General features: G+C 36.5%; 6 protein-coding genes, 1 non-coding gene and 1 pseudogene across 9 annotated transcripts; 6 read left to right on the top strand and 2 right to left on the bottom strand.

Annotated features, from left to right (window-relative positions):
- Nucleotides 1-8,674: 8,674 nt before the first annotated feature.
- Nucleotides 8,675-9,867, top strand: LOC143557876 (uncharacterized). Its single transcript, XM_077046845.1, has 2 exons — nucleotides 8,675-9,501; nucleotides 9,585-9,867. The coding sequence occupies exons 1-2, from the start codon at nucleotides 8,675-8,677 to the stop codon at nucleotides 9,865-9,867; spliced, it is 1,110 nt and encodes a 369-aa protein (XP_076902960.1).
- A 1,127-nt stretch (nucleotides 9,868-10,994) lies between these two features.
- On the top strand, nucleotides 10,995-13,703 carry LOC143557859 (glutathione S-transferase zeta class-like). Its single transcript, XM_077046829.1, has 10 exons — nucleotides 10,995-11,046; nucleotides 11,134-11,209; nucleotides 11,289-11,345; nucleotides 12,000-12,085; nucleotides 12,153-12,224; nucleotides 12,289-12,342; nucleotides 12,435-12,510; nucleotides 13,088-13,149; nucleotides 13,233-13,292; nucleotides 13,407-13,703. The coding sequence occupies exons 1-10, from the start codon at nucleotides 11,044-11,046 to the stop codon at nucleotides 13,512-13,514; spliced, it is 654 nt and encodes a 217-aa protein (XP_076902944.1). The 5' UTR covers nucleotides 10,995-11,043; the 3' UTR covers nucleotides 13,515-13,703.
- Nucleotides 13,704-20,019: 6,316 nt separating this feature from the next.
- On the top strand, nucleotides 20,020-22,405 carry LOC143557860 (21.7 kDa class VI heat shock protein-like). The gene is made up of 2 exons (XM_077046830.1): nucleotides 20,020-20,513; nucleotides 20,965-22,405. Exons 1-2 carry the CDS (start codon nucleotides 20,216-20,218, stop codon nucleotides 21,219-21,221), a joined length of 555 nt encoding a protein of 184 aa, XP_076902945.1. The 5' UTR covers nucleotides 20,020-20,215; the 3' UTR covers nucleotides 21,222-22,405.
- On the top strand, nucleotides 22,400-22,472 carry TRNAA-AGC (transfer RNA alanine (anticodon AGC)). The gene has a single exon. It is a non-coding gene; the product is annotated as a tRNA-Ala (tRNA).
- Nucleotides 22,473-37,411: 14,939 nt separating this feature from the next.
- On the top strand, nucleotides 37,412-43,341 carry LOC143557872 (kinesin-like protein KIN-14N). Its single transcript, XM_077046841.1, has 17 exons — nucleotides 37,412-37,507; nucleotides 37,768-37,992; nucleotides 38,069-38,213; nucleotides 38,293-38,402; nucleotides 38,568-38,687; nucleotides 38,763-38,966; nucleotides 39,040-39,249; nucleotides 39,353-39,427; nucleotides 39,509-39,655; nucleotides 40,061-40,199; nucleotides 40,287-40,396; nucleotides 40,948-41,109; nucleotides 41,225-41,430; nucleotides 41,561-41,642; nucleotides 42,208-42,312; nucleotides 42,430-42,534; nucleotides 42,915-43,341. Exons 2-17 carry the CDS (start codon nucleotides 37,816-37,818, stop codon nucleotides 43,092-43,094), a joined length of 2,277 nt encoding a protein of 758 aa, XP_076902956.1. The 5' UTR covers nucleotides 37,412-37,507; nucleotides 37,768-37,815; the 3' UTR covers nucleotides 43,095-43,341.
- A 3,715-nt stretch (nucleotides 43,342-47,056) lies between these two features.
- On the top strand, nucleotides 47,057-53,376 carry LOC143557861 (transcription factor ILR3-like). 2 transcript variants are annotated; one of them, XM_077046831.1, is made up of 5 exons: nucleotides 47,058-47,398; nucleotides 48,370-48,435; nucleotides 49,108-49,185; nucleotides 49,274-49,436; nucleotides 52,950-53,376. In XM_077046831.1, exons 1-5 carry the CDS (start codon nucleotides 47,232-47,234, stop codon nucleotides 53,211-53,213), a joined length of 738 nt encoding a protein of 245 aa, XP_076902946.1. In that variant the 5' UTR covers nucleotides 47,058-47,231; the 3' UTR covers nucleotides 53,214-53,376. The 2 variants fall into 2 exon arrangements, with proteins under 2 accessions (XP_076902947.1, XP_076902946.1); XM_077046832.1 differs by lacking the exon at nucleotides 48,370-48,435 and having other exon boundaries at nucleotides 47,057-47,398.
- A 730-nt stretch (nucleotides 53,377-54,106) lies between these two features.
- LOC143557863 (putative galacturonosyltransferase 12) lies at nucleotides 54,107-57,087 on the bottom strand (annotated as a pseudogene). The gene is made up of 6 exons (XR_013139642.1): nucleotides 56,160-57,087; nucleotides 56,016-56,080; nucleotides 55,778-55,936; nucleotides 54,968-55,581; nucleotides 54,592-54,894; nucleotides 54,107-54,507 (listed from the first exon to the last, which is right to left on the bottom strand). The product of XR_013139642.1 is annotated as a putative galacturonosyltransferase 12 (transcript).
- Nucleotides 57,088-128,077: 70,990 nt separating this feature from the next.
- Nucleotides 128,078-128,982, bottom strand: LOC143557864 (auxin-induced protein 15A-like). Its single transcript, XM_077046833.1, has one exon. The coding sequence runs from the start codon at nucleotides 128,425-128,427 to the stop codon at nucleotides 128,128-128,130; it is 300 nt and encodes a 99-aa protein (XP_076902948.1). The 5' UTR covers nucleotides 128,428-128,982; the 3' UTR covers nucleotides 128,078-128,127.
- Between the last annotated feature and the right edge of the window lie 3,650 nt (nucleotides 128,983-132,632).

Below are 132,632 nucleotides of genomic sequence, written 5' to 3' on the forward strand. Positions count from 1 at the left end.
ACATTATATTATATAGTACGTTTTCTAAATCCTAACTATACTTCAATAACAATATATGAAATTTTACAATAAAATTAATCTAGATTCTAGAAGTAGGACATTTATGTTGAATTAGAACATATAAATTACAATAATGCATAATTAGATATATATTAAAAATAACACTAATGTATTCCTTAAACTTATGGATAATATTATTTATTCATTTCAACCTACTTTGAATTTTAATTATATTCTCTTCTTATAAACTTATAAGGAAATATTTAAAAGGAAAACCCCGCAAACTGCATCTTCCTCAAAAGCGATTGTCATCGGCGATGCTTCAATTTGTAGGATTTATATATTTGTATTATATAACTATTACTTTTATAACTCATAAAATTCATATTTGTCCACTTAGAACTACATTTACCGGTTATTATCTTTTCGTAGGGGGACATGCAAAGAACTGCTTTATCTGACATTTCTAATGGTAAATATGTTTACGTCATTCCCATTTTGAACTTAATTCATCATCTAAAAATATATTTATTGTAATCTTTTTTTTCCATTATGACAGTTTATGTAAACAACGTTCGTTATGGAAATGCTTCAAAGGCACTAAAATTCATGAAGCTAGATCTGGATAACAGGAAATCCAATATTATAACAGTCCTATAAGTTCCAATCCGTCTAAACTGGTAATGGGTTTGGTTTCACATCGTTTTTTTCAAGTCTTTACGTCAATGTCATGAATTACAAGTTTTAAAATCTAAATGCCCAATTAGATTGTATAATTTTAAAACAACTCATATTACCACAACAATTGAACATAACTCCATATTACAAACTCAAAAAATAACGTTAAATAGTTGTTCTTTACTTTGTAAATTTGTTTATTATACTTATATTTGCACTGTATAAATATACAAGGAAATGTCTAAGAGAAACACCCCTCAAAGTGCATCTTCCTCTAACGCACCTGTCACCGGTCATGCTTCACATTGTAAGACTTCCATTTGTATTATATAACGCTTAGTTTTATAATTCATAAAATTTCACAGTTGTTCGCCTAGAACAACGTTTTAACAATTTTTTTTTTGTAAGGGACATGCAAAGAACTGCTTTATCTTCAATTGACGTTCGTAAGAAAAATGCTTCAGAGGCAAAGCTACTTGTAGATAGTAGGAGATCTAATATTGCTCTTAATAAACAATTTTCTTCATCAAAAAATTCAAGATTAATTGCACAAGGCAATGAAAATATGACACCAAATACAGTGTTTACAAATCAAAGTTTGCATAATTTTCATTCCATTATAAAGAATCCAACTTCGTTCAGTGATATCAATATGGTAAGATACCCGTTTATTGGTAACTAGTTTTTATCCCCTGTATTACGAGAATTGTTTTATATTGTTTGTTCTAATATTTATTTATTTTTTGAATTTATATTTTTTTATTGTATGAAAGTTAATAATATAGTTATGGTTTGATGATAAATTGTTTCAAAAATAAATGAGATGTTATAATCCGGTTTAAAAGCTATATGGTTTTGATGAGACCCAAGACCCGTTTATTTATTTTACTATAAAATTGGTTTTTTTAATTATAAATAATATTTTTGAAAGTTAATAATATACTTATGGTTTGATGAGACCCAAGATCCGTTTATTTTTTTACTATAAAATTGGATTTTTAATTTAAATAATATATATATTTTTTAAAATAAATAAGATATTAATTTTTAGTATATCATATTTTATAGGATTTTTACATCAATAATTTGGTGAGAACAATTTTTTATTTAATGAGATATTATAACCCGTTTAAGGAATATTTGGGTTTGGTAAGACCCATACCCATGAATTCGGGTCAAATGCATGAGAATCCTCCATTTAAAAATCAAGGAATCGGGTGAATCCAAAAAAAGGGGGAGCGACCACATGTAAGGCCCCGTTACCGGTGCCTCACATTTGGACGTTGGATTTACTCATAAACGCAGTTCTTAATATCAGAGTTAATTAAAAGATTCGCGGAACATTAAAACATTCATAAATATTACATATAAACCCATAACCTTGTCATAATAAAACATATTGTCTTTCAGTTCAAATATAAATACTAAAACGTCTTTAAGTCTTCAGATGTATGCCAGACTCTTATTCTTCTACCATGTGCCCTCGCTCAAGCCAGCTGCCTCATTCTACTCATCTGCGTGCATACTTAAAGTCAGCTACGCTGAGTGAGTTCTGGTTAATCAGGTAATATACAATACTTTCACCTACTTATACATATGCATCCGAAGATACATATTATATTCTTAACATGTACATCTTTCTTTCGCACATATATAAATATATACATTCTTTCTTTCATTCTTCCTTTTATTCTTTCTTTACATACTTTGCATCTATCAATACTTTACATACTTATACGTTTTAAAGAGCATTACACCCTACCGCCTCGAGTATTATTAGGGCTCGGTCCCTTTCTACCTTGAGTATTATTAAGGCTCAGTCCCTTTCTGCCTTGAGTATTATTAGGGCTCAGTCCCTTTCTGCCTTGAGTATTATTAGGGCTCAGTCCCCTTTCTGCCTTGAGTATTATTTGGGCTCAGTCCATTTCTGCCTTTTGTATTATTAGGGCTCGGTCCCTTTCTTCTATACCTGGCTATCTCTTACATTCGTTCATAACATACGTACATATCATTCATACATTATACACAACATTATATCCATAATCATAACTTGCCAATACGTGCAATATCCGAAGATCGTTCATGCACCGACAAGCAATCATTCACATCTTTTACATAATACGTATATGGCATACACTTATCTCTTAGGATAAGGGTATTAACTAATCACATCGAGTATGCACACAGCCCCGAGAACATAACAAGGAATGGGGCTAGAACTCACCTGAATGCGGTTACGTTCACCGTTAATAGTTATTCCCTTCTTTAGCTGTGCACGACTAATTATATAACAATTGCACATATCAATTTTCTATCACTATCTATATCGTGTTTCTAGTTTAATTATAACCCACAACGAACGGGGGTCCGGAGGGCAGCGACCCTGGCAGCGGGGTCTAGGGGCGGCAGCCCCTAGCAGGGTCCAAGGGGCAGAGCCCGTGGCTGGGGTCGAGCTGCCAGGTCAGCTTGGAAAATTTTTATTTCTATTAATTGTCTTATCACATTTTCCATTAGCATTTTGAATCATTAATAATTTGCTACTTAAAAGTTCAAGGGCTTCTTTGTAATTAAATCATTCATTTTCTAAGTCCATGGACTGTTCTTGTCATTATGTTAAAATTCTAATTCGTTACATTATTTTTAACGAATTGGGTTGTTATACGAACTGGTTCTTGTAACGAATTGAACCCTCTAACGAACTGGACTCTTAACAAATCAGTCCATAGCGAACCAGTCCAGGTAACGAATCGGTCCATCTAATTCGTTATCTTCTTCTAACGAACTGGCTATACGAATTAAGGGTAATTCGTTACCCTTTTCCCTTAGCGAATCGGATACGAACTATAGCTAGTTCGTTATGCTTCCTTAGACGAATCAGTTAGCGAATCACCTTTAATTCGCTAAATTTTGTTAGCGAACTAGGGTTAGGTTTTGTCAGAGAATGTCAGAAACATTCTGTGACATCCTTAAATACCTCAGCCGCCTTTCCGGCGCCGCCGTGCCAGAAAACCGGGAGGTGGCCGGAAAAACGCGGCTTAACCCATTTTACACCGTTTTTCACCGTTTTTCGTCCCGTTTGATCCAGATCTGAGATAGGGCGACCCCTAAGTTCATCTTTTGATCGGTTTATACCCGATTCTATCCGGATCTCGTGACTTTAACGGTTTAAGGTGTCGGCTCGTCGTTTCGTAACTAGATCTAGCGGGTTTGGGCTTATACAATAACATACTATCATTACATTGGGTCGGAATCGGTTCCTTGGCGATGTCAGCTAGAGAGAGAAAACAAGATGAGAGAGAACTAAGTGTGTGTTTTTTATGGTGTATGGAGTATGGATGAAAATGAGGAATTAGTGGGTATTTAAGGTACTTATATTATGGACCATGGGCTTAAGCCCATGGTCTTCCCTTATTCTTTCAACCCAAGTCCATAACCCATATCTATTTAACCCAACACTAGCCCGACTCACAATAATAACTCATATCCTATTTTATTAATCAAAACGATAAAACGGGATGTTACACCGCATCGCGACACGTAGGATTTTTATGTTTTCGTTTATATATATTATAGATTCATAATACTTTAAAAATAAGCAATATTATCAATTATTATCAACTTACACATATTATCATTTTTTAAATCTTAATTTTTTTCCAAGGGCATCTACTTCCAAAAACAACAGGTCTACCCCATTATGTGATACTCATCGAGTTTATATTTCTTCATCTATCATGACATCAACCAATCATACATTGACTTCTTTAACAAAGTTATCATCAGGAAAGCGAATATTAGTAAGTAAGTCGTACAAATCCTATACCTATGCTTGACTTGATGTCAGATGAAGATGAACAAGCTGCAGTGGCGTAGCCACCCTTTGAGTAGGGGCGGGGGTCGGCCGACCCTGTGAAAATTGTTTTTTTACTAGTATATATGTGTTAAAATCCCGAACGACCCCTGTGTGATTTCGAGAACGGCACAATGACCCTGTTGGAATTTCGAGAACAACCTTATGAAATTTGAGACCGACCCTAATAAATTTTTTTACATATATATTTACAACTTTAATTATATAAATAATATACCAACTAAATTTGAGTTTAATAGGAAACAATTTAAATACAAGTTTAAGCTCAAATGTTCAATTAACCTATGCTAAATTTTTAAGCACAAGTCTCAAACTCCCAACTTAATCTACATTTAGGCTAATTAAAAAAAAAACGGAGTATGATGTCGGAAGTAATAGGTCAGGTAAATTTAATGGATTAAGTGTTTTAATCTAAAAAAATGTTTCGGCTATACATTATTTTGCTCGTTTACTTCATTCGCATTGGTGTATTGTTTATTCGTTAATTGAAGTTAGCTCTCGTATCATTATTACTCATTGCAACCGTATGCGTTGAAATTTGTTTTTCGGCGATGGAGTACATGAAGTCCGATTTGCGTAATCATATGGGTGATGAGAGTTTAAACGATGATTTTATTTTTTCCGTTAAGAAAAAACCTGCTTATAAATGTCATACTAGATGATGTTTTGGTTAGATTTCAGATAATGAAAGCCCGTATAGAACAAAGCCAGATATATTGTTCAATAATTATGAATTCATAATGAAGTTTCTCGTACTTTTTTTTGTTATATAATGCTTTGTTTGATTATCATTTTTTTCTATATATATGACCGACACAATTCGACCCGACCCGATGGTCGAACCAGACAAAAAAATTTATATAACGATGGTTAACTGTGTACGGATACAAAAAATTTCCGACCCCTATGAGAAAATTTCCTGGATCCGCCACTGACAATCTGATGTAGAAAATGTGGTTAATGACCCATTCAAAGGCATCTCTAAAGGTACTTATAAAACAACTATTCAAATTAATAACTATTATGCATATGCATTTGTTGACCACTACTTAATTTAACAGATTACTTGGATCACGGTGATCAGAACTAATATGTGAATTATGTCATGCAAAATTGTGGAAAAACGAGGGTGGAAGAGGAAAACAAAAAGAAGGAAAAACAACTTATTTCCTATGTTGTGGTTACGGTAAGGTTGAGCTACCTGAGTTTGAGTTTAAAGATGCTCCACCAGCTTACAAAGATCTATTAATGTTGGTCCTAAAAGCAAGTTTTTCTTAAAGAACATTCAACGCTACAATTCTATGTTCGCGTTTACATCAATGGGTGGAAAGGTTGATTCCTCCATTAATGGAGGTAACGCTCCATTCGTGTTTAGGATTAGCGGACAGAATTACCATTATATTGGAAGTCTTCTGCCGGAAAATGGTTCAAAACCCAAGTTTTCACAACTATACATATATGACACAGAAAACGAAATCTCAAATATACAACGCTTATTTAGGTACGTATTAACACCTTTAATTAATTATTTTACACATTTTACCTCAAGTCAGGTTTTTAATGTTGACAAACAAATACTCTTATTCCTACCAGAGAATCAAAAAAACAATCTACAAGAAGTTCCGAGTTGCTTGATCTTGAGATAATAAAGGATCTACAACATATGTTAGATTCTCATAATGAGCTGGTGAAATCTTATAGGATGGCAAGAGATCGTTTTCAAGAAAATCCTCATGCTAACCTTAAGTTGCGTCTTATTGGAAGAAGACAACAAGACGGAAGAACATACAACTTACCGACTTCTTCTTAAGTTGTTGCGTTGATTGTTGGTGATATTGGTAATACTAAGCCTCGAGACATTATTGTTGAAACTCAAACAGGAAGACTAAAGCATATAAGTGAATTGCATCCTTCATACGTTCGTCTTCAATATCCACTTTTCTTTCCTTATGGCGTGATTGTTACATGGTTGACATCCCTCATAGAGATTTTAGAAGCTTACAAAAAAAGAAAATGGCCAAACTGCACCATGAGAGAATTTTTTGCCTATAGAATTCAAAATAGGCCAAATACTTTCTCATTGACTCTGAATGGAAGAAAACTTTATCAACAAAAATTAGTTGATATATACACAATGATTGAAACCGAAAGACTCAACTACATACGTAACCAACAAGAGGTTCTTAGATGTGAGTCATACGAGAATCTTCATAACTTAAAAAACATCGACAACCAAGATATGTCCAGCATTGGTCAACGTGTGATATTACCGTCTTCTTTTACCGGAGGTTCTCGGTACATGATGCAAAAGTACCTAGATGCCATGGCTCTTTGTAGGTGGTATGGATATCAAGACTTTTTCATAACTATAACATGCAATCATAAATGGCCTGAAGTCAAAAGGTTTCTTAATAATACCACCATTAATCCTGAAGACATGCTTGACATCATGTGTAGGCTATTTAAAGTTAAGCTTGACGCAATCATCAAAGACTTAAAAAATGGTGAATTGCTGGGAAAGGTTCAAGCAGGTGTTTTACTAACTTTTTTTAGTATAATAATATTTGTTAAACAATTTTTATTTTATTTGATTTTCAACTTATATTTAAAACTAATCATATTCATTTTTTATGTAGTTTATACCGTGGAGTTTCAAAAACGTGGGATGCCTCATGCACATATATGTTTATTCATGCATGCTGATCACAAGCTTCCTACCGTTGATCATATTGACCCGTTTATTTCGGCCGAGATTCCAGACAAGAAGGAAGATCCTGAATTATATTCCTTTGTGAGTGACCACATGATGCATGGTCCTTGTGGTTATGATAATATGAACTGATCATGCATGATTAATAGAAGGTGTTCTAAAAACTTCCCTATAAAGTTTACGCCTCACAATTCTATTGATTCAAATGGGTATCCTATATATAGAAGAAGAGATTCTGGACGCACGGGTAAAAGGTCTAATGTGGACTTAGACAACAGAAGTGTCATGCCATATAATAAAACTCTTATGAAAAGATATCAAGCACATATTAACGTTGAGTGGTGCAATCAGGCTGCATCCATAAAGTATTTATTCAAATATATTAACAAAGGTCCTGACGGGGCTACAGTTGCAGTTGTAGACGCTGACAATCAAGATGATCAAGATCAAGCAAGAGATGAAATTAGAGAATATTATGATTGTCGATACCTTTTGCGTGTGAAGCAGCATGGAGGATATTTGCATTTGAAGTACATTACAACTCTCCTTCAGTAATTAGGCTTCCTTTCCATCTTCCTTGTTAACAACAGGTTATGTACAGGCCCGATGATGATTTTGATAATGTCCTTAACAAACCATCAGTTTCTTCTTCAAAGTTTTCAGCCTGGATGTTGTGTAACCAAATTAATGAAGAAGCTCGAAACCTTACTTATGTTGAATTTCCTACTAAGTTTGTTTGAAAACTTAAACAACGAAGGAGGGGAACGACGAAAGAAGGGTTTTTTAATTGGAAGAATTCATCAAGTTTATCCGTCTCTCGATGAGGCGTATTTCTTACGAATTCTTCTAAACAAAGTCAAAGGACCAAAATCTTTTGAGGATATCAGGATGGTAGATGGCCAGACATTTCCTACATTAAGAGATGCTTGCTATGTACTTGGACTACTCGATGATGATATGGAATATATCGAAGCGATAAAGGAGGCAAGTGTATCCGGTTCTGGTTATTATCTTCGTGCTTTATTCGGATCAATGTTATTGTCCAGTTCTCTTTCTAGACCTGATTTTGTGTGGGAAAAAACATGTGAATATCTATCAGATGGCATTATCTACACACAACAAAGAATATTGAATATTCCAGGCATTAAATTTTGTTATTCAATACCAAAATACTTGCACCATGTTATAATTTCAATAGTAAAATATTAATGCTAACTTTTCAATATATAGCATGCTGAGTGAAATTGCTTTTTTATGTTTTATTTATATACGCAATTCATATAATATTATTTATATTTTCTTAATACAATTTTGTAGATTTATCACTTCCAGAAAGTCAAATTAAGAATTTAACTTTATGTGAGATTGAGAAGTACCTACTTTGAAATAACTCAAGCCTACGTAGATTTCAAACTATGTCGTATCCCGATAGCGATTCTATAGCTTCTTCAAACAATCGTTTAATCGTTGACGAACTCTCTTATGACACAAACACTTTACAAAATGAGTCTCACGGACTTTTAAGTTCATTAACAAATGAACAACGAAGAGTGTTTGATGAAATCATGAACGCAGTTGAAGCTAACAAAGGAGGTGTATTTTTTCTTTACGGCTATGGTGGAACAGGAAAGACCTTTTTGTGGAAGACATTATCTGTGGCAACACGATCTAAAGGTCAGATTGTATTGAATGTTGCTTCAAGTGGTATTGCATCATTGTTGTTGTCAGGAGGTAGAACAGCACACTCTAGATTTCATATTCCTATAAATCTTAACGTGTACTCAACTTGCAGCATAAAACCATGCAGTGATGATGCACATTTACTAAAGGAAACGAAATTGATTATATGGGATGAAGCTTCGATGATACATAAATATGCATTTGAAGCTCTTGATAGTTTAATGACAGATGTATTAACTCCTAATACTTCTATCAATTCGGGAATCCTATTTGGAGGTAAAGTTATTGTTTTTTATGTTGATTTTAGACAAGTACTTCATGTTATTACAAACGGAAGCAGGAAACGGATTGTAAATGCATCTTTATGTTCTTCCTATATTTGGGGTAAATGCAAACTTCTTAGGTTAACAAAAAACATACGGTTAACCATCGGAGCTCAAACATCTGAGCAGACAAAACAGTTTGCTAAATGGCTGTTGGATATTGGTGAGGGAAATGTCGGTGGTTTAAATGATGGTGAAGCAACAATTGGCATACCTGATGATCTTTTGATCAATGATTCGTCTGATCCGATTCAAAGTTTAATTGACTTTGTTTATCCTTCAATTCTACAAAATATCGAAAATATTGATTTTTTCGTGAAAGAGCATTACTTGCACCTACAAATGAAGATGTCCAAGACATTAATGATAGATTGCTCTCACTTTTCCCTGGTGATGAAAAGGAGTATCTTAGCTCGGATAGTATCTGCCCAACAAAAGACTTTGTTGATCTGTTGCAAGCAAATTTATACTCACCTGACGTGTTGAACAGTCTTAAGATTTTTGGATTGCCAAATCATAGATTGGTCTTAAAGGTAGGTGCTCCAGTTATGTTATTCCGAAACATTGACCATCAAATTGGTTTGTGTAATGGTACTAGGCTATGAGTCATTGAGCTTAAAAGACATGTCATTGTAGCTGAAATAATATCTGGAGGTAAAATTGGTACTCGCACATATATTTACCGAGTAAACATGATACCTACAGACAACAAGATTCCTTTCAAATTTCATAGAAGACAATTTCCAATTTCAGTATGTTTTGCAATGACGATTAACAAAAGCCAATGACAGTCACTATCAAAAGTTGGTTTGTATTTAAAACATCCGGTTTTTAGCCATGGACAGTTGTATGTAGCACTATCAAGAGTCAAGAGCATAGACGAAGTCAAATTATTAATATTGGACACAGATAGTAAACTACAAATAGGACATCTAATGTTGTGTACAAAGAGATATTTCGAGATTTGTGATTTATGTTTCACTTAGTTAAATTTAATTGTAACTTACTTTCGTCCTTCATTACTTTAATTCACCACTTTTTGTCCTTTTTTTTCACTAACTACATGAATAAAATGTATCTTTTATATTGTGTCCGATCATATTATATTTTACATGTTTTATGGTTAAAGTGTTTGTACTTTTTTTAACTACAATGTATGTTTCTACCTTTTATATTTAAAACCCAATTTTTTATGATCGAATGTTTTATGACTTATAAAGTTAATTTGTTAAACCCGTGTTATACACGGGTACCTAACCTAGTGATATATATATATATATATAATCTTTTTTGAATTTTTTTATAGCCGTTGAACGGAAGGGGCCCCACCAAAACCATTATCCGTGCCGGCCGTTGAAACGTTGGACATCACCGCGCCCCACCACCAAAGGCTCCCCTTGGTGGTGTTAAGCGCCCAACAACGCCCGCATTTACCCTCTTAATCGCCCGATAGCGAGGGGTCTTACCAAACAAATTTTGGCTCCACATCCGTAGAATATGTCACCACTTAAGTTTGTCTAGTGGCACATTATTTTGGAACTTAAAAGAAGGAGCCTGATGTGGTTGCTCTTAGCCCACCCACGTAGTGTTGAGAGGTGGATGACACGTGAGCCTGAATGGTGTACTAGTCAAACTGAGGTGGATGACACGTGAGCCTGAATGGTGTACTAGTCAAACCTGAGGGCTTGTCTGGTAGTGTACGTGATGGATATACTAAAAAGCTTTATCTCTACCTCCATCAATATCATCATTCTTTAGCTTCCTGCTTCATATCCATCGATATGGTCAGTATCTTCCTCTCTATTTTGATTATTTCTATTTATAGCACTAACAAACGTATGAATTCATTCACACTTTGATGTTGCATGTAGACGAGTAAGCTGCAACTGTATTCTATTTACATGAGCAGTCCTTGCTTTCGCGTTCTTATTGCTCTCAATTTAAAAGGTTTTCTTATCATTTTTCCTCAAGTTGAATTTTAAATACAAATAACATGTTATTTGATCAATCTGTTTGTTGCTAACAGGACTAGATTATGAATACAAGGCCGTTAATCTGTTCGAAAAAGAGCAAAATCGTCCCGGTAACAAACTACTTCTCTCTTTAATTAAATATATTTAAGTGCAAAGGTTGAATGCGTTTGGCTAGACTTCATGCATAATGGTTCAATAGATCTTTTAATGGTTTAGCACTAGATTTGCCAAGCATTTAGTGGATTCTTGAGTTTTTTATTTAAGAGATTGAAAAAGAAAAGGTAAGAAAATTTTTCTTATTCACTTGATTCTAGAGTTTTTTATTTAAGAGATTGGAAGAGAAAAGATAAGAAAAATTTTCTTTTTCATTCTTGAGTTTTTTTGAGTTTTTTTATTAAAAGAAAACGGAAAGAAAACTTAAGTTTTCTTTCCTTCAAAACTTTTCTGTCAAATATGACATGACTATGAAGGAAAGTTTATAGCCCTTTACAATATTACTAATTTATTCTATCTCAATTCTTTTTTCCATGTTGCTATGAGGACGTAATTGTAAAGTTACAAATTTTTTCCTTATCTTTTTCTTCTGATCTAACTCAATAATGTAATTAACACTTTCATTTCTTTTCTTTTATTTTAACTCGAGAATTAATTTTAAGTTTATAATTTTTTTTCCTTTCTTCCCCTGTTCAATCTTATCATTTCGTTTTCTTGTATTTTAAACCCGAGAATGCAGATAAGATCTAATTTTATAATGTTTAGTATAGAGTATTTGAAGATCAATCCTCTTGGGTATGTGCCTGCTCTTGTGGATGGTAACATAGTACTTGCAGATTCTTTTGCAATCATATTGGTTAGTTAGTAACTTCATATGTACATGTGTTTCTTTTAGGTACCTAATTATTCTTCCTATGTTACAGTATCTTGAAGAGAAGTACCCTCAACATCCTTTGTTACCTTGTGACCTTGTGAAAAAAGCAATAAATTATCAGGTAAAATCTTATTCTTTTCAAAGGCTCCTTATATATTGTTGGTAATATTCTTTAAAAATTGTAGGTTGCAAATATTGTTTGTTCGAGCATACAACCTCTTCTAAGGTTACCTATTTTGGTAGGTGATATATTTTTGCTGATTTAAAGCTCAAGTCAAAATAATTTATAACATCTGAAATTATAATTTTCTTTCATTATCCCAACTTATAGCGTTACATTGAAGAAAATGTTGGTGAAGATGAAAAGTTTCAATGGGTTTATAAGCATGTTGCTAAGGGATTTGCTGGTAAGTTGTAGTTGACATGGAGACATTTAAAACATTATATGTTGGCATATTGCAAGTAAAATACGTTTTGCTCGAGGAATTTACACAAGTTAAATTTAGCAGCTAGAACTAAATTCCTCATTTTTGTCTTTGGATAGATGAGAGGGAAACAAGCCATGTATAAATCAATGTGGGGTTACCCCTCTTATGGGTTTGGGGAGTAGTGTTTTCAAGTTAAAAGTTGTTTCACGCAAAGTGACAAACACAAGAAAGCATGTGTTGACAACCAACGCTTGTTAATTAATACTATTTGCATTTGATATTTTTCGTTTCTTCGTAATGTATATTTTTCATGCAACCTCATTGGGTATCTTAAAACCTCCTGTGATTCCAAACAATGACATATCGCCTGACTTGACCCGCCCGTTTCACCAGGTCTACTAGTAATCAACTATATTAAAAGGTGAAATAGTATAAGAAATCTAAACGTTATTTGAAACTAAAATAATCAAATACACCACACAAATATTACAAATTCTAGTTACCACTTTCGATTTTAATTAAAAAAAAATGTTCCTGATTTCTGTAAATAATGCAGCTCTGGAGATATTACTAAAACATCATGCTGGGAAGTACGCAACTGGAGATCAAATTTACATGGTACCTAATGCTTCTTTCTTTTTGGATAAACTCTTTGCATCTCAATTCCTAATTATTCAGAAAATAACAGCATATATATGCAGGCTGATGTATTTTTGGCTCCACAACTCATTAGTGTCACTGATAGATTCAACTTTGGCATGGTATGCAGCTTCTCAACATAACTCCATCACTTTTTAATTTATTACAATATATATATCAAAGTAATATTTGTTTTAAATTTTGTTTGACGTTTACAATTGGTATTTTTTGTACAGAGCGAGTACCCTCTTTTATCGAGGTTGTATGAGACGTACAAGCAAGTACCGGCTATTCAAAATGCATTGCCTCAAAACCAGCCTGATTTCCCCGGAAGAACATCTTAATGTCTCTCTACTAGTTGGCCAGGAATCCAGGATCAATAAATGGTGAGTTTGCTGGGAAATTCTCTTTTCCCAAGCATTAATTTTATTGTTAAATTAGTTTTGATGATCATTTGTATTTTCATTATTATATGTCAAACGAGAATAATTGTATTACATCTCTTTAGGTTGATTATTATCAGTCAATGGTTTAACAATTAAACCCGGTTTTAATAATTGTTTCATAGTTATTATTCATATTAATAAATAGACAAATCGCAGCGGAATAAAAATCAATTAATCATCACTATTGTGAACCGTACAGGATCCGGTTACAAACAATATGTGTACGAGTCAAACCAAAATAAACATATAATTGTAAGCCGACAATATATATAAGTTTACCTCGGTTAATAAATAGCCGGTTTTCGTTAATAAATGGCAAAGTTTTTGAATCCTACAATGCACACTCTGTAGCAATCAATATTTCAACATCTTCCCCCACCACATTCTCATCGAACATCTCCTTCCATTTTCCGGCCACCATACTATCCACCACCGCCGACCCAAATCCGTTCTCAGATCCGCCAGTATCAATTAATTCAAGCATTCGGGTTTTTAGGTTTCTTATTCTGTTCTCCTTCCATCCGTTAATATCCACATAGTCGAGGTAATCGGGATGGATTGTAATAGGTGCTTTTAGTCAGAAGGATGAAGATGTAGTCATGTAGTAGAACAGCAACAGTGTTCACTCCTTCCATCCGCCATGTCTGCACTTTCATCTGTTCAGTTGTTTCACTTTCTGAAGCGCCCACAAGGTGTTCGTTGAAATGGTCGGTGTAAGTATTTCTATGAGCTTCGGTTCAAAACGCTTTTGAACCGTCGGGTAGCTCTTGTTTCTGTTTTTTTTCCTTCTCGTTTTGAGGTGGAGACATTGTCTAAGTGTCTCGGTTGAAGTTGTTCTCAATTCGGTTGTTTTTTTGCCATGTCTAATGGTTTTTGGCCTTGCCCCTTTAAGGGATTCCATTGTTGCCCCGATGGTGTTGCTGGGTCTAAGGGGATCCGAAGGCTTATGCCTCATATTAAAAGTCACCATTTTGGTTCGGATGATAGAAAAGATACTTTGAGGCGTGATATTGCTGAAGACCCTTATCTTTTTACCTCTGTTTGCGAAGCCCTTAGGTTGTCTGAACAATGGTTGTGTTGGGAGTGCATGCGTCTTCATTCCTTCCGTCGAGCGTGTCACCATGAAGATCGGGTTATTCGGTTTATGCCAAGGGAAGGGGATGAGGAGGGTTTTATTGTGGGAGTCCCTAGACCGTGTGTCACAATGGGGGCTTCCTCGTCTGGAGAGGTATGTGTGGATGTTGCTCTCCTTGACCGGGTTTTTTCTCTTCCTATTAAAACTGTTAAGAGCATCCCTTTTAGTTGTTGCATGGCGTTTGCCCAAGCCTTGGCCACAGCTTTGGACAACGTGGTGGCTATGCCTGATTCGGTTGACGCATGGATTCGTCTGCTACTTTTACCTCGGTGTACGCTACGTGTGTTTACGCTAGTCAGCCGCCAGGATAAGAGGTCGGGCAACAGTAAAACCGGTCAATGCCTCAGTATACAGCGGGCGCTCAATGGGGTGACCGTGAGGGGTTTGGCATTCTCATTCAGTCTTTGTTTGCTCAACCTGCGATGGAGGGCCCAAACGGTTTTAAGAAAGGGTCTGATAAAAAAAGCGAGGATAGGGGTTCTAACGTCAAGCAATGTTTACGTAAGGTTGCCGATGGTCATTTTACCGATGCAGTTAAGGTTCTATGTTCTTCTGGGGTCACACCACTAGATAAGAAAACTTTGAAGGCTCTCGAGGATAAACACCCGTGTATGCCTCCCCCTACCATGCTCGCTTTCTTACCAGCAGAGCCTCCCCTTGTAGCAGAGACTGACAGAGTACTGGTGTGCATCAAATCCTTCCCTAAAGGGACGTCGTGTGGGAGAGATTGTTAGAGGGCTCAGCACCTTTTGGACGCCCTTTGTGGGGAAGGGTCCGTGATTGCGGCTAGTCTGCTTAGGGCGACTGCAGCTATGGTTAACTTATGTTTGAGGGGTGGGTGCCCTAGGAGTTTGGCGGGGTTCGTTGCATCTGCTCCCCTTACGCCTCTTCTCAAGCCCGATAATGGGATTAGACCTATTGCAGTGGGTTCAATCTGGAGGAGAGTAGTCTCCAAGGTGGCTATGAAGGGGGTGGGGAAGGATATGGCCAAATATCTTGGCGACTTTCAGTTTGGGGTCGGGGTTTCCAAACAGGGCTGAGGCAGTTCTTCATAGTGCGAATAGGTTTGTAAATGCGTACCACCAAGACGGGTCGTTGGCTATGCTTACCGTCGATTTTTCGAATGCCTTTAACCTTGTGGATAGAACTGCACTTTTAAATGAGGTAAGGAAAATGTGTCCATCCATCTCTGCTTGGGTTGATTTTTTATACAGGCAGCCAGCTAGGCTTTATGTGGGAAATGATAATATTTGGTCTTCCACGGGGGTTCAGCAGAGGGATCCCTTAGGGCCTCTCCTGTTTGCCCTTGTTTTACACCCCCTTGTCCACCGGATCAGAGATCGCTATAAGCTTCTTTTTCACGCCTGGTACCTGGATGATGGGTCCCTTATTGGAGATGCTACTCAGGTTGCCAAGGCTTTAGACATCATCAGAGTGGAGGGCCCCTCTTTGGGCCTCCTTCTCAACATCAAAAAAACTGAAGTTTTTGGCCTACATGTGACGGGGTGAAGACTCAAGAGGGTTTATTTCCGCGGGAGATTGGTAGGCCGGTGCATGGTGTGAAACTTTAGGGTGGTGCTGTCAGTAGAAACGAGAAGTTTATTAGTGGCTTGGCCCTCAAAAGAGCAAAACGTGCGGTTAAGCTGATGAAATGCCTCAAAAGGCCTTCGTGACCCTCAAAGTGAACTCATCCTGCTTCGTTCGTGTATGGGGGTCGCTAAACTACTGTTTGGGCTTAGGACGTGTCAGCCTTCCTATGTCGGAGGAGCCGTCTCTGTTTTTGACACGGGTCTTCGGAAAGCGATCGAGGACATTGTTGTTTGTGGTGGTGCCTTTTTTGGGGACCTCCAATGGAGGTTAGCTTCCCTCTCAACCCGTTTTGGGGGTCTTGGGATTTGCTCGGCTGAGGATGCCTCTTCCTACGCTTTTGTGGCTTGGGCCCAATCTTGGGTTCTTCAAGACCACATCCTACGGGAGTGTGGGGGGTGGGTTGTTTGACTCTGATTATAGGGGTGCGTTGGATACCCTGCATAGTTCTCTTCCTGGTCTTGATCTTGGCGGTTTCTACTTTAAAGACACCGCCCCTCCTAAAGCCCAGAAAATTTTGGCAAATGCCTTATATGGTGAAATCGTCAAGACAGTTGAAGAGAAGTTCGCTTTGTCCCCGTGGCAGCGAGCCGTGTTTGAGTGTTTACGTGCCCCTCACACTCAGGATTTCCTGTCAGTTGTTCCCATTGAAGGTTTAGGGCAATGTATGTCGGCAGTGGAATATCGGGCCATCCTCAAATACCGGTTGATGGTACCCCTTTCCCAGTGGATGACCCATGTCCTGTATGCCGAAAGGCTTGTTTGGATTCTTTTGGGGAGCATGCTGTCCATTGCAAAGAATTACCGGGCTTTAAATATCGACATGATATGGTTCGTGATGTGCTTTACGACGTCCTTAAGCGGGCCGGGATCTCGGCAAAAAAGGAAGCCCCGGTGAACTTCTTAACCGACCCTTTAGATGGGAGATCAACCCTATGACCCGCTGACATTCTTGTTTTTGGATGGGAAAAAGGGAAGCACGCGTGCGTTGATTTGACATGTGTCCCCCCCCCCCTCGTTGGGCTACGGGACCACGGGTTTGTGGTGGGTCATGCGATAAACAAGGCAGAGGCGGGTAAAGTAGCTAAGCACGAGAAAGCTTGCCTTGAGAATCAGCACGTGTTCGTACCGTTTGCTTTTGACACCTTTGGCGCTCTCGGCCCTAACGCGGTTCAGTTCCTTAAGCGGGTTCAGCAGGTGGTCAGCAGTAACTCCGCCCATGCTAAAGGGAACGTTGTGTTTAGTAGGGTAGGGTTTGCTATTCAGAAGGGGGTAGCGGCGCAGATTGTTGCTCGTCTATCTGTCGTTAGTCTGTAATTGTCCCGGTGTTCTAAAAAGTAGTAAACGAACCGAAGGTCATGATTGTTTTGTAGAAATTAGGTGGCCAATTTTATGTGCAATAATTTTATTATTCATAAACTAATATAACTTCAATTATATTTGATAAGAATAAAACTAATTAATAAATTAAATGTTATTTTAATACACAACAATAACTAAACTACAAAATCTATAAATACAATAAATACATACAAAATAATAAAAAAATCACAAACTAAACATCATACTAGAAAAAATATAATAAATTAATAATTCACCCAAATATGAATGATAACGTATGACGTACCCATTTCACATAGACGTGAAACTAGAATTGGCTTATAGAAATTCAAATACATCAATTTATTAAAATCTCAATTCACTATCAATCACAAAATACATATTTCAAACAACAAAAAACAAAATGTCGGGCTACATTAACTGACAGACACATGAGAGCTCATTTTTGGTGATCCATTAAACAAAATATACGTTCTACATCACCAACCAACCGTAACAACTCAATACAAACGAAAATAACACAAACCATACAAAATTTCTTTATGCATTCACGTATATTAAAATGAAAATTTGCATCTTAAATAACAAAATGTTGGGTCATGTTAACTATTAAACCAATGAGACCCATTTGAGATATAAAAAAAAACAAAACAAACTATATTTTAACATTAACTATAACATATTTTATAAGTTCATGTAACCTTTAAGTTTAATACCTAAACACATCCTACATGAAAAATATACATAAACAATAATTAAAAAAACTAAAAGTAACCCACGTAACATGCGGGCTAAAAGCTAGTTTATATATAAACGGATTGTTTTGTAAGGAATCAATTAAGGTATTAACTTACAATTATACTATATATAATAGCAAAACGAATTGCCATAGTACTCGATGGTAAGATTGTAATTTTAGTAACTTTTTTTTGTGCGTTCCACGTGCTTCAAGTTCAAGTGTACGACGTGTGTGAGTCGTGTGACAGTAACGATATAATATAAATACGGTATATCAGTCTATCTCAACGATGTGTTGGTTGATTGCATCGGTTCGTAGGATATATGCTTTTCTCTATGTATATGACAAATTGATGAACATTATTGTAAATAATCTACTCATATATATGTTTATCTCGGATTAAACATCAATCGTTTTCTTCTTATTGACAAATCACTAAACCGAATTATGTTATATGTCGTCTAATCAGACCCACGTGTAGGATCAAAATCTTTTATACCCTCAATATATTGTGTGCCTCTACCGGTGCCTTATTGACAAATACACATATTACCTTTGATGAAGAATCTACAAACTCCACTTGCTAAAAGGCACCACAAAACACATCAAAATCACACCTTTAAAGAGTCCACTAAAACCCCATAACACAGATGCCACCAAACATGAGATTTCAAGAAAAAAGTCTTATATAAATAAGACTCTTTTTGTTCCTAGAGCAAAAGATAAGGCCACTAGTGTAATGCAACATGACAAAAACTTCTAAGATTCTTTTGCATCATATTTCTTTTATCATAAAGATGTTCTTTTGAATTCTTGACCGTAAAAGGTTACGAATAAACAACTAAAAGAGATACGAATCGCGTGATCACAAGGATACTATGTTGCACGGAAACGCCACCCGAGTGCCGTACCCCGTCCCGGAAACTCCCCGGGGACGGAAACGGCTAGAAACGTTTCCCGGACGAACCCGTAAACTGGGGACGGTCAACAAACGATTCCAGGCCTTTGGAAACGGTCAAAAATCCGTTTCAGGGACGTCTCATATTTATTTTAGGGTTTTATGTATTTTACAGGAGGGGAAGTATAAGGAAGATGAAGTGCACGAGAAATAAGGAGAATTTATTTTGTAGTTAAATTCAATTAATAAAAGTATGTGGTCTAATTGTAGGTACTACACATTAAATAGTATTTAATTGTAGTTAAATTCAATTAAAAAAACGGTTCATTTTACTTTGGATATAGCATATATAATAATAATAATTAAATGGTAATAATTATATTATTATATAACGATACTATTAGTATAAAATAATCATCAATTTAACATAAGTATTTTAACATAAATAATTTAACATAAGTATTTTATTTAGCTACTAGTTTACTTTATATTCACTTTTATTTGGTTTATTTATTATATTTCATTGATGTAGAGACGTATATTTTATTTAATTTATATGTATTTATTGCCGTATCCGTGACGTACCCGTTTCTTGATTTTTTGAGTTTTGCCGTTTCCCGTTCCCGTACCCGTGCCCGTTTCCCGTTCCCGTACCAGTTCCCGTGCAACATAGCAAGGATATAACTTCTGAATCAAGACATATTTCCTAATTATAGCCCAATGGTTTGAGTCACTCACAACGGTGCTCGAATTTTCTACATAAAATATCTTTAAAATGAATTATTCGTGCAAAAACTTTATTCCTCCATATATTCTAGTCGAATATATTCTTTTTGATTTTTAGCTTGTAAAGTATAAGAAGTGTTGAACATCTAACCTTAGCTTTGCAACACTCGGGGATGATGGCTAGCGCACAACTTCTGGTTGTATCAGAAGATCACTCTCCACATAAATGGCGCGTTCCTTTAAAGGAAGACGTTTTTGGTGCATTTATGGCAAAAGGAGGTCCGGTTATGCATAAGGTTTTTGGTGATAAATCATTGTTTGGACCGTTATTGTTTAAAAAGTTCTTTGATCCATCGGATGCGTTTCCACTTTGGGAATTTGAACCAAGTGTGTTGTTGTCGGATTTTCAGAACCCGTGCGTGGATTGGTTTCAAACAGAAGCATGTTATGTCCTAAAAACCGAACTATCAGGTAAGTGTTTATATTATTTCTAGTTTTGAATCCATTCCGGTATATATTTTTAAACCAGTGAAATCATAATCTCTTTTGAGTTTAATTGTATTAACTTTGTCATAAGAACACATGTTAATTAAAAATCATTCATTTGTGTCAACTTTGTCAGGTTCGACCCAAACACAAGAGGAGTTAAATGGGTCAACCCGAACAAACCATTTAGTGAAACCTTTTCTTAGATCGACCTGAAAGTGACCCAAGGTCGTATAGAGTCAACCCAAACCCATGAATTTTGTGTTTGATTCTTATCATTTTTGAAACTCACACCCAAATTGAAAAACAGACAATACAACATGTTGGTTATTGTTTATGGTAACTTTTGTGCTATATTTTGCTCAATACTAAATTGAAGAAATTATATAAAACATGTATTTTAAACAAAATACAATGTTCAACTTATTTGCCACAGAAGTAGATAAAAGCAGCATTCGAGTTTATGTTGAGAATGGGAAAGTTATGGAGATTAGCGGACTATGGAACCACAAAAGCGAATCAAGAGCATCATTGGACTGGCGAAGTGGCAATTGGTGGGAACAAGGCTTCGTACGAAGGCTAGAATTGCCTGAAAATGTCGACTGGAAGAGAATCGAGGCGTATGCGACCAACAATACCATTTTGGACATTAGACTTCCAAAAACTTCAACTGAATGTAATGTCCAGCAGTGAACACAAAGGTTTTTGTTTTTTAACAACTATATAAACATATGATTGTGCATTTCTCTATATGAAAACATAGTAAAATTTAACCATGTGAATCTTGATTAATCTTGATGTCTTGTAACTTGTAAACCAAAGAGAAACAACATGAAAGTATATAAAAGAATAGACAAACCCAAAGTGGTCTATGAACATTCTAAGGAAAACTATATTTTTCTCTAATTAAGTTCTTAAAGGTTGAGAGTAGATGTGTTAAATATGTGCTAGAGGGTTGGTGGATTGAATCCGACATGAGCTGGAAGACGACATTAACACAGACACGAGAGGAAGTAAACATGACCATTTAGTTAAACTGTTCACGGGTTTGACCAGAAACTGACCCAAGCTCTTTTAAAATAAACTTAAATATGTGAATTTTATGTTTAGTTAATCTTGTGTTCATATACCATGACTGTGGATCACAAAAAGGAAAACATATTGGTTTTTGATTTTGTGGTAATTTTTGTAGTACATTTGTTCAATACTAAATTTAAGAAATTAAGATGAGAGCAATTAAAACATGTCTTTTAGTTATTACATTTAACTATTTAAGTACTTTCCCCAACACCTTTCAAACCAGTGAAATCATAATTTTAATTGCATAAGCTTTGTTATAAGAACACATGTTAATTAACGATCATTCAACAAAGAGCTTGTAGCCTCTAATGGTACCAACTATCAAGTGGTGAGGCCGTGAGGATTCAAGTCCCATTAAGGGCAAAATAGAGTAAAATTTTGGGACACATCGATAAGATATTCTATTAATTATGATATTATTTAGGAATACGTCGTATAAAATAAAAACTATTCGGTTTTTAATGACACATATTTTCTCTTATTTTTCCATGCTTAAAACATATTTTCCTTTTGTGAGTAACAAAATACTTAGAACAAAGCAAAAAATGGATAGATCATAAAAACTAGAAATAGTGTCATAAATTCATAAAAACGAATGCCATGAGATGGCTTTTGTGCGTGAGAGAGGACAGAAAAGAAAGGCCTTGAGCAATACAGACAAATCTTATTTCAGAATCATTTAAATCATAGCCTCTCAATTTTGACAACTTATCTAACGCATTTGTCTTTTATTCAAACGGTTTGGAATTAAAATGTTATAATATTTGTTTTTACAAAAGGAATAATACAAAGGGGATGTAGCTCAGATGGTAGAGCGCTCGCTTAGCATGTGAGAGGTACGGGGTTTGATACCCCGCATCTCCACTTTTTATTTATGTAATAATATTTTTTCTACTTGAAGTGGGCTTTTAAACCCATTTATTTTGTCTTTTTTGATCCGTATTCAAAAAGGCCATTTGTTCTTCTAAAATTTTTGCATCACACTGGAACACTTGATTTTAGTTATATTGTTTAAAAAAATTTTAAATAACCACACTTCTTTTAATTGGGTGTGAGGTTGTTATATGTTAACCCATTTAACAGGGCGTTTTTCACGTTGACCAGTTTAGTTAAATGGGTGCTTGAATCATTTATTATAACTTATGAATCTGATTAACATGTTTACAACTTTAGTTATTAGACTATTAGGTGTGGATGCCATTTTGCTTCACACTTTATATTGCCATGTCAACACCACATCATACCATATTTCACTCCACCATTTTTCACAATATTATAATGGTCACCAATTCACCACTACCTCACTTTTCAAATAAAATAATAATATATATAAAAATAATTTAATATAACTAAAATTAATTTGATATATCTAAAATTAAAACTTAAATAAAACTAAAGTTACATTCATTGATAAAAATAACAAGAAATAATAATTACTTAATTCAAAACATAAAACAAGAAAAACGGGTGGTACGATTCTAAATATTTAGCTATCTTTATGAATAATTCTTTGATCAAACGAAAACGTCTCTTGAACATTTTTTCATCATATACCGGATTATCGTCAAAGTAATCATCTACTATGCGCTCATGACCCGCTTTATGGTCTCTGTTCGAAGTAGCTCTTCTTGTTTTCGGTGTCGAATTTTCGCCCTCGTCGGTTACTGTAGCGGCTGCAGTAGACACGATCGTGTGAAAAAAATGCGGATCGACCGAACTCGACTTATCATCGGATGAAAAATCCATCTTAGTTTAGAGAGATTTGTAGGTTTTTTATATGAAATAAGAGAGAAAGAAGGGGTTTATTTATTTATATGCTTTGGTAAGTTTTTTTTAATTATATCTTATTTGGAAAAAAAATGAAAAACAAAAAACAAAGTAACCATATGAATGAAATAAAAATGTTTTTTTCTTCTTGGAAGTTGTCAAATGAGGCGAGGCGGTGATTGGAATAAATATATATTATTTTGTTTGGAGCTTTCATATTTGATCGGCATTTTAATCGGTAATTTCACTTCCAAACCTCCACCGTCAACGGTGCCACTTTCAGTGGGGTAGTGTTCACCGCGGCACCTCCTGCCACATCAACATTTTCAACGCCAAAGTGGCTTCCATACCATTAAGCCTTACATAAAACACAATATGTTTGGCATGAAGCTTTTAGGAGCTTTTAGGAGCTTTTAGGAGCTACAAGCTTCAAGCTTTTAAGAAAAAGCTCATACTCAATTAAAAGCTCTGTTTGGTTCAAGGAGCTTGAAGCTTTTAGGTCAGGAGAAAAAGCTTAAAGCTTAAAGCTTCTACTAGTAGCGTTTAGAAAGAGCTACAAGCTTTTAGTATGATAATTTACTTAAATAACCTTCCAAAATAAATACATTTACTATTATTGATTTTAGTTATGCCCATTTTAGTAATTTTATACGTTTTATTAAAAACTCCAGCTACTCTGCCAAACATCTAAATATATCTAAAGAGCTACAGCTTCCAGCTACCAGCTACAGCTTCCAGCCACCAGCTTCCAGCTAATAGCCAACAGCTTCCAGCTACAGCTACCAGCTAGTTTTGCCAAACATACTCAAAGTGAAAAATTAAATAAGTAAATTTGTAAGTTAACTTTCAAAAAATATAAGACCAAAATCTAAATGTACTGATATATTTGGTTTTTACTAGATGGGTGCCCGCGCGATGCTGCGGGAAATACATACCTTAGTAATCATGTAGATTTATGGGTGCTTGTTGTTTCGTCGTAACCGTGAAACCATTTATTGTTATAAGTAAATTCATAGTTCTTATTTTAAACTCAATTTAACATCAAAGTACAAACGAAAACGAAACCTAACCATCGTTAATGGTTTGGTTTTGTTGGGTTTCTATTTTCACGGTCTAGTTTCAGTTTTCGGTGACCAGAAACCGTGAATAATGGCTTGGCTCATGGTTTAATTTAAAATCATCAAAACCGGACAGGAAATGCATAAACGTAAAATTTTATTTTTTTTAACTGAAAAGAAACTATGACAATATCATACTCAAATTAAAGAGAAATAAATGCTCGTTTTTATGATGCAATTTTTTTTAAAAAAAATATTAACGTATGAAAAAGTTATGACCATTTAAAAATCGTGAGGGTATTTGGGTTAAAAATGAAATTATAAAGAATAGATAGTTAAAAGATGAATGACCAAATTTGTAACTTTTTTTAAAATTTATATAAGTTGATTAAAGTTGAAGGGGAAAAGTTGTAACTATTTTGAAGAAAATAGAAAATACGTGATATTTTATGCTATAATGACTACTTTGCCATCATTTTAGGTTGTACCATGTGTTTAAACATTTGTAAATACTTTTAAAACAAGTATCTTAATTTGCCATCATTTCATACATTATATATATGTATAGATATCGGAAATCAACTAGTATCATCAAGCCCTTGAAAATACTTGAAACTAATCCCATCAACGATTAAAATTTAGTCTGATTTTAAGATTCTATATTTTCATAACTAGTAACTAAAAAGTAACCAGTTTTATCGGTTAAGATTCATAACTATTAGCCTATGACACAACACATGTTGAAATATAAAATAAGAAAATGTTTTGGATAAGAAACCGAAAAAATATAAAATAAAATAAAAACACTTAAAACTATTAGCCTATGACACAATACATGTTGAAATATAGCAAGCATAAAAAGTGGTTAGCACGTCACTGGGTGAGCTCTAGATATATGTAAGGTTATCTTTTTAACGACCAACAAACATAAACATAGAATAACTAGGTATTCCGTACGGGATGATTCAATGACTTACTTTTTTAACAATATTAAAAATTAAATAATACAGTTTCTTTTTTAAATACGCTTACTTTTTTAACTCCAATATATACTCTTTTGTAAATACTAAACAGTCAAAAGCGCCTTTCAAAAATAAAATAAAAATAGTCAAAAGCATGTCATAAAGTAATATACTTCACACTTCACACTTCACACTTCACACTTCACACTCATTTACTAACAGCATATACCAATAATCAATGAAGAAGAAAAAGAAAAGAAAGAAACTAATCATCTAATTTGTTGGATGCCATCATAACACCCATTTTACAATAGAGAAAGTCATTCTAGTCTTGACGGTGTGGTAAAAGACTTTTGTTTTGAGCGTGAATATTAGGATTCAGACCTTGACATGAGAGTAGATTATATCTTAGAGTAGTTTAGGTCTTTAGGAGTAGGATTGGTGATATATATGTGTGTAGCCGTTAAAAGAAAAAAAAAAAAACAGAAACTTTTTTTCTTGTTTTTACTATATATTTTGTATTTACTTCACTTCCTTCAAAATTATCATTAAAAAAAAACCTCTTTTCTTCTATACAGTTTACACCCCAAACTTAATATTTGAATTGAGGTTTAGCTAAGGAGATAACTCTTATGTAATTGAAGCGAGTATAAACGATATTATATAAATTTTATTGAGCAAGTACAAAATGGAGTGAATTAAAACCCCTAAACTAAGGTCATATAATTGTGGTGAATATGAAATGTGAAAAAAGAAAAAAGTGTCACAAATAAGGTCAATGCATGGTTTGTATTAAATAAACATCAATGATTTGTTAATAAGTAAACCATAAAAAAACATGATTTGTAGATGATTTAGAAATGATTTAAAAAACAATTTGAGGGTATGGAACTTTACGCTTGTATGGAATACTCAAAAAGCACTTGTGAATGCTTGGCAACAAAGTCATATATATTTTAAATCATTGGCTCATCTTTCGCAATATAAGACCAATAAAGATAAACAAAATAAATAATATATCCGCACCAAAATCAATAATTAGGTTATAATATAGATATCACTAACTATATTATATGAATCATTAAGATGCATTGTTAAATGTGAAGAATCAGATCAAAACAAAGGATGACTTCAAACTCAAGGTTTTCTCTAACCAAACATTGTTTACTAATTCTAAGTTATAGTCTCATCATTACATTATTCACATGATAGGAATATTGGTTCTAAGATGACATACTTTAAGCTATAGAAATTCATTCTTTCCCGAAGTCCCTACCTTGTAATCTTTGATAGCACCTTTTCAACCTCCTATAAGCCAATCTAACTATGAGTTTGCATGTTGTGTTTAATTGCAACTATCAGTCATTAAGTCAATTTTATGATTTGTATAGTATATGTAAACTTTAATTAGGTTTACTATGAGGTTTAATAATAATAATAATAATAATAATAATAATAATAATAATAATTATAATAATAATACCTGTTAAAAGATATGAATTATCAGTTATTTGTTTAATTTGTTTACTTGGGTGGGCGGTTAGTTTAATAAGCGTACTAAATCACTCGTAAGCATGATACTTAGTCATTGACTCTTGCCATTAACAGTTAAACGACAACGAAATATACATCTCAACTAATATGATGCAACATTAGCAAATTCAACATACAAAACATATTAGAATTGATATCATGTTTCATCCAACTCATATTAGGTTAACCTTTTAAATTTCCATACCACAATTCTCTTTTGTTGAATTTCAATTTTCATTCTCCTTATTGTGGAGTTGTGATACCTTAAAGAAGTTAATACAATGAAAAGACATAGCTTTCTATCTGATGTGATCTTTGTTTAAATTATGTGATCTTTGTTTGTTTGTTTATTTGTATGAGAGTTAATTCTACGAATGCTCCCTATGGTTTATGTATATTGCAAGTTTGACAAAAATGGCCCAAATAGTCTGTCTTTGTTACACTAATGGTTTCTAATGCGAATGCTCGTTAAAATTTTCAGTTATATGTTACCTTTTAATAGTACTTAAAGACTAATTTCTACATTTTAGTGGCAAATCGTGTATAACAGGCTAGAGACAAAGCAACTGACACAAGTATCTAACATGAAAACGACGCATTTAGCATTTGGCTTTGACAGTTTGAACGTGACAGTTATATGTTTTATGTATCAAAAATGATAAATAAACCATAACCTCCTAATTTTAAATATTTTTAAAATAGTGTCAAATTGTATGGTGTATTTCTTTTTCTATTTTTTTTCCTCTAAACATGTTTTATTGTGTTTAAACATGTACACAATTTGTCATCCTAAATTATGTTTGTTTGTTTTGGTTAGTAAAATGTTCAATCACCGTCTCTTGCAATCAAGGATCCCAAATTAAAGATCCCAGCTTTTTTTTAACTTATGTGCCACTTGACCACTTGTACGTTAATCATCAATTCAAAGAATTAATGTTTAGAATTAGCATAATTCTAAACTTCATGCATTATCCTCATAGTCATTGGAGTATGCTAGTGCTATTGTTAAATATTTTATTTTATTTTTTGTGACTATTATAAATATTTTAACGGAAGGTTATGTATTTTCAAAAGTAACATTGATACATTATAATTTGATGATGGTTGATATACTTGAATACAAAAAATGTCACTTCAAACCGTTACAATTTGTCATTGCTACAAGACCAAACGTAGCAGGAATTGTCTCTGAGGCATCTTTTGTCCTAATCCACCCCTCCCCCCCCCCCCCCCCCCCGACGCATTTCGGCCTTTGAAAACTTTCTCAACCTGTTGATGAAGAGAAAGGCAGGCCCAAGGAGGAAACCAATCAATGAAGAGGGAGGTAAGGGTGTTTCCCACTACATATGGTCTAAGGCTATGTGTAGTGAATGAGCTACAAAATTGGGCGATTTACGTCATGTGGTGCCCAGTCAGCAAATAGTGGGTTTTTGTTTTACGGGTGTAATGGTGTTGTAGCCCAACATATATATACATATATAGGGTTTGGATCAAGTACAAATGAAATTAGCGTACTAAACGTGAGAATCAAGTAAAGTAATTATGTATACAAGTAGAGTAATTATGTAGTTACATCATAGAGTAATATAATTACTCTATGATGTAACATTGTAACTACATAATTAGGGGGTGTTTGGGATTCCTTATTTTACCTCCTTATAACTCTTCATTAAGTTAATAAGTTAAATTATGGAACTTTTCATCTCACATCAAAAGTAATTTCAAACACCTTTACTTTTCAAAAGGTTAATAAGTTATAAGTTGGTAAAAATAAGCAATCCCAAACACCCACTACTCTACTTGATTCTCACGTTTAGCACGCTAATTTCATCTGTACGTTAACTTCCCCCTTACTCACACACATATTATTATAATAATAGTAAACCAACAAACACATCCGGCGACAAAAACTAGCGCTCCCCCCCCCCCCCCCTTAAAAAAAATCGACCCAATATCGCCTAGGGGCGGTGTTCACCAATTTTGTAGCCCCTTATCGGCCATACGGATAACCTAAGTATGTTGTGTTTCATTATAAACCATAAATACATAAAGTAAACAATGAATCGTATTTTTTAGGTTATACTTTCTCTTTCGTGCTTTAATCAAAATGATTTTTCGTGCTTTAATCAAATGATTGAATGGTTCAAAGAGTTATTTCATTCCCTAATTATTTATAGCTATATCTTTATAGCTAATCATCAATGTAAAGTAATGCAAAAGACAAAGATTGTGCAAAATAATGTGAGAACAAAATAGTATTGAAAAACTCCATTTAAATATTCTATTAGATTTGTGGATAGAATTAAATACTCGTGAGAGACATGTGCGAATGTGTTTGGCCACATTGATAAAAGTAATAGCAAATAAATAAGATTTGAAATAGTAGATAACAATTGTGCCGTTAAAAGAAAACTAATATATTGTGAAACATTGTGTCTAGTTGATAGAGTTAAAATAATAAATATTTTTATGTTTCTTTTTTTCTAAAATCCAATTAACTCATACATGACTCATATAGTTTGTTTATTTAAGGCGGGGCATACAAGATTATAAGTTGTATAAAGTTGTGATATTGTAGTCGGATTAAACAGATTGTAAATAAATTTACATTGTGAACTTATAAACCACATATATTTTACTTTATAAATTTAATTTTACACACATTAACTCATTTACTTATAAAATTCTCGACTACAAACAAAATCTCCGCTGTGATGTGGAACTCGTTAGGCGCTAATCGAGAAGTGAGATAAAGATTAGCGATTAATCGAGATTAGAATGTATATGTAATTTTTAAATATACATATATACACCAAATTTTCTATGTAAAATTTTCAATTTTGACAAAATGGCTATTAATTGATGACTAGTCAGTAGGGTAAAGACTAACGCCAGACCCGCATACATATCCCAGACCATTAATACCTAGACTAAACTGATTATATTGATGTAGAATAACATATATGTTTTTCAAATTCAAATCTTAAAGGTGATGGACGTATATGCTAGTTTCTAAATTGATAGGGGTTATGTGGTTGACAATGGTTATTTATTCTTAACGGGTAGTACCGCGAGATTCCTGTTTAAATATTTCAAAACCAACCCTACTCTTACTCTACTCTTTACCCCACTCCATTCATTAAAATAAGCTTCTAATGTATATATATTTATAACTAATTTTTATCTCCCGTATTATGGGGTTGTTTTATATTATTTGTTCTAATATTTATTTATTTTTTAAATTTATATTTTTTTGTATGAAAGTTAATAATATACTTATGGTTTGATGATAAATCGTTTCACAAATAAATGAGATGTTATAATCCGGTTTAAAAGCTATATGGTTTTGATGAGACCTGAGACCCGTTTATTTCTTTTACTATAAAATTAGTTTTTTAATTATAAATAATATTTATGAAAGTTAATAATATACTTATGGTTAATTTGATGAGACCCAAGACCCATTTGTTTTTTTACTATAAAATTGGTTTTATAATTTAAATACTATATATATCTATTTAAAATAAATAAGATATTAATTTTTAGTATATCCTATTTTATAGGATTTTTACATCAATAATTTGGTGAGAATAATTTTTAATTTAATGAGATGTTATAACCCGTTTAAGAAATATTTAGGTTTGGTAAGACCCATACCCATGAATTCGGGTCAAATGCATGAGAAACCTCTATTTAAAAATCAAGCAAATTTGATGACTTCAAAAAAAAGGGGAGCGACCACATCGCGACACCTAGGATTTTTTGGTTTTCGTTTATATATATTATAGATTATAGATATACAAAATTATCTATTTTTAAAATTTCAATATTTAAAGCATACTATACTTTAAATCTAAGAAAACTTGTAATATTTTAGTGTGAATCTGTTGACATTATTGGAGAATCCTCGATAGGAACATGCTAAAAATATACCTAGTTAACACCCTCTCTTATCTTTGTTTTATAGTCATTACACTCTAACTTCACTTAAAGTTTTGAAGAATTCGTTTTTGATAGTCATTACTAAAATATATTGGAGATTATGATTGTAGTAATATGCTTTTATTTTTGGGAAAATTCCCATAATAGTCCATTTAGATAATGTGTTTCCAAAATTATCCCCTGTAAGGCCCCGAACCCGGTGACCCTACTTTAGCGTCGGATTTACTCATAAACACAGTTCTTCAAATCAGAGTTTATTAAAACTTTTTCGCGGAATATAAAACATCAATCATTTGTTACAAAACATTAAATCTTTTCTTTGATACTATAACACAAAACTTTATATTTAAAACATCTTTACTTCTTTCTTCAGATGCCAGCCGTTCAATCCATGCTGTGTGTCATCCTCATGCTAACTCTATAATCAGCTCACCTGCGTGCATACTAAAAGTCAGCTACGCTGAGTGAGTTCTAGTTAATCGAACGCCATACAATACATACACATACACACATATCCGTAGATACATATCCATACTTCACTAGTTACCCTTCTGTTCTACATACATACTTGCTACCATACATACATACATATCTACAATCACTAACCTCAGTCTACCGAGAGTACGTTCATAGTTCACCGTCTATACCTGTACTCAAGGTCGTGAACACGTACAAAGTTCGCAGTCCTTACCTATGTTCACCATTTATGGTACGTACAAGGATCGCGGTCCTTCCCTATACCATAGTACATCCACAACACGTACAAGGTTCGCAGTCCTTCCCTATGTTGCAACCTAATTCATAGCACGTACGAGGTTCGCAGTCCTCCCCTATGCTACAAAATCAGCACGTATAAGGTTCACAGTCCTTTCCTATGCTGAAATACATCCACAACACGTACAAGGTTCGCAGTCCTTCCCTATGTTGCAACCTAATTCATAGCACGTACGAGGTTCGCAGTCCTCCCCTATGCTAAAAATACAGCACGTATAAGGTTCACAGTCCTTTCCTATGCTGACGCCTATCTACATTACGTATAAGGTTCGCAGTCCTTATCTACGTTTACATATATCATCTACTTCACGTATAAGGCTCGCAGTCCTTAACTACGCCATTACCAGCTGAGTCTATGTCCGGCAGAAGCTAGAGGGATTTGCCATCCTAACTTACTATGTCGAACGTAGAACTCACATGCCATTCGTGTACCTGTATACACATACTTACATTATAACATAAGAACACTCTAGGCATTCTTTACCTCATTCATTTAACAACCATACCCCTTGTCGTTACGTGCAATATCCGAAGATCGTTCACGCCCCGACAAGTATTCATTTGAAATATTCATACATCTTCGATATACAATGTTCGTACCTTTATTTTTAACCTGACAGTACGCGCAATATCCGAAGATCGTTCGCGTACCGACAAACAATCATTCATATCTATCACACATATCACATATAATATACACATATCACTTAGGATAAATGTATTAACAACACATCGAGTATGCACACAGCCCCGAAAACATAACAAGGAATGGGGCTAGAAACTCACCTGAACACGGTTACGTTCACCGTTAATCGTAATCCCTTTCTTCAGCTGTGCACGGCTGACTGTATAACAAGTACACGTATCAAACAACTATCACTACTCATATCATCTTTCCAGTCTTAACTACTACCCACAACGAACGGGGGTCCGGGGGCAGCGCCCCTGGCAGCGGGGTCTAGGGGCGGCAGCCCCTAGCAGGGTCCAAGGGGCAGAGCCCCTGGCTGGGGTCGAGCTGTCTTAACACATTTTTCATTAGATTTTTAATTTATTTTCTAAACGAACTTGACTTTAGGCGAAGTTAACCCTCGGGCGAACTTAGCTCTAGGCGAAGTTAACCTTAGGCGAACTTAGCTTTAGGCGAAGTTACCAGCTAAGCGAACTTAGCTTTACAGCGAAGTTGCCATCAGGCGAACTTGGCTTCAGGCGAAATTGTCATCAGGCGAACTTGGCCTCAGGCGAAGTTACCAGTTAGGCGAACTTAACTTTACAGCGAAGTTGCCATCAGGCGAACTTAGCTTGCAGGCGAAGTTCATCAGGCGAACTTAGCTTGCAGGCGAAGTTCATCGCTTTGAAGGCGAAGTTGCCCAGTTGCAGGCGAAGTTGTCCAGATCAGCCGCTGTTCGGTTTCTGTCCAGCATTTTGAGCGATTTTAACACCCTTGCTATGGTTCAATATCACCCACTACGCTTCCCGACCATTTTCGGTCGCTTATACACTAAAAAGCTTGGATCTTTAAACTTCAAATATCAAGAATCATACCTTTTTGAGCTTGTTTGGATCTCGTTTAACTTGTTAACACACTAATCGCTCTCTCTCTCTCTCGGATCTGCCCGTTCCTCTCCTCGGCCCGGCGGCGGTGTAGATGGTGTGTGTGTTTTTGGAGTGTGTGTATAGAAAGTAAGGAAATGAAGATATTTTTGGGTTTAGGGGATATTTATATCCCTGAAATCCCATGGACCTAAGGCCATTCTCATTTAACCCGTCTCCATTAATCCAACACTAGCCCGACTCATACCAACTCCTACTCTATTATTTATTTCCTGACAACCCGAGTAAACTTTCCCTCTATTAGTAAGTAATATAATTAATATCACTTTGAAATTTCGGGATGTTACATCCCCACTAATTCAAGTTTCCAACTTTGTCCCTTTGGTATCTCGTCGCCGACGACATGATAGCGAACACCGACGATGTGTTACTGAAACAAATAGGATAACGACACGTGGCCGGAATCTGTGTTGACGATGCGTTATGTTGCTAACGTAGGATACCGGCGATGCGTTATGTTGCTAACGTAGGGTAGCAGCAATGCGTTAGTTGATAATGCATCGTTGCTACCCTATGTTATCAACATAAACGCATCGCCAACCCTATGTTATGTTAACACATCGTCGGTGTTTGCTAACATGTCGCCGGCGACGAGATACATTAATGTTGCTAACATAGGGTAGCAGCGATGCGTTATCAGCTAACGCATCGTGGAACCCCTGCTTTAAATATTAACGCATCGCTGCTACCATATGTTAGCAACATAACGCATTGTCAACCCTATGTTATGTTAACACATCGTCGGTGTTCGCTAACATGCCGCCGACGACGAGATACCAAAGGGACAAAATTGAAAACTTGAATTTGAGGGGACAAATTTGGAACCACATTCTATAAATGGGCTATTTTAGGAATTTTCCCTTTATTTTTCGAGTTAGTATGGGTATGTTGGTAATTTTACACTGACTTAACAGAAGTCAACTAATGGAGTCGGTGGATTTGACCAAAATGACAAGAAAATTATATCATAAGAATGGTAATGGCAAGAATTTTTTTAAAACGAAAATGACAAAATTGAACAAACCAAAGGGACGAAAATGACACTTTACTCTTAGGCCATGTGTACTGGGCGAAGGTTGGAGACGATTTGGGGGGTGGAAGGGCGCAAACACCGCCCCCCCCCTCGGCGATTTTTGGGCGATTTGGGGCGGGGTAGGGGTAAACTTGTCGCCGGCGAGAGTTGAATAATAATAATAATAATAATATTATATAAATATTACCGTTACAACGGTCATATTTAAAAAAAAAATTATTTAATTTAAACAATATATATAAATAAACATACACTCTTCTTCTCCATTTTATACACAAATCATACCCAAATTCTTACAAAAAATTAACAAAATGAATCCTAGAACAACCCGAACCAACCGAACTACCAATTCCCTGGTTTCGGTCAAGCGTATGGTTCGCAATCGAGCCAAACGAACCAACCGAACTACCAATTTCCTGGTTTCGGTCAAACGTATGGTTCGCAATCGAGCCAACCGAACCAACCGAACTTACAATGGAACCCGATGAACCCGAATCAACCGAGCTATCCGTATCAATTTTCCGACCGAACCTAGTTATGTTTTTTTATATTTTTAGTTATGTATTTTTTTGTATTTCTTTTTAATTTTAATGCATTTTTATTTAATTATTTAAATAAATTGGGTTTTATTTAATTAGTTTAATTATAAAAAGAAAATAATAAAAAAAAAACTGTGGGCCCAACTTGTAGCCTCTACACCATTACACCCAAAAACAAATTTTCACTCCTTACTGACTGGGCGCCACGTGTCACCATTCGCCCCCAATTGTAGCCCCTCCACTACACATGGCCTTATATACTATACTAGTTTTTATCCCCCATATTACGGGGGTTGTTTTATATTGTGTTCTAATATTTATTTATTTTTTGAATTTATATTTTTTTATTGTATGAAAGTTAATAATACACTTATAGTTTAATGATAAATTGTTTCACAAATAAATGAGATGTTATACCCGGTTTAAAAGCTATATGGTTTTGATGAGACCCAAGACCCGTTTATACTTTTTACTATAAAATTGTAATTATAAATAATATTTATGAAAATTAATGACCGGTTTATTTTTTTTACTATCAAATTGGTTTTTTAATTTAAGTAATATATATATATATCTTTTTTTAGAATAAATAAGATATTAATTTTATTATTATCCTATTTTATAGGATTTTTACATCAATAATTTGGTGAGAATAATTTTTAATTTCATGATATATTATAACCCGTTTATGGAATATCTGGGTTTGGTAAGACCCATACCCATGAATTCGGGTCAAATGCATAAGAAGCCTCAATTTAAAAATCAAGCAAATCAGGTGACTCCAAAAAAAGGGGGAGCGACCACATCGCGATATGTAGGATTTTTTTGTCTTCGTATATATTTATTATAGATTTCTTTTACATGCGATCATTAGCCCAAAAATTCTTTTTCAAACTTTCTCGGATTAAAAAAATACATAACATTGACCTTCAACTAAAAATTCTTCTCGAGCCAATCCATACCCAAGACCCAACCTCAAACTTCACCCAAACAAACTCAACCAACCGCATTCAAACGAAAAAGGAAAAAAAAACAGCGAGTGAAGAGATTCATGAAAAAACGGTTGAAAGGCGGTTGAGTGGTGAAAAATACGCATTAGCCACGCTTGATTCTATGTTTCCAAATATCCAATTACACTCCAGTTATAAAATTATATATAACAAAACAATTTAACTTGGTTTCGAAGATCATAATCAACTGAGAAGGCCGACAATTAATGTTTTGAGCTTTGGATTCTCACATATGCAAATCTTATCTTTACACCATTATATAAAACATGACTAGGTAATTTACACTCAAAACTAGAGTATCACGATAGAAGGACAATAAAAACATGCTTTTCAATATTTGTCTAAAATCGCAAAATTATATTAATGAGAATTCTACACATGACACTACAGTAAAAAAAATGAGTTTCTTTGGTTTTTTACACTATTTCATGTTAGAAACATGCATAGTCAATTTACACTCCAAACTAGGGAACAAGATAGGATTTAACATGCTTAGTCAACATGTGTCTAATAATTGTAAAATTATATTATCGAGGATTCCTCGTATAAAACACCGAAGAAAAATGAACTTCTTTAACTTTAACATTATAACATGCTAAAAACATGCCTAGTCAATTTACACTCTACTGTTCTTGAGTTTTTTAAATGAGGGAAAGAAAAGGAAAACTAAGTATAATTAAAAAAGAAGTGTTTTTAAGTTTTTTTTAGGATGGAAAGAAAAGGAGTAGGATGAGTTATGAATGATTAAATTGATGTTTTTTTCCCAATAAGTTATCCTTCTAAAAATGAGATGATTACTAAGGATAACATAGTTATCCTTTCTTTTCCTCTAATTTCCTTTCAACTCAAGAACACACCTAATTAAAAAAATTTACTTCCCTTCCCTTTCCTTTCTTATCCTTCCCTCTCATTTCCTTTTCTTTCATTGGTTAAAAAACTCAAAAACAAGGCGTTACCAGAGCATCACCGTTAGAAAGATGCTAAAAACATGCCTAGTCAATATCTACCTAAAAATCTCAAAATTATATTACTGAGAATTCCACTTACGAAAGTAACAAAACACAAATGAACTTCTTCAATTTTCAATCACTCTTATTTAAAGCTTTATAAAATATTAGAGCATGTTTCAAAGGTGATCTATATTGTAAGTTATATATTTATATTTGATCGTATATTTTTTTAAAATTAGACAGACATATTTGTTTACTTGTTTGTCACACTTTCAATCTATAGGGAGCTGTTTATTTATATCCGAATAAAACAATTAAGAGTTGAACATTTGATTTGGTTAGAGTTTAGAGTTCAGACCGTTTGTTTCTAAGATGAAAAATATCATATGAATAAAATTAAGTTCGGATCGATCAACATGTGATTGATGTATAATCGATCAAATCTGATTAAACTAAACAACCCCTAAAACATATTACCCTGCTTTGTTTAAACATTTAAAAATACCTAATTTATTCTTGAGCTAAAAAAGAAAAACTACTAAAAATAAAAAAATAAAATAATTTAAAAATCTTATGTTGGTATGGTGGTTGTGTCAAATGCACCTAATACTTTAACCAATTAACCATATTCCAACACTCTCCATCCATCCACCCTCTTTATCTCAATTTACCTCACTCCATTTTAATGGCAGCAGATGCACCTACCCATCACACCAAAAGGTTAAAAATTTCATCTTTTTTATTTTTATATTAGTGTTTTAATAATTATAATAATTCCCCTTTTATTAAACTAAACTAATAATAATCTTTCTCCCTTAAATATATTTATTATTATAAAACTAAATCTGTTGGTTGATAAAGAAATCTAGTCTTCCCAGATACTGGTCTCTGATTGCAATATTCAATCTTGGTACCAAATTTTCTTTATTACTGTCAAAACCCTAACTTTAACCCATATTATTTGTGGGTTTTTCATAAAGATCCGAAAGGCTTTCATGAAACTGTGTTAAAGATCTGAAATTGAAAATATGGTGGGAACTGCAAATGGTGTTGAACCTCTTGTTAATGGCGGTCAAGATCCGGATACCCGGGTCAGACCCGAAAGTGTTGCCGGGTCGGGTTGTGGAAGAGTTGGGTTTACTAGAGAAGAAGTTGAGGCATTGCTGAATATGAAGATCAAAACCAAAGATAAATTCAATCTCAAGGTTTTTTTTTTTTTTTAAATTTATTTATATATTATTATTATTAGTTTTTGTAATGTGAATTTTTGTGGGTTTGCAGGAAAAATGTGATTTAATGATGGAATATATTAAAAAGCTAAGATTGTGTGTGAAATGGTTTCAAGATTTCGAAGGGGGGCTTTCGGTGGAACACGAAAAGCTTAAAGAGCTGTTTGAGTTAGCAGAAAATAAATCCAATGAAATGGGTAAAAATTTTGATATTTGATATTTTTAATATTAAATTTTAATTTACACAATTTGATTTATTTTTTAATTGTGATATAGAAATGCTGATGAATGCAAAGGAAGAAGAACTGAATGCAATAATCGAGGAATTAAGAGCGAGTTACTCTGCTTTACAAGAGAAATTCGCAAAAGAAGAAACCGAAAAACTGGTATGATTTGAATCTAGACTAATAAAGTTTCATTATTGATCTGATTGTTATTAGATAGAATATATAAATTAGTGTTTATTGTAATATCATTTACATATTTTGGTATTATGGTTTTAATTAATAATAATAATAATAACAATAATAACAATAATAATGATAATTCAGGCTGCGGTTGAAGCATTGATGATGGAGAAGAATGCTAGAATGACAGCAGAACGGTCACAGGCCACCCTCATTGAAGATCTTGAAAAAGCTAAAAATGAAAGTTTAGACGCGAATCAGAAGGTTATAAAATTGGATCTAAATCTATAAATTCTAATAAAAGTTTAGAAATTATGTGACACGTTATTAGTTTTTCAGATATTATCGGTCAATGACATGTACAAAAGATTGCAAGAGTACAACACGGGCTTACAACAGTACAACAGTAAGCTGCAAACCGAGCTTAATCAAACCAGTGAAACCCTAAACAAAGTGGAACACGAAAAAGCCGCGTTAATGGAGAATTTAAGCAAATTAAAAGGCTACCATCAGTCTCAACAGGATCAGTTAGCTTCTGCAAAAGTCGGTTTTGCACTTTCACAATCTTTTGTTTGTTTAAATTAACAACTGTTAAACGCTTGAGTTAATATTTTAGGTGAGTTTAGAAGAATCAGTGAAGCTAAAAGAAGCTTTCGCTAGTGAAGTAGGGTGCTTGAGAGGGGATTTGCATCAAGTGAGAGAAGACCGGGACCGACAGTTGTTACTTGTTCAAGATTTAACAACCGAAGTGGAGCAATATAAAGAATGTACTGGAAAATCAGCGGTCGAGTTGGGTACCTTAACTTCAAGATCAATGGAGCTCGAGGTGATTTAATACCCTGAGATTTATTGCATGAGCTCGAGGGACCAACAGTTGTTATTGTATGTATCTAATATCTTATGCTACACTTGTCATTTGCTCTTGTTAGGTAACATGTGCTTCACAAAACGACACAATAAATAGATTGCAGAAGCGACTTGCCACTGTTCGGAAGAAATTAGAGGTATCATCGACTTTAGGTCCCCTTTTGCTTATATGCTTTTTAAATATATTTCAGACTTATGTTTGAGTGTTTCTGTCGTAGATGTCTGCTTTATCATCATTTGAGACTCAAGCAGGATACGAAGAACAGAAAAAACTTAACTCGGAGTTACAAATTCGTTTGGCGGAGGCTGATGTGAAAGTTATTGAAGGAGAAGCATTGAGAAAGAAGTTGCATAATACAATATTGGTAAAAATTTCATTCTTTTTCTCTAGAGGTGGAAAAATGAGTAATTTTTAGGTACGGGTCAAAATGGGCTTGACTAGGCGCTTGCGAGTTTGCTATTTTATATAATAAATATATTGAAAATATATATAATAATAATTATTCATAAATTTATGATAAAAATATGTAATATATTTGCTATATTTAAAATCTATAAATAAAATATTTAGTAAATGATAAATGAGGCGAAACTGAGCTTGAAAAACTACTCACGAGCCGAGTTGGAGCCCTCTTAGGTTAAACGAGCGAAGCTCATGCTTGGCTCGTTTACTAATCAATAATCTTTAGCTAATTAAAAGTTTTAGTTGTCCAGTTTATGAAACATATAATAGTTATATTATTCTTACCAAAAAAGTAATTTTGAGGCAGGAATTGAAAGGAAACATACGAGTTTTCTGTAGAGTGCGGCCGCTTTTGTTTGATGAAGGTGTGGAAAATGAAATAAAAACCATTTTGTTTCCCACAACAACCGAAGCTCTTGGCCGAGGCATCGAAGTGGTGCAACATGGTATATTATAAAACTGTGTATTTGACTTTTGTAATTTTCATTGTGTTGACTCTTATGTTTGACTAGTGTTTCTAATTTGTTGAATAGGTCAAACCCATCCTTTTATGTTTGATAAGGTGTTTACACCTCAAACAACACAAGAAGAGGTGTTTGAAGAGATATCACAACTTGTACAAAGTGCACTTGACGGTTATAAGGTCATTTTAATATTTTTCCTCTTTTATATAATCATTATTCCATTTAATTTATGGGTTTGTTAAGAATTTAAATTTGTGCACTACCCTTTGCATATATTATTATTATTATTATTATTATTATTATTGTTTTTTGTCAAATTTAAATTCATTTTTCACTGGTTATGAAACAACAACAAATTAACATACTTTCGTCTCCAAACCTCAGTGACCAATTTTCATACAAGGGACAAAATGGGCCGGGCTGGCCCACAAGCATTCATTTGTCCATATCTTGCATTTTTACGTAACTAGTGTATTTCATATGATTAAAAAAAACAAATTTACCTAAATTAGTTGTATACTTTAAATGATTTTGGACACGGTAAGCTTTTGAATGCACATTACATGACTGTTGACCAAGTTTGAACCTTTAATAAACAAATAAATCATAATTAACCAAGTTAAACTTGTCACTTGTACCTTATTTAATTTAAAAGTGGAAAAGTAGCGTCTTTGACCTTAAAGTCAAAGCATTCTACTTATTAATTAATCAAACTTAATATTGCGTGTAGGTTTGCATCTTTGCATATGGTCAAACTGGATCCGGTAAAACACATACAATGATGGGAACGCCAGGAAGCTATGATGATAAAGGACTTATACCACGTTCACTAGAACAAATATTTGAGGCACGGCAAAAGCTTAAGGAGCAAGGGTGGAAGTATGAAATGCAGGTTTGCAATCGAAATTCATAATCTTTATTTGATCTTTTCAAATTATATTATGTTTTTTTTTGTTTTTGTTTTTTAAACCTTTTTGAGCATCTTGTTCTACAATTGAACTTTGTAGGTTTCAATGTTGGAAATATACAACGAGACAATACGTGATTTGTTGTCATCAAATAAGTCTTGTTCTACAGAAAGTAGTGCTAACAAACAACAGTATGCAATCAAACATGATCCAAATGGAACCACCCATGTTTCAGATTTGACCATTGTTGATGTTCGTAGCAGTAAAGAGGTTGCGTTTTTGTTAAACCGTGCTGCACAAAGCAGGTATCTTGATTTTTTATGAAAAGTTGTAAACTTTATGCAAAAATTTAGACGTCCAAACGGCTTATTATGGGTTCGTTTTCTTTAGATGTTAAAACGGCTTATTATGGGTTCGTTTTCTTTTTGAATTTAGGTCTGTGGGCAAGACTCAAATGAACGAGCAGTCTTCAAGAAGTCACTTTGTCTTTACTTTGGGGATATCAGGTGTTAATGAGGTAAGTCGCAAGAGTTTGAAAAGAAAGGGGGTCAAATGAGTTCAAAAGCCTGCTACGTCATCTAATTTAATGGTTTTAAAGGAAACGAGTCAAACGGGTTGAAAGTCACCCAAAGTGTATTTAAATTTTTAGTACATAAAGCTTCCTAAATCATCTAATTTAACGGGTTGAAAGGAAACAGCTTGGAAGGAAACGGGTCAAACGGGTTTGAAAGGAAACGGGCCAAACGGGTTGAAAGTCATTCAAAGGGTATTTTAGTTTCTAATACATAGAGCCTCCTAAATCATCTAATTTAACGAGTTGAATCGAAACGGGTTAAATGGGTTGAAATTCACTCAAAGTGTGTTTTAAAATTTACTATAGAACGTCTCACGTGCCATCTAGTTTAACTGGTTGAAAGGAAACGGGTCGAACAGTTGACCACTGGACCCTATCCACTGTAAACCGGTTTCTCAACCCGCTCATTTTGCGATATATAGTTTTTGCCTTTCTGATGGTGGTGGTTGTGTGAACGGTCCAAAATGCATGATTGCTAATGTTGAGTTATTCCTTTTTAACTTTTTAGACATTGGAGCAACAAGTACAAGGTGTTCTCAACCTTATAGATCTTGCTGGTAGCGAACGTCTTTCCAAGAGCGGGTCAACCGGGGAACGACTAAAAGAAACTCAGGTATTTACTTCACGTTCTGGTTCGGCCCCGACCGTTCACGTTAATGGTTAGTTTCAACATCTGGGCTCGTTTGTCAAACTTAACTAACTCTTAGTCTCTTACCATGTTTAATATCAGGCCATCAATAGGAGTTTGTCGTCATTAAGTGACGTTATATTCGCACTAGCAAAGAAGGAAGAGCACATTCCTTTCAGAAACTCAAAACTCACATATCTTCTTCAGGTAATATTATTAAGGGAAAATTACAAAATTAGCCTTGCCTGAACTATTAATTTACTAAAATTCCATCGACCTTATTTTGCTAAAGAAGTATTTTTTACTTAAATAATAAATGGGATATAATAGAAAAACAAGAAACAAATTAAAATTCATAAAAGAGTCAACTCCTCCTGTGGCTCTAAAGTTGGCCGCGTGGCATTTTTTTTCACTTGTTTGAATATTTTGAAAAGGTAAAAGTCAAAGGCTATTATTTTCTAATTTTATTAGTTAATGACATGGCTATGTTTGTGATTTTATTAGTTATTAATTAATACAACAATATATTATTTTTTTTTTAATTTGAAACATGGTAATAAATAATAATTTCCGATGGTCAAAACCAGCCTTGCTTAGGTGGCGATTCAAAGACGTTAATGGTGGTCAACGTTTCTCCAGCACCGACTTCAGTCAACGAGTCACTTTGCTCTTTGCGATTTGCTGCAAGAGTGAATGCGTGTGAGATCAGCATCCCGAGACGCCAGACATCGATGAGATACATGGAGCCGCGGTTGAGCTATGGTTGAGTGAAGTGTTGGATTCGCAGATGTTAGTTATTGACATAGAACGAAAGGCAAAAAGTATGTTGTGAGTTTTAACTCGAAGTGTGCATGGTAATGTGTATAGTTGAAAAGAAGGATCTTACGTGGTTTGTAACAGTTAAGAATGATGATAGGATTAGTGGAGGTTTGTACTTGTTGATTTGATTGAATGATACTTGATAGTTATAGATCCTTGTTTCCTAACTAACAAGATTTTGTTGTTTTTCTTGGGGGATAGTTGCTTATTGTCTGTACCTAGTAACTGAAAATTTCTGTTTTTTTTTTCTTTTTTTTGAAAAATGATCGGTTTTGGCTTTCAGTTTTGGTTTTCGATATGGACTCGGTTTGGTTACGAGCCTCTTTCGGTTTTACATTTAATTTTTTAATGTTTGGAAACAAAAAATATTGACACTATATCTGAGCTTAAAATTTTTGGTATTATTTATTTTGTTATTTTTTTTTGATGAATTTGAGTGTTAGCTAATAATGAATTTGAGTTATAAATTCAGTAACAAACATTCAAGCAAGTTTTGTGTGGGTTGGTTTTAAAATGATTCTAGATCAAAGAAATGGTATTATATCTTCCTTAAATTTATATGTGTGTGTGATGGTGTTGTAGAACTTGTTAGGAGCTAGTTAAGGGGTGTGGTACATCAGGATTAATCAAATTAGAATTTTAAATGTAATTACATGTGTGTCAATATTGTAGAACTCGTTACGCACTAGTCGGATGACAGCGTACACTGGGATTACTTAATTGACTAATTCATTTACGCATGATCAATTAGATAACTAAACCAGTACACATTACAAGACGTTCGACCTTCCATAGGTAGACAGGTACACATCTTAGATAGCGATGCTTGAATGAAAACACGGAGGGAGCCTGACTCTACACGTATAAAAATTTCATAAGCCAGAGGGGTGGATTCAAAATTTTCAGAGGAGAACGAATAAATTTATACAACTAAGGAAGAAAAGTAGAGGTTGCCGGGAACTCCTTGTACTTAGTAAACTTCTCACTTGTTGATAAGTCTAATTTTTATAGAACAACAAAAGAAATAGTAGACTGTTATAATATTACCACAATTATAACGAGATTGGATATATGATTAAATAAAAGGAGTAAGATGGTGATAGCAAATATATGAGAATGTGAATTACTGGATGAAATTATCCTTACACTTACGTATTATATATATATTACAACAACTTTCTATTTAGGAGACAAGGTTATATAACTGAAGTTAAAATTTGATATCATACACATGCATATGTTATCCACACGTTTATAGCATAGACATTATTTTCAACATTCACATTCTTACTTTTTCCAAAATTAAAATTCTTTTTCCAAAAGATTTAGGTCCAAAAGGAAAGGAAAAAAAACATGTAAAAAGTAAAAACAACATTAATTTGTGCACAAAGAGTAAAAAGTAAAAACAACATTAATTTGTGCACGCTTGTTTTTCCTTAGGCTGAGGGGTGTGGGGCTTCAACGGGGGCGCGAGAGCCCCTCCGCTCACGCCCCCAGGCGCGAGCACCACACCACCGGGGCGCGAGAGGGGCGCGAGCACGAAAAACAAAGCAGGCGCAAGCCTGTTAGCGGGACCAAGTTGGCGTAAAGGGACATTGGGAAGGGAGAAAGAGCCGTTGGACATGATAAATGAGCCGTTGGGCTCTTATTTAATAAAAAAAAAGTTTTTTGTTCCTATATATAACCCATTTCACATAAAACAATTACCACAACTTAAAAAAAAAACCCAAAATCAACCCATCTTCCAAACTTTTTTTTAAAAACATGGCTGAAAATTGGTACCCAAACCTAGATTCAGATTATATTGACGACGATTTATGGTCGTCACCGCACCAACCGATGTTTTATTCGGAGCCGCAACAATCATCCGGCTTTCAACCATCCAACATACAACCGTCTTCTAACTTTGTTGTTCCGGAGACACAAGAATCACACGGTGAAGCTACGGGACAAAGAAGACGCGTCCACCGGAAAAAACAAGTTGCAACGGATGGGTCGGGACCGGCTTCGACTCCGAGGACGAAACGGAAAACCACTCCGTGGTCATCGGATGAGAAGGAAGCCTTGTGTCGGGCTTGGATAGTCATTTCTGAGAATCGGCGTTGCGGTAATTGTTTTAACGTTTTTAAAAATGATTTTTAATAAAAAAGTTAAATAAAAAAGTTAAATGACTTACAAATTTATTTATTCATTTGCAGCCGACTACCAAAAGAGCAAGATTTTTTGGACAAAGGTTAGGGAGACGTTCTATACGCTCGTTGGGAGTACAGAGCGGAACGCCGATATGATTTCGGGTCGGTGGTCCGAAATCAGAAAATTTGTCGGCTTGTTTACTAATCTTTTCAACAGGAACAGCGGTCGTATGAGACCAAGTGGCAGTGATGATTTGGCGGTTTACAATTTCACTGTCGAAGAGTGGAAGCAGGAGTGTTTGCGGAGGTATGGGACGGTGAAGACGTGGGACGATGTAAAGTTGTGGGAGAGGTTGAAAAGGTGTTCCAAGTGGGTTGAGCTGGTTGCGCCGGACGTTGATGCGGAAGTACGGCCGAAACGGACTAAAACAAGTTCGTCCGGAGCGTATAGCACTTCAATCGGGTCGGATTGCCGCGTTGGATTCGACCTAAACATTGCGGGGGAGGAAACGTCTTCACCGCCGAGGAGGCGGCCATTGGGACGGGACACCAAGGGGAAAAAACCGGCTGAGGGGGAAGCCGTAAACATCGCCAATCTTGTTGAATCCCTCAATAAATTCAACAAAACCATGGAGGTGGTCTCTAATGACAAAAAGGAAAAAAGTCGAATGAGAGATTTGGACTTCCTTACTAGAGACTTCAGTAACCTAAATCCGGTCGATCAAATGCTAATGGAAAAGCAAAGGAACGTATCCGAAAGAGGTTGATCGAAGAAGACCAAGCCGAAGAATAAGAATAATGTTTTTTTTAGTACTTTTATTTTTATTTTATTTTTAGATATTAATGTGTTTTTTCATTAATGTGTGTTTTTTTTAATAATTTATGAGTTTTTTTAATAATACGTTTTTTGAATATATTTATAAAAAAATAAAAAAAAAATCCGCTGGAGTCCCTGCTGGAGCCCCTCCACACCAGGGCCAGGGGCTCCAACGGGGGCTCCAACACCCCCCTTATCCAGTTTCTCTCTCTGCCACACGTCATAATATTATTGGCTGGAGCCCCCACTGGAGCCCCCATTAGAGCCCCCCACACCCCTTAGCCTTAGGCTGAGGGGTGTGGGGCTTCAACGGGGGCGCAAGAGCCCCTCCGCTCGCGCCCCCAGGCGCGACCACCACACCACCAGGCGCTAGCGGGGCCGCTAGCGGGGCGCGAGCACGAAAAACAAAGCAAGCGTGATGGGGTTAGCGGCAGAGGAGAGCGTAAAGTAGCATAGGGGAGTGTGCAAAGACCCGTTGGATATATAAAATGAGCCGTTGGGCTCTTATTTAATTAAAAAAAAACCTTTTTTCATTTATAAAATACCCCATTTCACCCATATCAGTCACCACAACTTCAAAATAAAACCCAAAATCAACCTATCTTCCCAACTTTTTTTTAAAAAAATGGCTGGAAATTGATACCCAAACCTAGATTTATAAAAAATAAAAAAAATACGTTGTTTGAATATATTTATAAAAAAATAAAAAAAAAATTCGCTGGAGCCCCTGCTGGAGCCCCTCCACACCAGGCCAGGGGCTCCAACACCCCCCTTATCCAGTTTCTCTCTCTGCCACACGTCATAATATTATTGGCTGGAGCCCCCACTTGAGCCCCCATTAGAGCCCCCACACCCCTCTGCCTTATAAAGTCGTAATCGAACCACTTTTAACCCAGAAACAAATAACACGTCAACACGGCAGTCATATGCTCAATGACGACAAACCACCACTCCACTTAGTGGACGAATAATAATATTATTTTATTATAATCAAACACAAACCCAAATACACACACCATCACCATTCACCTTTGATTCCCCAATTTCTCTATCTATCTTCACACATTATTATTAATAAACAAAACAAAACCAAACCAGACCCACTTGTGTAATCACCAATTGCTTCTATCCCAGAAATGGTTTCGCCTGAAACCACCAATTGGATCTACGATTACGGTGGTTTCATTGACGATTCAATTAATATAACTCTACCTGATGGTAATAATAATTTTATAGTTTCTGGTTCTGGCTTTACCTGGCCGATTCAATCCACTACCTTCAATGGCTCATCGTCTAATCCCAGGTAATTGATTCTTATAGTAATACTATAATCGACTAATTGTTTTTTGTAAATTTTGTATATTATATCAAATTAAAATTTGGGAAAATGGATGCTATGGTGCTACATAGTTTAGGTTTTAACTTAAAAGGCTCGGGCTCGAACTCGGCTTGTTTAGAGCTTTATTATCAAAGCTCGAGCTCAAATCATGTGTAGGTATTCGAGCTTGACTTATTTAATTTATTTAATATTATTTAACAAATTTTCTTATTTGTTTCAAAAAAGTTAAGAATTTTTAGGAACTCTTAGCAACTGAACATTTTTTTATATATTAATATTATTTGAGAGTAGTTTTATCATATTTTGTATATAAATAATTGATTATATATATGAACCACAAGTTTACATCTGTGTAAAATTTATGTAATAACAAATTTACACATGTGTAAAAACATCGATATGTGTAAAAACTAATTTTCGTAATTGTAATAGTAAATATAGATATAGAAAGTGATAAAAACTACACTCAAATAATGTTAACATACAAAAATTTTTATAAAATAAGTTAGCTATTAAGAGTTCTATAAAATTCTTAAATTAGAATTAGAGTTCTGTAATGAAACTCATCCATTCATAATTATAACTTTTGTAATACATATTACTTATTTTTATTATAATTTTAATATATAATAATAGTTATTTTTTTAATATATTAAATAAAAGTTATATAAATAAAAAGCTTGAGAGCCGGCTGGAGCTTGATGTGTGAATCTCGGGCTTTATTTAGATTTTTTACGAGCTGATCTGGAGTAGCTCATGAGTGGCTTTATTTAGTTATACAACTTTTAAATTTATATAGATTGATGGATTTGTAGAGATTTAGTGTTGTTGACTAAATGTTTTTAAAACTGTTTGTAAATAGTTGTTATTGAATAGGTGTGAATATGGATTGATTTTTTGATTTTATTATATGACTAAGTGTACTTTGGTTATAGTGGTGATCTTGATGGCTCAATTGTGGATTCAGATGGACATAACAATGATTCTAGATCAATGAAAAGGTAATTATATCTTCTTTCTTAAGTTTGTATGCACGTGCATCAAGGTTGTAGAACTCGTTAGGCGCAAGTTGGGCAGTGGGGGTACCGGCGAGCGGTTAATCGGATTGGAATTCTATATGTAAATTTTCAACCTTAAATATGTGTCAGTGTATATATATAGCTATGTACACACAAAGTTTTTTAATAAGTTATATATATATTTTTCAAAATTATTAATCGGATTGAATTAAAAAGTATAATTTTTCAAATACAAAGAATTTGACCAATTCTGACAGAAGTTGACCGATTTGACCGAAAGTTGACTGCTTTGATCGAAATTTGACTGGTTTTGTCTGACTACTAATGCTAGGGGCCGATTAGCTGAAATCGATTCTGCAGCCCAGCGATGAGCAACTAATTGGTGCCTAGAACTGTTATTTTACAACACCGTGCATCTATAATTCTTTATGGATGGTTGTGAAAGCACATGCTTTTAGTTAAATGTGTAAATAGTATTGTTTTGAAGGATTACACATGAACATTAAGAGCCACATAATCACTTGTACAGTTTACTTATTGCTTTAAATCTTTTCAACACTATGTACAACAATGCAAGTGCATTAATCATTATGCAGTTCTCGCGTTTCTTACTTAAAAATTGTTTGAAGATTTCATTAATTTTGTGTACGACAGGGGAAGGGGTGAATCTTGCAGTGGTACAAGTAGCAAAGCATGCCGAGAGAAATTGAGGAGGGATAAGCTAAATGACAAGTATGCTATCATCTGTTACGAGTTATTTTTAATATTTTATATTAATTTTTTTAATGGTTTAGTATTTACTGTTATGCCATGTGTTTAGGTTTGTTGAATTGGCTTCAATTCTCGATCCGGGAAGGCCCCCTAAAATTGATAAAGCTGCTATTTTGGTTGATGCGGTCCATGTAGTGACCCAGTTAAGAAAAGAAGCCCAGAAGCTGAAAGACTCTAGTTTAGATCTTCAGGAGAAAATTAAGGAGCTAAAGGTAATCCTTTCTGTTACCTAAACGTGACAAAACGGATGGGTCGGTTAACAGATAAGTCGGTAATGTGGGTCGGGTCGGGCTGACCCAAAACACGAGTCGTCTAAAAGTTGTTACTTTTTTTAGCAATAGGCATGTGGAGGCCACACTACCATTAAACTTTTTTTGTTAAAGGCACTTGTTTACGAAAAAACTTTATAGGGGGTGAGGAAAACGCTAATTAACTGAACCGAAACTGAATTAACAAATAAACAAACCGAAATAACCAACCCAAACTTAAAATTAATGGTTTTTCTTTACCTAAAGTTTAAGGGCCAAATTCGTAATTTTGGGCCAACTTTTTTAGGTCCAAACATTTCAATCCCAAATGTAAAACCGAAACCGGTGGTTTTTCTAAAACCAAAATTTTGGTTTTGGTTTGGTTTGAGCTTAAAACTGACCCAAGTCGTTGATGCATCTAAATATGTATGCGGTTTAGCAGGATGATAGAAATGCACAAAATTCTTTGAAAAAGACAATAATACCCTTGCTTACCTTTTCAATTATTTGAAATAAACATCTATCGATCAGTAAAATAATTAAAGGGCGTTTTTGTCATACAAACATGTTTTAGCTGGATTTGGTAAACAAAACCAAATACATGCTTGAATGGCTTACACTAGTTTCATTATATCGGATTTTAATTTATTCTATGCATCAATTACATTTTGGGCGATTTTGAACGCGTTTGACAACTTTTTTTTTTTTTTGAAACTTCACTATATAAACAACAGCGAACAACGCCCGGAGGCTACAAAAACCAAAGAGACATTACACCAAATTGAACGAACACCAATCTGACCACAAGACTGGTTTTAACCGAGGTCTATTTCTATACCAAAAGAACCCCAAAGCCTTAATGTCACTAACAATATCAATAATCCTAACCGGAATTTTAGAGAACACTAGATCGTTTCTAGCTTTCCACAGCCTCCAACAAATCGTTATCACCAAGCCTTGAACAACCTCCTCCTTACCATGGGACAAACCTGCCGTTAAATGCAATCTGGATAGCTCGAAAACACTGCTGCAACCCACCGAAGAAACCGAGGTCCAAGATTCGAACCAACTCCAAACTTGACCCGCCACTTCACAGTTAGAAAAAAGATGATCTGCAGTTTCCGGAGCTAACCCACAAAGACTGCAAGAGCCAGAACTACCTTGTATACCTCTCTTCCTCAATTCGGTTCTCGTAGGAATCCTATTCATCACCGCTCGCCACATAAACACAAGACACTTCTTCGGAATCCATTTGACCCAACCTATCATACTCCCTGAGTTCGGCTCAAAATCTTTACCGATAATTCTTCTAGCATCCGCCACAGAGAACTCGTCACCTTTAACACCTTTCCAAAACCACTTATCCGGCCCATTGGAACCGAGAATCGAACTAAACAATCCGAACATCCTCTCCCATTCCGAAACTTCTTCGGCACTTCTCGGCTCCCTTCTCCAATTCCAGCTCCATTCAATCCAATTCCCCACCTTTCTAACCCTTTCAAAAACCGTACAGTGTTTCTTTTTTTCAAGGGAAAAAAGAAACGGGAAAAGCAATTTTAACGGGCCACACTCGTTCAACCTAATACTTTTACCATCTCCAACCTTACCAACGAAACATTTATCTAAGCTCTCACCATTGCTCTTTAAATCTTTGATAGCGGAGGCAATATTTTTCCAGGTCCCCGTTATTTTCTTATTAATCGGCACTAACCCCCAATCGTTACTAAAACCATGAATACCTTCGATGACCTTTTTCCATAAACTGTTATTTTCTATTTTCCACCTCCAAGCCCATTTCAATAAAAGGGCTTGGTTCATGATTTTTAACCCCGTGATGCCTAAACCTCCTTTCTCAATCGTTAAGGCAACAATATCCCAAGCAACCCAATGTATTTTTCTCTTTTCTTCCGATCCTCCCCATAAAAACCTTCTAATCTTCCCTTCTAAAGTATTAATGACGCCGGTAGGAGCTTTAAATATGGACATGTAGTAGATAGGGAGGCTTTCCAAGACCGACCTTATAAGAACCACCCTACCGCCAATCGAAAGAGATGACGCCTTCCACTTAGATAGTCTCTTATCGAACACTTCGAAAATCGGGGCCCAATTATTGATTCTATTCATGTTCGCGCCAACCTTGAGACCCAAATATATGAAGGGGATCGAGCCGGCTGCACACCCCATCAAATTAGCCATTCTCGAAATTTCATTGCTATCCACACCAACACCGAACAACCTAGATTTTTCCAAATTTATCTACAAACCCGAACATAAGTGAAAAAACCTAAGGAGACGAACAATACATCTAGCGTTCTCATCATTCCATTCCCCGATAATTAACGAATCGTCCGCAAACAAAAGATGAGACACAAACGGGCCATCTCTCGAGAGCTGCACTCCTTTAAAACACCCCTCCACTGTAGCTTTAGTTATAAGGCCTGATAAGGCTTCCATAACACACAAGAATAAGAAAGGGGATAACGGGTCCCCTTGTCGCATTCCTTTGGAGCATTTAAATACCCAAGTAGGAGACCCGTTAACCAAAACAGCCGACGAAGCTGCCGAAAGAACACCTCTGACCCATCCTCTCCATTTATCGGAGAACCCCATTTGAACTAACACCGAATCCATGAAGTCCCAATTAACGTTATCATAGGCCTTTTCGAAATCGATTTTGAAGAGAAAAATCTTCTTATTGTTGAAATTGGCCCAAGAAATCATTTCGTTAACAATAAGAGGACCATCAAGGATTAATCTATTTTTAATGAAGGCAGATTGTGACTCTGAAATAACCGACCCCGACCACTTACTTGAATCGGTTAGCTAAAACTTTGGAAATAGTCTTATTAATTGCACCGATCAAGTTTATCGGTCTATAGTCACCAAGACCTACCGGATTCGCCACCTTCGGAATCAGAGTAATAAACGAGGACCCGCATCCCTTACTAATCCTTTCACTCCTGTAAAATGCCTCCAAAACAGCGTAGAAATCTTCTTCGAACCAACTCCAATACTTTCTAAAAAAATTGAAATTAAAACCATCCGGGCCGGGAGCTTTATCAGGTCCGCACCCCAACACCGCTCTCGACACCTCATCCTTAGAAAACGGCATCTCTAATCTGTTCATGTCGGCTTCGGAAATTTTCTTGAAACCCCTGTTCTCTAACCTCGGCCGTGAGGTAATGGATTCCTGGAACCGACTTTTGAAAAAGAGAAAAACTTCTTTTTTAACCTTTTCGGCTTATTAACCCATTTACCATTGGCTTCAACCCCCGAAATAAAATTAGTCACCCTTCTATTGTTAATACAAGCATGAAAAAAAGAAGAATTCTCGTCTCCTTCCACCGCCCACTTTAGTCCAGATCTTTGCCTTAAATCTTTTTTCCGAAACTTTATTATTATTATTATTATTATTATTATTATTATTTATTTTTCCTGTTAGATATAAACTAGTTTTTTTTTTTTGATTTGCTATAGGCTGAGAAAAACGAACTCCGCGATGAGAAACAAAGATTGAAAATGGAGAAAGAGAAACTCGAGCAACAAGTGAACTCAATGAACCCGCAGCCCACTTTCATGGCTCCACCTGCAATACCTGCTGCTTATGCACAAGGCCAAGTGGGAAATAAGTTGGTACCAGTCATTAGTTACCCGGGAATGGGAATGGCCATGTGGCAGTTCATGCCACCTGCTGCAGTCGACACCTCACAGGATCACGTCCTCCATCCACCAGTCGCTTAATTCAGTCATCGCTGGATGTGCATGCGGTGCGGTTTGTCATTAATCTATGACTCTTGTGTCAGGTTTGTGCTTGTGTAACTATGGTTAAATTTGGTATACTTATGGCATGTTTATGAAGTTAAACTAACTGTTAATGTGTGTGATTTTTGTTAGTGTTTTTTTTAAATGTTTTTGTCTTGATGCTAGTGACATGCTTAGATCCGTTTTAACTTTTAACTTTTCGTTATGCACATCGTAATGCGTTATCGATTAGATGTTCTTTTACAACTTGCACTTCAAGTTTTTGATGATATAAAAGGCTCTACTGTTTAGATTAGATGCTTATAGACTAATATGTTACTTGATTCTGCACTTACTGAAGTGGCCAACAAAGTTGGATTCCCATCATAATTGATTAGATTTATGATAGGGGTGGTTGTATCGGGTTGGTGGGTTCAATCGATGGGGACCCGAGCACGACATGTATATTTATCCATGTCAAGGACATCAACCTTTTAACCCGTTTATCTGCTTGACAAGGTGTAAATGGGTTGACGGGTTGTAATCGTGTTAAACGGGTTGGTGGGTTGTAATAAATAGGTTAAACATGTTTTAAGAGGGGTTAGTGGGCTTCTAATTTTTATTTGGGTTGATGGGTCAACATGTTTAATTAAATGGGCTAAACATGTCAACCTAAACACAACCTATTCGATAGGACGGTAAAAAAAACTGATAATTTTAATTTTAAGCAGGTTGACAGTTTAAATGGGTTAAATAGGTCAAACTGAACGCAATTTGGTTATTAAACGGGATAGATATGACAACCTAAAATTTGGTATTTTTGTGCGTATTGCGTGTTTAAGAAGAATTCAAGAACTACAGAAAGACAATGAAAGAATCTTTTTGTTTTATACCTCATATTCTCTTTAGATCAGAGCCAACAATATACAAAACATTATGGATACAGCAATATAAATGGCAATGTACCAAAAAAATGTAGTGTGACATGACTTGATGATAAGCTACCTTTCTAAGATGCTGTAATATGACATGACTTGATGAACTTATCTGAGTAATTGACATACTTTGTCCATAGTTTCTTAAGCTCCAGAAATGCAATGTCTAACCACGGTTTTGCTCGACCATTAAAATGAACAACCGCAGCATGTTCAACATCGGCTGCACTTGTATTCTCTTGGTACCCGAGCCCCAACATATGCCAAAACGGGCCGATAACATGCACATGACCATGAAATGCTATCAAACCAGGAGGCAATGTTCCTAGCTGCCACAAACTTAAATCTGATTTTAAATTCTGCATCAGGTCAAACAGATTGGTCAAAAGTCAAAAGTCAAAAGTCAAAAGTCTTGTGTGTGTTTTTAAAATCAAATCACTAACCTCTTCAAGCCAATAATGGTAATTCTCACTTATATTAGTCTTTCTCCAAGCTTCAAGATCAAATATGTTCATGCCATAAGCCCAAGCACATTCATTTGGATTAAAGTTCTTTGATATTAATGGGTGAGAAAAGTTTAAGTAGCTTTTGAACCGCTTCGACATTACAAACTTATCGCCCCCTTTACAAGTTGCAACCGCTCCGTTCACTTTCCCGTTCATGTTGATCTCCCATAGAGCCGATAAATCTGACTGAACCACAAGGTCGTCGTCTAGAAACACGACCTTGTTAAGACTCGGAAACATATGAATAAGAGTTTAAAGTGTAAGCAGAAATAGAAGGGTATAATGGTCATATTATAAATTGTATCTGACTCACCTGTGGCAGATAGATTCGAACATGGTTCATAAGCGAGTTGTACTTAGGACTCATAGCTTGCAACTTAGCCGCAATAATATGCGGTTTCTCGGTGTTATTAGCCACGATGGGTCATCGTTATTAGCCACGATAGCCGATGACCCGCCTCTAAAATGGGCCTGGGCTTTTTGATCCTTCTCCATTGCTTCCAAAACCGGGACTTTTCCCTTTGCAAACCAATCAAAATGGTGCAATGCCTTTACCTCAATCACCGCGGGTGCTAACCGATGCAACGAGAACCATGCTTGCATTGGTGAGTAAGTTTTTCTATCGGTTATTATATGAATGACCACCATTTCGGGTCTTAACGAGTTGTAAACGAGTGATGTTGCTACAACCGAGGCCGCAATGATGTTATCGGATGCAAGAACAAAGTGGAAGTAGGAGTTATTAACGAGGGTCGGGACGAGCTCGGGCAGCGGGAGTTGGAGGTGTGCTGCGGCATTGGTGGCGTGCTCATGGGCTAGTCGAAGGGCTAGACAATGGAGGTTTTTGGGTATGCTACTGGATGCCACGTGGCGGTAGAGGTATTCTTGGACTTTAGCTGTTCTAGTCCTTTGTTCAAGAAGTGTTATCTAAGACAAGAAATGAAAACATGTTTGTTAGACACAAAGAAAGTAAGATTTGACACCACTTAAATGGGCCTCGGTGGGCCGTATTGGGCCCAAGATAATGATTTTTAAAACGACCCATTTTGACTCGAACCAATATTGCTCGGAACCTGTTAATTTTGACCCGATCCGACCCACCCGTTTTGCTAGAAGAGGATACCATGTTTTTAAGTTTGATGGCAAAGGTCTTTGCATTTGGTCTATTGCTGCCTTTCATACTAGTAACAAATTCTTCTAAAGTTTGAGGGATATCAGGCCCTCCTACTATCTCATCTTGGCTAGACTAGTCCTCCAAGATTTGATAAATTACTTGTGGTACCTTGCAGAAACGAAAAGACGATTTTAGTCCCTAAACGTTTTGAAGTCTTAAGACAAAACATTTGGTGTTAGCATATTACATCTGAAGCTGATTGAAGGTTTCTTCCCCTTAATACACCGGGCGATAACTTCTTCCCCAGACAACCTACACGACAATAAAAAATCACGAGCTAAGCGGTTTTTGAGATAGAAAATGCGGGTTGTTAGAAAAGGGAAACACGTACCGATGGTAGAGCATTTGATATGATCATCAATGATGTCAACCGAACATAACACGAATATGAATCTAATAAGGAAAGTTAACAACAAGAGCGAATAGAAAAGTGTCTTGTAAGACAATTTTCGTGATCCGACCTTAACTTTTATGAACTCCTTCACACCTTTACTTGTCATCACCGTAATATGTCGTAAACTTGGAGATATATGCAACTGCATTTTGATCAAGCTCACCAAAACAAGACACCAAGCCCACGAGCCTCAACGGGTTCAAAAGTAACACCTTTGGTTTGGGTCAGGGTACCGTTCGGTTGGGTTTGTAATGATATTTTAAATGTGTGTTTTGGGTTGATAGGGAAGAAGGTGGTGTGGAAATGTTAATAGCTAGGAGGGTATGACTTATGCTTATGTTCAATGTTGTTGAGGGTTTCCCATCTTGCACCTAACCTTTACCTTGCTTAAGCTTTAGTATTCTCTCTCTAAATAAATAAATAAGTAAATAAATAAATAAACAAATAAGTAAATATTGAAAACAAGAAGTTGGACAGAAACCAAGCGACAAGAAAACCTTAGCCATAACGAAAATGAAGAAAAAAAGAGACCATGATTGAAGTAAAAGGAATCTAAATTTATCCTGGATTACAAAAATGAATGTAACATGAGTAATTATTTAAAATATATGTTTTGAGATATTATTTGATTGGCATGTGTCATGTATAAAGGAATAAAAAAGTGTGTATGTTTGGTGATGATTTGGCTTTCAAGTTATTTACCATACAAATAATTTATTTAAGTTAAAACGCTAACATGTGTTGTTCTATATTTGTTTGATGTCACACCTCTTCTAACTAGGAAAATGACACATAATATATATTGACTATTAGTCGTGGAATGCTCTAGTGGGCCTTAAATCTAGGTGTGTTGAAGCCCCAACATTACTGACTTCGTACGGTTCTATTCTACGTACAAGAAAGCTGAGGATAACCTGCGGTTTTTTCATACATAAAGGCAGTCAAATTTTTTCTGACGGAATTCGTCACAACTTCGTCAAAAAAAAACCCATACATATCGACTCTTGGTGTTTCTAAGAATTTTAAAACACATACGGGTGAAATTTTACAAATTTCATGCTCGGGGTTTTCATCGGGTCAACCCGATCGGGGTTCGGGTTATTCAGGTCGGGTTACCTTAAAAAATATCTAACCCGCAACCGGACCATATTAAGGTTCGGGTTAGTCGGGTTTGGGCTATTCGAGTTTCGGGTTAGTCGGGTCAGGTCATCGGGTTAATCGGGTTATACATGTTAATTTATAATTTTAATTTAATTTTTGTGTTAAAGGCTGCAAAATTTCTCATTTCACACAATTTTCAATTTCTTTTAAAAGTAATTATCTTATAATTACATATAGGCATGTAAACGAACCGAACGGACATGAACAAAGACATGTCTGTGTTCATTCATTTAACTTTAAATGAATACTTAATCAAAAATTTCACATTGTCCTCAATGTGAGAAAAAGGAAATTGCAAGTAAAATTATGCAAAAAATAAAAACAAACTAATAAATTGGAACAGACTCCCCTGGTAAATAGACGATATGCCTCGTGAGTCGTGTTCCACGCTCATCAATTCAAACGGGATCAGCAAACTATCTTCAAATAACGTCATCTTTCACGAACAAAAGCGGCAACACTTAAGGAAATTGCATCCCCACACTTGTTTAAAACTCTAGCTCATCAACCGTCATCAACCAATCAAGGAATAACCTGCAAGTAAGAGAAGAAACACCCGGCAAAACTCAGAAATAAAATAAAAATGAAAATAAAATAATAAGGAAAGATATTACCGGGTTGCCTCCCGGAAGCACTAAGTTTATTGAATAGTCTTCAGCCGGACTCGCTCCCGAAACCTCAATCAGGAGGCTTCTCCTTTATTCGCTTCCCATCAATACTCCTCAACACTCTCCTGTTACAATTGGTCGGGAAGAAACCAACTGCACCGCTTTCATGGCCCAAACATACAGCGTGAACTTGGCCCACCAACTCGTAGACTCCCCCAAAAATGATTCCTTGAAGTGAAACGGGAGTGACGAAGTCTTCTGCACACCATGATCTCTGAGCCTAGATATCCTCCTTATTCTTTTAACCAAATTTTTAAACCTCGACACGTCCCGAATGGAGATTGAGTACGGTTCATGTTTTGGTTTTTCACAATCCAAGTGCAATGGTGGGAAGACTGAATCACCAACCACCTCATGGCTCTTCTCACAAGGCTCCTTCTTGATCCCCACACTTGGCTCGTTATACAATAAATCTTCAAGCAACTTTAAATCACCAAGTGGGTCAAACTCTCCATCATCCATCACTGTAAAATCCACCAACTCGTCACCAAACTCACCCCTAAACTCTTCCTCCCATGAAGGAACATACTCCTCTGACTGCTTTTCCATCCCCAAATTCTCAAATTCGATAATTGGCTCACTAAGTTGTGACTGACTTATTAAACCAAGCCAAATTCCATCTAAAGCTTGTTGGGTCAGAAATGGGGCATTTGGATTTGTATCATGGATGATGCGCAACCAATCCAACATTACCTCATCCGGATATGGTATTTGTTCAATGAATTCACCGGATGAGTTTTCATAACCTAGAAGATTCCCCCCTTAAATCAAACATCAAACGTAACCAGGGTTTCACTCGATTTTTCGCTTTGCAATCCAAAATCCTATGTATCTCCGTCTGCCAAATAGTGTAACGTTTTTATTCTTTCGTAAGTCTCCATTACTGCACCCTTAAACAGAAACGGATCACGGGCACCAGATAGTAGTAGACGAAAACTAATTAAAACTAAAATAAAACTATTTAAAAGAAAACTAAAATAAACTATATTAATCTAAATATATCTACAAAACTATATAAAGAAAGTCCTCAACTCGGGTCGTTCTCCAATCGCCTCAAACCGTGTCCCCAGCAACGGCGCCAAAAACTTGATGTGCGAAAATGTATCTATGAAAATTACGACTCACAACTAAGCTTTAAATTAAAACGGAATATCCTAACTTAAGTTCACACAACCGGCAAGTGTACCGATCGTATGTAGTAAAAACTAAGGAAGTCCGAGTATCGAACACAAAGACACGTGAGGTGATTACTAACCCTACTCAAGTCTTGCCTAATTAATATATTTGTTTAACTTATATATCTTAACTAACTTAACTTAACTAATGGTGAAACTTAACGAAACTAACTTGAAACTTAACGAGATTTAACGATAATAAGAAAACGAATCACCTAGGTAAGATGACTTAACGGGTATAGGATGGCTCAGGTGCTAACAAGTGTTTGAAACCGGCGTCTAAAGATGAACTAAGATATATGTAATCAAGGAAACTGGTCCCTACGGTCAGTTTTACCAGAAAACCTTAACAACGTCTATTTAGCTTTTAATTTACGGTTATTTATTTACGTACCCTAATGATTTATTACATGGTCCGTATCAAAATCACAATCCTCACTAAGGTTCGAGCTAATTACAAACCTAGGAAGAGAGGAGCAATTCAATATTAAGGATTAAATAACTCAACTTACAAACTAACCTAGTCGATAGCTAGAAACCGCACGTGGTCTCGCAACGGGTAACTAAATCAACTAAAGCAGAGAGATAAGCTAAACCCTAAGGTTTTGGTCCAACTCAAAGAGGATGATCCTACTGACCTAAATGATTCAAGAAACATAAACCCTTATGGCACGTGTCTACCACAATCAATCAACACACTCAGTATTAACCGAACTAGCAATCAACGACTACACAAAACAAATTCATGCAATAATCAACTAATCGGGGCTCATGCAACCTAAAATACATCTAATGGTAGCAAGTTTCATGGAATAATATCACAAATTATGAACTTTACAATAACTAAACAATCAAACACGAAATCAGCACCCGAAAAGTGATAAATCTACCGTTAAACATCAAACCTAGGCGATTCAAACAAATATAGCCAACCATAATGAATGAACAGTAGATAATAATGATAATTAAGCTCAAAGTATTCATTACAAACTGATTGGAACTTGTTTCAAAGTCTAAAACTCAAAAACGAACTCACAGACGTTAAAACAAGCAAAACCGACAACCGGTTGATGAAACTCTGATCCGGAAGCTCCTCCTCCTTGGTATTTCGACTTTAGCAGATGTGATGGCTGGAAAGATGATTCAAAAATCGTTCATAGGGTATAAAACCTTCATATATATACACGTTTAAACACCTCTTTCCTAATATAAAATATGTTAAAACAAGCCCACAAAGCCCGCTAGAAGACAAAATAGTCGTTTTTATGATTTCTGGCTGTTCTTGGCAGCCTTGGGACATGTTGGAATCCACCACATGCTTCTTGAATGGTATGACCTGGTCACGTAGCTCGGCCATGCCATTTTATGATGTTTTTCGACTTCCAGCTCGTTTATCTTCATACGCGCGTACCGGCTTCATCCGAGCTCCGTTTTAGCTGATTCTTTCTCCATTTAGCTCGTTTTCTCGCTCTCTTCATCATGGGACCTATCACATACACAAACGTGTAAATTCACGCAAGAACTATTGATATTCGTTAACGTTTAAGCACAAAATAACATAAAAACTATTAGGAAAACATGTGGGTTTTACACCACATCCGAAAGACTAATAAACAAAACCGGGCCTTATATTAAAGAATTTTATGAATGTGTTGGCATGGTTGTTAATACCATTTTTTCTTCTGTCAAATGAAAAGATATGATGTTGGAGGAAAAACCAGAAAGAGTGGAAAAAAAATTCTTATTGGTGATATAAAGACAAGAAAACGATTAAACCAAGAGGTTTCTCTTGAATGAACTAGAGACACATGATGAGTTTCTCACTATAGAACAATCATAAGTTTCTTATAACTATTCTCGGAAGTTATTAAGGTACTTTTTTTATAAAAAAATTTGGAGAGAGCGTACAACAACGATCTAATGCGAAATGTATTCTGTCATATTTTAACAGTCTTGAATTTGTGTTTCATATACCCTCGTTGGACGATATTCTAGCCTCACTAATGCTCTATCAAAACATCTTCAAAAAAGAGTCAAGACTTGTTAGAAACGTCTAAGTTGACAAACGTGACAAACCGATAATTGAATAATCTAAGACAACACGGGGTTGACAAAATGTTGACAAGAGTTACATTTTTAATGAAAAAAACAATATTAAAATGTTAGATATCACAGAAAGTTAAGGTAATCAAAGAAACCGAAAGAATGTCATTACTAATTTACATCATTATGAGGTTGAAAATAGATTTAGTGAGGTCTCAACTAGTTTATTAGAAAACATGTCTGGTTTAAATCATTGCAATTTGTTTTCTAAGATTGATGTATCTAAGATAGTGACATTTTATGAGATGTATCTGAATGATTTTAGTAATGAAGAAAGATGGAGTATTTCGGGTGATCTTACGACATTTTATCACACTTTAAAGGAAGATGATAAATTTGCAATGTTGGGTGGAACGTGTGACCTTATTCGTGTAATGGTGGAAACAGGAAATCCGCCACTTTTCCTTTGACTTATAAGATACTAAAGTTAGAGTTGGTTTTACTGGTTGTAACAACAACTGTTAAAAGATGTTTTTTTTTAAATAAGGCTTATCAAGACGGATTTGCGCAATCAGATGGTTGATGTGTATTTGAATAATGCTTTAAATTATGCAGTCTAAAGAGAAACATTTGATAAATTAAAAGAAGAGGATGTAATGTCTCAATTTCAAGCATTCAAACGTCGAAGAGGAGAAATTAGCACCCATGTGTCTAAATTTATTTATTATCGTGTTTCTATTTTTGTTGCGTTTACATTGTATGAAATACAATAATTTTTTTGAATGCTACCCATGAGACTGATGTCTAGAAACCTTCTCCTGATTATTGTTCCAGTTAGAAATGGATTAACGTTTTCAGTGAGACAGTCTAGCTTGACCGGTATATTGACCTTTCATGGGAAAGCAACTAAAGAGCCATATTTGCACTTAAGTGATTTCAACTCTATTTGTGCCACTATTTCCAGTCAAGGGTTCACAACAGATGAAGTCAAACTAGTTGAGCTAAGTTAAGTCCGAAGGATTCGACCAAGTAATGGTTCTTGTCATTGCTGTACACCTGCATTTACACATAGCGTGATTTAGCACAACAGGTTATGGACGAGTATTATACACCATAGAGAACATCAAAAGATCGAAACACCATTCATAATTTTCTACAGCATACGGGTGATACCTTTTATGAGTGGTTTTAGAGATTCAAATTGTTGTTGAGGACCTACCCACATCTTGGAATTGTCCTATGGGAATTGATTAAGGCATTTCATGATAGTCTATCGAGAGATGATGTTCGGGATCTTCAGTCCATTACAAACGGGTCATTATTAACTAATGATGAAATATGGACTAGAGACATTTGGAAAGACATGCCATCAACTCAAAACGACAGGCACTGTCAAACAGGATGGTGAAAAGGTCAATGGTAAAAGCAGTGGAGAGTGGCGTGTTAGAAGATAGAACGGCTCAAATGGAGAAAACATTAGAAAAGTTGACAATAATTAGTGAAAAATGGAGGAATCAAGAGGGTAAAGCATTCCCGGTTTGTGAGCAATGTGGAGAACTGGGTCATGCTATGACCAATTGACCAGGTTTTGAGGTTGATGAAAAAGTAGAGGTAGTTTATGTTTAGGGCTGTTTATAGAAATGTGGTTACCAGTCAAATCAAAGACAGTATGGGTATAACTCAAGTAATGCTCATGGTGGTTTTAATAAGAGGAACTAAGATAGTTTCAACCAGAGGTATCAAAATAACTATCACCGGAATCAAGGATCAACCCAAGGTCAAAGCCCATCTCAAGACTCTTAGGTGTTAACACTATTTAAGGACCTCAATCGGAGGATAGAGATTCAAGAAAAGGCGAATGTTGCATGGGATAAGCATATGCGCCAGCTAGCTAAGGAGTTAGCGACAATGAAGAGATACCCAACAAAGCTTTCAAGCGCTGGAAGAACCCGAATTAACAAATCAATAGATCCTCAAACTCCATGGATGTACAAGTTAGTGCCATCACCATTGGTTTTAATGAGGAGAATGACATGATTGAAGAAGTTGAAACGGGAGTACCACTTATTCCCATTCAAATTGGGAATCCAGAATCACGAAGGCACTTGTTGATTATGATGCAAGTGCAAGTGTTTTATCAGGAAGTGTCTATGACAAGTTTGATTTCTGGTCTTTAAAATAAGTTGACACCACTTTCGTGTTAGATGATTTTACACGAAGACGCCCCCCGAGGGAAGCTTGTTGGTGTTTCACTGTAAGTTGGAGATTTTTTTACCCCAAATATTCCTTGGTTCTCGACTATGGGAGACAGTTTTTTGTCACATCAAACACTCAGATATATTATTGACACAAAACAGTTTCCATGACCTTTGTTAACCGTAAGTTAACTTTTAATATATTTTAAAATTTTACGATTATTCTGGTGAAAATAAATATTCTAGGCCAGGTGTTACTAACATATATCTTTATCATTGACACCAAAGTGGAAGGTTGTGTGCTTCACATGTCAAAGCGTGAGAAAGAGAAGGAGGAGCTAAATGCAGTAGAGATGAAGTTTGGAGAGTTAGTAAGCTCAAAAAATGACACCAAGATGATGATGGAAACAAGTGCTAACAATGAGAAGGTGGGCACATGCAAGATGAAACCACTAAAGAAGAAGAAGGTAAAGAAGTCACTTGGGCTAGAGAATGAACCGAGAAGGTTGTCATGTTTAAGGCTCAGGTGGAATACCATGGAGAAGCTACCATAGTGCTAGAGAAGCACACGAAGGGAGGTAGAGGAAGGTATGTGACGGGTGGTCCATGGGACAACCCTTAATTGATTTAAAAGCCGTAATAATCATGATTTGAATTTGTTTATTTTGTGGAATTAGATGACTACGGTTTGGTTGGTGAATTGTAGGTAAAAGGAGGTTCCAGAGCTATTAAGTCGTATAACGAAGAAACCCAAGGAACCGGAGATGCGAAAGAAGTCAAAAATAAGTGAAAGTGAAGGTGCATGGTCGGAGTCCACCGTGACCCACGGTTCATACCGTGGGCCACGGTCCAAAGAAGATTAAATGGACAGAGGCCACTGTACCGTGGCCTCTGTCTCACCGTGAAGACCACCGTGACCCACGGATCAACCGTGGGCCACGGTCCAGCTTTTGTCAAAATGCACCGTGACTCACGGTGTGAACCGTGGGCCACGGTGCGGGTCGTAACTGCCATTTTCTTTCATTATTTTAATCGGTTTTTGGCTGGACTTTTCATTATTTTTCATTGAAAACACCTCTTGGATGATTTTGGGAGTGCATCGTCATCTCAACAACATCAACAACCAACCTTTCAACCATCACAATCAAACTACCAATATCAACCTCAACCGTTTATGCAACATTCAAGATCATAAGGTGACGGATACGGATATGGGTTTGACAGTGAAATTGAGGGGTATGAAGTGGAAGGTTACTACATGGGAGGTGATGGAGGAAAAATGGTAAATCCGGGAACGTTTGGTTATGGTCAATGGAAACAAGCGCAACAAGTGCAAGAGCTTAATCGACAGCAACCACCGCCGGTTGTTGTCCAACAACCTATTCAACAACCGCTAGTTATACAACAAGCTCAACCACCAGTTCAACAAGTTCAACAACAACCACCGGTTGTTGTTAATCAAGTTCAACCTCCACCGATTGTTCAACAACCGCAAGGGCAACCTCAAGATCAACAATTCCAACCGCAAATGCCCCAACCACAGTTTCAACAACAGTTTGCGCAACCAAGGCCCGTTTATAGACAAATGGGTCAACCAAGGGTACCTTTGGGTGTACCAAGAAGGCATGCAAGAGAGATGGTAAGGGGGATTGAAGCCCATTTCCGACCCATAATCACTAATAATCCGTCTCCAGTGGTCATCCCTCTCAATCCTCAAGGGAGGACATTTGAAGTAAGAACCAATTCCCTTCAAAGTCTTCCGAAGTATAAAGGTCTAGCAACGGAGGAACCTTACTTCCACTTGGAGGCATATGACTCTATTTGCAACACAACTTGGGGTCAAGGTTTTACATCGGATGAGGTAAAGTTGGTTCTATTTCAGTTCTCATTGGAAGACAAGGCAAAGAGATGGTTTTACACTTTGCCTTCCGCGTCTGTTTATACTTGGGCCGAAATGCAACAAAGATGTTTAAAAGAATTTTACACGGCCCAAAAGACCAATGATGCGAGAAGAAGTCTGAGAACCTTCCAACAACAAACGGGGAAATGTTTCATGAAGCTTTTGAGAGGTTCAATATGATGATAAATAATTGTCCTCATCACGGTATTGCTTTATGGGAGTTTTTGAATGCATTTCATGAAGGTTTGAGTATGGAGGATGAACGGGATTTGCGGTCGATCACTAATGGTACATTTGGTATCAATTATGAACAAGACGATTGGGCGTATTTAGAACAAATGGCGGTTACTTCAAAGAGAAAGGCTCAAACCGGTAGAAGAGCAAGACCGACGATTGGTAGACCCCAAGTGCAAGCCGTGGAAGAAGGAAATGTACAAACCACTAATCAAGTCATCAATGTTTGTACAAATTGTAACGAGTTGGGTCATGCAACGGAGGTATGTACAGTAGGTCAAGTGCCGGTGGAAGAGGTGAATGCACTTCAAGGGGGAGGTGGTAGAAATTATAACATGAACTCCAACACCTACCACCCCGGGTTAAGAAATCACCCGAATTTTCGTTATGGAAATCCGGCCACTCAATCTAACCCGAATTTTCAAGGAAATCAAGGCAATTATGTTTCTCGCCAACAATATAATAACCCAGGTAATTATCATGGCGGGAATAATCAAGGATTTCAAGGTCAAGGGGGTGGTAGTCAAAGCGGGTCAATGGGTCAAAGTTCATCGAGTGGTAATGAGATTATGGACATGTTGAAGTTGATGCAACAAGACATGCAACGAAGAAATCAACTTGATGAAGTGCGAATGCAAAAGGATGAAGTAAGAGATAAGGCCATCCAATCTTTGACTACACAAATGGGTCAACTTGCAACTGAAGTGTCCGAGTTGAAGAAGAATAAAGGTCAATTGCCAAGCGACACAAAGGTAAATCCTTCTCATAAATCTTCTCATAATGTTCCTATTAACCACGTTAGTGTTTTAAGAAGTGGTAAAGAATATAAAAAAGATTTATCACCTGGTGTGGTTGATGGGGAAGTTGAGGACATTACGGGTAATGAAAGTGATGATGAAATTGTAACAAATAAACCCACAAAACCGTTACAAACTCCGGGTCAAACTTCAAATTTAAACGATAAAAATAAGGAAGTGGAACCAAATGCGGTTCCATTTCCCTCGGCTTTACTTGACCCGGGTAAGAAAAACATCATTTCTAGAAGGGGTCCTCAAAAAGAAGAGATGTGGCAAGTTTTTAAGCAAGTAAAGGTAAATTTACCTTTACTTGAGGCAATAAAACAAGTACCCGCGTATGCTAAGTTTTTGAAAGATCTATGCACTCAAAAGAGGCAACAAAAAGTGCCTAAACGAGTGGATTTGACTGAGCGGGTAAGCGCGGTTTTAAAAGGAGATCTTCCTCCTAAGCTTCAAGATCCGGGAACGCCCTTAATTAATATTCAAGTAGGAGATTTTCAAATGTCTAGGGCGTTACTAGATCTTGGGGCCGGAGTAAGCATTCTCCCGGGGGTTATATGACCAATATGACTTTGGTCCTTTAAAACGTGTTGAGACCACGGTTGTATTGGTGGATTTGTCTCATAAACTTCCGCGTGGAATCGTGCGAGATGTTATTGTGAAAGTGGAGGATTTTTACTATCCGGTTGACTTTTTGGTCTTGGACTATTCTTCGGGGAACCCAAGTCAACAACAAAATGTTATCTTAGGTCGACCATTTTTGAACACTGCTCATGCAATCATTGATTGCAGATTTGGTACCGTTGACATGGCGTTTGGTAATCGTAAAATGCGCCTTAATGTTTTTACTAACGTTTCTAATTCTTTGAGTGGTGAAGAATGTTTTATAGCAGATTTGGTGGACCATTGTATTCCTCATGAATATGATGAAGATTGTGTAGAAGCTTGTATTTGTGATGGTTCTGAACAGGTACACGTCTGCGCTTTGAGGATGGAAGAACAAAAACAGGTTGTCTTAGCTATGCAAGAGGGAAGGCCACCCTGGACAAATCAATTTGAGAATTTGCCAACGGAGATCAATTCGGACACAAAGCCGTCTTTGGAGTGTCCACCAAAGGTTGAATTGAAGGAACTCCCAAGTCACTTGAAGTATGCATTTTTAGGGGAGAATGAAACTCTTTCGGTTATCATTGCTTCTAACTTGGAGGAAGAACAAGAGAGGGCGTTGGTAAAAGTGTTGGGAGCACATAAGGCTGCTATTGGATGGACGTTGGCGGATTTAAAAGGTATTAGTCCTTCTATTGTTATGCATAAAATAATTAATGATGAGGAGGCTAAACCCACAAGGGAGACTCAACGACGGTTAAACCCGAATTTGCGGGAAGTGGTGAAGAAGGAGGTTATCAAATGGTTGGATGCTGGGATCATTTATCCCATTTCAGACAGTGCATGGGTGAGCCCGACACAGGTAGTGCCCAAGAAAGCCGGCATCCAGGTAATAAAAGGTGATAATGGTGAACAAATCGCCACCCGACCGGTAACCGGGTGGCTAGTGTGTATCGATTATAGAAAATTAAATAATGCAACCTCAAAAGACCATTTTCCACTACCATTCATTGACCAAATAGTTGAAAAACTTTCGGGTCAAAAATATTATTGTTTTTTGGATGGATATTCGGGTTTCAATAAAATTGCAATTCATCCCGATGACCAACATAAGACCACCTTCACGTGTCCATATGGTACTTTTGCTTTTAGGCGAATGCCATTTGGACTGTGTAATGCCCCGGCTACCTTTCAAAGATGCATGATGAGCATTTTTTCTGACATGGTCGGGGCATCACTTGAAGTTTTTATGGACGATTTTTCTATTTTTGGCTCAACATTCGAGTCATGTCTCGTTGATTTAGAAAAAGTTTTAAAATGATGTGTTGAGACAAACTTGGTGTTGAGTTGGGAAAAAAGTCATTTCATGGTGCAAGAGGGCATTGTGTTGGGTCATGTGGTTTCAAGTAGGGGAATGGAAGTAGACCAAGCTAAAATAAAAGTAATTTCATCTTTACCACCCCCGAAAAATGTTAAAGGGGTGAGATCGTTTTTGGGACATGCCGGATTTTATAGGAGATTCATTAAAGGTTTTAGTGCAATTTCAAAACCTTTATGTAATCTCTTATTGAAGGATGTCCCCTTTGAGTTTACTGATGAATGTTTGCAAGCTTTTGACAGTTTTAAGGAGAAGTTGGTACAAGCACCCATTCTACAATCACCGGATTGGTCAAGCCCGTTTGAGATCATGTGTGATGCTAGTGATAGCACGGTTGGAGCGGTATTGGGCCAACGAGTAGAGAAGAAGCCGGTGGTAATATACTATGCAAGCAAAACTTTATCCGAGGCGCAATTAAATTACACCACTACCGAAAAAGAGTTACTTGCGGTGGTGTACGCCTTGGATAAATTTAGGTCGTATATTTTGGGAAGTAAAGTTGTGGTGTACTCGGATCATAGTGCGGTTAGGTATTTGATGGAAAAGAAAGACGCGAAACCGTGTTTGATTCGATGGGTGTTATTGTTGCAAGAATTTGATCTTGAAATCCGGGACAAGAAAGGTTGTGAGAATGTCGTGGCGGATCACTTGTCTCGAATTCCACTTGAATGTATTGATGACCCGATGGAGATAAACGAACGGTTTCCCGATGAACAATTGTTAGCCGTGTCGACTACACCATGGTATGCCCATTTTGTAAATTATTTAGCAACGGGGTCTATTCCAAGTCATTGGGTGAAGAAAAGAAGACAACGGTTCATGGCTCAAGTGAAGCAATATATTTGGGATGAACCGGATTTGTTTAAGATTGGTTCGGACCAAATGATAAGAAGGTGTATTCCCAATTCTGAAGTGTGGGAAGTTTTGACTCATGCACATGCATCGGCGTGTGGAGGTCATTTTAGTGGTCAAAAGATGGGTTACCGGGTGCTCCAATGTGGGTTTTATTGGCCCACCATTTTTAAAGATTCAAGTGCGTATGCTCGATATTGTTTGAATTGTCAAAAGTTGGGTAGTATCTCGAAACGAGATGAAATGCCATTGCAACCGATTTTGGTGTTAGAGATTTTCGATGTATGGGGAATTGACTTTATGGGCTCGTTTCCAAACTCGAATGGATTTTTATATATTTTGGTTGCGGTTGACTATGTGTCCAAGTGGGTAGAAGCGATAGAAACAAGAACAAATGACCATTCAGTAGTTTGTAAATTCGTTCAATCAAACATCATTGCTCGGTTTGGCGTCCCACGGGTTATTATTAGTGATGGTGGGTCACATTTCAAGAATTTCAACTTTGGGAAGCTTCTAAAAAGGTACAACGTGAATTACCGAATTGCTATTCCTTATCATCCACAAACAAGTGGACAAGTGGAAGTATCCAATCGCCAAATTAAAGAAATTTTGATGAAGACGGTGCGAGTCGATAGGAAGGATTGGTCTTCTAAGTTGAATGATGCATTGTGGGCATATCGGACTGCCTACAAAACTCTTATTGGCACAACTCCTTATCGGTTAGTTTATGCGAAAGGGTGTCATTTACCAATGGAGTTGGCACATAAGGCACTTTGGGCGATCAAGAATGTTAACGTGGATTATATGGAAGCGGGTGAATTGGGAAAGTTGAAGTTGAATGAGATTGAGGAAATCCGGGATGAAGCGTATGAATGTGCTTCCGCCTACAAAGACAAACTAAAAAAGGTCCATGATGCAAAGTTGAGAAAACGGACTTTTGAAGTGGGTCAAAAGGTGTGGTTGTACAACGCAAGGTTGAAGTTGTTTCCGGGTAAGTTAAAGAGAAAATGGATGGCCATAAAGTGGGTCAATTTGGTGATGTGGAGATAGAAGATGTCCAAGAACAAATGAAACAAGTGGTAAACGGTCAACGACTTAAATCTTACTTGGAAGGAAAGAACATCAATATGCTCGATGTGGACCGGGTGAGTTATTTGTTACACTCACCGGATAAGGAAACGAATTAAAAAGGCAAAGGTATGTTGTATATTTTAGTTTAGGATAATTAGTTTTTATTTAAAATGGATTTCAAAAATTATCTTCCTCGTTTTGGAGTTTGTCTAAATCAAGTGTGGAAAAATTTTATGTTTTTCTTTACCGTGTTGGGGACAACTCGGGATTTTTATGGGGGTAGGGTAATTTTTATTTTTAGGGTAATTTTTGTTTTTCTTGGTTCCTTTTGATTTCGTTAAAAAAAAATATTATAGTGAACCGTGGACCACGGTTGGGACCGTGGCCATGGTGGTTACCGTGTGACACGGTGAGCAGGGGCACCCCGGTACAGTCCACTCTATTCGTTTTGACATAACTCAACCGTGACCCACGGTATGGACCGTGGGCCACGATCCACTTAAACCAGCGATCAATTTATACTCAACCGTGATCCACGGTTGAGACCGTGGGCCACGGTCTGGCGACGAAAGAATGAGGGAACGAGGTTTGGTGTTTAATAAACAATACAAATCAATTTTTTATCAATTATACACAACACAATTTACCTACCTTCATTATTTTCACCTATTATCTTCTTCTTCTTCTTCTTCCTCAAAACCTTTCTTCACAAACCCTAACCTCCAACTTCAAACCTTCATAACTTCCTCATAACTCCTCCAAATCAACCGATTTTTGAGTTTATTTTGGCTAAAATTTCACAAGGATTTCGATTAGAGCATTGCGTTTGAATGAATCCCCTGTTTGGTTGGTCGATTTTGGGCATATAGTGTCCGAAAAATTTTGGGTTTTTGGTTTAGTTTGACGCTTTCTTCATCTACATATTCAACAACACAAAGGTATGAATCTCTTGTCATTATTGATGATACATTGTATTGAAGTTGTAAGTTTGTTATGAATGTTTATATGTACCCACTTGCTTGTTTGAGTAATGAGTATAATGATTATATGGTATGGTTGCGGATAGTAGATAATTGTTACAAACATATGTTTGTTATATTAATTAATAGGAAATTATTTGTTGAAGAAGGTGTTGAAATTTTTGGTCAATTGATTAACAGGTGATTATCCACAACCATAGTAACAAGCAAGTGTGGGGAAGTTTATGTTGACTTAAACTTGATTTGTTTGTTGTGCGTAGATGGGTAGAACTGCGGATAAGGTAAGTCAAAGGCATCAAGTTCTAGTGGTCGAGCAGCCCAATTAAAGAGACAGAGGATGCAGGAAGAGCAAGCAAATGTGCAAGTACAAACGATGAAACCCACTTGGAGAGGTGGGGGATTGACAAAGTACCATCGGAATGGCAAGCGGAGCTGTTTGTTGATAAAATGGCTACGTTGAATAAACGAATTGATGGATTTATGTGTGAGAAGGAGGTAAATGATCCTGGTTTTGAGGTTTTTGGAATAGTTGACAAGTTTAAAGCTTCGGGTTGGGAAGCGGCGTTAAAGTGTTATGATAACGAAACGAACACATTGTACGACCGAGAGATTGAAGAATGGGTATCCACGTTAAGATGTCCCCCCTACAAAAAGGGGCACGATATGAAGTTAATTGGGACGGTAGGAGGTCATAAAGTGGTGATGTCATTTGACTCATTCAATCAGATCGCGCTTTTCGACACTAAGCCAAGCAATTTATACGTATACCCCTCTGCCAAAGATTTATTTGATTGCCCTGAAAAGTACCCTCAATGGTACACCATGTTAGAAAAGGTGATTAAAGCAAGAGAAGGTTTTAGTGATAAGATTTTGAGAAAAAATTTGAAGATCGAGGCAAAATTATTGATGTCTATCTGCTTGCACAACGTGATGCCTCGTCGGGGGGACATTTTGGTAGTGAGGAACAGTGATGTTCCTATTTTGTATACATTGATGTGTGGAAAGCCCCTTATTTCTTACCGATATCTGGTCATGCACAATATTTGGATCAGCCGAGAAAGTAATAAGCGGAAGTTAATTCCGCATTGTCGACTGATCACAGCGTTGTTAAAGAATCATGGTGTGATAACTGACGAGTCGGTGGGAATGACCAAAGTATTTAAAGAGTTTAAGTTGTTAGATTTTCCGGGTTGTGAGTACACACAAACTGATAGGCACCATGTTCTTGTGTGTGATAAGGTGAGATGGAGAATAATGAGAGAAGATGTTGAAGTAGATGATGAAGAGGAAGATGATGAGGTTGAACAAGTGGAAGAGGTTGGTGAACCTGATTATATGGACGTTGGCGGTGGCAGCAGTTCCCAACACGGAGGTTGGGACTATTCGGATGGTTATAACTCTTACGGGAATAATTGGGCCCATATGGGGTCGATGAATGAGGTGGTGGAGAGGCATAGGCCCTCCACATATGAAAATTGGTCAGAAGAATCGCGTTCACTATTCGATCATCAAACGTTTATGGGGCCTATGCTGAACGGGCCGCGAAAGAGAGGCACGACCGGTTGGAAATGTGGAACCGTGCCAATGCATATGCGTGAACATGAGATGAACATGAGGTATTTGGATGATCGTAATCGGAGGATGCATGAGCAATGGCACGCAGGTGAACCGGTTGTAGCGGATCCGCAAATCGTGGATTACACGACTCTTCCTCCGTTTGACGGTTCGGTACGATATCCCGAACCACCACTTCATCATTCAATGTGGGTCAGCCCAATGCAATCAATGGCATCTCCACCACTACAAGGAGAAGGAAGCAGCAGCGGCGATGGGGCGTTTAATTTCGGCCAATTTTCAGATTTTATAACATCCGCCGTACAACTGATCGAGCCGCGTGAATCCAGGTGAACCCCGTTTTGTATATTCTGTATAATTGTTTTTATCTTTGTTTTCAGTTATTTTTGGGTGGATAGGTGGAGGTTGAAATACTTATGAGTAAGTATTAAGGGATGTGTTGGAATGAAGGTGGTTTGTTTTATTTTTCTTAAAACGGTACATTGGGGACAATGTATCCCAAGTGTGGGGATGAGGAAAATTTTCGTTTGTTTTTGTTTGTTTTGGAAAATAATAAAAAAAAATAAAAAAAAAATTAATTAAAAAATCAGAAAAACAGAAAAAAAATGTGTTTAAAAGAATCGGAAAGTGGTAAGATGGCGGGGTAAAGTTTTGGTCCCTTTTCATGGTCACAATTCCCTAAATAACATGTGCCTAGTTATTTTAAGAAAAAAGGAGATTATGTAGTTTTCTAACCAAGGTTAGCATGCTTTCGGTGTAATAACTTGCATAACATGTTCTTTTACACTTGAGAATTGAGAAAGTATTGTTTGGTGAGACGGTTGATATTCTCCGATAGAACTTGTACAATTAGTGCACTTCGAGATCTTAGCTTGGCATGAGTGCAAAAGTGATAGAGGCACTTAGGTTAAGCCTCGTATGGATGAGCGCGAGTGTGGGTTTTGGGGGGTTGGGGCCTCATACACTATACACATAAGGATGGTCATGTGAGGGGCGGGGGGTTGGGTTCCTTTAGAAAACCTTATTGGGCCTATTCTTTTATTTGGTAAACCCCGGTGTTATTTTGCGAAACGATCCGACTTAATAGGTTTCTATGTAATTGTTTTAGTATTTATCAGTTTGAGATGTGAAGCATTATGTTTATCATGCTAGTATGTAATGTTCAAGTATTATATTAGTTTGAAAAAAAAGTTGTATTAGAATTGCAATGCTTATGTATGCAATGTTCAAAGTATTATATATTGAGTGAAAAAAAAGAGAAAAGAAAAAGAGAAGTACGTGATGTTTATAGTTGTTTATTTTATTTTTATTTTTCTTAGATTGTTTGTAATAAGTCGGATCTGATCGCTTGAGCTACTTTCAATATTCCTTTCCATACCCTTACACTTGGTCCCATTACAACCCGTTTTAAGACTTCTTGATTTGTATTCATGTCAATAAGCATTTACATAGGTGGAGATTTGATGATTGTACAAGCGTATGAGAGGAGAATTGATTAAATATGAACGTTTGGATTTGCACCAACAAAAAAAAGGTTAATGTGTAAATGTGTTATGTATGGGTAAAAACCGAAAGCATGTTAGGTTTGGTTAGAAATCTTTGGTTTAAATGGAACATCAAGTAAACTAGTGCACCCGATAAAAATAAGGGAATAGGGTATGACTTGGGACCTTAACTGAACCGGTTTTGTGGTAAGATTGGTTGAAACAAGTTGAATGTACTAGGAAGTTGGTGTTGAGATGTTGCTTGGGGGCACAAGTTGAACACCAAGACGATGATGGAAACAAGTGCTAACAATGAGAAGGTGGGCACATGCAAGATGAAACCACTAAAGAAGAAGAAGGTAAAGAAGACACTTGGGCTAGAGAATGAACAGAGAAGGTTGGCATGTTTAAGGCTCAGGTGGAATACCATGGAGAAGCTACCATAGTGCTAGAGAAGCACACGAAGGGAGGTAGAGGAAGGTATGTGACGGGTGGTCTATGGGACAACCCTTAATTGATTTAAAAGCCGTAATTTATCATGATTTGAATTTGTTTATTTTGTGGAATTAGATAACTAAGGTTTGGTTGGTGAATTGTAGGTAAAAGGAGGTTCCAGAGCTATTAAGTCGTATAACGAAGAAACCAAAGGAACCGGAGATGCGAAAGAAGTCAAAAATAAGTGAAAGTGAAGGTGCATGGTCGGAGTCCACCGTGACCCACGGTTCATACCGTGGGCCACGGTCCAAAGAAGATTAAATGGACAGAGGCCACCGTACCGTGGCCTCAGTCTCACCGTGACCCACGGTTCAATCGTGGGCCACGGTCCAGCTTTTGTCAAAATGCACCGTGACTCACGGTGTGAACCGTGGGCCACGGTGCGGGTCGTAACTGCCATTTTCTTTCATTATTTTAATCGGTTTTTGGCTGGACTTTTCATTATCTTTCATTGAAAACACCTCTTGGACGATTTTGGGAGTGCAAGTACTTTATTTGGGGCATTTGTAATCATTGAATTGGATTGGAGATTCATCTACATACATTGATTTATTCTATGATGAACCAAATTATGAGTGGCTAGTACCCTTTATGTTCTCTCCCGAATTGTAAGGTTTTATAATTGGATATTTGTTAATTGTTTATGTTATTTGTGAGATAGTATTTTGATCATATGATTATTGTGCGATGGTGATTGTGTATTTGTTTGTAATTGTTAGTGTGGTATAAATTCGTGTTCTTGACTATCCGTTCTTCGTGCCATAGGCAATCGAGATTTAGTAGAAGAGAATTAGGGTTAGCTATACTATATTGATTATTGAGTGATAACCTTGCGTTTTTATAATCCAAGTACTTCGTCCTCTTTAATCACTTTCAAACTCACTTTCATGAATTATGTTTATGTAGTTCTTCACAAAAGTAAACATTAACATTATCAATATTGAAAACCTGAAATCGGGAGAGAGCATTGTTTCTCTTATTGATTAAAACTCGTTTAATTGTTTTAGTTATTTTCATTAATCATATCAATCAACCAAATCATTGAATTTATTTTCTGCACTTAGTTTAATAAGAGTAATTATTGTGCTACTTAATAACGCATTTTCCACAAACTCCCTGTGTTCGATACCCGCTTACCGCTATCTAACTAGTTGTATCTTTATCATTGACACCGAAGTGGAAGGTTGTGTGCTTCACATGTCAAAGCATGAGAAAGAGAAGGAGGAGCTAAATGTAGTAGAGATGAAGTTTGGAGAGTTAGTAAGCTCAAAAAATGACACCAAGACGATGATGGAAACAAGTGCTAACAATGAGAAGGTGGGCACATGCAAGATGAAACCACTAAAGAAGAAGAAGAAGGTAAAGAAGACACTTGGGCTAGAGAATGAACAGAGAAGGTTGGCATGTTTAAGGCTCAGGTGGAATACCATGGAGAAGCTACCATAGTGCTAGAGAAGCACACGAAGGGAGGTAGAAGAAGGTATGCATTCCGTTAGACCAACATAACTGAAAAATGAGGTAACGGCCCGAATGATGACGTTAACAAAAACTCAGAGCTGAACGAAAGGCAACGAGGATTTTATTTTCAGTTTGTTTTTAATATTATTTTTGTATCTTTTTTAACTGTGTTATATCAAGCGTGCCACTGTAGCAAAAGTCAGGTGTGAGGATGCCACACGAGAAAGGTTAGAGTTTTGTAGCACTTTGGTGAAATAATCGTAATTTAATTAGGTTCCAGGCATGTAATGCTTATTTTTAGTTTTTGAAAACATTCTCACTGTTTTTGGGAACACGAAAATGTGTGGGTCAATAATAGTTTTTGACCCATTTTACAAGAAAAACTTTATGTCATCACCCCTTCCTTGTGTGTCGCGAGGGAGTTCTACCCAGTTTTTCGCAATGCGTTAAGGACAAATGAGCCAAGTGAGAAACAACAGCTTCACATGTCGTCATTTGTGGATCCTTAACCGTTCGTGGCATGCGACGTCTTGTGAAAATCAACACATATTCCAATCTTCATTCGCTGACTCAATCGAGCCAGTTAAAGTGCTTTCGCGTTCCTTTTGCTATGGTTAATCTAGATACGTGTATATTTTGTTATACTTAAAACTTTGTGGGTGCCCTTCTCGTCCACCTAGGATTCATGGGGTTTAAAGGGCCTGTTGCATACGTTAAATAAACCATGATTTCTACAAAGAGATTTAGGTATTTGACACATTTACTCGTTTTACCAAATTAATTATGAAATTTGATAATTTAAACTTTAAAGTTTTACAAAATTCTTAAAAGACCTAAGTTAATCGTTATGAGAAGCTTGCTTCTACACGTTTTAAACTTTCGCAGACACATTTGAGTCTTTGGAGAAGACGAATTTTTCCACGCTACCACGAGAACCAAAGTATAACCTATACGAGGTGATTTTTTTATAATTTATTTTTTATTCTAATTACATGTTAAAATTGTAATGGCCGATCTTTTGTTGTGACCATCACATTGAGACTGTTCTTTTTTAAATTATTAAACAGTTAATTTCAACCCGTCTTCCTAAATGCTATTAAAATCTTAAATCTTTAAAATTGAGGACAATGTTTACCTCAAGTGTGGGGATGGAGGAAAATTGAGAATTTTTATTGCCTTTAGGAAGCTCGAGTGTGCTTAACCGAAGTTATGAACTGTTATTAATGCCCAAGTTATAGGTCTTTGGTCATGGGTAGTTCTTGAGCTTCTCGAAAGTTTTCCTAGCAAGTGTTTATCAAAAAAAGGAAAATAAAAATGAGATCGTTTATATGGGATAATGAGTCAAGGGGATGAGTATACATGTTTCATATAGACAGCTAACCTAATTTCTCTTCGTGTTTGTGAGATAGCCCCTATATTAATACACATACTATACCCACACACATGCCGGATTATTATTTGAGTATAGCCATTATCTTCCACAATATCTAGAAATTGCTTGTCATATGCATGTTAAGATCTTAATATCACCACCTGCATGAAGAACAAGGATTGTAGGAACCATGCGTGTAAGCCTTTACTCAAATAAAACTTCATACCCTACATTATCTCCTAGGAGCAAATCTTGAGCCATTTTCCTTTCATTTGACTGAATCCTACATTATAAGCCATGTTAGCTTGAGCTTTGTATTCTAACTTTGTGTGATAAAATCTAGAATGTTAGAGTTTTATATAGTCAGTTTGTAGAGTATAGTACACAATGTATTTGTGTCTCAGTTTCTCTTGTAATTGTTGTAAATCATTAAAAAAACTCAAAAAGAGTTATAAGCTAATCTTGCAGTTGGTTGTAAATAGCAGTCATTGTTTTTGTTTTGTTGGTTGTTTAGTGTGAATTAAGTAGGTTTCATCCATATTGGTCACTAAACATTCATATTTCACACCCGAGCTCTAGCAACAGCCCTCTTTATGCAACCTATGTGTTAATGGGTGGAGATATGACCCACATGCAAGTTTATTACTTAGTGTCTCGTAATTAGTCTTGAGGACAGAGATATACTAACACATTTTTTGCTAGTCCAGATATAAAACCGAGAGAAGTGATATATATATGAGGGGTATGAACATGGGTGCCTTAACTGGAAACAAACAACACTCGTTTGGGCGATCTTATGGTTTTAATGTATCACCAAAAAATTGTTTGCCGCATTGTCAATCTAGACAATATAAGACTTGGGAATCGGGTATGACCTTAGACCGTACTAACATTAATGATGATAACTGATAAACCTTCGATCGAGGTGGATGTGTTACATGAGAGTTTGCTTGAGAGCAAAAAAATGATGAGTGTGGGGATGTGATTGGGTCTAAATTGTGTATTATATCGTGTTAACTGTTTATTTTTATTAATTTTTTTAGTTGGAACTGTTGCACTTCAAGCATGCTTTTGTATTTATGGTTGTTGAACGCTAATGGTGCTTATTGGGATAAGTTACAAGCTTATTTAGGCGTCTCGAGATGATCGGGGTTGATACACATGTGTTTCGAAGCTTAAATGAGTAAAAAGAAGAAAATTCTGAACTATTAGTCCCTCATGACACGCAAAGGAGAGAAGACATATCCCTTGCTACATGCGAGGGAATCCTGGAGGTGCCCTAACTAAATTGTCCTTTGCTACATGCGAAGGACTTGGCTGAACTCCCCCGTGAATGATTAAACAATTAATTTTCTAGAACTTTCGTTTATAAAGGAACATGATCCTGATCATGCTAAACATCATGTACGTTAAATCGTAATGATTAGGACCGATACGTTTATATTTACTATACGATACGATATATCGGAATTATATCATAAAGCAGTCACAACACAATCACTCTTAAGCTTCACTTATATTGATGTAACAATGAGAGTACAAAACTGCATAAATGTCACAACTGATATTTAATCTAAACATGAAAGCCCTATATATAGATGAACAGTGTCAACGTATAAGTTCAGGCTCCGTATAAGCTTATACGGGCGTATAAGCTTATACGTCCCCTTACTTATACGTTTCACTTGACATACTTTCGTCTATTGATAGTTTAGCCCCTTACAAAATTCAAATGACATAATAAGCCAACTAGACCTAGCATTAGACAAAAATGCTCTAACAAACTCCCCCTTGGATATTTCTAGGTCTTCAATCAATCCCAAAAACTCTCTTTCGATAATATTTGTAGATATAATAAACCTCGGTCATATTTAACTTGAAGATTTTGGATCTATCAAATTACCCATGGATGTTTTGGCAGCACCCCAGGCACCCGAAGATCCAGTCTGTTGAGCTTGGCTGAATCTATAATAACGATGGCGACTAAAATTTTTACAGAAACACCATCATAGAGTCAGATCATCTATTCGAGATTTGGACATATGATATTGTGGGAAATAATCCACCAACTCGCGGATATTAGACTTGAACCAAAATATTGTGATCTTCCTTTCGTCCTTTCCTTGTAAATCCATGACCAAATCATCAATTTATCATCTGCCATTTCATCCTCATCTGTATCAGTTATCTTCATCTGCAACAACAAATTCAACCCTATTAATACAAATAGAAACACCATTTAAAGCAAACTGTTTTACTAAACAATAACAATCCAACTCGTAAACGACATGCAATGTAAACACAGAAACAAGAATGTCATACCTTGATAGTTAACACCTTTAGAGAAAAAATGAACTAAAATATTTGATCATAGTAGAGTGCAAGTATTAATAAGTAGAAAAAGAAAGAAAGGCAGACTGACTTATTAATACAGAACAACCAATCTGTCGGTCAGCTTCGAAATACGTGACAACTGGAAACCCACTAGGACCTTCTATCAATATTATATTTCAAAACGGTTCAGTTCACGTATAAGGTCCAACACCGTATAAGGTCAAAACGCATAAGACTATTTCCACGTGTAATCCTAACAACGTATAAAGAACACATCCGTATAAGATCAACAACCAGATAAGCACACAAACGAATAAGTTTGTTGATCTTATACGCTGTATAAGGTACAAGAACTTATACGCCGTATAAGTTCATCAAACTTATATTTATCAGATAAAACTAGGTCAAAACATCAATTGAGCAATTCAGACAATATCAGACTATAAATTATGGACGATTAAGTTCGGAATATCATCATGAATCACAACCAAAACAAACCCCTATGAATAATGAACAGATTAACTCCAAATTAGTGAAAACACTGTTCATCGCTAAAAACCCAATTCAGACCATGAATCTATACCTTGAATGAAACTTGTAGTGTGCGATGTAGCATTCGTTACTTTTCAAACCCAAAAATCCGACCCAATTTAAATTTTTGGTTTTGTTCTATTTAAATTTATATATTTCCATTGTGTGTTTATATATGTATATATATATATCCCAAGTTTCATTTCATGCATGTTAAGTTTTTGGTATTTATATTTGTCAAACCGACTCATTTTGTCGTTCAATTTATTCTTATTTCTTGTTTATCAGTAATATATTATCCTCGATGATTTACGATTATTAAAGTCTTTATTTAATCGAGCTCCAAACTAGCCGGGTTTAATGTGAAAATAATCCAAAAACATATTAACTCATTTACAAATACATAACAATTCAAAAGTTCAAGGTTCAAATGGTAATTATGCATTTATTTTTCTGTTTTAAAGATTGTTTGAAACTTCAAGGGCTAAATGTGAATGTATATTTAAAATATAATAATAAGAATAATAAAACCCAGCCCACAGTTCTCCGGCGTCAGGAACCGGCTCCGGCAACACCCCAAAATGCATTCAAACTCGTTTTAAAACACAAATGAATGCTTGTAAATTCGTTAGACTATAACGGCAAACAATAATCAACAATAATAACTCGTAATAGCATGTAATTATATGTGAATTAAAGTCATTAACGGCCGGAAAATAATCAAGAAATCATTAATGATCATTTAACTTTAAACGACCCAATTGACACTATAAATAGAACCTACTCGTTCATCTATACTCGCTCACACCTTCATCTCCATCTAATATACTCTCTGTAATCTATAATTGGTTCGTTTGATTCCGACTCCGGCCAACCATGGTTCTCCGTCAATTCGTTACAATACAAGGTAATTGTTATATCAGTTGTTATAGTTTTTAGCCGATTAACAAAAATCCTAACCATGTTTAAGCAAACATAGAACCAAATGAACGAATTGAAATCCTAGGGTTTTATGAAGAAGATGAACCTGTAACTTGTTTTATATATTTTTTTGTTTCTAAGATCCTAACAAACAAATGATCTTGTCCATCCGGTTAGTCTTTTAACATGCCAATCAGGGACCCGGGTTCAAACCCGTGTCACAGCAGTTTCTTTTTGTTTTTGTTTTATTTTATTTTTTAAAACCTATCTTTTAATATTTGTTAACCAAATAAAATATATAAAATTTATATAAATAAAAATACAATTATATTAAGTTAAATAACAAATAGTTGTAGGTTCCCAGCCGGATCTACACAGGAGTATCTCGTAACACGAGGGTGCGGAATCCCCTACGTATACGATACGAGTGCTAAGACTATGAACACGTAAATCACACGCAAACAAACGAGTATATAAGAGAATACTTGTTATATTGCTAAGGTAGTAATTAAGAAACCAAACACGTAACACAAGAGTGTCATAAAACAGCTGTCCAAGATTATGTTCAAGTGAGCCGAAGTTACAATATTAATACCACGACAACTTCGCCTAATAGGCTAGGCGAAGTTGTCTTAACTTCGCACATACACAAGTTCGCTAAACTACAAAGTAAACCAAACAAGTTAAATAAGAACAAAGTAACGATTACAGACACAAATAAACACGAGATACTAAACTACTGGCATCATGCACCAACAGACTCCCCCTTGGCAGTAGCTTCATATCTCTAACATCTTTCTCGTGTCTTGTAATCCAAAAATCACGTACCCACCGTCTTCAAGCATGAACGCCTTGTCTCACACAGACAGAGACCACCCTCTGGTACTTCTTAGCTTCTTCTTTCCACACAGGAATATAGAAAATCTTCTTATCACTAAGTACCTGCAAATCAACTTAAGACAAGTTAAACAAGTGCATTGGATCATACAATCTTAGGATCTCCTGTTCGTCTTCATCTTCCATCACAGCTTCAGCTGTTTGACAATCAACATACCACCACTTGAGATTCTTCAATACATCCTTGGGCATTAGCTTCATAGGAACTTCTTTCAAACAACGAATGAGCTTGTACCTCATCACCATACATGTCTTACCTTCAGCCCGCATACCACGTTCCTTATCTTCAACCAGCTTCCCCTTCTGAGGCTTTAGTAACTCAAACTTTTTCTCTTTAATACTCTCCTTCCATACAATCTTTCCAACCCATCTTGCAAAGTTATCATCACTTCTATTTATTAATCTCAAGCGAGCCAAATCTTTTACCTCGCACTCAGGCAAGGTGTTGAGTGATCTCAATGCCTTTTTAAAATACTGAACCCCATCATATCGCTTTATCACAAACAATTATAGTTCTTCATCATACAACCAGCAGATAATACCTTTCTTTGATTCAACATTGCCCTTGATATTGTAACTTTTCTTGAACATTGTCGGTACCACTGGCTTCTTTGTCTTGAAGAACCATTGAGCACAACCTTCTTTCCATCTTGGCTGCTCTTCCCAGTCTGAATCACCAGTCACATTCTCATCTTGACCCATCTTCACTTCATCAACACTTGGAATATCATGCTCAACATCATCATCAACTATCTCTCCTTCCTCTAGCTCACTTTCAACATCTATCTGTTCCCTGATTTTCTCAATCTCACTAGCCGTCAACACATCATCAACTAACTCATCGTCTTCATTACCCAACTCATCCTCATCATCTACAACCACCACAGTCTCACCACCTGTACTGCCTGATGGACCAGCAGACTCCCACTGAGATGTGGAAGTCCCAAGATTTTGTTCAGTTCTTGGCAACTCACCACCTGCATCTTTCGATGCATTGGGATCATCTTCTCTATCTTGTCTCTTCTTTGTCCTCAGATCATCACCCTTGCAACTCGTCTCCCCTTGAGATGCTAAGAACTGTTTAAGAGCATCAAAGAGTTTACCGTGTTCAATGAGAAGTGATGATTGAATCTGATTCTCAGCCACGAGCCGCTGAATAGCTTGTGTCTGAATGAGATTAATCCGCGACTGTTCAGCAACAACCCGTTCAAGAGCCGCAATCCGCTCGGAGTCAGATAGGGTAGCATCAAAGTCAAACCGCATATGAGATATATCTTGAGCATAAGGCGGTGGAATTCCCAAACTTGCTGGAATATCAGATGTAGGCTGAATAGTAACCGTGGGTGGTATAGAGACAGGTAACCCAGCAGTCGCTACTAGCGTGGACTCAACAAATCTAGCAACCACCTCTGATGGAGTAAGGGTAGGAGGTGGTAAAGAAACAATCTCCGGTGCTGAAAACTGGAATGTAGTTGGAGGGATACCAAATGATGACGATACGGTCACCAAAGGTACACTCGAGGTGACTCACTTTCGACATTGAGCGAAGATTCTCTTAGAAACACTCTCCACATAAGAAATAGGACGACATTGTGGCAGATTGGGAGCTACATGATTGAGAATCCGGGTTCATCAAAAACCTTTCCCTTGCTACTACGCGACGCTGACGATCAATCTCATAGAATATCATCTGACCGAAACTGTAAGGCTTGTTGTAAGTCAACACAGTCATTGCAGATTGCATCGTCGCACCCATACCATCTGTACCAGCCTTGCGGCCAGACATGCACACAATCATCACGTGGATCAGAAACCTCCACTGATCTAATAGAAACCCCTTTCGCATCTGAGAGTCCTCCAAAGGACCTGAATACCCCATACGAACAAATGCACCATTTCGGAAAGTAGCCGAAAACTCAGTAGGGTCCTCAGTAGTCTCAACCCCAAACTGTAAAGCTTTCCTGATCTGATTTGCTGAGAAATATACCACTTGATTGTTGACAGTAGCACGCATCACTGGTGGGTCAACACGACAGTCATACTCAACCGTGTTCTAGAAATCTTCAATGTTCGGTAGTGAGATCGGAAGAGTAGTAGTAATGGCATGGAAGATGCGTGAGCGAATGAGAAACGAAATGATCTCACGGAAGTCTTCAATTCCTCGAGCATCCGGATCTAAGGTGATATACATTTTGTGACCTGGGAATAACTGTCTCTTATCACCTCCGCCTTCATCACCACCGGTACCACCAGCACCAGCCACTGCAGCCATATCTGCAAAACAAACGAGCTAAGTCAGATCTCTGCATCAACAGGTCTTAACTTCGCTGTTTACCGGTAGCGAAGTTATGATGTAGGGTAAAGAACTTCGCCGGATGTGAAGAGTTCTAACACAGAATGTACCAGGGTCACAATACCCAAGCGAAGTTGCAATTTATTGGACAGAAAGGTTTCGAATGTAAAGTTTTTAAAGTGGGCGGAGTTAGGTTCAACTTCGCTCAATCCTAACCTCGCCCCTGTCCAACAAAGTAATCTGACCATTTGATTTATCAAAACTCAGTGAGATCAGAGGGTGAACGAAGGTAGACAGGTATGTGATTAAGGTGATGGATGACTCGTTATTATTAAAACAGCCTTCAATCGATCATACCCTGTGTCTATAGGGTTTGTTAAAAAGACGAATTCAAAATAGTCCATTGTGAAATAGATTAACAACCAAAAAATATGCATTATGAGACACAACAATGAGACGAACCTTGATTGCGGTTTCAAAACTGATAAAAATTAGGTTCTATTCAACCGATAAGTTCGCCGAGGGTTTAAGATTGAAAATTTTGACCTCGTTTGACCACCGTTGTCACTTATATACTTTTGGAAAACCCCAGGGCGAAGTTAAAACAACTTCGCCATTCATTCAACTTCGCCCGAAGTCAAATTAAATAAAATTAAGAATAAACGATCACAAAAAAGTAACCAAGTGTTTAATGAGGTTAAACCAAACGAACAAAAGTTAAAAAAGAAAGGACGGGATCAAATTTCAGTCTTGTAGGAACCCAGCGTGCTTGTAGAAAGATCCGAACATGAATCATATTGATTAAGAGGCGGTCACACAGATCCATATTTAGCGGTATTATGACATAGAGAAATAGGTTGTAGGCAGGTATAAAACTTAGTATGGTTTTCATTGCTTCTGTGATACGGATTAGGTTCAATTAAGCTCAAAATTTAGATGGACATCACATGAGAGATTGTGATGCCTCCTATCTATTCTCAAGGCGTATTTGGCTTTCCCCAGGTCACCCCGAGTTGACTTCGACCCGTAGTGTCTGATCAATCAATATTCACATGTCGACTTTCTGATTCACCTTTCCGTCTCTTATACTTTGAATTATGCTTTCTTGCCTTTTTCTTGATATTTGTAAACAGATAATCTTCATAAGGCTTAACAATAATAATAAGTTTTTTTTTGAGAATAATACAACTGCAAGTCCCGAATTTGGATCATTGCAGAAACATAACACCATCTTCGCGGGAATCAGAACACTCACGGGCTCGTGTATGACCGGGTAATCACTTTTCTGCCTATCATTCGGAGAGATGTATGTGGAGACACGCACAGCTCAAAATGACTCTCCACAGTAAATCGAGTAGATTTAATTTGTATCACTTCTACTTTTACGCACCATAGAAAGCTACCATAACATACAATGACTGTTCTAGAGTCTTTTAGGCCTAATTACTTCACCGGTTAGGCACACAAAATCAGTTTATCTATCACTTTCCAAGGTTGGATCAATTTTCATTGTTAACACCAATAATTAAAATTCTTGCGAAGTTATAGATTGAAAAATTATATCATTTCCCAAAAAAAAACATTTAAATTCAGACGCCCCGATCAAGTCGAAGTCTTTAGGTAAACGGCTATCCTGAAGATCCAGTGGATCAGCACTAACCACATACGAGTATGTGTCCCTCCAACTAAGTATGAACGACTAATTTTAAGCGAAAGAATAAAAAACCATCATAAACCGCCCGGTCGCTTACGGTCATCTGGTTAATGGCTATCCTCACAGTCTACACGTAGATATAAGGACCAATATATTCATGGAATATGTCTGTCAAACTTGAGCAACCGACATAATTTTAAGCGATAGTGATGTTTTTTTTTTTTATTTTTTTATAATATATATCTATCATTTTGTCACCTAAAAACCAATCTTTAAAACTCGACAAATTCGTTTTAAACTCATCTAAATTATATATATTATGTTTCGTTCGTTAGACTTTATAATTCGTTAACACTTTGGTTTTCAAAATAAAATATAGACAAAATGGCAAAAGACGTCCTTTATGTTTGAACGTTTTTTCAACGGACGTCCTTTAGCAAAAGACATGGCAGAAAACGTATTTTATGTTTCAAATTCCGTTCACGTTGCATCCTTTCGTACTAACCCAGTTAAAATTTTTCGTTAAATATGGTAATGTGCTTTGCACATGAGGGTAGTGTAGTAAATTCACACAAATATTAATAATTAAAACTAAAAAATAATTATATTTAAAAAACATATACTCTCCCTCCCCGTATTTCTTTCTCTCTCTATCTCTCTCTCTCTCTGCCTCTCTCTCTCCTACAATAATCCACCATCATCACCAACCCCATCTTCATACAGAACCACAACAACCGCCTCCACGCACCACTGTAGCCGCCGCCGCCACCACCTGGAACACCATATCCCAACACATGGAACACCACCACTGATATCTGACACCATCGCCTCACCATCCTTTTATTTTGCTGCTACCACTTCTTAGTTAAAACTAATAAAATGCCCTAAAATTATAAACCCTAGAAACCATTCAAATGAAAAATCCGTGTTCGTTAACAAATAATTGTGATTAAAACTTTATGGCTTTTTTTTCGGTATTCAAAGACGAGTAGAATAGTGTGATTAGCTTACCTCGATTTGATCAATTGGCGACCGACGGAGTGTTCTTCGGCGGCGCGTTCTCCGGCGAGGAATTCAAAGACGATTTGATTCATGAACCGTGGCGTGATATCCGGCAAGGATGAATGGCGTGTTCTTCGACGAAAACTGGTGGTGGTGATGAAGATGATTGGAGGGGATGGTGGCAGTGGATGGAAAGGGTGGGTGTGTGAGAGAGAGAAGGGGGGGGGGGTATTGTATATTTTGTGTTTCATTAAAATATAAAAGTATTTTTTTGAAAGGCCAAAACTTTAGTTTAATTACACAAACAGTCCTTAAAGGGGTAAATTGACCGCACTACCCTCATGTGCTTAGACCATATTTAACGAAAAAATTTAACTGGGTTAGTGTGAAAGGATGTAACGTGAACGGAATTTGAAACATAAAATACGTTTTCTGCCATGTCTTTTGCTAAAGGACGTCAATTGAAAAAACGTTCAAACATAAAGGACGTCTTTTGCCATTTTGTCTAAAATATATCGTTAAACACCAATATTTTCGTAACCTTTATAATATTCAAACTTAACATTAATCTCGTAATTTATGTAATATTAAATTAATAAATCGTTAGTAATCCGTTAAAATATAATAATATAATATCAACTTCATAAATTAATAAAATATACATCTAACACTTCTAGTTCTCGACAATCCCATTTATTTACTTTTTAAGTAGTTAGTAATAATTAATTTTGTACTTTTAATTCTAGTTCGTGACGTTCAATTGCTTGGTTTCATTTACGCGCTATTGGTTTTATTTCAAGTTTATCTTCAACTTCAAGGTGAGTTTCTCACACCCTTTTTACGCTTTTACTTTTGGAGGTAGCATATATATCCTATCCAAATTACAATTTTGTTTATTCATTATTTATAAACTACAATTCGTTACATGGACTTGTGTGTTTATTTGCTTACTTGCTCAAAGATTACGTGCTCATGGTTTCCTCATTAAGTATGATCATACGCCCCCCTATGCACTCAGGACCTCGATGTTATGAGTGAAATAGGGACCCCGATCTGAGTACGTTGGTTGTTACCAACGGAAAAGACACTTACTTGCGCTATTATCCGAGTATGTTGGTGCACAATCCCAACTGGAAAGGACTTTACTTGCTCATTTACACTTGTTCATGGAATTGTAGATTTTTATGTACTTATATCCAAACTTGTGTGAACTCACCAACTATTCATTTAGTTGACATTATTTTATATATATGCTACATGTACCTTATTTAGAGAATGCTGCTGTGACAAGGACACTATAACTTAGGTTATATTAATAAATGAACAAGTTGTTTATTGTTCTTGTATTTTTCCTTGTATTTCTTGTTACAAACTTGTGTACTTCATGTTTAAATTTGTTAATGATATTATTGTCACTTAATAGTGTCGCATGTGTTTGAGCAATCTGTACATCACACTAGGGCGTATTCCGCTTAGCCGGGATGTTACATGCGAATCAACCACAAGTACAATGAACAAACAAAAGCACACAAGTATAAGGACAAATGAATGAACAATGAACCAACGTGTAAATCTCAAGTATGTTATGCGCTTAAGAATAATGAGACTTACCCGTATAACTTCCTTTTATAGCAACACTTATACGCCCGTAAAAGAAAATAACTTATACGCCCGTATAAGTTCCTCAATTTTGTCTTTTTGATTTTTAAACCATTTAGTTCAAACAACTTTCACACATACGATTCAGATCAAGACCAAACTAATGATCTTGAAGAATCTTTTGAAAAATTTGAACCAATTTTGCCTTTTGATTTTTAAATCCAAATCGGTTATGACTTTGACTACGAAATCTTCAAATTGAAAAACGAATTTATGTGTTTGATACAAAAGTAAACACAAGCCCTAGGCTTTGAAACCATTTAAAAAGAAATTCACATATTTAGAATTTAACCAAGTCCAAGTTAATGACCTCGATCAATTCATTAAATCATTTAATTCCCATTTTTTGAAAATAACTGCCAGAAAATAATCTCTCGATCCCAATTCTTGGATATCCAGCCTGAATCACCTTTCACCAAAGTTGAAAATAACTCAGAAATGTAAAATCTTTTTGGTTTTAAGAAAGAAAATATGTAAACAAGACAAAATATATCAAACTAAGAAAAAATAACAAATAAGTTGAAACACATATTTTTGTGAGTTGAGCAAGGAATCATATTGATCAATCCGTTCTTCCATCACGGTTTTCAGTTTTATTATGTTTGATGTTAAGTCGGTTATGGATATTGTTGTCCACTTAAACTTTTGTAACAAAAGATTCAGAGACATCAGTGATATGATTAAGGTTCAATTAGGCACATAATACAGAACATGATCAGTTTCTAATCTTGATTCAGGCTTAATTTGATTTTTACTATATCACCCCAACTTGACTTAAACCTTAGAACCAGCAGATCAAAACTTTTTAAACAATTTAACTTTTTGCAATCATAGCAATGGCTTTCCACAACAAGGCATACCCCTGTTATCAAGCAACACACCAAGCTTCCTTTTCCAAGAATGAGTATGCATGATTTCATCTGTCGTCTTACATACATCGTATTTCCCTGGGTTCCATTCTTAATGGTATTAAGACGCGCGCAAGGGATGAACAATGTATGGCTAACATTTTTAATCAAGTCAGTAGTGTAATTTTGTATTTTTGTACATAACGATCAAGTTTAATGACTTATCAAAGGTTCGCTCGCTTGAGCAGATTTGAAATATTCTTTCACCAAGATGAAAACCGCATAAAGACCTCATGGCTCTAGAAACCTATTGCATCCCATCAATACAAGATTGAAGGTTATAAAACTATACACCATTGAAGTGTAGACCATGTACCAGACACTTAAAATGCTTTATTAACACTTTATTTTTGTGATCTACTGAAACATAAGGCTTGAGTATGATAAGCTATTACATGTCTGCCTTCATTACCAAGACTTTTGTCAGAATACTAACCCATCTTTCAACATGGCAATTTATATTTATATCACTTATTCCCTTACTTGTTTGTTCAAAAGCCTACTCATACACTGAACATTAAGCAATATACTTTTATTCTTCAATTTACCAGATTTGGAACAAGACAACCAATGTACTATCATCTTCCTTTTATGCTTCAAAACTCATTTTGAGGAGCAATTTTCTATTGTTTTTGTATTTTTCACAATTTTCAATGTTTTTGACTTTTAAGAGTTTTTCAAATGTTTTTGAATTTTTACCAAATGCCCCGGTAACTTTCCATTCTTAGGTAAATGGCTCTCCCGAATATCTACAAGTAAATATCAGGACCAAACATATACAAGTATATGTCCTTTGAATATGAGAATATGACATAATTTTCTGCGAGAGGTTATATTTGAATCTTTTTGGTTTTTCTCTATACAAACTGAAATCACAATCTTTTTGTAATTTTCCCAAACCAATTCTCCCCCCTAAAATCAAAAACCATTAAATAAAATATTTACAAATAACAATTTGACTCGGTGAACGGTTACTCAAAGGTCAAAATCCATAAACTCGGTATCACTCACTTTCCCACCGCCCATAGACTTATTACCATTAAGCCCTAACAAATACAAAAATCTGTTTTTATCGAAAGCTTTAGTAAAAAGATCAGCCTTTTGTTCACCGGTGTGAATTTTATCTACGGTAATCAACTTCTTCTCGTAACAATCACGGATGAAGTGATACCATATGTCAATATGTTTAGTTTTCGAGTGACTTACCGGGTTTTTAGTTATGGATATGGCAACAACATTATCTACAAAAATAGGAGTAGTAAGAAAATTCAAACCGTAGTCGCGCATTTCTTGTTGTATCCACAAAACTTGGGAACAACAGCTAGAAATAGCTACATATTCAGCTTCACAGGTGGATAGCGACACAGTCGTCTGCTTCTTACACTGCCATGTCACCAGCCTACTACCAAAGAATTGATAGCCGGCGGTGGTAGATTTGGCATTCAGATTGTAGCTACCATAAAAAAAATGCTCTCAGCTCAAATATACCGTCTCTAGGATACCAAAGACAACCCCCCAGATTCCCCTTAAGATACCGAAGTATCCGCTTCACCAACGTTAGGTGAGAGACATTGATATCGGGCACAAAGACAAGTTGCATACATGATGTCTGGCCTAGAAGTAGTAAGATACATGAGGGAACCAATCATAGAACGGTAGAGTGTTTCATTGACCTTCTCCCCGGTGGGATCCGGACCAATTCCACGATTAACCAGAATAGGAGTGCTACTCGGCGATGAGTCAGCCATGTTGAACTTTTCAAGGATATCATTGACATATTTTGTCTGATGAACAAAGATCCCATCAGACACTTGTTTGACTTGCAGTCCTAGGAAAAAAATCAACTCTCCCATAGTGCTCATTTCGAATTTCGACTTCATAACCTCCTCAAAGTCTTTGCACAGAACATCATTCGTTGACCCAAAAATGATATCGTCCACATAGATATGGACTATCAGTATATGACCATCCACTTCCTTAGTAAAGAGTGTACAATCAACGGTGCAACGAACAAAGTTATTGTCTAAAATATGTTGAGACAACGTGTCATACCAAGCTATCGGGGCTTGGTGTAGACCATAAAGAGTTATGTTGAGTAGGTACACTTTGTCTTTGTGAATCGGATCGACAAACCCCGATGGTTGTCCTACAAAGACTTCTTCACCCAATTTACCTTTCATGAAAGCAGACTTAACATCCAACTGGTAGACCATGAATACCTTCCAAGATGCAAAGGCTAAGAAAATTCTAATGTCTTCAAGTCTAGCAACGAGAGTGTAGACCTCATTAAAATCAATTCCTTCTCTTTGATTATAGCCCAGAATCACCAATCGAGATTTGTTTCTAACAATTATACCATTTTCATCTCTCTAGCATTTGAAGACCCACTTCGTGTTAATGCATCGTTTACCATATGGAAAATTCACTAGCTTCCAAACTCCAAGTTTTCAAATTTCAATAGTTCCTCTTGCATTGTATTTACCCAACTCTCTTCTGTCAAAGCTTGCTTGTATATCTTCGGTTCAATTTGTGAAATGAAACATTTGAATGAGAACCAATTTTGAAGAGGAGCAACTTGAGAATAGCAACAACTCAGGCTTTGGTCAATTTGGCTTCAAACGAACACAAGAATTAAGATCTCCAATGATAATATCTTTCGGGTGATATGATAAAGTTCTAGGAATAAGTTCACCAGGAACTACCACATTATTTGGAAGATTCGTGACATTTTATTTAGAAGTAACCGCATTAGAAAGCACAAAATCAGTAGCAATATGATTAGGTGTCGGTTGAATCAACGACTCAATCACATCAGTATGCTCTTTACCATCATCGTCAAAAGAAGGTGTTGCCGGAGTATCATCCACATGATCATCAACATCAAGAATCAGATCTTCATTAAAGATTGGAACTTCTTATTTAACACTTTATTGAGAAACTTCACCCAATATTGTTAAATAACAATGTGGCCAATTTATCAGTAATTTCTTCTTCAGGAAAAGAGAAACAGCTCCACAAGCTGTCATAGTCAAACATCCATGAATCACCGTTTATTTGAATAGGAGTTGCATACCTTTGACAATCCACATGTTGCACAATACGGTTGATGGTAGGCAAAAATACTCTTCTTAAGGACTAACATAACCCACGAAGAAACCTTCCACAGACATTGCACCGAATTTACCATTAGGATCCTGAATAGTGCATTGGGATCCGAACGGCTCAAGCCACTTCAAAGTAGTTTTACGTCTATTCAGTAGCTCAAAACAGGTTTTGCCATACTTCTTTACTGTCAGGACATGATTAAGAGTGTAACAAGCTGAGGCAACAACTTCAGACCATAAACTCACAGGTAGCTTCGATTCCGCCAACATCGACCTAGCAGTTTCAATCAGAGTACGATTCTTTCGTTCAGCAACACCATTTTGTTGTGGTGTATAAGGAGAGCTAAACTCATGAAGAACACTCCAGTCATTACAGTATTGAAGCATACGGTTGTTTCTGAACTCGGTACCATTGTCGCTTCTAATCCTTCGGATTGGCAAGTTGTATAACATTTCAAGCTTTTTGAATAAGATCATCAAGTTTTCAAACTTTTTATCCTTTGATTAAAGAAACATTACCCATGAGAAACGTGAATAATTATCAGTAACCAACAAGCAGTACAATTCCCCGTTGATACTTTTAACATTCATAGGCCGAAATAAGTCCATATGAACCCTCTCAAACAGTAAGTTGATTGTATTTACAACTTTTGTTGGATGGGACCTTTTCTTTTGATTTCCCTTCTTGCAACTCAAACAATCCGAACTCAAATGAAAACCTTTATGATTCACTCCTTCAACCAATAGATTGTTAACAAGAAAGTTCAATTTCCGATTACTGATGTGACCCATCCAATGATGCCATAAAACAGATTCTTTGGTGACAAAACACTGAACAGTGCCTTGTGTCGATGAAGCAACATTCATTTTAAGCACATAAAGATCATTTTCTCTTGGTGCTTTCATCAAGATCCGCTCTTCTATGCCAGTTTGAGAATCAAACAGTCTTGATTTGTAAAATGCGTTGAAAAGCCTTTGTCACAAATTTGAGAAATTCTCAGGAACATATTCTCAAGATCAGTGATGTAGTTCACATTTTCAAACTTTACTTTCCCATTTGATAACCTCCCTTCTCCAACCATTTGTCCTCCTTGATTTCCTACAAATCCCACATACCCTCCTCGAAAAGATTGAACATTCGTTAATAGATGAAGAGTTCCAGTCATGTGTCGAGAGGCTCCACCATCCATTATCCAACGTGAATCATTGGATCTTGAAAGCCCCTACAAAAATAAGCAGTTAGTGAAACAAGGAAACCCAAGCCTTCTTGGTCTTGGGTTGTTTCATTTTTTCATTCAAAACTTCCTCCAAATCATCATATTCCATAATCAGACAATGACTTATCAGACAAACATGAACTCAATTAAACAAAAACTTGTTCATCAACTTGATTAACAACTTCCTTTAAAGACTCAACAGATTGTTTATCAAACTGATCAGTTAATGACTCAACAGCTTGATTATCAGGTGGATTAACAACTTGTTCATTTGGTGGGTTAACATTTTCATTCCTTTTAAACTTTTCCACCCAGTTCTGACCAACAAAACCTTTATTTTTATAAAAAGTATCATTTTTCATGGCATTCGAAGATTCACTCACTTCAAAAATCTTTTTGACAAGTTCCTTGTCTACACCTCTCTTTAAAATCTTGATTGGTGGAGGTGTAGGTTTCACCACCGGAACTTTATGATATGGTTTTTTATTCACCACATGTTTTCCTTTTTGATAAAATCTTTTAGGACACGAATAGAACAAATGTCCTTCTTCATTACAACAGAAACACTTCCTCCTATCAACAAATTTTTTAATAGGATAATCATGATTCTCTTGACTCTCTCTTTCAGCTTTAAGTTTGTAAAACTCATCAATTGATTGCCTTGTAAAGATAGACTCTTTTTGTGCTTCAGAGGTCTCACCTTTCACAAACACAATCTTTAAAAACCATTTGTGGTTTTTCAGGCTTTTGGTTATCCTCTTAGAAACAATACCCTTTCGTTTATAATAAAAACTGGTTTTAGCAAATATTGAGTTTTGATTATCATTTCCACCAGTTTTACAATTTTATTTGGGTTTTGTATTCTCAGATTGATTACCACTTTTAATACTTTCTTTAGATGAACTTTCAGATTCATCCATCACAAATTCAGCAGCCTTTTTACCAACCTCACTATCACACTTAGAACTAGGAACACCATGTTCATCACATGAAGTATCATGTTGTGGTGAATTAGACACAACATTCAATGCCTTGAAAAATCCTTTTGGTTCTTTTGGAACATAAGAACTCCAAATTGGAGGCGGAACAACATGATATTTCCGAATCTCTTTTGGAACAATGTGATCCAAAACATATTTAGAAGCTGAATAACTTGTCAGTTTTGTTTCAACACGTTCAACTTCAATTTTAATCAATTCCAATTCTCTTTTTAGTTATGCTTTTTCATCCACATGCCTATTAATGGCAATTTGCTTATCTTTAACCGTGTGAGTGAGCATAGTAATCATTTTTCCATCTTGTAAAATTTTGTTCCCCAAATTTTTTTCACACGATTGAAGCTTATCATAAGCCTCTTTCACATTTTGAAAATCATGAAAAATTTTGTTATAATCATTTTTAAGAAAGTTAAAATCCGTTATCAACGAATTAATAACAAATTCCTTTTCTTCATGTGATTCACAAATGCGTTGAATTTCATTAGGAGAAAATTTTAGTTGACCGGCCATGCTAGCTTGAAGAATAGGAACATCATCGTCAACAAGAATTCCTTCTTCATCAGCCATCTCAGATTTGTCACTTGATTCACTCTTTGATGCAACATCAGTCTCACTAGTTTACTCCTCTAGTTCATCATCACTTCCAAAATCTATCTTCCCATGTGGCACTTCTTCGCCATTGAACCAACCTGCAAAACTTTCAAAGACATTAGGTGACAAAATTGATTTAAAATTCATTAGGAATTGATTCAAAACTTTTTAGAGAATCCTCAGTAGAAATTCCTTCTTCTGCATCATTCATTCCTTTAGTGACATCTCCAATTTCTTCATCAATCTTGTCCTCTTGTTCTTGAGAACATTCATCAACTATCTCTATCACATTTCCTTTGTGGACCACTGAATTTCAGTTGAACCCCTCATCAAGTTGAGCATGACAAGCTTTTGAAGACGAAGCTTCTTGTTTCTTTTCAGCTTGTGCTGGTGAGCTTTGATGATATATTGCTTGTAGATTGTAGTCTCAACCAAAAGGATTAGGAGTTGATGCAGGGCCAATATTCTATATTAGTTTTAGGATTGTGTATGTCTTTATATTTGCTTAGTGTTGGTGTATTATATACCTCAGTACATTTATCTTGTAAGGACAAATTGTAAGAGTTGGAGAAATGGGGACCATATATAAGGTCACCTTACCCATTTCTCCAGTTAACCCTTCACAACTTATCACCCACTTGAAAATAAAGAGAAAACTTTCTCTTTCACTTTCTACCTTTCTATCTTTTCTTTCTTACAAACTAAGAACCGAGATACAAGTGTTGTTAGTGATTTCCGTTAGCTAACAACACGGATTGATCCGAGTAAAGTTGTTAGATCCATCCAAAGAGGACCTACAGGGTCGGAGTCAAGGAGTCGATTCGGGATGATACTGATGAACACAAACTATGCCCAATGTATGATGAAGTATGTAACATGTCGGATTAACATGGGACCACACAAGTATTGTGCCTAACTATACCTTAATGTATCACGGTGAAATTAAAATACTTGTTAAGTTTAAAGTGGACCAAAATATCTACAATCGACTTTGGGTTCTTGGCATAATAATATCCAAATAGAAGTGTGATCTAGGACATTATAGACAATGTGATTCCATATTGTGATCTTTCTCGCAAAAATATCAAAGTCAATAGAAAATTATTTAAATATTATTGTTATATAATATTAAATTCATCTTTACTCCTATCTTTTTCATTTTTCTTGTTTTATTTTACGTTTCAACTTCAAAACATTATGCATATATATTCGTAATATTTGATATATGAAAATTCCAAAAAGATTTTAAGTTTTTATGTGTTCGTACATATTTTATTAAATCTTTGTTTTATTCAAAATCATGTGTTTTGTTGTCAAGGTCGTTTATGCAAAGTTTGTTAAAACCTAGGACTTAAACTAATCATTTACAAGTTGAGAGACTGAAATTGGTATTTTATGAAAAGTCAAGCTAAAATAAAATTTTAGAGTTATTCTGCAAATACTTAAAACCAAGAGCATGTTTTGAAAAAGAAAATTCTTCTTTGACCCTCAAGAGGGTCTATGAACGAATCTTATTCACTCTAAGTTTTGTGCAGTAGTACATGGACAGGTAGATCAAGATCAAGTATCTTTGGCTGCACACACTGAAGTTGCCGAAGCGCTTAAAAGAAAACGAGAACGTGACAATTGGCTGTTGAACCTAAATATGAACTGATCATGATCATGTCTGAAGATCAGTCGAAGAACAAAGAAAAGAAACAAGTCAGCACAAGAAAGTCAACACAAGAAAATTGGATGTCAAGCCTCCCGCATCTGATGTTTCTAAAATTTGAAGTTGCCTATTTTTCCCAGTAAATAAGATTGAAGTTCAAGTCTTCAAGATCGGAAAATAAAGAATTGTCAAGATCCAATCTCGTTCAAGCTCTTGGATCAAGACAAGTACTAGATTTCGAGAAATAAAGACAAAGCAAGGAACTTGATGAAGGTTTCTGGACATACTCAATCCTAGAGGGAGATTGTAGGATTAATATTCTATATTAGTTTTAGGAATGTGTATGTCTTGATATTCGCTAAAATTCGGTGTAATACGTACCTCAGTACGTTTATTTTGTATATTGTTATGTAAACTTGGAGAAATGGGGGATCCTATATCAAGGGTCACTTAAACCATTTCTCTAATAACCTTGTGAATAAACCCTTTTGCATTATTATTGTTCTAACTCTCAAACTCTCTCTACCTCACCTTTGTTTCTTAAACTTCGGCCACCATACTACCCACCACAAGATCCGAGATCTCGGTCTAGCTAGTTGTTTCCGCCAACTAGTTGTGAGGTTGATCCAAGAACGGCTAGAACTTAGTTTGTTTTGTTGTTTGATCCGGTCACGGGACCTACATTTATGAACCCGAACGACCTGTTACAATATATATCCAACAGAAAATCCCTTATGGTCCTGTCTGATGTTAGATGCCTAATCTTTAATATGTAGGACATTCCGCATTATAACCAAATAACCTATAATGAATTTTTTGTATGGTTCAAATGTGACCGGTTTAAGGCTAAGATTTCACATTTTGGAAAACCTTTCGTAGCAATTTGTTTAAACTCAGCTGACATGGTTACAACATAACGGGCCCATTGACCTTAATTATAAATATATTAGGAGTATCTACATTACTAGGATACGGATAGATAATTAAGAGACAGTTATCGGCAATATATATATATATATATATAGTCTATAGTGAGTGTTTTATTCGCTTATGATTTGCACTACGTGAATATCGCCTTTTAGCCACACATGTGGTCTGGGCGATTTGCCACACTTCGGCTTAAATGTGTGGCTAAAAGGTCTTTGACCACGTTTGAAAACCTTCCAGAATGTTTTGGCCATAATGTTTTTCTTCATGTGACCATTCTATACCTACTCAGGTACTTTTCGCCACACTTTGAAAAAAAATTGTGACATAAGCTAGCCACATTATAAAAATGTGTGGCGAAATGTGACCTACAGTCATAGTTTGTTTGATCTTTGATACATGTGAACAAAAACACATGCATTAGCCACACTCTAAGGAAAAACCGTGACATTTAACTAGCCACATGTTTTAATAGTGTGGCAAAATGTGACGACCGGCTACTATATTGATAAGAGATGTGTCTAAAAGGTAAAAGATATAACCACTTATATTACGTTGTGTACCTTATGTCACATTTGTTAGCCACAATTTTAATAATGTGGCGAAATATGATGAATAACCATTGTGTTTATTAGTAATGTGGCTAAAAAGCTTAAAATATATGGCCACTTATACGAGGTTGTGTGACCAAAGAGTAGTTTAGTTTTATTTTTCCTAAGTTTTTTATTGTCACGGATACACTTATTATGTGTGGCTATAAGTGATAAATGGTCACACTTAAATATTTTTAAGTATGTACAAACATAATTAATGGCCACACTTTGATTTGACGAGTGGCTACGCCATCATTGTCTTTTCAGTTTCTTGTGCCGTCAATTTCAAATTGTTAGGGAGATGTACCGCCGGGGTCAGATAGTGTTTAAATACCAGTCACAATCCACAATCTAGCAAATCACATTCACAATCTGTCACACCCTCAAAATCCACTAACGGAGTTTTACCGTCAGAGGGTGTGAACTAACAGGATCGGAATCATCAGTTATAATCAAACCATAAAAACGTTTAAATGAAAATAAGTGCGGAAGCGTAAAACCATAGAAACAATATTACGTCACGCAGGACGATTTAAAACCAATGATAACAGTTAACAGTAAGTTTGCATAGTTAAAAGTTTATCAAGCAATGCATGTTCCTAAACCGCGCGCCCGCCTCGGCTACCTGAGAATAACATACTAAAAGTGTCAACACAAAGTTGGTGAGTTCACAAGTTATATAAAAATAAACCGTTTAGCGTTTGCGTTCAGCGTTTTGCGTTACAGCGTTACAGCGTTACAGCGTCACAGCGTTTTGCGTTACAGCGTTTTGCGTTACAGCGTCACAGCGTTTTGCGTTACAGCGTTTTGCGTTACAGCGTTTTGCGTTACAGATAGTGTTATGTCAAATTATATATCGATAGGTAGCTAGTCTATACAACAAGTATTACTAAGTGTTCGACACCGAAGCTGACTCGTTTATTAAGTGCCTTGTCACCAGGTCCTCCAGACCATGGTACGTGTTAGCCAAAATTACACCCGCTCGACTTCCAGTCGAGTTTAGCGTTGGGTGGGGTTTGTCAAACCCAGTAGTACTACTCAACAGTGACTCCCTATTCTAAATATTAACCGGTTCGATGTGTAGGACTTCAAATGTTTCGTTTGCCACTTAGCCTTTACAAGTGATATATAATTTATAACAAAATCTTAAATGCGTTGTGGAGTATGTTATCTCCCCCAAGTGAAAAGCGTTTGAAAACAGTTTAAAGAGGGGAAAGTGAAACTCACTGTTTGCGAAGAAATTCCCAAATTAAATCACCAAGATGCGCGTCACAGAAAAACTCTCTCTAGCGTTCTAAAACAACAAAGAGATTTTTCTAAGTGTCGGAATATTATCGAGTCTCTAGACCCGGCACATAATACCTACGCACATAACATGTTTTGTGTTTCGTTTGTGAATCGTGTGTGACTTTAACAAATGTGTTTGTGATACGTTACATGTGTAAGTAATTATATACGTGTCATGTATTCATAAAGTACATCACTAGCAATTACTCCCCGTAAGGGCATTTTGGTCAACACATGACAATTAACTAGCCATTATTCCCCACGAGGGCAATTTGGTCAAATCATGACAATCAATTAGCAATTTTTCCCCGCAAGGGTATTTTGGTCAAAACATAACAGTTATATAGCAAGTATCATGTTTCATGCATTTTCACACAACTCAGCAGCTAGTTTCACCGAGACAGAAATTCTACTTGAAAGATTGTACTATTCCACCGATCATAGCATCTCAATTAATTTACCAAAAATCATCACAGAAGCACATATGTCTTAGGTTTCCAGAACATATTTTATTATATTTTTATTCCACATAGGTTTCTCACAATCATCAAATCATTACAGCAAACTCATAACAGTCAAATTCATGCGCAACAGAATGTTATTTGAAATTCCCGTTAAAAGAAAAATCCAATAAATGCAAGACCACTTGGGTTAGGTTCCTAACTCAATGAGTCAACTTCCAGAAGTGTAACCAACCCAATTGGTCTCGTAGTTCATGAGATATAACATTTACAACACAACCTAACAGCAGGTCTAACAGCTCAGCTTTGCACAACGTTTTTGTAAAATCATAAAAGTTAACCTTTACTTGTCCAAAAATTACAAGTTTGGACTTTATGAAAACTAGACTCAACAAAGTACCCTGTAGTGTTAACAACCTCAACCAATTTCCACATTAACATTTATTTACAGTCGTCTAAACATAACTTACAATCTGTCCAGTGCCAGTTTTGACCTTTAATCACAATTAAATCGTTTGACCAACCAAAACACCTCCAAATTTGGCGTGGTTGGACTTTCTGAAAACTAGACTCAGAGTACTACCTTGTAGACTCATAATTTGCTCAGTTTGCTTTTATACTCAACAAGTTACACATCATTCAATCTTAACAATCACTGCTGTCAAAAACTCAGCAAGCCTAAACAATCATCTAACATGCATCCCAAGCATACGACATAACCCAAAACATGTAATATATAATTAATCATAGAAAATCAGTAGCAACCCTCTAGGATTTACAAACAATCAACGATTCATCAATCTTTCACCGTTCAAAATCACATATGATCCTCAATATCAACAACCAATACATAATCAATCATAGGAACACTTAATATGATATTCAATAGTTAGGGTTTCATATTTATACCTTTAAACGCAGAAATAAACCAAGGGAAACGTGAGAGGTGCTTAGAAACGAGTGTAGGATGCTTCAATTGTGAAAACCAAGATCAAACAAGGGTGGTATGGTGGTGGTGAGTGGCTGCCGATCGCAAGGAGAGGGAGAGAGAGGCTGCCGCGATCGGGGTTGGGGAGAAAGAAAAGAAAAAGTGTTTTAGGGTTTTGGTTTAGTATTATTTATAAACATAATATGTTACATTCAAGTCCCTCAACTTCTAAGTATTACTTATCTAGCCTAAATCAACTAGTTTGCATCTTGAGTTAGCGTTTTATACTATGTTATCACATAACATGTAAGTCTAACACATAATTATCACATAATTATTGTTTTGACGTTTTTCGTTTATTCACCAATCGTTTGCGTCAACTCGTTTGCGTTTCGGTGCAATTCCCGAAAGACTACACATGTAGTAAGTGTTAAGCGTCATTTAAACCCTAGTTTAAATGTAATGAAGTGTGCGTTATAGATTCAATGATCTTAAGTTTGAATTGACGGAGTTGGGTTACCGGAGTTAACCTGAAATTGACGATTGTCACATCATTCCCATGTTAAAGAATTTTCGTCCCGAAAATTTGAGTCAAGTCGTGATGAGTGTCTGAAAGAGTAAAAAAAATTTTCCGTTTGTCATATCATCCCCTAGTAGAAAGAAATTTCGTCCCGAAATTTAATTCATACCTCCGGTGACGTCTGACGGTTTGCCGAGTTTCGCGGTTTTCTGCGTTTGGTTAGCCCTTCAAAAAGGTGAGGATACTTTTTCATCATTTGATCCTCGCGTTCCCACGTGAACTCCGGTTCACGTCTCTAGTTCCAACGAACTTTAACGATTGGAATTTTGCTGTGCTTGAGCGTTTTGGACAATCCAAAACCTCGACTGGTTCCTCAATGAAACGCAACTGTTCATCAACTTGCAGTTCCTCCAAAGGGACTACTTGGGTTTCATCAGATAAGCATTTCTTCAAATTCGATACGTGGGATACATTGTGTACGCCACTGAGTTCCGTTGGCAGGTCCAGTCGGTACGCCACCAGACCAATGCGCTCAGTTATCCGGTACGGACCAACATATCGCGGGTTGAGTTTGTTTCACTTACCAAAGCGAACCACACCTTTCCAAGGTGAGACTTTGAGTAACACTCGATCGTTCACTTGAAATTCGAGAGGTTTTCGGCGCTTTTCGGCGTAACTCTTTTGGCGATCTCGTGCTGCTGCCATGCGATTTCGGATTTGAACAATCTTTTCCGAAGTTTCGAGTACCAGTTCCGGACCAATGATTTGGCTGTCACCCACCTCTGCCCAGCAGAGTGGTGATCGACACTTCCGTCCGTATAACGCTTCAAACGGCGTTGCTTTGATACTTGCGTGGCAGCTGTTATTATACGAAAATTCTACCAAAGGTAAGTGAGGTTCCCAACTTTTTCCGAAATCCAATACGCAGGCACGCAACATATCCTCCAGGGTCTGAATAGTTCGCTCACTTTGCCCATCCGTCTGAGGATGGTATGCTGTGCTCATATCAAGAAGGGTGCCTAGCGCGCTTTGCAGCGACTTCCAAAAGTGCGACGTGAAACGAGAATCTCGATCGGAAATGATCGAGACAGGCACTCCGTGTCTAGACACCACTTCTTTCATGTAAACACGAGTTAGTCTTTCCATTTTGTCCGATTCCTTAATCGCTAAGAAGTGTGCAGACTTAGTCAACTGGTCAACGATCACCCAGATGGTATCGCATCCTGTCGGTGTCTTAGGTAAACCCGTAATAAAATCCATTGAGATGTGTTCCCATTTCCACATTGGGAGTTCCGGTTGTTGCAGTAGACCAGATGGTTTCTGGTATTCTATCTTGACTCTCGCACAAGTCAAGCATTTGCTCGCGTAGGTGGCAATGTCGGCTTTCATATTCGGCCACCAGTAAAGTGCCTTTAAATCATGATACATTTTATCTGAGTCAGGGTGGATAGAATATCGGGACTTGTGAGCTTCGTCCATCACTAGAGTTCTCAACTCTCCGTATCGTGGAACCCAAATCCGGTTCTCAAAATATCGGACCCCGTCCGATCTGGTTTCAAGTTGCTTGTTCATGCCCCGCATGAATTCCGATGGAAGATTGTCATCTTTCAAAGCTTCAAGTTGCGCATCGCGAATCTGATCGGGTAAGCTGGCATGAATCGTGAGTTGCAATGCTCTCACCCGTCTGGGTTTATCTGTTTCTTTTCTGCTGAGAGCGTCGGCCACCACATTGGCCTTGCCATGGTGGTACTTGATGGCACAATCATAATCTTTAAGCAGCTCGACCCAACGACGCTGTCGCATGTTCAGCTCCTTCTGATCGTAGATATGTTGGAGACTCTTGTGGTCGGTGTAAATGGTAAACTTGGTACCGTACAAGTAATGCCTCCATATCTTAAGAGCAAACACCACAGCTCCAAGTTCCAAATCATGGGTCGTGTAGTTCTTCTCGTGAACCCGTAGTTGTCGAGAGGCGTAGGCTATAACCTTCTCGAGTTGCATCAGCACACAACCGAGACCTTGTATAGATACGTCACAGTGTACCTCAAAATTTTCCGTTCTCTCGGGGAGGGCTAGAATAGGGGCGCTACAAAGTTTGGTTTTCAACAATTGAAAAGCGGATTCTTACGCGTCACCCCAATTATACTTAGTGCCTTTGTGAGTCAAAGCGGTGAGGGGTTGAGCAATCTTTGAAAATCCCTCGATGAAACGCCGGTAGTAGCCGGCCAGTCCTAGGAATTGCCGCACCTCAGTCGGAGTCTTAGGTGCTTCCCAGTTTTTGATGGCCTCTACTTTACCGGGATCGACATGGATACCATTCTCGTTGATCACATGTCCTAAAAAGTGAACTTCGCGACGCCAAAATTCACATTTCGAGAGTTTAGCATACAGTTGTTCCTTCTTCAACAATTCCAGAATTTCCCTTAAGTGTTCTTCGTGGTCAGCCTCGTTCTTGGAGTAGACGAGAATATCATCAATGAAAACAATCACAAACTTGTCGAGGTACGCCTTGCATACTCGATTAATGAGATCCATAAGTACGGCTGGTGCGTTGGTTAAGCCAAAAGGCATAACCGAAAACTCGTAGTGACCATACCGTGTTCTGAAAGCCGTCTTTGAGATATCTTCTTCGCGCACTCTTAGTTGGTGATAACCAGATCGCAGATCGATCTTCTAGTAGTAACTCGATCCTTGAAGCTGGTCAAACAAATCATCTATTCGGGGTAAAGGATAACGGTTCTTGACCGTCACCTTGTTCAACTCCCGGTAGTCGATGCACATTCGGAAAGTCCCGTCTTTCTTTCGGACAAACAAGACAGGGGCTCCCCATGGCGATGAGCTAGGTCAGATAAAACCTTTATCCAACAAATCTTGCAACTGAGTGGACAGTTCCTGAAGCTCCGCCGGTGCGAGCCGATACGGGGCTCGTGCTATGGGTGCTGCACCGGGTGTCAACTCGATTTGAAATTCGACTTGACGAATAGGAGGGAGTCCGGGCAAATCCTCCGGGAAAACTTCCGGAAAATCTCTCGCAACCGGTATATCTTCAATTCGTTTCTCCTCCGCGGGTTTCTCAACAATCTGCGCCAAAATTGCCGGATGACCCTTTCGTAGATACTTCTGCGCCTTCATAAGGGTAATGACGCCGGTGGTCATGCCGCTTCTCTCACCGCGGACCGAAATGATCTCGCCGGAAGGGTTGGTAATGTGCACTATCTTATCGTGGCATATAATCTCCGCTCGGTTCTCGGATAACCAGTCCATGCCGACAACGACATCGAAACTACTAAGCGTAAAAGGAATAAGGTCGATATCAAAGACATGACCTGACAGTTTTAACTTACATCCCACAAGTACATGAGTCATTACTATAGTCTTACCGTCAGCTAATTCAACAGGAAACTTAGCATCTAACGGAATTGGAGTTAAGTCTAAGAGTTGACTAAAAGCTTTCGACACAAAACTCCTATCAGCTCCAGTGTCAAACAATACAGAAGCAAAACAATCGTTTACAGGGAACTTACCAGTCACCATGTGCGGATCATTGCGGGCTTGATCCGATCCAATTACAAACGCTCTTCCCTTGCCATTGCTTCCACCATTACTGCCACTTCCATTACCCCCATTGTTGTCATTCTGTTTCAGCTTAGGGCAATCTTTTCTGAAATGACCTTCCTGCCCACATTCAAAACATCCCTTCGTCGTCATAGGTGGCTTAGGAGCACCCTTTGCCGCAAGGTCTCCTCTACATTCTTTAGCTTGGTGACCCATCTTTCCGCATCTCTGACACTTGGCACGGTCACACTGGCCAACATGATGATAGTTGCACCTGTTGCACTTTGGATATTTCCCAGCATATCCGCTCGAAACCTGCCCGCTACCGTTGTTGTTGTTGTTGTGATTCTGAGTGTTAAAGCTCCGAGTGGATTCGGGCTTACGGTAGTGTTGTTGCGGTGGGAGGTTCGAGGATGAAAATCTGGTGTTGTCAAACTTCCTCTTCCCGCTGCTCGGGTTGCTGTTGCTGTTGTTGTCATGACTCGGGTTGTCACGGGCTTTAACGGTCGAACCCCTAGGTGGTAACGCACCTTGGGTCACAGCCTGATCCGTCAGTTTGTGAGCTAAACGGATCGCTTGTTGGATCGTGGCTGGTCTGGAAGACGTCACCATGCCCTGAATATGCGGTGCTAACCCATCAATGTACATTTCGATCCTCTTGCTCGACGGATCCACCATCCGCGGACACATCACAGCCAACTTGTGAGAACGAGTAGTGTAGGCTTCAATTTCCGAGCCCACCATCTTCAGTGACTATAACTTTGAAATCTCTTCTCTCGGACAGTACCCCTCTCGCATCATGCTTTTGAACTCCTCCCAGTTCATCGCGTTAGCCAGTTCCAATCCAAGGATCTGCACATTTGTACATCGTCTGTGGACACCTCTGAGTGTGCCTCTGGCTCAGCCGGTTCTTCCTCCGGTTCCTCTTTGGGTTCCTCCTCGGGATCTTCCTCGGGATCTTCTTCAGGCTCCTCTTCGGGATCTTCTTCAGGTTCGGCCTCAGGCTCCGCCTCAGGCTCGGCTGCGTTCTGAGCAAGTTGCATTTGTAAGACATCGCAACGCTCTATAGCTATCTCGGTTCGGGTCCTTGCTTCTTGGAGTTGCTCTTGCAAGTCTATCATCTCAGCTTGCATCTTCATAATAACTTTCATCTGTTGATCACTAGTCTCTTGCATTTCCTTCATTGCCGCTGCCATGCGGGCAATCTCCTCCTTAGTCTCGGTTCCGTCTTTTAACAGTCCGGAAACGTTCGCTCTCGTATAGCGCATGTAACCCACATCACGCTCCAAACATGAAACAACAGCTGCGAGAACTCGCTCTACAGGTTCGGTTATGGGTGGTAGGGTGTTGGGGTAAGCAGGGTGGTTCGGGTGAGGTAACGGGGGAACTTGTTCGCGATAGACCATACGCCTGATCATGTTAGGGTACCAATCCCAGCTAATGTCGTTTTCGTATATGCCTCCGGATAGGCGGTACCTCTTCGGTGCGGGAGTTTCGAGTTCCGGGACTACTCGGGGTGGCGATGCGGTAGGTAACTGCGGTTCCTTCCCGTGAGCATGCGTCATCGAATCGGATGATGATAAGGGTGGCGTCGACATTCCTACAGGTAAGCCGTGTATGCGCGCGCGTATGAGTGAAAGAGGTAAAGAGGTAGGATAACAAAGACTACACAAATCTATGCAGTGCGTATCATTGTGGACTATGTCCACCCTCAAACCTTCACGTACCAACAACTTAACCGAATGGTTAGGTTTCTTGGGTACACGACTGCTGATTATTTCAGCTTTGTGATGGAAGCCCCGATCATCTGGATTGGGTTGGACGGAATAGAGGAATTTAAGGTTGTGTCCCTTTATGGGGCATTCCATATTGAGGTGAATCTTCACCTCCAAAGGCTTAAAAACTCCACCTATACCTCGGACGGCATGTGTGAGAGGATCATGCCCTCTCGGACTCCAGAAGTTGATAATCCAATGGATGTAGATTCAGATATGGAATCTGATGCTAGGATTTAGTTTTTTGTATTTAGTTCTTTTATATTAATGTAATGTAATTATTATATTTTGGTATTAACTATAAATGTTATTATTATGTTTTGGTTTAAGCGCATTGGATGTAGTTTTTTTTAATTAACTTTAAAATAGATGTTAGTGTGAGTGAATAACAAAATAGATGTTACAATATATAGGCCTAAAATTTAATTTTTGGAGTTGAGACAGTAATTTAATGTAGTTAAGTTGATTTGTAGCCTATCTAGTAAGATATAGTTTATTTAAAGCGTACTACAAGCGTGAAGTATAGTTTTTTTTTTAATTTTAATTAACTTGAATGTTGCCTATCAATACATAAAAAAAATATTTCCAAGATTTTTGACAGGTAGTAGGTATAAATGTAATTAATTTCCAAAATTAATTAGTTTGTGAGTGTTTTCAAAGCGTGTGGAAACCATTCTGACAGGTAGTATGCAGTTATACACAAAGAACCAACTATAAAACAACAGAGACTTTAATGACTGCAATAAAACTGCTGACTGAAATTTATTAGGCTTATATATATGATATGTGAATTCCAAACTTGGCCAAGCAGAAAACATCTAAGGTTTCCATAGATCTTAAACTTTTCAAAGATATATCTTAAATTGTGATAAAACCCCTTCCAAAACTTGATGCCATCACCAGATCTTAAATTAGGTTACTGGTGATGGCATTGAGTTTGGAAGGGTTTTTTCAAAACTGAATTTTATTAGTTCAAAGGCTTCTTTAAAGTCTAAGACCCACAGATGCTTTGGTCAAAGATCTGAGTGTAGAGGGTACAATTTGGGTATGTAGGTAAGTGAAAAGAAGGGCATAATGGTCTTTTTTTATAAAATGAGTTGATATTGTTTTGCAGAAAAACCAGCTGTTGAAAAGTATGTTAAAACATAACAAAATAGAGGTTGTGCAAGAAACAAAACCATCAGACGAGAAATGATGACTGTCACCGATGGCCGGTTTGGGCAGTTTCGTGGTTTCCAACCGAACCATGAACACCCTAGACAACATGATGCATTTTTGGGCTTTCTTTGTATTATGGTTTCATTGTTAATAATTTCTTGGTAAAAAAACTGTGAATGACTTTTGTTAATGTAACTTTGATATAGCACGAGTCAGTTATGAGTGTAATGACTTTATTGATCTTACTATGATACACTACAAGTCAATTGTGACTTTTATCAATGTAACATGATGTATGTTTGAACTTGACACCAATTGACCAAAATAGCAAGAAGATGAAATGAATTCAACAAACCGGCCTGTATAAGTAGTAATAGTATTAAAAACAACCAATATTTCTTTAGTTTGAATAAAATAAGTACAAAGTAAAGAATGGTGATATCATGTATTACAACTGAATTTAAACATTATTTACATCTAACTAGCCGAACGAACACAACTGCTGGGTCGACAACCCCGACATCGGTGTTAATCTCCATTACAAATAGATGTAGGCTTTTTCCCAGGCCTCCAGTAATCATCCGGGGACTCATTACGAAGCAGTTGATTTGGTTGTACAAGTGACAATGTATTACCCTCATGAGGGAAAGTTACCGTACTAAATTACTCATCGACCTCGACATACGAAGGCCTATAATTCTTGGGTGGAGTCATGAGGTCAACATGCTTTTTTCTATCCAGCTGATCTTGAACATAAAACACCTGGCGTGCTTGCAAGGCCAATATGAACGGATAATCCTTGTGGCCAAATTTGTTTAGGTCGACCGACGTGTAACCAAGAATATCATGTTTGATATGTTTACGGTCAACTCATCGGCTGTAACACCCCGTAACCGCAGCGGAAACGTAAACGGGATGCGACAGACACCTCTGATATCAACCACATTGTTTATAAAGAAAACCGAATGCATTAATATACTTCAAAATTACATTATCTCATCTTTCATTACCGTCTAGGTGATACACACATTATACAATACGGTTCATAATTCTATCTGCTATAATGTATCCTAACGTCCAGCACGCAAACCTTACACACATCAAGCACTTAGCACGTAATCAATCACTTTATCTTAGTTGTACCTGAAAAGCATGTGAGAAAACGGATCAACTACGAATAGTTGGTGAGTTTCACAATTCGAGTAAACCATGATAAATCATTATCATAAAATAATATTATTATCGATGTAATTATGCTGAGCCCACAAGTGAGAACTCTGTTAATCCCAAAACATATCGATTAACCTCCGGGAACTCTGTTACCCCAGAATACTTCCAATAACCTCTGGGAACTCTGTTACCCCAGAAACACATTTAATAACCTCTGGGAACTCTGTTACCCCAGAAACACATTTAATAACCTCTGGAACTCGGTTACCCCAGAACACATTTAATAACCTCTGGGAACTCGGTTACCCCAGAACACATTTAATAACCTCTGGGAACTCGGTTACCCCAGAACACTGTTTCGGGCCTTACACTGTTAGCAACTCAGACAATTACCATCTTAATTCATTACCGTACGATTCCCGTACAATAAACATTATATAAATACGTTCATTTCCATGCGATCAGCATGTACTTAAACACTTTGATAAAAACATGCTTTCCGCCCGGGAAAATATTTAAAACAGTTCAGAAAAAGGGGCTCGTGAAAACTCACCTTAGCACATGCAAGCAGGTAACAACAATCATTATCAATTAACACGTCCAATCTGTAATATGATCCCTACGATCGTTATTATACAATTATTGGTTATATAATCTTTAACCTTATCAATCGGTACATCTGGGGACACTGTTAACCCAGTACTGTACCTGAAATACTTCTCCGGACTCAGATTGTGATATCGTTTAGAGTTCCATGGTCACAATTACTATTAGTCGTTTTTCTCGATTTGCGTGCCTAGCACGGTTATCCGTTTTTATGTTTCAAAAATGAGTTTGGTCACACACGACCCGAAAATAGTGGTTGACTGATAATTTAATTAAAGATGTGAAATTATAGCTCGGTTTAGACGTTCCGATTGGCCGCGGGACTCGTTTCCGTCTTTGGCGTACCGAAAACCGTTAAAATCGGTTAAAAATACCCAAATCATCCGACTTATTTTCGATGATTCATTTTTACTTGTTTAACTCAATTATATGAAAATAGTCCATTTTTAAGGTTTTTATACACCAGTCAGCTCGCTTAAGCGAACTTCACCGGTTTACGCGTTTTAACTTTAAAAGTTTGATAATTAGCACGATTAATTATCCGTTTACTCTCGGATCTTGAAATTTTGCCCAAATCACTTTTTAACAGTGGGTAATTTTATAAAAATATTTCCAGAATTAATTCTTATATTTAAAATTTATCTATCTATTTTTAAACACCATTTAAACACTAAATATGTCGTAAATACCAAACGATCTTAGAAAAATCCCAAATTTTTCCTGGATGTCCCCTGCCATCCGAATAGTCCCCTGTAATTTTTCCAGAACCAAAATCTTCTTTTACATCCCCTTTTTACCAAAACCGAGCTAGAAATCCCTAGAACTCGTTTAACCGAAAAGCCTACTTAGACTTCTCCAACGGACCTCAAATTTTGGGTGTGACTTGTACATGATATGAAAAGATTTTCTGCAATTTTCTAGAATTTTTCATGATATTTAACTATTTTTCACCATTTTTGGCCAAAACCGAGCATTAAATTCACCAAATATTCATCCTTTATTCAAAAATTACCAAAAATTCACAGAACTCATATTTTCATGTGTAGAACATCCCTGAAAAATTTCATGACCTAACTCTAAACGACCAACAATCTGTCCAAAAACACAAACACCCACATAAACCGAATATACCTTTCGTTTTCCGCCACTACAAGCTACAAACTCGTCTTTCCGCCTTATCTACCACTAAACACAGAGCCTACAAACAACATACCACAATACCAAGCAAGTTACACTCACGATCAAGCCATTTCTTTCATGGTTACGGTTATGATACCAAAACAAAGATTTAACCGTAAAAGTTCGTTTTTGATTCGTTTAACTCATTTCTTGGACCAAGATCCTTTGTATAACCCGTATACATCACTTGATCATGCAAGAATCGGTTCCATCTCGGTTTTTCACCCTTTTTCACTTGGAAACCTCATTTTCTTGAAAGAAAACTCAAGAAACGAAGATAAACACGTATATATCACGATCATTACCTCGTTATTCTTGCTAGAATTGTCGGTTTTTGGATTATGAACTTGAGAGGAATGAAGAATGTTGAGTTGGGTTTGTGAAAAAAGAAAATGAAATGTGTTTTGTGGAGATGGAGTCCGATCGGACTAAAGGGATGGATGGGGTGGGTCCCACAAGTCCATTTTTGGCCACTTATTTGGATATCCGCAATCCGGATAATGTTTTGGATAATCTGGTTCAGTTCGTTTCTCAGTTAACCGTTTAATTCGGCTTACAACGAGGCCAAAACGGTCGTTTTTCGGCTTAAAAATAAAATTTATATAAAACTACTTTAAAAAACTTAAACCATGACATTTATTGACTTAAAACGTCATATTATTAGTTATTACGCATCTTTTTCGGCTTGATCGATCGTCTCTTGCTCGGTTTGGTATTAAAGGTTTCGTTTAACGTACCGACGTACTATTAAATCGAAATCCTTTTTCTGTGCTTTAATCCACTTATCCCGAAGCTTTAATACTTCGTAACATCACCAAATATCATATATCTCGTCTATAATTGAACCCTCGATTCATTCGGGTTTCAATAACTATCGATCGTTTGATCGCATATTCAATACGGTGAATTATATATTCACGTACAATCAATACAATGAACCATGTATTCTCGTATAATTACCATGGTAACTCATGTATCCGACATTACATATAACGTAACTAACGTCCTTCGGTTAGGGTATACCTGGTTTCGTCGGAATCGTTACATCGGCACATGAAGACCGGAATTCTTTTAGTATGATAAATAGGACCCATATCTCTTGAAAAACCCCAAAATAAAAGTTTTGTCCATACGTCACCACGTCTTTTTTGATGTGCATGTCATCCGCCTCTACACCAACCCCGCTATTTTGGTAAACTCTACCATCATGAGATTTTGTACGAAATTCAAAACCGTTGATGTCGTATGAGTCGTATTTGTACACGTTGCAGTATGCTCCGTGTGCAATCCACTTTACGGTTTCCGATATAGAACATAGGGAGCCCGCTAGCTCTCTTTTAACCTGAATTTCATTACAATGATTAGATTCTTCACCAACATTGCAGAAACTATAAATGATTTTTAAAAATTATAGAAGACTTAATAAATTGATCTACCTTGTCGCGTAACCAGTCACCAAACTTTAAAGTATGCTCCTTCTCCAGCAATGCTTTTCGTTTACCAGGCATTTGGTTTTTCAAAGAGGTCTTGTGTTGTTTGCAAGTAGGAGTATAATATATTGTGAATAAATATATATATATATATATATATATATATATATATATATATAATTTAGAGTATATATGTTAGTAATATTTACTCGATATACGACGCTATTTCAGGCGTATTTTTAGATTTAACAAAGTGTGGTTTACGATTTAATAAGCGTATCACAAGCGTTTTTAACAAAGTGTTTTTTGTTTTTACTATTTGTTTTAAGATACTCAATAATTACAATTATTTAAAAGTATTCATACAAAAGGCACCATTACAATACATCCCATGAAACAAAAGAAGAGAGAAACAAAAGAAAAGTGAATAACAAAATAGATGTTACAAGAAACTATAAAAGTATAGCATTTAAAAATTAACCAACCAACATTCAAAACAATAAACTAAAATATGTATCAATACAACCATCTAAACATGAAAATAACAAATGTTCCAAAAATCACAAATGTCACCAAATCACAAATGTTTCCCAAAGTCACCAAATCACGAATGTTCCAAAAATCACCAAACACAACGCGCATTCTTGCACTAATCAACTTTTGAAACTAACAAAGTACCTTAATTGATGTCATATTCAAATATGCACTTATCACCAATCTGTAATTCATTTTCCTCCTTGAAAATTTTCCATTTTGGTAAACAATATCTGAATTTCAGTTCCGACACTTCACCATGAAGTTTCATTTTTTTACGACCTTCGGGATTGACCAAAGTGATTAGCATTCCATCATAGGCATCAATCTTGGTAGCAATGTGACACGGAAGACGTTGTGAAAGGCAAATTTCAAATATATTATAAAGTTGAGATGATATTGTTAAAACTTAAACGAATATACTTGTAAATAAAAAAGAAATTTAAAAATTCAATTTACCAATTTCTTGGTGACGTTTATGTGGAACACGATTTTAGAGTCATAATTTTGCTCTTCAAGATATATTGGGTTTTGGGAGGAACTACCTTGATTGCTTAATTAATAGTTGAGAAACAGCTGATCTGGACCAGGAAGGATAAATTCTATACCATCTTCATGAAAGACATTAATATGAAATGTAATATCTGATATGATTTCAAACACAACAAACGAACCACCTTTCAAGTTGGTTTGTTTAAAAACCTCAATCCATCCACCCTCTAGCCTACAACCCATTCCATCCCAAAGACATGCAACTTTAAACATAAATCTATATGGAGCAATAAGCTCGAAAAGCAAATTCATTTGATTTTCACCAAATTCTTGAATCACGTAACACTCAGAGTAATCCTGTTAAACATGTTAATTAATAGACATTTGAATTTGGAAACAATCATTAAAAACATAAATTAAAACTTACCAAGTAATGGACGTGTCGGTTTCTGACTGGAATACATATCATAGTACCGGATTGATCATTTACGTTTCTTTTGAAAGTAAACATATTCAACATAGATACTGACTTAAGCTCAAAAACAACATATGTTCCGGCTTCTATACAACATTCTCTGATTAATTCAGTCCAACCGGTTCCAAAATAAAAGTCATCAAATACTTTATTATAACTATAGAAAATGTTCTACCACTTTGATCATAAATCAAACAACAGCCGGTATTCTATTTCATGTCAGCAAACATTGGTTGAACAACTTTAGGAATGAGCTATAAGTAACACAAAAAATGTTCTTAGAATGTATATGTTGCAAAACTGTAAAGTGTTTCATAAAAAAAATTTGTTGATAACATTAACATGCCATCCTATTCATGGAATCGCTGTCGATATCTACCATGAACTTAACTCATTATTGAGACGTGGCATTTTTATGTTAGACGAGTCTGTATGTTCAGAACAAATTAACCAGGATAAGCGATGTCTACGAATATGATTGACTACATAAATCACAGTAAATACGAATTACATTAACTTCTTACCAGAAAGCGAAGTTAGAAAATTAGCACTCGATTTAGGGTTATGAAGTTAGGAAATGGGTTTTATCAATGGTTTGAAATTGTAAGATTGAGATTGGTTTGAATTTTTATTTTAAAATTGAGATTGGTTTGAATTTTTATTTTATTTTTCTATTTTTTTCTACACATTTAATTATATATATATATATATTGGTTTTTGTTTTATAACTTATTATATTTAACTTTTTTAAAAAATAGTATAAAAACATAGTCTTACTTAGTTTTTTTTATGAACATTCCGGCATAAATTTCGTTAAAAATTGAATTCGTTTAAAAAATCGTATTTTTTAAATAAAATTAAAATTTTATCCATTATTGAACTATCTTATCTTAAGCATTAGTAAGATTTTCTGGATAAGATTTACAACTTCGTAATAGAGAAGCTCAAAACATTCTAGTGTTATCATATCATAATGAATAAGTGTGTAGTTTTGTATCATTATCATCTTCTAGGTTATCATCATCACTATATGTGTTATGATGATGATGAACAGCATAAAGTTATAATCATTATCATCATGTGTTATAGTGGTTATCATCATCATAATTATCGATCACCATCACCATGAAATGGCATCATCATCAGACGTGCGGGTAATCAACGTGGTCATTGTATAGGCTATCGTAGTCGGCGTCGATCATACGGGTAACATATATCTCGTTATCAGTGTCATCATCATCGTCAACAGCATCATCAACACCAACATATATATGACCTATTGCCATGTATGGGATGTAGTCAGCATCGAATGGGTTACCGTAAACAAAACGCCCAATATTAGCGATCACTGTCGGCACCATCTTATGAATTGTTGTCGTAATCAAACGACATCATCTGTACGGCTACCATTAGTATGACCATTTTATACGTTATCATGGTCGTCGTCGATCATACGGGTTACATGTCATTACACATCGGTGTCACCATCATCAACATATATATATATATATGCGCGCGCGCACGCGTCTGTGTGGCGTATTGTCATATAGGTACCTATAATTGATCATCATCATATATATGTGTGATCATCATCATAGACGTCATGATCATCGTACGAGCTATAGTGGTCATCGTATGGGTTAGCGTAAACAAAACGCACCATATAGGTTAGCATCATCATTATGATAATCACCACCAACCCAGGTTGTCATATCCATGTATTCATGTGGGTATCATTATATTAGCTTCGTCGTCGTCATAATTGGGCCAATCATCATGGTCATCATACGGGATAGCACCGTCATCGTCTCATGGATTACAAATCTTCAAACACCCTAGGGGTGTTCAAAATTTGATTCGAATTCGAAACATTCAAAATTCGACTCGATTCGAATTCGATTCAATTCGTATTCTAGTATAGTAATCGAATACGAATTCATGATTCAAATTCGAGTTTCAAATATGAATAGAATCGAATTTAGAATATGGGATGTAATACGAATACGAATACGAATAGAATAATCCAACTTTTAAACGAATACGAATCGAATACGAATACCAGCAAAAAATAAATTATTCGAATTATTCGATTCGATTAACTTGAAAATTAGTTATTCGATTCGATGGACACCCCTAATCATACTACACACCACCTACTGCCACCATCTACTGCCCTCATTCGCCACAACCACTGCAACCAACCACAACGACCTCCAGCACCAACCACTAACCACACACCACAAACCACCCACCACCACCACCCACCACACCTCCGCCATCACCACCACCCACCACACCATCGCCACCACCATCACCGACCTCTGCCACCACCACCCAACACCCACCACCACCACACATCCGCCACCATGAACCACCACACCTCCGCCACCGTCCACCACCATCATGACCACCTGAACCCACCACCACCACTAATATTATATATTTTTTTATAATGTACAATAATCCCTAACCGTACGATTAAAATTTAAAAGCACGCGCATCAGCTTCTTTTAAAAGGGTCAAATCATTAATCCCCAACGGCTATAATTATTCCCAAAATTCAACTGTGAAGCACATCCTCGTAAGTTAATATTCCTTAAAACTGTCTACGATTCGTTTCTACTATGAAGCACAAGGTCGAAGCACAAGCATCAGTAATTGGGAAGAAGAAGCACAACTACAAACATAAGGAGAAAATGAAGAACCCTAACTCATCTACTTCTGGAACGGAACCAAGGACGAAGCACAAGCAGGATAGGTCTCGGAATAAAGATGGAACAGGTGTTAATTTATGATTTTTTTAGCGTTTTAGGTTTAATTATTCTTAAAATGTAACCGCTGTGAATTTAAGCATCAGTAATTGAGTTTTGCAAAGCATTTGTTTAAAGCATCTTATGTAAAGCTACCATCATGTATTAAAGCGTTTTATAAGCTTGTTGTTGTTGTAATACATATCTTTGTTTTTTTAAAAGCTATGTGTAATATTAAAGCATGTTATAAGCGTATGCTAAGCGTGTTATGGCTTTGGTATGGGAATTATCAATCTGATGTTTGAGAAGCGTTTTCTGTTTACTTGTGATTCGTGTTGTTATCCCCTACCCCCATGTTTTATTGTATGTATGTGATTCAGTTGTTGAACAAAACAAGACTGATAAAGCATGTGGTGAAAAAGGAAGACTAAACGAGAAGAGAGATGAAAATACAGATAAAAGGAAGAATAAAAAAGTTGCTCCGGTGGTGAAAAAGGTGAAAACAAAACATGTTGTGGAAGCAGACTCTGATTCAGACCTTAACACAAAAATCGACAGGTTGTTGTCAAAGCGGAAATAGGTGGAACACAACACCTCTGACCCGGACTTTCAACGTCCAAAAAGAAAGCCATTAAAGAAAAGAAGCCAGCCGAGAGGACATCAAGAAAACCTTTTGTTGAATTTGTAGACAAAAAATTGAAGAATAGGTGTGTACCTTATAATATTGTTGATACAATGAAGGCAATGACCCTACCCAAAAAACTTGTCTAGAAGAAATGGGTTTCGGGTCAATGTTAAGATTTCAAGTAACCCAAACTCGAACAACTTTGGGATATTGGTTGCTCATTAACTATAATAACCGTTTAAATGAATTGAACATTGGGAGCGGTGTTATTAAGATAACACCACAAAAAGTACATGAAGTGTTTGGGATACCGATGGGTAAGATTCCTGTTTTAGACAAGAGTAGACCAATCTAAGATTGGAGAAAGATGTTACTACAGATTTGTTCAAAAATCAATTCCCGACTCGAGAGAGAATAAATATAAAGCATGTGAGAGAGAAACTGACCGCGGATCAAGGAGTTGGTGAACTGTATAAGATAATTTCCTTGTGTTGTTCAACACCTGTATATGATTTATGACAAAATCAACAACAGTCAGTCAACGATTCATCACCGCAATTGATAAAACCTCAGATATTCTAAATATGGACCGGTGCAGCTATGTTATTGAAAACTTGAAAATGATAAATTCAGACCGGAGAGATATCAACGCTCAATACAACGGTCCAATCACCTTCCTTGTGATGCTTTACACGCATGAATACCTGATAAAATATGGTCCATTTGGGACTCCCGTCACAACGCCAACAGTCAACTACATAACAACAACTAATCTTAATAAGATGGAAAAATACTTGTATAATAAGATGGAAGAAGAAGATGGAAATGGTGAAGATGAGGTTGCTGCTGTTGTTGCTGTGACATTTAGTGTTGACGGGAAGGGGATTGATGCGACTGCTGCTGGTCATGCTGCTGTGACCGTTAGTGCTACCGGGAAGGGACTTGATGAGACTGCTGATGCGGCTGTTGCTGATACTGCTGCTGTGACAGTTAGTGCTGCCAGGAAGGAACTTGATGAGACTGTTGCTGCGGCGGCTGCTTACTGCTCCTGTGACAATTAGTGCTGCCGGGAAGGTGCTTGATGAGACTGCATGTGGTGGTACATATGATGATGCATCTGCCGGTAAGCCTGGAGTTGAAGAAAACACTACAGCTGAGGAGAAACAAGAACATGGTGAGAAACTTGCTATTTACTTCTAAAAAACTCTCATAACTCTTATTTCTATATGTATTTCATGTAATGCAACGTTTATATAACAACATTATATATAATTGTAAGACCCTGAAATTTGGGAGTCCTACAGTTGGTAATCATTTCTAACATATCCAAAAATAAAGGTTAAACTGGTTTTTTAAATCCAATATTTCATTACAGAGTATTCTTGCAGCGGAAATTTCAACAAAACATTCAAACATTATTTATTTTTAAGACAAGAAAAAGTCATCCATGGTTGTCTTAATCATTAAAAATAAACATGGGCTTCGACTAGAACTGTCTCGAGATCACGGGTAGTCTTAAGCAGTAATCCCATCCACGTGCAACCTGAAAAATCATTCTAACATACATTGAAAGTCAGCTTGAGCTGAGTGAGTTCATGTTTTAATCATCAAAATATTTAAAGACCAACCAGGGTGTTTAACTTACGACTTTCATAATGATATATAAATAACATCATAATAATACATAAATAACATCCATAAATCAATAAATAAACTTTCCTCAGTCAAGCACGTAACACGGGTCATATTCCATCAAGTCCAAAACACAAAGTTAAGGACTCGAATAACCTTCACCCCAAGGACAGATAAACTGTTAGGGGATTTACATTCATTCGCCCCAAGAACAGTACTTCCTGTCCTGGAACACATTCACCTTAACCCCAACAAGGAAATCAAAGAATTTTTTACATTCACATTTGATCTGGTCACGGCTTAACAAAAACATTCACGTGGTGGCCACACACACACATACACAGACAACAACATCAAACATACAAACTTACAAGCATAGATAGTAAAAATAACATAACTATGCAATATCATTCAAATGCTTCAAAAGGGTAAAATCGTCATAAAACGTGTATGCTAGCCCGAAACTTAAAACAGTTAAAAAAAGGCATCATGAAACTCACCTGAAACGAACCACGCAAATATCACAACCAAATCCTCTAGCTAACCACTCACAGATCAAACTCCTGAAACGAATTACACAACATTCACTAACTAGATCGCGTCGACTCGATTATTCTACGAGATAACCTAATGGGCTTGAATTGCCCATGTCCTCACCCAACATTCATATTCCATTTACATCAGCCCAGAGTCATTGAATTACCCAAAACTCCCTTTACAATAAAACAACACCAACGATTCCCAAACTATGCCCGTTTTACGTTAAACGAGTCGAATTCGTGCGTTAACGAACCGATTAACCAACCACCAACCAAACCAGCCCCATTTGGATATAATTTGACATCCTTACATCATACCCATTAATATTTAACTACCTGAGTTGATAGGGTTTGAAATCTCATCAATTTCCACATTAATTAACAATTAACTGATTTTACGCGCTCTTCCAAAACGATTAAGGTATCATCAACCAAACCAGCCCATAAGACCAAAAAAATAATTTTCCTACTGTTCAAATACTAACATGAGACTCCTCAAACTGATCGGGTCGACCATCCTTTCACTCAACACCCGAAACACAACAATTACCGATTTCGACACTCAAGAACCCTAGAAATCGGTTTTTAACAATAGACCTATCAAACCAACTCCAATGATCACGAAATTTTAGTATGATATACTAGACATACCTGGGAAACTTTTGACACCAAAATCTCCAAATTTTGACCTCGGGAAGCGGGTCAATTGAAAGATGTCCGGTTCTGGCCCTAGATTGAAAACCGAAGCAGTTGATCATCAAGGAGGCCACATATGAATGAAACGAGATTATGTGAGATTAGTGCACACCTTAGTTGACCTCCCAAAGCTTGGAATCGATTTTATTCAATAAAAAACAAAGAGAAGTGGGGGCTTCTTGCTGCCGATCGGAAAAAGACAACGGAGGGGAGGGCTTAGGGTTTTTTTTTATATCAAAGTTTAACAACTGGCCCCTACACTTGAAATATGTCTTCCTTGCTCCGAAACTAGAATACATTAACTTATAAAAATTACCAAGAGGCCCTTGGACACACAAACGAACCCGGAATTTATTTCACAACTCTACAACGGGAGACATTCAGCTTATGAGAAATTTGGGATGTTACAATAATAAAAAACAGATGGTCAAAGTGCATCTGAAACAGATAATGCCGATCAAACAGCTGAACAAGATTTGGATGATTATGTAAGCGTTTATTTAACTTTAAGTTTGCAAATGCCATTGGGAACACACACCTAGGAGCTGGTTGACTATTATTTAACTCTGGCTGGGATAAGTTGAAAATGTTTTTTAATTAACAATAACTATATTTTCTTTATACAGTCTTGGAATAAGGCAATGGATAACAAGTTGAAGAAATTTGATAAAATTTGCTCAGAGATCAACGAGTTGGTCCGTCAAGAAAAGGACAGACATCCACCAAATCACAATATCTTTGCTAGATGTTGTGAATGTGAAAACCGATTCACTAATAACGTGGTCCCTAAACACAAGAAACTGACACCATAAAACCCTTATCACTCATTAATTTAGGTGAGAAAAAAATTATAATTTCTTCTTTCAAGTTTCTCTTTCCCATTTCAAAACTATTTTTGTTTAAGTTGAAAGATCCCAATACTTATACAGCTGCAACAATAGATTCAGTTGATTCAGATATTGGTGTTGGTGGTCCAGTGGCTGCTCAAAAAGGTATTTGGGCTAAATTAATTATAAGTATAGTTAAAACGCTCATAAAACGCTTATGCTGTTATTTTAAACTTATTACATCTATGTTATGTTGTTAATTCAGATGTTGGTGTTGGTGGTCCAGTGGCTGCTAAAAAAGGTATCTCGACTAAATTAATTATAATTATAATTAAAACACTCATAAAACGCTTATGCTGTTATTTTAAACTTATTATATCTGTGTGATACAGTTGATTCAGATGTTGGTGTTGGTGTTGGTGATCCAGTGGCTACTCAAAAAGGTATATGTACCAGCTTAATCATAATCACAGTTAAAAACACTCATAAAACGCTTAGACTGTTATTTTGAACATATTACATCTTTGGCTGTCGTAAAAAATGATGTAGGTGATGCAGGTTAAGAAAACAATGTCTCATGCACAGATATTGATAAATTTTTTAATACAGTGGTTGGTGGGCTAAAGACGGTATTTAACTATAAATAAAAAACAAAAGGGGTTGAAGGTATTTTATTATAGTTGCAATTATTTTCAGTCAAATTTAAAATGAGTTGTTTTATGTTTGACACTTGACACCGGATTGTCAACTAGTGATAACCTCATTACACTGAAATCTCCATATCTTATGAGAGAGGTTGACGTATCCACTAGTGTCACAGAAGATGAATAAATAATTTCAGAGTATATATATTTTTTGTCTTGAAGACATTTGGGAGGAGGTATACAAGTCCACTCACACAGAATCGTTCAAGGCGATCTTTGAAAGCTACTGTCCTGGCATTTATATAACCACCAATGCAGTGGATGCATTCATCGAACTAATGAACTATGAAGAAAAGAAAAAATCTGCAACATCATCGTTCAGATTCTTTGCTTCAAGCACTGTGCAGGTACAAATTAATCTACTTTCTTTGTACTATTATCAAACGCTCAATAAACGCTTAATCATCTGCATTTTAATTATTATACATACAAGTGACCATTGTGTTGAGTCAAGGGGTTACACAGATAAAGAAAGACTATGTTGAGTCAAGGGGTTACACAGATAAAGAAAGACTGGATGTGTTTTCAGACAACGTCGAAAAACAAATGGCAATTTTTGGAATCATATCACTTAAGGAGGTGGCTATAGTGCTCGTGCCAATTCTACATCACGATCATTTCTTTGTTGTTACCTTCAATCTTCAAACAGAAGTGATAGAATTACCTGACAAGAGTGCAAATAAAGAAATACCAGCTGATGCAAAGTTTAAAAGCTTAGAAGACAAATTAAAGAAATTGGAGAGAATTTTGAAGAAAGATACGGAAAGACTCCGGTAAACATATACCTTTAACCCAAAAAACATACATACCTGTTATAAAAATTGTCAAAATACTTAAATTACTTTCTATTTTGTTTAGAGAAACGTCTTTTGCATGTATCTTAATACAACCAAACACCCCATTACTCAGCAAATCCAAGTAGCAACAATCAATAGATTGAAGATGACATGGAGAACAATAAATAATGGAATAGATTGTGGTATTTTTGCTATGAGACACATGGAGAAATATGATGGGAAGAGACCATGGGGGTGTAATTTTGGCAAGGAAGACCTTAAACAACAAAAACAGCTAAATAGGTTGAGGTTAAAGTATTTGTGCAAAATCCTCCTCTCGGATGTAAATCAAATTAGAAATACTCTTATCAAGAAAGCACAGGTATTCCATGAAAATAACAACACTACTTTAACCGAAGAAGAGTTGATTCCTGAACTTAAGAAAAGGCAACAAAAAATTTAAATGATTTCAAAACTAATTGCTATATACTTTAAGATACTTGTTAGATATGGAGATCTTTAGTTTTCGGTTACCACTTTGTAATGTTACATGTTGAATCAATGTTTTAACACAAACATAAAAATTTTATTATTACCAAAGCACACATACAAACATACCATCACAAACATACAAATTTTATTATTACTAATCTCTGAGTGACATAAGAAACTTCAACTTCAATTCCATTGAGCAATTCAGTGCAAGATTTCCTTGCCCAAACGTTTTTACTGGTCAAGCTCTCTCTGTCCTACATCAACCATAAACAAAACATCAAGATCTCGGATAGTACTAGCGGGCATTCGAGTAAGAACTTTTGCAATGACATCCCTCGCATCCAAGTTGTTGCTAGTCTTTACAAATTCTTCAGTAAGAGTTTCCGGACAAGCTTTATCTGCCTCGATTTGATCCTCAATTTGCCTCCTGAGGACATCCTCGTAGGATGTGGATGATGACGAGCAATCCATTATTAACTAAAAAAAAAAATTAAAATTATGTAGGTATATGAGCTTTACAAATGTGGTGTAGTATATATAACCAAAAGGCTCATGGACCAAACAATTAATATGTAAGCAAATAGTAACTCTGCAATAAAAAAACAAAAGGGTGTCTCATATGTTTTTTTATACTAGAGATTAATTAGATTTATATCACCTGCCAAAATTAGGAAAAATATTTCTATATTATACACTTGTCAAAATTAATTTAGGAACATAATTACATCTATACCTACTCAGCTGTCAAAAATCTTGGAAAAATATTTATGTAATGATAACCTACATTCAAGTTAATTAAAATTTAAAAAACCTGCTGCTCACGCTTGTATTACGCTTTAATTAAACTATATCTTACTAGATAGGCTACAAAACTTAACTACATTAAATTATTGTCTCAACTACCAAAAATTAAATTTTAGGTCTATATATTGTAACATCTAATTTGTTATTCAACCACACTAACATTTTCAAAAAGATAATAAAACTGTATTCTTGTGACAAAACCGTGAAGAACATGGTGAAAGCAATGATGAATATTGAGGAGAAAGGCGACACTTTGTTGAAGACAGTGGAAGAGATTAGGGCTAGACTCACATTTGAAAAATCAAAGACCGTCGACTCATGTAAACTCATGTTGATGGAACCAGACAAAATCAAAGGCTGTTGATTATCTGAAACAACATGCTACGACTCAGTGTGTGGGACTCTAACTACGGTGTCAACCAACATGAGTTTTAAGGAGATGGGTCGGAGACTGTGGACAAGGCGGAGTGATGGTGATGCTAGCTTCTCTCTTCTTGTTTTTTATGATGTATTGTAATTAATGGTACTTTTTGTATGACATCTGTTGATGAATGGTAATTATGGATTATCTTAAAATGTTTTTTTGAATCATCTAATGGCTATCTCTTTCTTTGTTAAAAACACTTGTGATATGCTTATTAAATCGTAAACAACATTTTGTTAAATCTAAAAATAAAACAAAAAACACTTTGTAAACGATTAGGTTAAAATATGTTATATATTTGTTCAAACGAGTCTATTACGCTTGTAACACGCTAATGTACAAAACCATATATAAATATCCTAATCCTCTAGTAACACGCTTATCCCCTTTAATTTATATTCAAAACCATCTACTGTCAAAGTGTCTATTTTTAGCCACAGGTTCTCTAGCATAGAAACTATGCCAATAATCTATTGGTTTTTAACTAAAAGGGAGGCAAAACTCAAAAATCTCCAAATTGGCTCCAAATATTCAAAAACTCCAAATTATTTAACACTCCAAAAATCAAATTACACTCTAAATTATTAAAAAACTTTTCCACTCCACAAATCAGACAACACTGAAGGCTACTCTAGAAAAAACAATCGAAGATGAAGCTTATAGATCAAACAATCGAAGAAGAACATGTTTTATACTCCGATGATGAACCCAACGACGATGACGGCGCTCAATCAGACGACACTACGACACTGAAGGCTACTCCAGCGACGAAGCCAACGACGATGATATAGCGACGATGGCGATCGAACCCATCAACAGTTTGGCTACTCCGAAAAACCTACAAGGGGTTGACGAGGTTACCTAAGCTACGTACCGATTATGAAAACTCTGGTGGTGTCAGACTGGCAGTGGAGTTTGATAATCTGGGTAGGTTCACTGGCCAAACCAGATCAAAGTTTGCAAGTTTTTTATGGGATGTTGTAAGGGAAATAGTTGGCTTGAGACATTTAAGTTGGAGGGATGTCACAAAGGAGCTTAAAGATAAACTGTGGGAACAAATAACGGTTATTCTTAATTTTTATTTGTGCATTTTATATTTTGAGAAGTAATTTACCTTTACTGTATTATATTATGCAGAAATATTTTGAGATTGAGGCGTGTCACGGGCCTTTTGTGATGAATCGGCTCGGACACCTTCCTTGGAATTTCCGAAGAAAAGTGTATGCCAAATACATTATGCCGAACATCGGTAAATCTCTAAAGCTGAAGGCGATACCCAAGGGACACAGGACGATGATCAGGAAAGAAGTCTGGATCGCTTCGTTGAGTACACACTATCAGAGAAGGTTTAAATCCTCTACACTATCAGAGAAGTTTATGTTTTTTTTTAAATATAATTAAATGTGTGGTTGAAGAAACACTAGGCTTCAACAAAGGGAGCTCGATCAAAGAATGTTTTTGATCAACCCATGGGACGAGGGGGGTTATACCTACCTTCGAGAGAAACTGGTAATCACCTCACTCTCTAGTTCAATGATTTGTTGGTTATGTGTCTAATGCCTTCTCTTGAATATTTTACAAGGTCAAAAAGAAGGAAATTGAACCGCATGAGATCCCCGGCCGTGCATTAATATTGATGAAAGCAATCAAGGACAAATAAGGAGCATACAAGAATGCTATTGATGAAGGCGTGGTATCCAAATTAGTATGTTTTAGAATTAAACTTTTTGAATCATGTTAAAGTCAATTCAAACAAACGTCTGTCTAACTTGTCTCAACAATTGATTCTTGTACATAAGCATGTTACTAGCGTATTATAATATTTATATATGTTTTTGTACATAAGCGTGTTACAAGCGTAATAGATGGCCATTTCTATATGAAGGTTTAGTAGTGTTTCTACAAGAAGGTCGTTGATGGAGAAAAATGACTGGTAAAAGACTTTTTGGAGTGTGGAAGTTGTGGTTGATTTGCTTGAAAATACTTAATGGCTTAAATAGCCAGCTGATTACACAAGATAGTAGACATTGACACATGATTGGAAAGAAGCTTCACATGGAATTGTCTCTCTTTATCGAAAAGACCCAAAATAATTTGAATGGCATTTATGAACCCGAACGACCTGTTACAATATATATCCAACAGGAAATACCTTATGGTCCCTGTCTGATGTTAGATGCCAAATCTTTAATAGGCAGTACATTCCGCATTATAACCAAATAACCTATAATGAATTTTTTCTGTGGTTCAAATGTGATCTGTTTAAAGCTAAGATTTCACATTTTGGTAAACCTGCCGTAGCAATTTGTTAAAAGTCAGCTGACATGGTTACAACAAAAAGGACACATTGACCTTAATTATAAATATATTAGGAGTATCTACGTTATTAGGATAAGGATAGATAATTAAGAGACAGTTCTGTTAAATTTCAGCACAATAACCTATGACTATAGAAATCGGCAACATAAAAATATATATATAATATTCGATAGTGTGTGTTTTATCCGTTTATGATTTGTGTCTGCGTAGACCTAGAAATAATCTTTCAGTACCTTTAACGCGTAACACATACACTCGTGAATCCAGGTACAAGAAATTCGACGATCATAGAAGCAGACATGTTGAATTTCTTTGAAATAAAGACTTAATTAGTTGTATAATCAGGTTTAGAATAACGGTTGAGATTGAAAATTATCAATGACTAGCTATGAACCGTAATGCCAATAGTGACAAAAGGTATACGGGTTTCGCGAGCCCAGGCTAATTAGTTCACATAACCCGCACAACCTGTTTATCGTTTTTAACCGTGTATTGCATTTTACGTAAAACATATGTATAGCGGGTCGAAGCGTTCCAGCTAACAAAGCATTTCTAATTTGAACTTAGGCTATCCAAGCCTGAACTCCAACTCAATCGAATTCCACATTGTTTGTGATGCACCAATGAATCGTTGTGGTTGCCGAACCAAACACAACGAATGAAAGTGTAATTGATTTCAATTGCATGACTAATATGTGTATCGTACCTTTACCACATGACTCTTTCCCTTTGTTTCAATCATTTTTTTCAATAAAAAACAGATCCTTAAGTAATGATATACACATCTATCCGGTTTTGTATATACATTTGGTTAAAATTCAGCCTACAAAAATTTAAGAACGTGAAATATGTATTTCATCCAAATGGTCATTGCTTATAGAATAAGTTATATGTAGTTCAATAAACTTGAGGTTGCTCCAAATTTGTATTTCATAAAAAATTGTTACGATCTCTATTTACAAATATGTGTAAGATCCTAGTTGATGTTCTTTACAAAAATGTTATATGATAAATAAAGCATCACAAGGCACCGAAACGTGATGCTAGATAAGCAAATACGTCTTCACTACATGGAATGGTTAGCCCACCCATTGGATGGTCGTACTCAAACTGTTCCTCCGCCAGTTGCAGTAGTTCTTGAAATTCTGGCCGGCTTAAGAGTGATACGCGAACCAGAAATCGTCTTTTCTCTTGTTCACCGACATAAACAGCAAAATATCCTTTGGGAATGTCCATGGGTGTTGCTGCACTCCTTCCATTTAAGAATGATCGTCTCAGAATCTGTTTTGCTTGCGTGATCCGTGGCATAAAGATGGCCATTTCTATATGAAGGTTTAGTAGTGTTTCTACAAGAAGGTCGTTGATGGAGAAAAATGACTCGGTAAAAGAGTTTTTGGAGTATGGAAGTTGTGGTTGATTTGCTTTGAAATACTGAATGGCTTAAATAGCCAGCTGGTTGCACAAGATAGTAGACATTGACACATGATTGGAAAGAAGCTTCACATGGAATTGTCTCTCTTTATCCAAAAGACCCAAAATAATTTGAATGACATTTATGAACCCGAACGACCTGTTACAATATATATCCAACAGGAAATCCCTTATGGTCCCTGTCTGATGTTAGATGCCTAATCTTTAATATGTAGGACATTCCGCATTATAACCGAATAACCTATAATGAATTTTTTGTGTGGTTCAAATGTGACCTGTTTAAGGCTAGGATTTCACATTTTGGCAAACCTGTCGTAGCAATTTGTTAAAACTCAGCTGACATGGTTACAACATAACGGACCCATTGACCTTAATTATAAATATATTAGGAGTATCTACGTTATTAGGATAAGGACTGATAATTAAGAGACAGTTCTGTTAAATTTCAGCACAATAACCTCTGACTATGGAAATCGGCAACGTAAATATATATATATATATATATATATATATATATATATATATACTCTATAGGGTGTGTTTTATACGCTTATGATTTGTGTCTGCGTAGACCTAGAATTAATCTTTCGGTACCTTTAACGCGTAACACATACACTCGTGAATCCAGGTACAAGAAATTCGACGATCATAGAAGCAGACATGGTGAATTTCTTTGAAATAATGACTTAATTAGTTGTATAATCAGGTTTAGAATAACGGTTGAGATTGAAAATTATCAATGACTAGCTATGAACCGTAATGCCAATAGTGACAAAAGGTATACGGGTTTCGCGAGCCCAGGCTAATTAATTTACATAACCCACACAACCTGTTTTTCGTTTTTAACCGTGTATTGCGGTTTACGTAAAACATATGTATTGCGGGTCGATGCGTTCCAGCTAACCAAGCATTTATAATTTGAACTTAGGCTATCCAAGCCTGAACTCCAACTCAATCGAATTCCACATTGTTTGTGATGCACCAATGAATCGTTGTGGTTGCTGAACCAAACACAACGAATGAAAGTGTAATTGATTTCAATTGCATGACAAATATGTGTATTGTACCTTTACCGCATGACTCTTTCCCTTTGTTTCAATCATTTTTTTCAATAAAAGACAGATCCTTAAGTAATAATATACACATTTATCCGGTTTTGTATATACATTTGGTTAAAATTCAGCCTACAAAAATTAAAGAACGTGAAATATTTATTTCATACAAATGGTCATTGCTTATAGAATAAGTTATATGTAGTTCAATAAATTTGAGGTTGCTCCAAATTTGAATTTCACAAAAAATTGTTACGAATCTCTATTTACAAATTATTGTAAGATCCTAGTTGATGTTCTTTACAAAAATGTTATATGATAAACAAAGCATCACAAGGCACCGCAACGTGATGCTAGATCAGCAAATACGTCTTCACTACATGGAACGTTTAGCCCACCCATTGGATGGTCGTACTCAAACTGTTCCTCCGCCAGTTGCAGTAGTTCTTGAAATTCTGGCCGGCTTAAGAGTGATACGCGAACCAAAATCGTCTTTTCTCTTGTTCGCCGACATAAACAGCAAAATATCCTTTGGGAATGTCCATGGGTGTTGCTGCACTCCTTCCATTTGAGAATGATCGTCTCAGAATCTGTTTTGCTTGCGTGATCCGTGGCATAAAGATGGCCATTTCTATCTGAAGGTTTTGTAGTGTTTCTACAAGAAGGTCGTTGATGGAGAAAAATGACTCGGTAAAAGACTTTTTGGAGTATGGAAGTTGTGGTTGATTTGCTTTGAAATACTGAATGGCTTAAATAGCCAGCTGGTTGCACAAGATAGTAGACATTGACACATGATTGGAAAGAAGCTTCACATGGAATTGTCTCTCTTTATCGAAAAGACCCAAAATAATTTGAATGACATTTATGAACCCGAACGACCTGTTACAATATATATCCAACAGGAAATCCCTTATGGTCCCTGTCTGATGTTAGATGCCTAATCTTTAATATGTAGGACATTCCGCATTATAACCAAATCACCTCTAATGAATTTTTTGTGTGGTTCAAATGTGACCTGTTTAAAGAAATGGGAACCGGGCCTGTGCCTTGAAAAAATAGAACCAAATATCATTCCCCTTTGGGTGACTGCTCACAATATTCCCCTGGAATTGTGGACGGACACGGGTATATGTAAAATAATGAGCGGGATGGGCTACCCGTTACTTATGGACCAAGTTACAGAATCTAGGTGTTCGGCCCAATCTGGAAAAATGGGATTTGCCCGTATGCTTGTTGATGTTAAAGCCGAATGTAGTCTTCCCAGTGAGATAGAAGTTGAATTCCCTCCCACTCATAGTAGACCAGCTCGTGTTGGTACTATTAATGTTTTTTATCACTGGAAACCTTTAGTTTGTAGTCACTGCAATGTTTTTGGGCACTCGTTTAAGCAGTGTGTAGTTCGGCCAAAATCAGCTGAAGAGGTGGAAGAGGCTGCAGCAAAGGCTAAATCAGGTTCTAACCAGCTCCCCCAGGTAGACAATCCGAATTCAAACAATGATGGTTACAAAACAGTAACTCGGAGACAAAAGGGTAAAAAGGGTAATAATGGAATAAAGCAACTAAATGCGGGGAAACAACGTAATGTCGGGGATACTAAAAACAGAGAAGCTGTGGCAGCAGGTAAGAAACCGGTTCAAAGTGATGGTGCAAACACTAGTAGTGATCCTCTGATCCAGAGAAAGATGAGTGAACTCCATAACTCTTTTATTACAAGTAAGACTGCTAGCCAGTCGGCTAGTAGGAAACCTCAATACACTCCAAAGCCAAACCCGTTGGTGACTAATCAGCATAGTATCAAACCGAAACCGTTTACCCCAGCCCATCCAGTGCATACATCTAATAAATTCTATGTTTTAAATGACTTGTCTGCTGATCTGTTAATGAAAGGGAAGGACATGTCTGATCATGTTATGACAGACAGTGGCGGACCCAAGATTTTTTGTCAATGGGTCCCAATTTTTTCGGTTTACAAAATTTTTCGGGTCGGTCGTTATTCGGGTCGGGTCGAGGTGAGGAACATAATAAAACACGGAACTATGGTGTCATTGGAAACGAGTAAGTAGAAAGAATCTAAATTAGAAACTAGATGAAACATACACTTTTAATTCATACCCGAAAAACATGAACGTAATCTATATATATGGTCTTACATAATTTTGACCAAAACATGAAAAAATAACTCTAACACAAATAAATGATTAATTATAATATACATACACAAGGTAAATAATAAAAGAATATGCAAAATCCATGTTAACATTATATATGTTGCATGGTGATAATAACTATATGAGAGAAACTAACAAAAAGCACAAATACCCTAACCGAATAACTAAGACTAGGATATTAAAAAAACAACAAAAAATGAGTATGGTGGGGCTTGAGCCTACAACCTCTCACAAGTAAAACAAGAGACTTTCCACTGTACCAGTTCAATCCTAATAGTATGGGTTCCAAGTATTAATTTTTATGGGGTCCTTACAAAATTTAATATACCGTCTCTAAGTAATTTTTAAAAAACATCGGTGTTCCGGGACCCGATCGGACCTATGTGGGTCCGCCCCTGATGACAGAGTCTGAAATAAATGATACAGGTGGTAATAGTAACGATAATCTTATTGATGCTACTGAGGGCCAATCAATGGAAAGTGACGATGAGTCTATTGATTTTGGCATAACCGATGGTCAAAAGGGAGCCATTTTAAGTAGCCTCACAAAGTTTGGAGCAGTTAAAGCCTCTGACCAAAGTGGTTGGGAACAAGGAGAATGGGACTTTTTTAGGCACCATTGTAAAACCCGTGATCTAGACCCTGATTTTGTTATTGAAGATGTTGACCAAGGTATGTCGGGGACAGCCCGTTTTATCATGGATCAAGCGAAAATTGGAGCCAGTGGCAGTTCAGAGTTCGTGGCCACCCCCACCCCCAAATCTGGTTAAATGGTGCTAAAAATCACAGCTTGGAATATTCGGGGGCTGTCAAATGTCTCTAACCAAAATGAAATGATGAGGCATCTTTCTTTGGGGAACTATAATGTTTGTGG

This window comes from Bidens hawaiensis, unplaced genomic scaffold (assembly GCF_021521415.1).
Source record: "Bidens hawaiensis isolate Kalapana, Puna unplaced genomic scaffold, B.hawaiensis_p1.1 tig00019208_1, whole genome shotgun sequence".
Lineage (NCBI taxonomy): Eukaryota > Viridiplantae > Streptophyta > Magnoliopsida > Asterales > Asteraceae > Bidens > Bidens hawaiensis.

What these genes read in the sequence shown, in the direction of transcription:
- LOC143557861 (XM_077046831.1), top strand. Translation starts at nt 47,232, where the DNA reads ATGGTTTCGCCTGAAACCACCAATTGGATCTACGATTACGGTGGTTTC. An exon ending in GGCTCATCGTCTAATCCCAG is followed by an intron (nt 47,399 to 48,369) that starts GTAATTGATTCT and finishes CTTTGGTTATAG; the next exon opens with TGGTGATCTTGATGGCTCAA. An exon ending in AGGGATAAGCTAAATGACAA is followed by an intron (nt 49,186 to 49,273) that starts GTATGCTATCAT and finishes CCATGTGTTTAG; the next exon opens with GTTTGTTGAATTGGCTTCAA.
- LOC143557860 (XM_077046830.1), top strand. Translation starts at nt 20,216, where the DNA reads ATGATGGCTAGCGCACAACTTCTGGTTGTATCAGAAGATCACTCTCCA. An exon ending in CCTAAAAACCGAACTATCAG is followed by an intron (nt 20,514 to 20,964) that starts GTAAGTGTTTAT and finishes TATTTGCCACAG; the next exon opens with AAGTAGATAAAAGCAGCATT.
- LOC143557872 (XM_077046841.1), top strand. Translation starts at nt 37,816, where the DNA reads ATGGTGGGAACTGCAAATGGTGTTGAACCTCTTGTTAATGGCGGTCAA. An exon ending in AAGATAAATTCAATCTCAAG is followed by an intron (nt 37,993 to 38,068) that starts GTTTTTTTTTTT and finishes GTGGGTTTGCAG; the next exon opens with GAAAAATGTGATTTAATGAT. An exon ending in AGTTGCATAATACAATATTG is followed by an intron (nt 39,656 to 40,060) that starts GTAAAAATTTCA and finishes ATTTTGAGGCAG; the next exon opens with GAATTGAAAGGAAACATACG.
- LOC143557859 (XM_077046829.1), top strand. An exon ending in TTCTAAGGTTACCTATTTTG is followed by an intron (nt 12,343 to 12,434) that starts GTAGGTGATATA and finishes CCCAACTTATAG; the next exon opens with CGTTACATTGAAGAAAATGT. An exon ending in CTGGAGATCAAATTTACATG is followed by an intron (nt 13,150 to 13,232) that starts GTACCTAATGCT and finishes ATATATATGCAG; the next exon opens with GCTGATGTATTTTTGGCTCC.
- LOC143557876 (XM_077046845.1), top strand. Translation starts at nt 8,675, where the DNA reads ATGTCGTATCCCGATAGCGATTCTATAGCTTCTTCAAACAATCGTTTA. An exon ending in GATCTTTTGATCAATGATTC is followed by an intron (nt 9,502 to 9,584) that starts GTCTGATCCGAT and finishes TTTTCGTGAAAG; the next exon opens with AGCATTACTTGCACCTACAA.
- LOC143557864 (XM_077046833.1), bottom strand. Translation starts at nt 128,427, where the DNA reads ATGGCCATCTTTATGCCACGGATCACGCAAGCAAAACAGATTCTGAGA.